Source organism: Corylus avellana, chromosome ca6 (genome assembly GCF_901000735.1).
Source record: "Corylus avellana chromosome ca6, CavTom2PMs-1.0".
Taxonomy (NCBI): Eukaryota; Viridiplantae; Streptophyta; class Magnoliopsida; order Fagales; family Betulaceae; genus Corylus; species Corylus avellana.
Window position 1 is genome coordinate 6,744,788 of NC_081546.1, and position 110,626 is coordinate 6,855,413.

At 34.7% G+C, this 110,626-nt stretch overlaps 11 protein-coding genes across 14 annotated transcripts; 2 read left to right on the plus strand and 9 right to left on the minus strand.

Moving 5' to 3' along the window:
- Nucleotides 1–970: 970 nt before the first annotated feature.
- On the minus strand, nt 971–3,238 carry LOC132185094 (probable carbohydrate esterase At4g34215). The gene is made up of 2 exons (XM_059598914.1): nt 2,639–3,238; nt 971–1,177 (listed from the first exon to the last, which is right to left on the minus strand). Exons 1-2 carry the CDS (start codon nt 3,236–3,238, stop codon nt 971–973), a joined length of 807 nt encoding a protein of 268 aa, XP_059454897.1.
- Nucleotides 3,239–6,310: 3,072 nt separating this feature from the next.
- On the minus strand, nt 6,311–7,897 carry LOC132185095 (probable carbohydrate esterase At4g34215). The gene is made up of 2 exons (XM_059598915.1): nt 7,313–7,897; nt 6,311–6,523 (listed from the first exon to the last, which is right to left on the minus strand). The coding sequence occupies exons 1-2, from the start codon at nt 7,895–7,897 to the stop codon at nt 6,311–6,313; spliced, it is 798 nt and encodes a 265-aa protein (XP_059454898.1).
- Nucleotides 7,898–11,459: 3,562 nt separating this feature from the next.
- On the minus strand, nt 11,460–17,903 carry LOC132185096 (probable carbohydrate esterase At4g34215). Its single transcript, XM_059598916.1, has 3 exons — nt 17,874–17,903; nt 13,738–14,253; nt 11,460–11,675 (listed from the first exon to the last, which is right to left on the minus strand). Exons 1-3 carry the CDS (start codon nt 17,901–17,903, stop codon nt 11,460–11,462), a joined length of 762 nt encoding a protein of 253 aa, XP_059454899.1.
- Nucleotides 17,904–21,427: 3,524 nt separating this feature from the next.
- On the plus strand, nt 21,428–23,263 carry LOC132185033 (uncharacterized). Its single transcript, XM_059598852.1, has 2 exons — nt 21,428–22,399; nt 22,490–23,263. The coding sequence occupies exons 1-2, from the start codon at nt 21,520–21,522 to the stop codon at nt 22,963–22,965; spliced, it is 1,356 nt and encodes a 451-aa protein (XP_059454835.1). The 5' UTR covers nt 21,428–21,519; the 3' UTR covers nt 22,966–23,263.
- A 1,780-nt stretch (nt 23,264–25,043) lies between these two features.
- LOC132185631 (SUMO-conjugating enzyme SCE1-like) lies at nt 25,044–29,502 on the minus strand. Of its 2 annotated transcripts, XM_059599392.1 has the most exons (6): nt 29,327–29,502; nt 28,988–29,133; nt 28,795–28,878; nt 25,692–25,844; nt 25,471–25,584; nt 25,044–25,372 (listed from the first exon to the last, which is right to left on the minus strand). In XM_059599392.1, exons 2-6 carry the CDS (start codon nt 29,054–29,056, stop codon nt 25,310–25,312), a joined length of 483 nt encoding a protein of 160 aa, XP_059455375.1. In that variant the 5' UTR covers nt 29,057–29,133; nt 29,327–29,502; the 3' UTR covers nt 25,044–25,309. The 2 variants fall into 2 exon arrangements, with proteins under 2 accessions (XP_059455375.1, XP_059455373.1); XM_059599390.1 differs by lacking the exon at nt 29,327–29,502 and having other exon boundaries at nt 28,988–29,193.
- A 7,479-nt stretch (nt 29,503–36,981) lies between these two features.
- On the plus strand, nt 36,982–49,690 carry LOC132183809 (kinesin-like protein KIN-4A). 3 transcript variants are annotated; one of them, XM_059597241.1, is made up of 26 exons: nt 36,982–37,491; nt 38,593–38,739; nt 38,821–38,970; nt 39,593–39,846; nt 40,498–40,685; nt 40,773–40,897; nt 41,684–41,720; nt 42,418–42,509; nt 42,600–42,710; nt 42,992–43,105; nt 43,319–43,412; nt 43,570–43,685; nt 44,225–44,323; nt 44,407–44,520; nt 44,644–44,760; nt 44,844–44,924; nt 45,426–45,497; nt 46,284–46,377; nt 46,605–46,642; nt 46,731–46,828; nt 46,909–47,007; nt 47,136–47,357; nt 47,576–47,738; nt 48,127–48,282; nt 48,365–48,671; nt 49,204–49,690. In XM_059597241.1, the coding sequence occupies exons 1-25, from the start codon at nt 37,375–37,377 to the stop codon at nt 48,572–48,574; spliced, it is 3,108 nt and encodes a 1,035-aa protein (XP_059453224.1). In that variant the 5' UTR covers nt 36,982–37,374; the 3' UTR covers nt 48,575–48,671; nt 49,204–49,690. The 3 variants fall into 3 exon arrangements, with proteins under 3 accessions (XP_059453224.1, XP_059453225.1, XP_059453226.1); XM_059597242.1 differs by having other exon boundaries at nt 49,126–49,214; XM_059597243.1 differs by having other exon boundaries at nt 36,983–37,491; nt 43,573–43,685.
- A 1,738-nt stretch (nt 49,691–51,428) lies between these two features.
- On the minus strand, nt 51,429–57,415 carry LOC132184659 (uncharacterized). The gene is made up of 2 exons (XM_059598375.1): nt 57,039–57,415; nt 51,429–52,129 (listed from the first exon to the last, which is right to left on the minus strand). The coding sequence occupies exons 1-2, from the start codon at nt 57,213–57,215 to the stop codon at nt 51,764–51,766; spliced, it is 543 nt and encodes a 180-aa protein (XP_059454358.1). The 5' UTR covers nt 57,216–57,415; the 3' UTR covers nt 51,429–51,763.
- Nucleotides 57,416–61,811: 4,396 nt separating this feature from the next.
- Nucleotides 61,812–66,446, minus strand: LOC132184152 (probable inactive receptor kinase At5g67200). Its single transcript, XM_059597665.1, has 2 exons — nt 64,413–66,446; nt 61,812–62,555 (listed from the first exon to the last, which is right to left on the minus strand). Exons 1-2 carry the CDS (start codon nt 65,860–65,862, stop codon nt 61,990–61,992), a joined length of 2,016 nt encoding a protein of 671 aa, XP_059453648.1. The 5' UTR covers nt 65,863–66,446; the 3' UTR covers nt 61,812–61,989.
- Nucleotides 66,447–70,617: 4,171 nt separating this feature from the next.
- Nucleotides 70,618–72,016, minus strand: LOC132185020 (uncharacterized protein At4g06744-like). The gene has a single exon (XM_059598833.1). The coding sequence runs from the start codon at nt 71,950–71,952 to the stop codon at nt 70,714–70,716; it is 1,239 nt and encodes a 412-aa protein (XP_059454816.1). The 5' UTR covers nt 71,953–72,016; the 3' UTR covers nt 70,618–70,713.
- Nucleotides 72,017–77,082: 5,066 nt separating this feature from the next.
- Nucleotides 77,083–79,738, minus strand: LOC132184153 (uncharacterized protein At4g06744-like). Its single transcript, XM_059597666.1, has 2 exons — nt 78,884–79,738; nt 77,083–77,920 (listed from the first exon to the last, which is right to left on the minus strand). The coding sequence occupies exons 1-2, from the start codon at nt 79,659–79,661 to the stop codon at nt 77,334–77,336; spliced, it is 1,365 nt and encodes a 454-aa protein (XP_059453649.1). The 5' UTR covers nt 79,662–79,738; the 3' UTR covers nt 77,083–77,333.
- An 8,622-nt stretch (nt 79,739–88,360) lies between these two features.
- LOC132184365 (probable WRKY transcription factor 7) lies at nt 88,361–90,788 on the minus strand. The gene is made up of 3 exons (XM_059597978.1): nt 89,967–90,788; nt 89,754–89,879; nt 88,361–88,832 (listed from the first exon to the last, which is right to left on the minus strand). Exons 1-3 carry the CDS (start codon nt 90,692–90,694, stop codon nt 88,667–88,669), a joined length of 1,020 nt encoding a protein of 339 aa, XP_059453961.1. The 5' UTR covers nt 90,695–90,788; the 3' UTR covers nt 88,361–88,666.
- Between the last annotated feature and the right edge of the window lie 19,838 nt (nt 90,789–110,626).

Below are 110,626 nucleotides of genomic sequence, written 5' to 3' on the forward strand. Positions count from 1 at the left end.
TTTTTTTTTTTAAAAAAAAAAAAGAAAAGATTTTTAAGAGGGGCGATTGGGTTTTTAAAAATCTTTTCTTTTTTTTCAAAAAAACTCTTCCTACCACAGACCACCACCAGAATCCAGAATTGCAGCGAATACAAGTACATGCCCTAAGAGGATGCTGTGAAAGTTGAATACCAAGCAGTGGAGATCTGGGCTTGCAATGTGAGGAGGGGCTACAAAACATGGTGGGAAAGAGCTGTAGTTAAACTATCAATCAGATTTAACATGTCCAACAATACAGCGCACTGGAAAACTCCATGGAGAGATTTTTTGGGTTGGAAAGACAGCTTGGTCTCGTGTGGGAGGGGAAGGAGAGAGAGAGAACGTGAGAGAGAGAAACTAGTGGTGGAGTTAACTATAGTTTGTGGAAATTAGGGTATTAAAAAAACATGTGAGAAGCACATATTTGAGGACACATGTCAATTTTAGAAACTAGGTTGGAGGAAATTCCTCCAACCTAGTTTGGAGAAAAACTTTGTCCTTATCACAATTGAAAGTTTGGGAAGACATTGTCAATTGAGTGGTAATTTAAAGGGGGAATGTAGACTTTAACAAAAAAAAAAATTTGGTTAGAAATTTTTAAGTGTTCAATTACACCCTCCTAATTTCTGTCTCTTCTTTTTCTTCTACTTCTCCTCCCTCAACCGACTACCACGATTATGGAGATTAGTCTCCATGACTGAAACTTTATAGGAATCGAGGCATTGATATTTCTTATTTAAAAAAAAATCTGAATATATTAACGATCAATTCAAAACACAAAATACTTAAAAAATATTTTTAATTTTACATCATATCAGAACACATAAAAAAACAATCTTTAAAAGGAATTAACAAACATAGTATTAGTTTAATTAATTTAATGCGAATATAATAGCTTCCGACTAAAAAGTACAAATACATTTTCCATTGCGAGACATCTTTGGTAGTTGGACTAGTGGGGATGAGCAAAGGACGAAAGAAAGGCGGCGGCCAGTTTCTGACCGACGCGAATCTGGGACTTGGTGTCCAAGTGCTTCTGATCTGCTATAAAGGTTGATCCCATGGCATCAACAGCCTTCACATTTGTATCATTATAATTCAGCTGAACAATTCTTATACGATTCATAAATGGGCCTTGATCTGCTGAGCATATTCCAACCTGCACACAAAAGGTACACATTTTTTTATTATTTTTTTATTTTTCCTATATATACATTTTTTTAAATTTTTTTTCCTATATATATAGTACATTATTTAGTTTTTTTTTTTTTTAATTTTTTAATTTTTTTTTTTGATTTAGCTACCTACTTTTAAAACCACTAAACATTAAATTTTCTAAATATTTATCTACTTTAACTAAATATTATTCTTTATTGATGAAACAATTACCATAAAACTAACTTTAAGCCATACTTGCTGATATGGCATTTATGACAAGACAAATGGTATGAAAAATAAGATTAAAAAAAAAAACTTTTACTCTGGCTCTTTATATTTGGAGGGGATGTTTAAGAGCATTATTAGTAGTCTCACCAATTATTTATTAGTTATTTTGGTGAAACAATTTGGTAAAAATGCTTCAAAACTCTCATTTTCAGCTTCGCCAATTTGATGGGAAAAAAAAAAAAAAATTGATGAGTGGAAGTACTCGCTATTCTCTTCATCCACAAATTGAATAAAAAATAGTTTTCCTCTCCCCTTTTTCTTTTCCATTTCTCTCCTCTTTTAATAGTTAAAGAAATAATAAATAAATCTTTGACAAATAATATTTAAATGGAATAATATTGAAATTAAATTGTTAAAATAGTAAAGATACTAGGGTGCTCTAAAAATGTAAGTAGTTAAAATAGAAAGAAAAAAAAAATGTACTTTTAGTTATTTTGTTGAGTAAAATTTGATGAAGCTGTTTTAATAATGTTCTAACAAGAGCTATATTTAACATTGACTAAAAGCATTATCAATGAATGAGCCAAATTTTTATGTAAAATGACTATTCGAAACTCACTTTATTTAGTTTAGCTAATGAATTTTTAAATGTCTCATACATCCGATTAGTTATATTTTTATCTATATCATTTAAATATTTTTTTTTTAAATTTTTTTTTATAAGGATTGTATTTTTCCTAAATATCCTATTTTTCAACTTTGGGTTAAAAAAGAGATGAGAAGAGAGAAATAGTATGAGAAAATTTTGGAAAAAGAGAGATGTGGAAGAGAAATAACAGGAGAAAATTTTGGGAAAAGAGAAAACAGGTGAGGGAATAATAAAAAAATAAAAGGGCTCCTGAGAAATGTGTTGCTATATGTAGCATTTTTTTTTGGTTAATCTACTAAAACATCTATTTCGCATTTTTTTTTTTTGGCTAATCCAATGTAGGAGGTTTTTTACAAATTTGATTAACTATTTTGGATAAAAGTACAATTCGGCTCCTCCATTGAGAATGTCTAAAGAGTTTTTTAAATGATGTTTTTTCTGAATTCTAGTTTCATTTTTGACTCTTTGTATTTCGCTTCTAATTATATCTGACATGCAACCAGAAAGTTGATAACCATCATACAGATATCTGAATTTCTCTTATTTATTATAGTTGTGACTTGTGAGTGAAGAGTACGCACGTACCATGATTATGGGGAGGTTAGGATGGTTGAGATCATGTCGGAGATCGTTGAAGAATTTCTCCAATCTGACCTTATATAACTTGGAATCATGCCGTGACGTGTCGCTCTCACCTTGGTACCAAAGTAGCGCCCGAATTTTGCCCCCACAAGTCAAGGAGGCTTTTGCCCTATCCACCAGCCGCCGGTATAATCTAGTCCCTCGAGACCATTCTATTATCCTGGTTCCTCCTATAGCACAGGGGACCAGACCAATGCTCCTCAGGCTCGGGTCTTTGGCGGCCAAGATTGCGTTCGCAAAAGGCATCCCGGGTCCAATCCCACAGGTCTTCAAATAATCAATATCATTGTGGAGAGGCTCATGGGCTTCCTCCCAGGTCTCGTTTGCATTTAGTCGGAGGATGTTTTTGTTGGAAGCGCATTCCGGAGGGATTTTGCCGTTCCATTTGACGATGTTGTTGGTGTCGTTATGGTTGCCTCCTCTCCCGGACATGTTGCTTTGTCCGGCCAACAGAAATACGTTCTTAGGTTGCTGACATCCTTCTACCTTCACCTGAGTAATGAGCGCTAAGCCGCAGAAGAAGAAGAAGAAGGAGAGAAACATCCTTTTCTCGGGAGGTCTCTAGCTTGCATGTGCTATATGTTGGGAGCAAGAGGGTTCTTCCCTTTTATATATATAACTTCCAATTTGCAATATTACAGACTGTATAATTTGTTTCCAGCTATGGTAATAGTGTTAATTGTGCGACAAAATAACAGATTTTAGAGACAAGGTTGCTTGTTTTATGACATTTGTTCTAATGAATGTATTCTTACCGTCCAAAATAAATAAATACTAACCGTTGCCTTCAATTCGAGCCTCATTTCCTAAACTGCTAAACAAATTATAATTTTTTTTAGCTTTTTTAGAGTGCATCTGACATTGCGATTTTATAGACAAAAAGTGCGATTTTAAATCAATTCGCTTGTCTGACAAACGCTTGACTGCGCTTTTAAAAATCACATTTTCAAATCGCAATCCCAAACAAACTTATATAATGTGTTGGTTTTAAGTTCATGTGAAATTATGAGTTTAGTAATTGCCTTAGGAGTGCAATTAATGTGACTTTTCATTTTTCTTTCTCATTTCCTTTAAAGTCTTAATATTTTAGAATTTAATATAAAAAGAGAAATGTTATGGGTCAATAAGTTTTCTATACTTGGTCCTAGCATTTCTCAAATATTAGTTACAAACCCGTTTGTAGCTAATTCCTACAAACCAATATAATAAATTACCATGTATCTCTTATCATGTGAGAAGCACATGTTTTTTTAATAACATGTAGTTCTCATATATTTTTTTAATAGCATTAATAAGAAAGCGTGTACTTTTCACTTGTTTTAGGAATACATGCATGTCACTTTATTAGACTTATTTGTAGCTAATTTATGTCTGAAGCCTTAGGCGATTGCCAAATTTGCCTAGGCATTCAAAATTATGTACATACTCAAAAGCACAACTTGTAATTTAAAAACACCATCATTTAACAAGCCATGAACTTTAGGTATAAGATCTTAAATCACTCTCATGAGAACCATCATTAGTCAGACCATTACATACTTAATTCTTAAAAATCAATTCTACAAAAATATATAGGTTAAATAACTCACAAGCCCCGATGAAAATTAAATAAAAATATAAAAACAAAAACAAAAAAGATAAATTTAAACTTTAAACTTATAAAATGGGAGTGGTTGTTGAACCGCACATCTGCACCTCTAGGTCTTTGAGAGTGAATTGGTTACTCTTGAAACTCATAAAGTCACTCCCAAATCAAATAGGGTGGCTTAGTCACCCTTAAAGGTTTTTTTGGGGCGGCCAATTCAAATGGGTTGACGAGCCGCCCCACCTTAAAACACATAGGCTTTTGAGAAAACCAGTAAAGTAGTTTTCCCGCAAGGATAAAAAGTTTTCACTCTTGTGTGAAAAGTTCAAAAGTTGGTCTCATATTTAGGGTTTTGGCATATAAAAGTCTTGAAATCCAAGAGTTAAGATGATGTAATGTTGCTTTTCTATAGTCTAGTGGTCAATTGCATTAAAAGTTTCATGAACTAAGGTTAAAATCATGCAAGGGTTAATTAAATAAATTATGGTTAGTGGTATGTAAATCACCTTATTTATCGAAAAATTATGTTAAGTTGAAATCAAGGAATTTTAAGTCCAGTGCCCTATATGTCATTTGCCATGAATCAAACCATTAAATCATGCATATCATTAAAAAAAAAAAAGAAAAAAAAAAAGAAGAAATTATTGTCTCTTTAAAAGGCTTAGATCTAATCTTTACTAAGCTATCTAAGCATGTTCAACCAGTTGCGATTAATGGATATTAGCTCTAACGCTAAACGCAGCCACCTAAGGCGGTTATTGGATTATAATAACCACAACTACTCCACTTAGGTGGTTAGCTAGCAGTTACTAAAACCCATAACTGGCGGTTAATAACAACTTTTTATATATGGGCTTTTGGGCCTATTGATGGTGTTTTGGGCATTCCTTGAAGGTGTTTTTTTGTTTTTGTTTTTGTTTTTTTTTGTTTTTTTTGTTTTTAAGCTTATTTTAAATAGATAAATGCCAAATCAATCTATGTAGTTGGCTTAAATTATAAATTGCTTCATACAGTATAAAAATTAATTTAGAGGTCATCGGGGTAAACCAAAATAACAATTTAGTTTCTACAATCAAATTTCGTCAAAATATTTAACGGATTCCGTTAATGTGCCACATTAGCACCAAAATGATGACAAAATGGCACGTGCCACTCCACATCATCCGAGATAGATGCCAAAAACAAATGCCATGCTTGTTCTTGACCATATCAATATCAGAGGCAGCGGAGAATACGACGTCATTGGAGGCACATGTTATGGTTTGGCATCGGGGAGGAAGTCTGGTGGTGAATTTGAATGGGTAATTGAGGAAGGAAGATTACCTAATTATTGGAGTAATGTTATTTATTACTTTTTTATTTTATAATTATTTTACGATGTTGGCATGGTAATCTTAAAGAATAATAATTTTTTCAACAATAATTTATCTAATAATTGATATTTGGAACTGTCATGTTACCATTATAAAAATTTGTGGACTCTTTTTATTATTCTTTCATAAGACATACCTCAGTTTTTAATATCATGATTTTAAAACTTGAGTTTTGGTTTGTTTTTACTCCCCGGACCTCAGTACTTTTTCTCCCAATATTTGGATAGAAATTTGTTAGTGTTCAATTACACCATCCTTAATTTCTGTCTATTCTCTCTTTCTTCAACCTCTCCTCCCTCAACTGACCACCGCGATGATGGAGATTAGTCTCCATGACTGTGACTCAAGTAGAGGGCAAGATAGAAACTAGAAAATTAACTCTATAGGGATTTAAAAAAAAAAAACCATCATAATAAAAGTTCAAATATATATATATTAACGAACAATCCCAAACACAAAACACCCATAAAACGCTTCAAATTAATTTTACTTTTATCTCGCTTTATAAAATTAACACTTTCACAAATAAAAAATACAAAAATTATTTTCCAAACACTAACAAACAAAGTACTAGTTAAAGTTATTGAATTTGAATGTATTCACATCCAATACGACTAAAAAATATAAATGCTTTGTCCATACATAGCGAGACATCGACTACTTTGGATGAAGACCATCAAAAGAGGAAAGAAAGGCGGCGGCCAGTTTCTGGCCGACGCGAATCTGGGACTTTGTATCCAAGTGCTTGTGATCTGCTAAAAAGGTTGATCCCATGGCATCAACAGTCCTGACATTTGTATCATTATAATTCAGCTGAATAGATCTTATAAGATTCATATATGGTCCTTGATCTGCTGAGCATATTCCAACCTGCACACAAAACGTCCATCCACAAGTACACAATTTTTTTTAAAAAAATGGGGAGATTTGGGACAGCCTATTGTTAGATTATATTTTATTATCCTAGGTTTAGGGGATTTGACTTAGATTAGAATAAATTCAAATCATCTTTAAGATCTATAAATAGAACATTTTTGTACACAATCAAATCATTGATTTTTTTTAGTTGATTTACTGAAATGATTAATAATTTTTTGATTTTTTTGGTTTACAAGATTGCAAGAAAAATGTTAAGACCATGACCCCTCTAGCACAGTCCCTACCTATATGGGCACTTTTATTTGGTGTGTAAGTTATATATATAAAAGATATGATAAGGGTTCAACTGGGCTCTATTTAAGATTCAACTTTTATTTACGTGGCACAAAGCCATATAAGATTTATGTCATGTTCAAAATTGAAATTCAAAAAAAAAAAAAAAAAAAAAAAAAAAGAGACAAAAATCAATACATATGTCTACAAAAATTGGATTTTAGTGTTGGGTGGTCTGGGGCCTATCTTACCCTGAGCCCTAAGTTAGAGCAGCAACAACCTGTTTCTCGAGTGGACTGTTGGGCTGATGCTTGTTGGTAAAGCTGAGCTCTAAAACTAGTGTTGGATGGTCTTGTGCTTATCTTAACCTAAAAAGCTAGCTCAAGAGGTGAGGCTTTCCCTTACACTTATAAAGTCACCACTAGCCCCTTCTACCATGGATGTAGGATAACCCCAACACTTAGATGTGACAACTTTTTAGTAACAAAAATAAATAGAAATCCTTACCATGATTACGGGAAGCTCAGAAATGTTGAGATCTTGTCGGAGATTGTTGATAAAATTCTCCAATCTGCTCTTATATAACTTGGAATCCTCCTTCGACGTATCGCTCTCACCTTGGAACCAAAGCAGCGCTCGAATTTTCCCACCGCAATTCAAGGAGGCATTTGCCCTATCGACCAGCCGGTTGTATAGTACAGTCCCCCGACCCCACATCGCTATCCTGGTTCCTCCTATAGCACAGGGCACCAGACCAATGCTCCCGAAGGTCGGAACTTTAGCCAAGATTTCATTCGCAAAAGGCATCCCGGGTCCGATCCCACAGGTCTTTAAAACATCAATATCCTGGTGGAGAGGCTCATGGGCGGGAACCCAGGTCTTGTTTGCATTTAGTCGGTGGATGTTTTTGTTGGAGGCGCATTCCGGAGGGATTTTGCCGTTCCATCTGACGATGTTGTTGGTATCATTATAGTTGCCTCCTCGTCCGGACATGTTGCTTTGTCCGCCCAACAGAAATATGTTCTTAGGTTGAGATCGTTCTGCCTTCACATTAGCAATGAGTGTTAAGCAGAAGAAGACGGAGAGAAACATCCTTTTTATCGGGAGGCCTCTTGCATGTGCTATGTTGGAAGCAAGAGGGCTCTTCACTTTTATATATATAACTTCCAATTTGCAATATTACAGACTGTATAATTTGTTTCCAGCTATGGTATAGTGTTAATTGTGTGACAAAATAACAGATTTTAGAAATAAGGTTGCTTGTTTTATGACATTAATTTGTTCTAATGAATGTTCTCTAACCATCCAAAATAAATAAATACTAACCGTAGCCTACAATTTGAGCCTCATTTCCGAAACTGATAAAACAAACAAGAATTTATCTCTTTGATAGTGAAAAAACTTTTTCTCGTTGGTTTTAAGTTCACGACTAGGCTTCTACGCTGTTATTGAAATAACAGCACATATGCGGTAAAAGTGATGAATGGTTCAGATTCAATATGACGCAATATGACGCACACGGAAAGCAAACAACGGTTTTTTTCAAGGATGCCGTTTGCAACCTTTCATTGCCATCACCAAGACCAGTCCGCCGGCTCCAATGATCCTCTCGAGTTCATTTGAACTGGATAATATCCAATTAGTTATAGTGGAGGGATATTTTTGTCTCCTCAAAAAGTGAAAAGACAAAAATACTCATCTACTACACTACAAAAATATAAGAGTTTATGATTGCCATATAGTGACCATTTTGAGCCAAAAAAGGTCACTATATGGTTAGTAACGTGCCTTTAGCTAGTGACCTTTTTGAAATGAAAAAAATTGCATAGACTAGAAAAGGGGGTAGTGTCATTTTTACTGTTCAACAGTGCAAACGTCACTATCCTTTAAAAAATTATAAAAAAAAAAAATTTTTACAAACAAATATTTATAATAATAAATATATATTTATATTAAAATATAATTTTTATTATATATATAAATTTTTTCAAATAAAATTTAAATTAAAAAAAATAGAGGGGCAGAGCAGTTTGCAACAATTTCAAAAGATCCCTGTCTGGACGGGAAGAGTATCCGTCTGGACGGACAGTGCAGTGCTTCACTAAACTCAACCCCACATGCATGGCCAAATCAGCAAACAACACCTCAACCAATTAACCTTTTGAAAACCTAGGGTTTATACCAAAAATTCAAGTCCAAGAACGTACACCCCAAACTGAAACAACAAGAGATGGAGAACCCATAATTAAACTCTGTTACATCCATGAATCAACCCAGAAACAACTCATAATCTCCCCCCATTAGTTAATCAAAAATCCTCTAGAGTACCCAAAAACACAAACCCATTCCAAGATCAAGAATCAAAATCAAATAATGATTCAAAACTTACCCATTTATTGTTCGAAAAATTGTCCCTCTCTTCTGCTGTCAATGCTCTCCGACTTTCTTTCTCAATCACGTCTTCTCTGTTCTCTCTCTCTCTCAATCTCCCTCTTGATTTTATCTCTCACGCCCATCCTCCCTCTCCGTTCTGCTTTTCTCCATTTCGTTCTCCCTCACTCCTGCTTCGTTTCTCCCTCTTGATTCCTTGTGAATACTACATATTCACAAGGATAAAGCGTTTTCACTCGTGTCAAAATTTGGTCTCATATTTAATTAGGGTTTTGGCATGTTTTTGTCTTGAAATCCTAGAGTTAAAATCATGTAATGTCGCTTTTCTATAGTCTAGTGGTCAATTGCATGAAAAGTTTCATCAACTAAGGTTAAAATCATGCAAGGGTTAATTAAATAAATTATGGTTCATGGTAAGCAAATCACCTAATTTATCAAAAAATTATTATAAGTTTAAATCAATTGCCCTATATGTCATTTGCCATGAATCAAACCATTAAATCATTCATATCATTAGAGATAAAGTTGGATTTTTTTTTTTTTTTTAAAGGCTTAGATCTAATTTTTACTAAGCTATCTAGGCCCAATATCAACAACATGTACATCTATGTCCAATACTTTGGACCTAACTCACATGCTAGGCATGTACAACTAGTTACGATTAGCGGTTATTGCTCTAACTGCTAACCGGAACTACCTATTGGGGTTATCCCATATTAGTTGTGGAAGGGGTTAGTGGTTAGTTTATAAGTATGAAGGGAAGCTTCACCTCATTAGCTAGTTTTTTGGGTTAAGATAGGCCTAAGACCATCCAATACTGGTATCTGAGTCTAGGTTTACCAACAAGTCTTGGCCTAACAATCTACGGGAGAAACGGGTTGTCGTTGCTCCGACCTAGGGCTCGATGTGTGAGGGGGAGATTGTTAGGGTTATCCCACATCGGTTATGAAAAGAGCTGTTGGTCAGTTTATAAGTGTAAGGGAAAGCCTCACCTCTTGAGCTAGCTTTTGGGGTTGAACTAGGCCTAAGACCACCAAATACTACTTAATCTAGTTATTAGATTTTAATAAATACAACCACTTCACTTAGGTGATAAGCGGTTATGAGAACCCATAAGCACTAGTTGATAACCGCTTTTTATATATAGGCATTTGGGCCTATTGATGGTGTTTTGGGCATTCCTTGAGGGCTTTTTTTTTTTTCTTTTTTTTTTTGGCTTATTTTAAAAGGATAAATGCAAAATCAATTCATGTAATTGACCTAAATTATAAATCGCTCCTTGCGGTATAAAAACTAATTCATAGCTCAACAGGGTAGGTCAAAATAACAATTTAATTTCTACAATCAAATTTCGTCTAAACATTTGACGGATTTTATTAGTATGCCATGTGAGCACTAAAATGATGACAAAATGGCACGTGTCACTCCACATCATCCGAGATTGATGCCAAAAACAAATGACATGCTTGTTCTTGACCATGTCAATATCGAAGGCCGCGGAGAATTAAACGCTGTTGGAGGCGCATATTATGGTTTGGCATTGGGATGGAAGTCTGGTGGTGGATTTGAATGGGTACGTAATTGAGGAAGGAAGATTACCTAATTATTAGAGTAGTGTTATTTATTACTTTTTTATTTTATAATTATTTTACAATGTTATAATAATTTTTTGAACAATAATTTATCTAATAATTGATTGAACCTACGTTACCATTATAAAAATTTGTGGACTCCTTTTATTATTCTTTCATATATAAGACATACCTCAGTTTTAATTTCATGATTGTAAAACTTTTGTTTTGGTTTGTTCTTACTCCCTGAACTCGTTAGTTTTTCTCTCAATTTTTGGATAGAACTTTTTTACTGTTCAATTACACCCTCCTTAATTTCTGTCTATTCTCTTTCTTCAACCTCTCCTCCCTCAACCGACCACCGCGATTATGGAGATTAGTCTCCATGTCTGTGACTCTAGTAGAGGGCGAGATAGAAACTAGAAAGTTTAACTATATATATATAATGGGAATTTAAAAAAAAAAATCTATATATATTATAAAACAATTCAAAACACAAAACATTTACAAAACACTTCAAATTACTTTCACTTTTGTGTCACGTTATAACACTTCTATATATATATATATATATATTCTTTACCAAACACTAACAAAGAAAGTACTAGTTAAATTTATTGAATTTGAATGTATTAACATTCAATACGACTAAAAAATACAAATGCTTTTTTCCATATATAGCGAGACATCGACTAGTACTGTGGATGAAGACCATCAAAAGAGGAAAGAAATGCAGCGGCTAGTTTGTGACCGACTTGAATCTGGGACTTGGTATCCAAGTGCTTCTGATCTTTTAAAAAGGTTGATCCCATGGCATCAACAGTCTTAACATATGTATCATTATAATTCAGCTGAATAGATCTTATACGATTCATATATGGTCCTTGATCTGCTGAGCATATTGCTACCTGCAAACAAAAGCTTGCTACTTCAAAATCACTAAATATGAAACTCTCTAAATATATCTCTACTTTAAATATTTTGTTTTAAGGTTAAATACTAAAAACCTCTCTAAGGTTTGAACCCTTCAATTCCCCCATCTGGCCGGAAGCCTTTGGAGCAGATTGGAGCCGTCAGCACACTTTCCCATTCAAAGAACAATCACCAGCTCCACCTCCCCCACTTCAAAACCCCCACCCTCCTCCCTCCCCAAAATCCCCTGTTTTAAGCCATTCGATCTCTTCTTTATGGAAAGCGCACTTTTTAGCATGTTTTAAGGCCAACAGGCAACACCCTTTTCCTCAACGCTTAAATAGTGTAGAAGAGATCAAACAACGAAAAGGGCTTTTTCTGAAAGAACTCTTCATTACTGAATGTGTGAATGTTTACTTATTTGTCTGTATTTGCATCCGGGGCATAAAAATCTGATGGTTTCTGTTGGATAGATTTTCGGATTGCACAAACAGTTTTCTGTTAGGTGTTCCGATTCCGAAAAGCCTTGAAAACAGCAAAGGCAATAGCAACCCTTCAAGGTTGCGGTGGGGATCCCAGATTATGAACGGCTTCTTGGCCGACAAGAAAGAGCAGCCGCAGCAGGCGACGGTCCAAGCGAAGAATATAATTTTTTTTTTTTTTTGGTTAAATACTAAATACCCCATGGGGTTTCACAACTTTATTTTTTCTTTCCTAGAATTTGATTTTTATCACAGGAGGTCTATGTGATTTTGATAATAGACCAAATTAGTCCTTCGTCAGTTAATCGTTAGTTGACTTAACGAAATTTCACGTGGATCAATCAGATGTTGACATGTGGCACTTACTTCTTTAAATTAAAAAAAAAAATGTATTTTTTTTTTTAAAAAAAAAAACAAAGAAAAAGAAAAAAAATTTTGGGTGGCTCGCCACCCCATCTAGCCACCACCCCTCAGGCTCCAAGTGGGCCTAAACCACCAACCACCATTGGGGTGGCTTCTGCCACTTAGCTCCATGAGCCACCCCCAGTATCCACCGGGGGTGGTTTCGGCCACCCCCTTGGTCACCCAGGGGGTGGCCGAGCCACCCCCATCCGGCCAGATGGGGGTGGCCGAGCCAACCCCAAATGGCCAAGAACCACCCCCAATTTTATTTTATTTTATTATTTTTTTTTTATTTAAAAAAAAAATTAAGTAAGTGTCACGTGTCAACATTTGATTGGTCCACATGAAATTCTGTTAAGTCAACTGATTGAGGACTAATTTGGTCTATTATCAAAACCACATGGACCTTCTGTGATAAAAATCAAACTCTAGGGAAAAAAAAATAAAGTTGTGAAACCCCATGGGGTATTTAGTATTTAACCTTTTTTTTAAAAAAATTAATTTTTTAATATTTTTAATTCTTTAAAAAAAATCAAAAAATTAATTATAGAACACGTGGCACAATTTGATTGGTACTGACGTGGTATTCCGTTAAGTTTTGAATGAAATTTTAATGGATGTACCATCTCCATCTTTATGAAAACCACAAATACCTCATGTGATAAAAATGAAAACTTATAGGGCAAAAAATAAAGAGTTTAAACCTCATGGGGTTTTTAGTATTTAACCCTTTGTTTTATTGGTAAAACCAACTTTAAAAAAAAAAAAAAAAAAAAAAAAATTCAAAGATTAATAGGGAAAGAGATAAAAATTTATATTATTTCATATTCATTTGGTGAGTGACCAAATGGTACTCACTATCTTTAGTGAGTACTGTTTACTCACCATTTATTTTGGATTAAAATGATGAGGCTGAAAATGGAAGATTTTAGCCACTTTCATCAAATTGTCTCATCAAAATAACAAAAAAAAATGGATTTAGTGAAGCAGCAAAAAATGCTATAAAATATGACTCTAAAGAAACTATATCTTATTTATCTCACTTGGTTTTAAAAAAATAATATGTATCTAAAGACCCAGAAGACACAAAAGAAAACACTAAGGAGTTCAGCTAACATTTTGATGTATAATATATGACAACTTTTTAATAACAAAAATAAATAAAAATCCGTACCATGATTACGGGGAGGTTAGAAATGTTGAGATCTTGTCGGAGATTGTTGATGAAATTCTCCAATCTGCCCTTATATAACTTGGAATCATTATCCGACGTATCGCTCTCACCTTGGAACCAAAGCAGCGCTCGAATTTTCCCACCGCCATTCAAGGAGGCTTTTGCCCTATCCACCAGCCGGTTGTTTAGTACAGTCCCCCGACCCCACATCGCTATCCTGGTTCCTCCTATAGCACAGGGCACCAGACCAATGGTCCCAAAGGTCGGGACTTTAGACAAGATTTCATTCGCAAAAGGCATCCCGGGTCCGATCCCACAGGTCTTCAAAACATCAATATCCTTGTGGAGAGGCTCATGGGCGGGAACCCAGGTCTTGTTTGCATTTAGTCGGAGGATGTTTTTGTTGGAGGCGCATTCCGGAGGGATTTTGCCGTCCCATCTGACGATGTTTTTGGTGTCGTTATGGTTGCCTCCTCGACCGGACATGTTGCTTTGTCCGGCCAACAGAAATATGCTGTTAGGTTGACATCTTCCAACCTTCACATTAGCAACGAATGCGAAGCAGAAGAACAAGGAGAGAAACATCCTTTTTGTCGGGATGTCTCTTCTGCTATGTTGGAAGCAAGATATATGGTTTCATTTTATATTAATTACTTTCCAGTTTGCAATATTACAGACTGTATAATTTGTTTCCAGCTCTGGTATATGATATTAACTGTGTCAAAAAAAAAAAAAACAGATTTTAAAGATACGGTTACTTGTTTTATGAAATTTGTTTTAACTAATATATTCTTACCATCCAAAAAAAGAAATACTGACAGTAGCCTTTGATTTGAGCCTCATTTCCATAACTGATAAAACAAACAAGAATTTCAGCATTGTGGAGAGAAAAAAAAGTACTGGTATATATATAATATAGATATAGATAACTAGCACCATACATTAAACAAAGACCATAATTAATATATAAACAAAGAGTTAATTTATATATAAACAAGTTATGTATGAAGTGTTTGTCAATAGTTTAATCCTGTCTTGGCTGAACAATTAATGCGTGAATTAAGAAGAATTGTCTTACTCTCTTCATGTTTGAAATCAACGTTGCTAACACAAGTTAATTTCTTGACATCCATCTGTTATTAACCGACACCGACTCGGCTGTTACAGTGGAAATCTAGAAACTGGTTTCCTACGAGAATGAGAGCGGATGAGCTGTGCTGAGCAAAGGGTCCAACGTAGTGCTCATTGGTCATGGGACAACTATCTTCAAGGTCGTAGAGGAGTAATGCTACACTTACTCACATCTTGACATTTATTTTCAAACTAGTAATTCTAAAAGTCTCTATAGTATTACTCTTGTATCTTTCAAAAAATAAAGTGACATTTAAAATTTAAAAATGATAAATCACAAGTCTAATGGTGATTTTAAAAGCCACGTTATTCTTAGAGAGACACAAAAATGACTTGTAGCATTACTCATTTTCACACACCTGGCTTTTAAGCCATCATTGGATTAAAATTCAATAAAAATTCATCTCATATTTGGTAAATTAAGACTATCTTTAGTTCAAATGAATTTGAGAGATCCGATTAGTTATATTTAATCCACAGATCTATCTCTAAAATATATATATATATATATATATATATATTCTTAAAATATAATTAACTGAATTCTCACTAATTCAAATGATCGAAGATTCATTTCCGTTAAAAGCCACCTATTCATTAAAGATTTCGTAAAGAAGAGGATAAATGTTTGCGTCATCGTAGGTTATTTAAAAGATAGACTATTGCTGTTGGGAGAGATAATTTCCTTTTTTGACGACTTTGTCGTTAGATGGGAGGAAAAGGACAATAATTTCCTTTATTGTTTTTTTTTTTTTTTTGTGACATGTTTACACTAAGAAATGAGAGAATGATTTAAATTAATGACCTCTTCTTCATGATTGAACTATCCCTTGGGAACATAATTTCCTTTATTGTCGTTAGAACAGGTGTAACACCACGTGGAATAATTATATTATTTTATAATATTTATAAATTGATATCCCTTAGAATTCTTCTTAATGAGGAAGCTGCTAAGTGACAGAAATTTAATAAGGTAACTTCCTCATTAAATTCTGAAACATAACTTATTTTAAATGCTTGGATGAGATAGACGACTGAAATTTATGAATTTAAGAATCTCAAATTTAAAAAGAATTCTAGGGATCTCAATTTTGTTAAGTAACTGTCTTAGGAGTTCAATTAATGTGACTTTCCATTTGTTTTATATTTCTTTTATTTTAAAGTCTTAATATCTTAAAACTCAATTCTTTGTATTTATATTTTATGGTAATTGGAGCCTTAATTAAAGAGCACTAACTAACCTTTTTTTTTACCATAATTGAGGCCTTAATTAAAGAGCATTGGCCGACTTTTTGTCATAATTAACCTAATGATCTCCAAATAATTTGGGACCAAAAAATACACTGTCACTCTAAGTTTTAATAAGAGTTGAACTTGTCTAAAGTATATCAATCTATATGAAACGGAGGTCATTAGCTTAAATTCCCCTCCCTTTCCCTTCGTGTGGACATGTAAAAATAATAATAATAATAATAATAATAATAATAATAATAATAGGAGTCAAATCGCACTACCTCGTCAGGCCACTCTGAGTTGTAAGTAACTGCAGTTATAAAAGTAACACATTTTAGAGGTAAAACTATGCGTCAACGACTCAATAAGTAAAAGCTCAACTATTTTTTTTTTTTTTTTGGACATGTCCGCGTAAGAGGGGAGATGGGGGTTTGAACTAGTGATTTTCGTTTCATTAGGCGTGGTCCCAACTGATTGAGCTACCTCTTGAGAACAAAAAGTCCTACTAAATTGGTGTGCGGTGTGTGCCCTCTTTATTATGATAAAGAATCTCTCTTTTATTGAACTGAAAACGTTAAAATGCTAAAAATTGTTTTTCTACGATCAGGGGACAAAATATTTCAAAATAAAATACTCTTTTTTGCTTGAGAATTCAATAAACTAATTTACTCTGGTTGAAAATAGCGGTGAAATTCTTTTATTCAAACACAACGAGAGAGAAGTTTTCTTTTGGTGAATATTAAAGCTGTAAACTAGTTATATCTCAAGCTGGTTTTCTACTATCTACTAGCAACAAATACTTGATTGTAAAAGACTTGGCCCAACTAGTATGGGCCTAAACTAGCATACTACACAAGTCAATTTGGCCCAACAAAACCAAAACATGATTAAGAATAAACACTTGAAAAAATTGGATCAAATAACCTACTAAACATGTTTTGGATAAATCTCAAAGTTGATTCAATGGTTGTTCTTGATGCAATTTAAGATAAAAATGCTTTAACACTCAAAAGAACCATTTGATATGAGATTTTTGGCCATAAAAGTTTATGATATGACCTAAGAATCCATGTTCATTACCCATTTTAAAAACACCTTTCACATCATTTAACAAGCCATGAACTTTGGGTATAAGATCTTAAATCACTCTCACAAAAACCATCATTAGTTAGACCATTACATAGTTCTTAAAAATCTTTTCTACAAAAACATATAGGTTTTCACTATTGTCTCAAAAGTTGGTCTCTTATTTAGGGTTTTGGCATGTTTTTGTCTTGAAATCCAAGAGTTAACATCATGTAATGTTGCTTTTCTATAGTCTAGTGGTCAATGAATGAAAAGTTTCATGAACTGAGGTTAAAATCATGCAAATATTTATTAAATAAATTATGGTTAACCCCAAGGAGTTAGATCAAGTGGTAAAGATCTTGGTCTTGGTAGCATTCTATCAGGTCTAAGGTTTGAATTGTCTTGGGTACAAGCAATTTTTTTGACCAGCCCGACAACAAAGTCGGAGTATTTCTTGGTCATAAAAATAAAATGAAAAATTATGGTTATTGCTATGTAAATAGCTTGTTTAGCAAAAAATTATGTTTTGCTAAAATCACGGAATTTTAAATTATGGTTGGTGTATAGAGCTAAACACTTTGGACCAACTCACATGGTAAACATGGGCTAGAGTAAGGGTGTGACACAAATATCTTCTAAGTTTTTTAAAAATTAAATGGACAGGCCTTTTCTCAAGAATTCTTATTTGAGAATTTAATCACCATTAAGTTGCGTGTTAGTGCTCCAAGTAACATGGGGCACACGTTTAAATGCAATCACTTAATTGCATCGGACTAATTTGTACTTAACAACATTAATTAACCCATTTGGATCTGGATCCCCTCTAATTGGGGAAAAATTGGAGATTTTTCAATTGTTAATCGTGGCCCTTTATTTTAAATCTAATGGTCTATAAAATCATTTAAACCTATGTAAAACAAAAGTCAACATTTAATGCATAGTTATACAAAAACAGCTGACATTTTATAAATTATTAAATTTAAAATGAAGGATCACGATTAACAATTAAAAAATCTTTAATTTTTCTTCAATCGGAAGACATCTGAATTCTTTTACAATAATAAGATTGCGGTTCCATTCCTACCCCGTTCGATCCCTTTGTTAAAAAAAGATGACGGTCGCATTGAGTCTTGACTTATTCGGTCAGAAAGTTCGTCGCCCGTGCCTTAGTGCCTATCCTTGTTTGTTCAGAAAAATCGTTAACTCAATTTGTTTGTTTGTGCCGACTAGGCAAACCAAAAATCGTAGACTTTACTTGTTTTTTGAAAAATTATGGCACATATTCTTTCCTCCTGCTTCCACACTTTTTAACTTTAGGCTTCGTTTGTTTTGGTGTATAATAATTTTTAAAAAATATTTTTTTAGGTGTTTGGTGCAATGAAAAATAATAGTTCAAGAAAAATATTTTTGGTTTGACCAAAAAAGCCTCTTTAATTTCCATAAAATGGTTTTAATTTTTGAAAACAATAAACTATTTTTTAAGTTTGAGGATTTCATTCTTAAATCAACAAATCCAACCTGAACGTTGCTGGGATCCCACCAAGACTTCACGGGGCCACCGTCAGGATCCAGTTAAGACCCTATCAAAACTTGATTGGAATTTGGCCGAGACATCATTGAGACCTGGTCAAGACACCGTCAAGATGTAGTCAGGACCCTGCTTGGATTTGATCAGGACTCGTCAAGACTCAGTCGAAACTGCGTCAAGACTTCACCGAGACCCTGCTTGAACCTGGTCAGGACTCGTGGGACCCGACAAGGTCACTGTCAAGACCTGGTCGAAACATTGTCATAATTTACTAAGGGTACCTTCTTCATTGGGAGGAACATCAACAATTTTTTTGTAGTTTGAGAGGACATTGTCATAATTGAAATTTTGGGTGTAACATTGTCAATTTTGTAATAATTTTAAAAAGGTATGTGGACTTTCCAAGAAAAAAAAAATAGTTTTCATAGTTGTTGGTGATACCATTTACTAGAGATCCCTAACTCCTAAGGGCCTATTCAAATCCAACGAAGCCTGTTATCTGAGGAGTCCAAGAAAGTTTATCCACGTCACCGACAAACATAGTCCCCCTCTGGAGTGTCACTAAATATTGTTTTCCCAAGAACCAATCAGCCTATCAAGAGATTCACTGGCCGACGATCCCTTGACCATCGGACTGCCTAACCGATGGATATATGGAAAGAGGGACCATAGAGGGAAAGGCATCCCATCATTAACGGCCTTGCACATTTGGACTTGCCATAATGATGTCATTCCTATAAGTAAAGGAGACGAACCTTGTTATGAGGTATGCCCAATTTTCCCTTCTCATTCTCTTCCTTCCCCTAGTCTCCCCCAAAAACACTCTAACTAGTAACTTAGGCATTAGAGTATCGTCTATCGGCACCTCCCAAAAGTCACCCATTTTTTTTTTTTTTCTTATAGGTATTCTTGGCTAGACTACCGATGTACGATTATATTCGAATAAGACACAGAATTTAAACATGAATCTTGTAACACCAGTTCCCTACCATTAGGACAATATGGCATCTTATTTTCTTTTGCAATTTTCAAAATTTAGAATCTTTTGCCTTTTCATTTTCACTTTAATAATTTGCTCCTTGATTTATGGCAATTATTACTAAAATTATGATAGGCACTTTTTTCGCATCTACTCTCAATACAAAAAGGATCATCATTCATCCATCCTAATTATATATTTTCATAAAGCTTATTGGGCACGGGATGCAGGTTATCACTTATCAGTTGCTCAGATGATTACTCTTTCTATTTTTTAATTGTAATTGATTATGAAAGAAATTGATTAAGTAACCAACTTTGGTGGTGTTCTCTAGTTTACTCTTCTTGAATCTAAGTTGGCATATATGAAGCATCACATATATCCAAATCCACAACATTTTCTGGTGCTTTGTTCATTTCTAGTATAAACATTTTTGTTTTATCTGTAAAAGCATTTTTGTTCTATGTGTAGAATGGGAACTGCTACAATAAAGAAAGATTGAAAGGGGTTGAGTGAAATATTTATAATCCGAAAAGACTTGGACGTTTGGAAGTCCATGACAATGATCCTTCGAATACTATTGCATTAAAATAAAAATAAAAACACAGTTTAGTCAGTGTTTTCAGCGAAGTGTCACCACAAATAAAGTTGAATAGTATTAAATAGACACAAGTGACTAATTTAAAACTAAAATGCCCTTATTGTACTAAAGTTTCTAGTGCGACAAATCTTTTATATGGAATTTGTTTTCCTTCTCTAGATATTATATATGCTCTTGGAGCTCATTTTTGGAAAATGAAATGCAAAGGATTAGTGGTAATTTCTGTTAGGGGATATATTGATCATGTGGGAAAACTAATGAGAACCTTTTGAATTATTGCAACTATTTCCCAATAGTTGCATATCTTGCAAGAGTTGTGCAACTCAATCGAGAGAAACGCAATTCTTGAAATGATAGGCGTTATCCTTTACCAACAAACACCTCGTATGAAAACCTATCACTAAATGAGAGATAATTGAAAGAGTGAAAGCGCTAGCATACATTATTATACTGTGATCGCTTCATATAAATCGTAACTCATTTCGAAAAATGTCCATGATGCAATGAGACATTAAAATGTTTATATGATCTTTACTTGTTCTAAGGACATTCAATAATAATTTTTATTGTCACGTTAGATGGTAATCACTCAGATATCGGACAGTCCTTCGTTGAATCTCCTGTACTTGATTGGTAAATGATATTAGTTACATAAGATTGGATAAATTGTCAGTCGACAAGTAACTACCATCACGTACAACAAAAAGATCCCATGTTCCTCCGTTTTTCTCTCGTTTCTTTTCACACTTTTTAACTGTCTCCGTCGTTGCCGGTTTGGCGATGTTCCAAATGCTCTCACTGTCCCCTCACAAAACCCAAAAGACAGACAACAAAAATAGGAAACAAGATGGAAAAGACGACAACATGAAAGCCCCCAGTTTTAGAGTTCAAGAATTCGGACCCTTTGGCTTTCTTCTAGAAGCACTGCTTATGCCGTCTTGTTTTCATCCTTTAGAATCAAAAACTGAATCATGGAAACGCGTATTTTCACGTTGAATTAATTAATTAATTAAAGAATTTAGACAATTATAAAAAGTCTTCCACTGTATTGAAAACGTTTCTGCCATCTTTACTGTATTTCGCACACCACGCTCGCTCCTGACTTTCTTGAACCAGTCGTCGTCCACGCCTCTCTGTCGCTTCTGCTTAATATACCTTTCTTCCATCCCACAAAAAATCTTCAAAATTCTCCACCTTCTAATACACTAAAATATTCAGAGGAGCCAAAATTGGGAGAAAGAAATGGATGGATTGACACAAGTTTTAGTGGTGGCCTTCGCCGCCGGAGTTTCTACTTTTCTTTTGATACTCGTCATCTGGCGCTGGCTCTGTTTCAGAAAACGTGAAGACTTGGTTCAGACGATCACCGCAAAAGCTCCGAGCTTTCGAGCAACTCATGGGATTTCTAGAGTCCACCAAGCTGCGAGTGTTCATCATCAACCTTACTATTCAGACGGGAAAAGAAGAGGGAATCAGCATGTTTTTCCTCGCGGGGTTTCTGGGAAACATCTATTCAGTTGGGCTGATCATCCGTCGCTAATTAACGACGCCGTGGAGAATGGATGGTCCCAATTCGCTTTCTCGCGCAACGCGTCAGCGCCGGCGAGATCAACGGTGTTGGGTTTGTCATGCGCCGTTGGCGATCATGGAAAAGAGGCAGAGGCTGAGATAATCTGGGAAGTTTTTCAGGGATCGGCGGAATTCATGCAGAAGATAAGGTTTAATTCTGGTTTGAAAAGGGTGAGTACAAGCCAGCCTTCTTCATATGCTGCGTCTGTTATCAGGACATCTTTGCCTCTCCCAGGCCCTTCCTTGGGAAACAACTCTGCTTTCCCTCAAGAAGCCTATTTCGAAATCACGATTCTAAATTCTCATAGCGATGATGATGGGTCGGTTGGCAAGGTTAGGGAAGGTGAGAAGATGAAACTCATACAAGATAATTCAAATGCAAAAATTAGCAAGGTTGAAGAGTTGAAGATGGAAGGTGAAGAAAGTAGCAAAAGAGATGAGGCAGTGAAGCTGTCATTGGGGCTCACAACAGGGGGCTCTGTTCCATCAAAACTTCCCGGCACCTACCCAGGAAGCATCGGATTCAATTCCAACGGTTCTGTCCTTCTTGACGGTAAATTCTTTTCTGTTTTTTGTTGAATTTCTCTGTTACAGTATTGGGTATTTTTACATTACTTATCTTTTGTTGGGTTTCTTCTTTCAGGGATAAAACTTGTGTTTGAATCGGAAGAAGAAGCAGAATGGGGAAGAACAGAAAAGGTGATTGGTTGTGGGTTTGATCCGAGACAAAAGAAGGTGTTTTTCACAGTAGATTCACAGCTGCTGCATGTAGTCCATTGTAAGTCAGAGGAATTTGGGACTCCAATGTACCCAATTCTAGCAGCAAACGCAGAGATTTTGGTTGTGGTTAATATGGGACAAAGTCTGTTCAGATACGGGCCAGCAAATGCACAACGGACATCAAATCCTTGCTTCATACGCCCTCCTCTAAACTCCCCTGCTGCTGCTATGGGCTATGAAGACAGCAGCGATCTCTTCTCAATGACATTTGACTCCCAGAGCCTTCATGCATCTGCAATCAGAGGCACCCAGAACAGCAATAATAGACAGGCAAAAGCTCCTGACCATGATCCTGAGGTGGAACTATTTGAAATTGTCTTGGAACATGGCAGAAGATAAACATGGGTTTGGGTGGTTCAACAATCAAACTTGAACCAACTGCTCAGAAAGAAAGGAAGGAAAAAAAAAATTAACTTAATTTTGGAGTTACATTTTTCTGTTACATCATCAAATGAAGATGTTTTGGGACCTCATTGGCTTGCTCATCTCCGACAGCTGCAGTGGGCAAACTTGTTTTGTTATTTTTTGGTATTCAACCCCTTTCTTTCTTAATGTATTTTGTCCCGAAAGGAGTATTTGTTCCTTGTGAATATCAAGACACTATTTATTGTTTGTTCAAGTTATAATTTTTGTTGTATCACCAATAATGTATTTTTGTAATCAAAGAGAAGGTGATGGCATTAACAAGTAGTTGTAAAATACGTTTATGGATCGTTCATATGAACCATTGTCTTGCATGGGCAATTTGGCATGCAAATATTCAAAGCTATTAATGCACCCATTCATAGAAAAACAGGGGAATTGAAGCAGGATACCAGAGCGATCGATTTTCTCGATGTTCTTCAATTTGCTCACCGATTTTTGACTTATTTATGGCATTAGAACTTTCTATATTTTCTCTAGTTTTCCATCTTCAAGAAATTTTCTTGCCTTCCTTGGACATTAGACTATTGTTATATATATATATGAACAACGTTGTTGTAGTGAAGAACACAAGTTTTGGCATAATACAATTTCGACTTTTATCTCTTCACAAAGCTATTTTCTTTAGCTTGTTAAGAGTTTTTGGATTGAAGACCCTGATTTTCTTCATTTTTATCGCTTCAGCTACGTCAATTGGAATCAAAGCCTTAATTAGCGTGGTCTAATTACAAACAATGGGCACGCTCTAATGACGAAAATCATGGAGTGCAAGCTTTTTGAGCATATACATTGTCACATGGTGAATATGTTGTCACGTCATTTAAAATTTAAAACATAAAATAATTTGTCCGTTTTATGTTCAATGAAAATAAAAAGCATCACATTCCTTTAACACAAGGCTAATGGAAGTTTTTTATTTTATTTTATTTTATTTTTAACATGTCTACACAAGGAGATAGTGGCCTTCATTTCATAAGCTATGGTCCCAGAGCTACACCATAGGAACAAGGCTAACGAGAGTTTAACATAAAAACCAAATGAAAAGCAATTGACAGACATTGAATTAATGGGCCGCACGTAGATGTACCAGGAAATAATTAATATGGGTAACCAAAGATTTTGGAAATCAGCAAATCTTAGGAGTTAGGATAGGTGTTTAATTAAATGATATTTAAATACCATACGACCCTTTCTCTAACTTCTCATGCTTAATTAGCAGACTTCCGCCAAGTTCGCCAACGTGATGCCCATACGAAATAAAATTGATATTATATTATTTTGTGAATAAAATCTACTCGGAGAACAAGGGGCAGTTCGGTCCTCAAGCTCCGGTTCCCTTCCCAAGGGGTGGGTCTGCCGGAAAGTATCGAAAACTTCAGCTCTGCGCAGGGGAAATGTTCAGAGGTTTCGTGATGCTCCAACAACCAATGGGTGCAAAACTGCAAATTATCCGGGTGCACCCATCCGATTGCCTCGTCTCCAATATGGACTACTTTTGGGCCTCTGAGTAGTTTTCGGCGTAGCCCAATGCGATGGGCTTAGAATATGTAGGCCCGTTTAATTGGGCCTTAGTTTAGAACATGGGATTAAAAGGCTAATAAACTTTTGGTTAAAAAATTTATTTTCTAAATGCCTAAAAATAGCATGCAGTCTAATGGTTCAAGCTAATGAGACAAATGGGTAGGGGTTCAAATTATCATAGGGTGATTTATTAAAATCCCAAGCAAATCACCCACCTAGCTGCATGCCATCTTGAGGAATTGCTAAGAGCTTCTTTTTTTTTTTCAAAACCTAGTCCAAGAAACTCCATTATAATCCCATGGCTTACTTTACATTAAATTGGCCTTTTTTAATCACAAATCAAATTATTAAGGCCTAGCCCAGAAGGAAAGAAAAAAAGAGGCCTTGCTCTCTGACAAAAGCATACCAAAGCTGAAACACAAACATCAGCTAAAATGAGCAAAACAGGCAGAAATGGATACAATAGAGTGGAATAGACCAGAATGTTTGAGTGATATAAAACAAGGAAATCAAGTGTTTCAATTTACTTGCCAGTGACAAAACTCTGACAATTGATGTTTTTAATCCATTTCAGCCAAAATGGAATGCATAACAGCAACTCCACTATAAGATATAGCCATGTTTAAAAGACAGCGAGAATCCCTCTAATGAGGTTGTCCAATCATAGAAAGAGATTTAAGCATGTAATTCTGGAACCAGTAAAATAATTTAACCATATCCAGCAAAAGCAAGCACAAAGCTAGACAAGAGGGGGAAACTGCTTGGCCTGCTGCCGCACCCTTCTTCTGTACTCAGTTAGTTCCTGCAAAACGGGACCATAGAAGCAACAATTCCAAATTAGCAAGACTAAAAATTTTGGACAAGAAGTCTAGAATTAGAGATTTGTGGGATTGGAAAAACCTGGATGAAGAGCTGGTAGCCATCGGTCTGTGCTGGATCAGCAGGGTTGGGTTGGTCCAGCAAATCCTGAATGCCCACTAGAATTTGTTTTACAGTAATGGCTGGTCTCCACCCCTGAAAACAATATTAAGAGATCAGTTAACTGCAATTTTTCTTAGTCAAATGTGTGCACTAAGAAGCACAATCTGCAAATACATGCAATGGCAATGTTGAGTACTTACACTGTCCTCATTGAGGATTGACAAACACACAGTTCCAGATGGGTAGACATTTGGGTGGAAGAAACCTTGTGGAAACTTGCACTTTGGGGGCCTGCTAGGGTAGTCTTCACTGAATTGGAGGGTAAGAGGAAAGTAGCCCCCTTCCCAATCAGTCTGCAATGTCAGGAAGATAGACGCATTTATAATAAAATGAGGCATCAAACCAATGCAATTACACAATAAAGTTATATCGGCCTTATACTTCCAACAAATTAAATCTTCTAGATTCCTAAAAGCTAAAAGAGCCTTTACTTTGCTTTCACTTAGCATTTGAAATAACCTTTAATCCATAGAAATGGAAAATCATTAAATCACATAGCCTCAGACAAAAGAAAAACCTGATAATTACCATTACCAACCTCAACATTCAAAAGTAAAAAGAATGTATCAATAGAAATGTTTGTCACATAATTACATCACCTCTAGTTCCTCATCTCAGGTGGTTCGTTATCCATCGTATTGGATAATGTCTCAATAAGCCACTCAACATCAAACAGGAGGTTACAAGAAGTGAACTTGGCCTGGTTTAGTAAATGTATCGGCAATCTGAGACTTGATCTTGCATGAAGTGATAATCAATGGAAATGTGCTTCGTTCATACATGGAATAGAGGATTTTCCGTGCACCTTGTTGTCACACCAGAGCACAGGTGACTGAGGAAGGGAAACCTCAATGACCATGTATTCAGCCTCAATGCTGAAGTGGGAAACAGTTTTTTGTTTACAAGAACTCCATGAAATGAGATTATGAAAAGGAATAAACAATAACTGCTGGTTGAGGGATGGTCGTCTAGGAAATCAGCTCGTTTTGCATCAGAAAAGGCTTGAAGATGACATGTGGAGTTTGGATGGTTGCACGAAGCAACCACGAATGATTCACAGTTTGTAAAAACGCAAAATGCATTTTAGTGCACTCCAACGAAGAGTTGTTAGGAAATGCATAAATTGGCAGACTTGTCCCACAGAGAATGCAATGTCAAGCAGTGTGATCGCAAGATATTGAAGAAATCCAACGACACGTGCGTCTCATCAAAAAAAGAATCACTCGTGAATTGAGAGAGTGACGTTGACGATGACATGAGAGAAGAAATCCCCTTGCCACCAAGCATGTTACTTTTACGTAGCAGCTTGGTGATGTACCGGTGTTGGGATAGAAAAATTGCTGATCAAATAACACCTCGACACCAAGGAAATAATGAAGAGTCCCCACATCCTTCAAGGCAAATTCCTTCTATAGATTGCAAATAAGCTAAGATTGACAAAGACTCAGGCCCAGTTATAAATATATCATCAACATAGATTAAAATGTATATAGGAGACCGGCCACTGTTACACACAAACGAAGAGGGATCTGATTTAGAGCCCGGAAATTCTAATTCCAATAGTCGAGTGCTCAGCCGTGAAAACCAAGCCCGAGGAACTTGTTTAAGGCCATAAAGTGCCTTCTGTAAATGGTAAACACGATCAGGGAAAGATGGGCAAGCGAAGCCCGGGGATGAGTCATGAAAACATTTTTCTTCAAAGACTCCATGAAGAAAAGCATTCTCGACATCAAGTTGACGAGTGAGCCAGTTTGAAGAAATGGCAAGAGACAATACCAATCAAATGGGAACCGATTTAAAACAGGACTACAGGTCTCCTCGTAATCATTCTTGTTGTCAATGAAAACCTACAGCGACAAGACAAGCTTTGTAACACTTAATTGAACCATCAGCCCTTCTTTTTATTTGAAAAACCCACTTACAACCCACCAAATTCATGTTAGGCCGTGGAGGCACAAGATTCCAAGTTCCATTCTTCATTCATGGCCTGTCGCCATTCAGCATGCTTGGAAGATGAAAAAAAAGAGGTGGGCTCGATGGAGGAGGGACCTGAAGTGGAGACAGTGAGGGCCTTGGCTTAGGGTACTGTATGAAGCCATCAAACACTGGCTTTGGTTTGAAGTTGTTATTTCGAGCTCTGGTGTGCATTGGCTGCACTGGTGCAGTTGGCACAACTGGACAATGATCAAGAGGGGACTGTGGACATGATGCAAGGACTGAATCATGATAAATAGCAGGTAAGGTGTTGAAGAAAAACCACAAAGAAACAGAGGATTAAAAAAAATGACATTTAGTAGGCGTGTTATGATACCATAAAGAGTTTTAGTTTAAGCATGACTTGAATTGATTCCTTTGAATGTTATTGATTCTTTAGTTTAAGCATCACATTGACAGCTGTTACAAATCTACAATTGTTATCTAATCATTATTTGCTTTTGTTTCTTAGTGTCCTTGTGTATACTTCAGGTGTACTTAGGGGCACCTCACACTTTTTTATAAAGTAGCTTGATTGCCTATAAAAAATAAAATAAAAACAATTTTTATCTAATCATTTGAATTTGGTTTAAGTTCATCTTGAGTTTGAACTGTTGCCTTCTTATCTGCATTTATCTTCTTGCTATTGCTGCTACGGTGGTGATTCTTATCATGATCAGGTGGTTCGTTATGCATCGTATTGAATATTGTCTCAATAAAAATGAATACCCATTATCATGAAATCAACAAACCCTTGTTTAACTATTTGGGTCAGCTACAAAAATTCTGCTTCACAAATCAAATCTATCCAAAAGCATGTATTTTCTCACATCAGAGACCATCATGCCATCCAATATCCATCACTACTCGACCCACATCCATATATCCTTTTGCAAGCTAGATTACCTAAAGATATCACTCCCATGTCCTTGTTATGTGCATTTACTAATCTCTGTCCCACAAGACCAGTTCACCAAACCAACTCTCTTGCGATCATGTCAAAACACCATAGGATGTAATTCAAAATTAAGAATTAAAAGGAACATATTGCACTTAGTGAAAGCTCAAAAAATTAAAACTAGCAAAAAGCAACGGATGAACGGTGGACATGAAATCAAATATTATATCATCACCAATAGAAGCACCCAGAAAATAAAGAAATTTCACAACCACTTCTCTACAATTTGCATTAATGGGATATTCGTCAAACTTGCAAAGTTCCCAAATTGCACTAATTGCATCAAGAAGAAAATAAATAAAGGGACTCACCCCAGGCTTGCCAGGGATGATACACTGCCAGTTCATCAAATTCACAGACCCATCTGCAGCGGTCTCCGGCTTCGCCACAAAGCCCTAACAATGAATGAATTGAACGAATGAGTAGATACCAAAAAAAAAAAAAGTAAGGAAGAACGTCAAGGGAGGATATAGAACAAAGGCAATTGAAAGTGAGCGTACGGACATGGGGGTGATTCTTACGCCAGGATTTCCGCTCCTCGGCAAGACGGCCACGCGCAATACCTCCAGACATTCTCTCTCTCCCTCTCCCTCTGTTGCTCTGCGACTGGAATGGGGTTTCGGATTCTGACGCGCAGACTTGGAAATCCTCTACCGTAGCAATTGAAGATAACGACAGAGTTCCATTTCAAATATAGTCTCCATTAATTTATTAATTATAACTTAAATTTTTTACATTTAATATGCAAGATACTTTAGCCATCTTTTACGACTTTCCTTTCTCTTTCCTCAAAAAAAATAAAAATAAATAAATAAATAGAAAGAAAAATTGTCCAAGTAATACCTCTGACTTTTCAACTGACATGATCAAATCCCTCTCATCCATGACCATTCGGAAGCTTTTGCATGCATTTCATCATTCATCTTTGCTTTGGTAGTGTAGAGAGGATTATTAGATAAAACAATTACATGATAAGAGATGCCTTTTCTTTATTCAAACCCCAAATACTAAAAACTGGTCCATGGATTTTCATTGAATCATTACAAAAAATACAACTCTTGAGTTTGCACCTTTAAAAAAATCAATCATGGGAATTGGATAGAGAGGGATGCCAAAGGTTGTGGGTCTTCCTGGAGGTGGGGGTGTGGCCGTAAATGAACAATGTTACTCATAAACATGCCTAGACTCGACTCAGTCTAATTCGACTCAATTATTAAATGGGTCGTTTAGGAGCGCAAAATTAGATTCAATTATTAAACGATACATATTCTTATAAAACTTAGTATAAGGCTCAACTCATATATATATATTAGTTAACTAGACTCAATTATTAAATGGGTCGTTCAGGAACGCAAAATTAGGCTCAATTATTAAACGATACATATTCTTATAAAACTTAGTATAAGGCTCAACTCATATATATATATGAGTTAACTAGACTCAATTATTAAATGGGTCGTTCAGGAGCGCAAAATTAGGCTCAATTATTAAACGATACATATTCTTATAAAACTTAGTATAAGGCTCAACTCATATATATGAGTTAACTAGACTCAATTATTAAATGGGTCGTTCAGGAGCGCAAAATTATGCTCAATTATTAAACGATACATATTCTTATAAAACTTAGTATAATGCTCAATTCATATATATATATATATATGAGTTAACTAGACTCAATTATTAAATGGGTCGTTCAGGAGCGCAAAATTATGCTCAATTATTCAACGATACATATTCTTATAAAACTTAGTATAAGGCTCAACTCATGTATATATATGAGTTAACTAGACTCAATTATTAAATGGGTTGTTCAGGAACGCAAAATTAGGCTCAATTATTAAACGATACATATTCTTATAAAACTTAGTATAAGGCTCAACTCATATATATATGAGTTGAGCCTTATACTAAGTTTTATAAGAATATGTATCGTTTAATAATTGAGCTATATATATATATATACCTTGGAAATATATATATTTATTTAAATGATAATGGTAATTTACAAACAAAACCCTTAGTTTATACTCACATGGAATTTTTTTTTTTTTTTTTTTTTTTTTTTGTGTAACACACATAGAAAAGATTTTCAATAATGTAATTATAATCCTCTAAATTAAAGCCTCAAAGTATTTTAACAAAATGTGTGTTTTAAAATAAAATGAGTTGTCAAACGTTCGACTTTCCTCTCGAACGGTCGAGATTCTCACCTCAAACATTCGACTTTCCTCTCAAACAAACGAACTTTCCCCCCGAATGTTCGACCTTTCTTGTCAAACAATTGATTACAGTCTGCATGAAACATGTTAAAAAAGTTTTAACTTCTTGTGCGACCTTATGTGAATTTAAGGACCTAGAATAAACCATAGTTATTATTTTTGTCACATTTTGCGCACCATATTCTTAGAGAAAGTGAGCTCTTGAGAGAGAATGTGACTCTTGAAAGACTTCATCTTCAATAGAATGTAACCCCAGGGCCTAAACCCGGTCTTGCTTTGGTATTTATATTAACCTTATTATTATCAATAAAGTTGTTTTTAAGATTTAACACGTATCATGTGGATTTAAAGCATTTGGGTTTACTATCTTAGGGGTTTTTATGTTAATTCATGCATGGGTTTTACATGAGTTTGGTTGGTCTTGTATTTAACCTGTTACTATTACTTGTTAGGCTTTTTTAAGATCATTAGGAGCCGTGGTTTAGCTAGGTAGTATGTTTGTATGTGAGATCTAAGTTGTTCGTGCATTCTGGCAATCGCCAAACGTTCCATCCTAAGGATCGAATGATCGACCTCAAAGCCAAACATTTGATAAAGACAATAATCTACATGATTAGGGTTTTAATTTTGTCTTATATTGAGGTTCTAGTTTAGGGAATACTAAAGTATGATTGCAGTGACATGAATGTTAAGATGTCTGAGACTGAGGAGGATCGCCTGAGGTAAGTAAATGCTTACAAAACTGTTCCTTTTCACTATGCAATATGTTTACGAATTGAGCATACTTCTATTTCTTATTTCAATACAAAATATGTCATGAGCCTATTATATTGATCAAATGTTTATAAATGCTTCAATTTGATAATTGCATTGTATAGCATGATAAACTATGTCATGGGATAATGGCCATGAGCTACTATTATATAGGCACGACCATATGGCCGAAGAGTTTTATCTTTATTGCTTGGCTTTGAATCCAATGGTTTTTGCTGGTGATCAATACACCATGTATGGATGGGGGTTACAACTATGGCTTTGTTAGTGGTGTGGATCACCTAAGGTTTAAATCTAATTGGGCCACTAACGACTACATCAATATTCAAGACACCAATATTGTACTACAAGTCCTCTAGGACAAGAGTAACCCTACAAAGAAGGAGTTAAGGGCTTCGATAAACCATATGAGGGAAAGTTATAAATTTATTATTATTAAATATATATGCATAATGCTTAATTTCTCTTCATTAAAACGATTGATTTGTTACTGGGATTATGTCTATCCTATTTTGAAATAACCAATTTTTATACTAGCATAATAACGAAGGCAACACAGATTGTTTTGTGAAATCTCATGACATTCTTGGATTACTAGAGTTGATGTAAAACGTTAGTAAAGGCTCATTACATAAACAAGTTTCAGAATACTTTACTAGCTAAGTTGTGGACTTATGCAATTATTTTTTTACCTTGATGTTTTGCAGATTAGTAGGTTGCCAGGCTATAGAATTAGCATTTTATTGGGATGAAGATGCCGATCGAATGGCTCACATTTTCAGGTTTGCATAGATAGATACTAGTTGTTAATCTTATAGTAATATTCATTTGGAAGCTCTGAGCATGTATTGATGATAAATGATGATGTTTAGAGATATTTTAGTTTCTCTTAGATTTTTTTTTTTTTTTTCTTCTAATGTTTTCCACTGTAGTATACTCTGATAGATTAGTGTTTTGTAGTGTTTTCAAATAATTTCTATTTAATTAATATGAAGGCACTACAAGTAACATTCAAAGTTAAGTATTTTAATTATTCAATTTTGGGGGTGTTACAATATTAGTTATCAAGTAACCATAGTCAATATATATTAAGTAACAATAATTAATTCGTTATATGTATATTAAGGACAATAATTACACCAAAAATAGTGTTTTATTTTGATATGATTCATAAAAGATAAACATAGTCTATACATAACTTAACTCAAGGAAATAAGAGCTTTTTTTTTTTTTTTTTTTGGTTCATTCAGAATCATTAACCAATGCAGTTTTGAATTGATTGAAGGAATTACTAAAATAAAATGACTTTTCTTTATAAAAAAATTATGTATGCTTTAACACATTAACTATGTGTCTCATTTTGAATTTGAAAATCTTATTTAGGTGCACTCTTTTTTCGAGCTTGACTAATTAAGCAATTAATAAATATATATAAAATTAAGGGTTGGCTTCTAAACTTTTTGATGTATCTTATTACATGTATAAATATAGCACGTTGTAGATAAACAATATAAAGATAAAAAATGCTACACTTCTCAAAACTTTCTCTAAAATTACTTCTCTAATAATGTGTCACAATCTTATATAATCTATTATTTTTAAAAAATGTGTCATCATATCATGAGATTGTGACACATCATTTGAAGAACAATTCTGGGAATAAAGGGACAACTACTTTAGTTTATATTATTTATTTTTTTTTTTTTTATGAGAGATTATAATTTAGACTATAAATAGATAATTATATAGTAAGTAAAGAACAATTGGTTTTGAACAAAGATGTCTTTTAGATTTAATCATACCACATTATATTGAAAATTAAAAAAAGAAAAAAAGAAAAAAAGAAAAAAGAAATGCTCATATAATGAGCATAATATGATGGTGGCGTTGGGCATACTTGCCCTCATCGTCTAGTGGTTCAGGACATCTCTCTTTCAAGAAGGCAACATGGATTCAAATTTTCCTAGGGGTAGGGTACTAGGAAAGGAAGTTGATCATGGATTATCAATAAGCGGGGAATTGATTCTTCCTGGGTTGATGCCTGAGCAGTTAATGGGAACAGACTGTAAATTTATTGGTGGTTTGGGTTCGGGTTCGTGTTGTATATGTTGCTCTAGATGTACGTCTTCTAGAGATTGTTGTAGTCACGGGTTATATACTAACATGTCTTTTTATGGTTTTTGGGCATGCCACTTAGCCTTAGCCCATATAAGGACCAGCCCCAAAACATAGTATTCCAAAATCCACCTATAGAAGTAGCTCTAGGGGTGAGACCACATACGAGGCAGGGTCATAATGAATATTTGCAGTAATGCACATGTTGTGTCTCCACTCTCCCAAGCTTTTAAGGTTAGAGCTAGAAATAAGGGAGTGGTGGTACAGAACTTTAGAGGGCATTGCAGGTGTTATCTAAGACAGGATATATATGTAATATGATGGAAAGACAAAACTAAAAGAAGCACAATTAATTAGATTGCCTATTCCCTTTTGAGTGGACAAGAGGACCGCAATGATAATTATGCCATCAGAATCATATATATCTCCTCTATGAAACCATAATTTTATGTTTAATGGTCTTAGAATTGAGTGCACTGACTAAGAAAACTGCGCTATTGAAACATAAGATAGTCCAAATGAGTTATAATTATAGTATAGTTATGGTGGTAAAGAGAGAAGGATTTGGTTGTGAGAATGACAGAATGAAAGGGGACAGAAAGATGAGAGCTTGGATAAAAAGGAGAGGCTTGAGAATACTGTCATGATGTGAAGGAGAGGTGGGAGCATGTGATGCAAAGCTCCACATGGGCTAAAAAGCTCTAGCAAAAAAGGTCCTTGTGAGAAGAGGTGTTGAAGAATAAACAGTAAAGAAAGCACTAGCAGCCTCTCTGAAAAAGGAATACTTCATTGCTTTCTTTTTTTCTTAAAAAAAAATGAATTTGTCCATCCAAATGATGTGCTTGTCCTCATGCTCATGCCCTAATGAGAGTTTTTCTGTTGGATTACAGTAAGTTTTTCCATGGCCGAAAGCTGGTTAATTACTTTCTTTCTTTTTTTTTTTTTTTTTCTAACCTTTAATACGACGACTAATTAGTACCATAATGGGTCTTTGAGAAACTTGTTCAAGTTCCGTGCCACGGAGGACTTTTCTCAAACATAGGATCATTTCCATAATCTTAGCATTTTAGTAATCAAAATCTCAAAGAGATGCCCCTTTGCAGTCAAAATATCAATCATTATTAATAGAAATAACAAATGAACATTAATTATTCAGATCCCTTCTCAAGACACAAACTCAAAAAAAAAAAAAAATTAACAAAACTACATATATTGCCGGAATTAAGAAACTTGTATGGGACAATTTACGTGGGACCCTATCCTAGCTTAGTTGCTTGGTCTTCATCCAATCTAACGGTCCGATCATGAAAAGATCCAATGGAGGCAGGAGTTAGGTGTGAAAGAAAAAAGGGAGCTCTTGGTCTTGGGGGCAGCAGCTCTTCCTTCTGATGAAATGAGTTGCTTAGCTTGCAGTCTACCCACAAGAGAAAAAAGGGTCTCTGAGCAAAAGATGAGTGGTTTGTTTTTTACGAAAATCAATATAAAAAAGAAAACAAATAACTTTCAATCACTTGTCCAAGTTTATTTTTGATTGTCTGTCTATGAAGAAAATTATTGGGTATTTGATTATTGGGTGCCCGGGGAAAAAATAAAAACAAAAATAATATATTTGATCAATTGGGGTCAATATGTATATCCTGGCATCTGATTGGATATATTTGTCTTCAGCTTTCCCCAATTTTTCGGGACTGATCCGTAGTCTTCGCTCGTTAATGGTATTGTGATTATATCCAGAAAAATACAAAAGAAGAAAAAAAAATAATAATAAAAATAAAGGAAAATAGAAATGACATTTAGCTGTGACCCACTTAAAAAGTATGGCACGCTTCATGATATATGGTGGAGTCGCCTATTTGCGAGTGGGGCAATGTTATGTTCCTAATTTCATATCCACACCTTTAGTTTGTATGCATCCGGAGACTTATAAATTTGATACCAAATTAGAAATTTAGGGTAGAATAATTTGACCCGTTTAATTAAATAGAGTAATAATCTTATATTTATATTTCGATACGACTTGAACTAAATACACGACATTAAAGATGACAATTTTTTACACGACTTATAAATTTTATATCAATATGATACAAAATTAGTAAGTTAGAATTGGAGGGTCCGACTTATACTTGAAACCCAAATTATTACATGTAATGTGATCCCCATTAGGGGTGAATAAGCTTGGTGTGCTCCTGTGATTTGGACCTGAGAGTTAAAGATGCAGCAGGCAATGATGGAGCAGGCTTGAAGGGGAAGGCTCCAATGATAAAACCAAGTAGGAAATGCGTAAGCTCACCTTCTCAATTAACCAGACGTAACAAAGCCAAGTGATTGATGGCCCTGGTTTATCTACTTTGATCACTTCTTTAAATCCTCTTAATGATCCAACAACTCAACAACCAGCAGCAACGGCTTCAACAAATAATACAATTATACTTTCTCTCTACTGCCTGGCTATAGCCGTCGGCTACTCCCAACGCCATCCCACCGCCACACCTAAAACTCATTAGATCGATGAGTAGGGTGTTAATGGTCACCAAAACAGTTGCATAACGGAGAAACATTATTGTAATTTGAGTCGTAAATCGACCGAAGATCATGTGATATTGATATATTTTTTTTCCCAAATGTTTATTAATATTCCCAAAAACGTAGTCAATGAAAGATGTTGTTGGGTCCTGAGCTTACCTGAGGTGTTTCCGATGAAAACATGGTGGAAAATAAAATACAAACACCGCCAGAACAAGTGTAAAAGGTGGGCCAGAGAGAGAGGTGTGGGGTCCACTGGGATGTAGACAGTAAAAGGCCATGTGATGAGAGGAGACCACCAGCTGGCTATGTCCACTGTGTGGGTCTCTCTTCCCGATCCCTCGCTTTACTTCTCTTCCCCTGCCACCACCACCACCTCTTTCTTTCTTTTCTTTTCTTTTTTTTTTTTTTTTTTTTGGTTTGCCTTTTACTTTCCAACAACGCCAGTTAGGATAGGCGCCCCCATTTTTCCTTCCCAAACTACCTCACCATCTCCACACTAATTTCTTAATCCGAAAGTCTTCTTAAACTTATTGATTAAAAAAAAGATTAGTTTAGTAGCCCATGAACAAGCACAAAATTTGTTGTCACGTGGATGACCCAGACACAGAAACAAGTTCTAGCTACGGAATCGTATTCCATGATTCTATGATTCCGCGTCACGTGCCTTGTGTGCTGTGATTGGTCCTCACTCTTGACAACAAGCAACGTGAAAGCTGGATTAGTACACGTATTTACTAGTAATTTGGAGAATTAAGAATAGTGGGAGGAGAGGGGTAAGATGGTAAAAACGGCGGGAAGGAGGGACAAGTCCTTGATGCGGGGAAGGTGAGAGCCGTTGCGAAAGGAGAAGTGGGGGCATATTGGGAAGGAGTGCCATAAAAGTTTCACAAACGCAACCGTCTGGGCTGGTGGTGTGATGTAGTGAAGCTTAAGGCAAAATGATAGTGGTTGTTGCTGTCGTTGCAGTTACCTGCTACTACTTCTATGCACACCCCAGCCGCTAATTCCCCAACTACCCCTCCCTTTCTCTCTCTCTCTCTCTCTCTACCATTGTCTGAGCTTCTCTATCTCTTTCTCTGTCTGCTCCTCTGGTTGCTCTATCGCTTTCTAGTCATAGGAATTCTTGGACAATGAGAACGTGTTTCCACGGGAATTGATCTTTCCGGGACTGCTTATCACTCTCTTTCTCTCTCTCTATTTCTGAATTTTCTCAAGGATTGTTCGCTCTCTTTCTCGAGCTAGCTGCTTCCTATGGAAGCCGGGGAAGATTGCTGTGTGAAAGTAGCGGTTCACATCCGACCGCTCATCGGCGATGAGCGGCTCCAAGGGTGTAAAGACTGCGTCACTGTCGTCCCCGGGAAGCCTCAGGTATAGACTCACACACACACACACACTCTCTCTCTCTCTCTCTCACTCACATTCAACCACTCAATGTGATAATTCTCAGTTCAACCAATTCTCACTTTGGTCGTTTAGTGACCGGTGATGATGGAGTGTTTATACTTTTTTTGTCCTTTTTCACCAGAAAATTTTAGACTAGTAAATCTTGGGAGATCTGGATCCATATATGGTTCGTTACCCATCATTGAGGGCTTAGTTGTTCTTTTCCTTGCGTTTGAGTCACTGGATTGTGCTGTCTAATCTGATTGTGGATCGGAGTCATTTATATAGTCGGTTAAATTTTCTGAAATTTTTTACTGACTTCATGTTCTTGGTCCAATTTGGGCAATCAATGGGCAACCGTTTTTATTTTGCTTATAGTGGCCTAGAGTTTCTCGGGTATTAAGGTTTTATCAGCCAACGGATTTCTGGTCAGATAAAAAATGTGTAACACGAGTAAAGGAAAGTAATTCTTTGATTGCATAGGGGGTTATACCCTGCTTGCTATGTCAGTTTTGACTTTTATGTTTTTGGATTTTTGTTTCCTAATTTGGATTAAAATTTACAATATTGTGTTCTTCTGCTAACTTCTAGCATAAGACCAGGTCAAAGCTTCTGCTGCCTTTGCAAATTATATACTGTAAATATCTCCATTAATTGTCCCTTTTTGTTAATTTTTAATTTCACCTGCCAAAACCTTCTCTATCCGACCTTGTTTCGTGCTCCTTGTTGCACTTTCTGTACCCAAGTTCAAGTTGACATACATTTTTTTCTTTGATAAATATTGGGTATCTACTGGGTTCGTCGGTTGAATGAACAAAAGAGTTGTAGTGGTTGTTAGATGAAAATTGCATTAAAGTTTGCTTGTTCGGGATAAGAATTTAATCTTGTTAAAAGGAAAAAACAAGATAATTACTAATTACTTGGATTTTTTGTACTGTGTATCTCCTACATGAGTCATGACTACCTGAGAAATACACAGCTAATTTAGGATTTCTTTCCCTCCATGTATGGTAACGTTGCATTTTAACTTATTGTCATAAAGTTATTGTTGAGTGGGATTACAAGCTGGGTGTGACTTCGGTGCAGGTGCAAATTGGCACACATTCCTTTACCTTTGATCATGTCTACGGAAGCACTGGTTCTCCCTCATCTGACATGTTTGAAGAATGTGTTGTTTCACTTGTTGACGGTCTTTTCCAAGGATATAATGCTACAGTTCTCGCTTACGGTCAGGTAATGGTTGACTGCTCATGCAATGCTTACATGCTTTTCCGTTTACTTTTCCTTAGGGTGGAGATTTTCAATCTGTTGCAGACAGGTTCTGGTAAAACATATACCATGGGCACTGGCTTCAGAGATGGTTGCCAAACAGGAATAATCCCTCAAGTTATGAATGTTCTGTTCAGCAAGATGGAAACTCTGAAGGGTCAAACCGAATTCCAATTGCATGTTTCCTTTATTGAGGTCTGTTGATGGAACTTGTTCCTTGCTTGTTTTAAATGATTTGAAATGCCATCAGTTATGGATATTTAAATTAAAAGATTGTGTTCACTACAAATAGGAGTCACGTGTTATATTTCTGTCTTCTAGAAAGTAATTATTTTCTCAAGGGTTAGGATGCATCAATCACATCACAAATAGCAAGAAATTAGATGAATTTTTCATCTTGGCTGTAGAAGTATTTGTCAACCATTTATATTTATACTATAGACTTATATAATATGTGACTAGCAGTGTAAATTATTTCATATTATTAAGCATAGTTTATGTAATGCCTCCTTTTTAATTAGTTAGGTTGGACTAGGTCTCTTCCATTATTTTTTATTGACTTACATCTTGTAGTGCAACATTCCTGTACCAAGCAACAAAATCTCCGTATTGGTTTAACTAATTGCTATGAAATGGTTTGTCCTATTTCTGAATGTAACTTCAAATCTTTATTGATTTGGATTTCCCTGTGGATTTATGTAATATTGCGGTCCTTGTCTGTGAAGTTTCACCATACTTGCTAGTGCCTATGCCATGCATTTGAAGCAATTCTGCCTTTCTAGAGCATCTATCTAACCAAAAGATTTCAATGTGAAAGATTCTGAAAGAAGAAGTACGAGATTTGCTGGATACCGCTTCTTTGAACAAAACAGAGACTGCAAATGGGCATGCAGGGAAAGTTCCTAGTCCTGGGAAACCACCCATACAAATTCGTGAAACATCGAATGGTGTAATTACATTGGCAGGTTCCACCGAAGTCAGTGTAAGTACGCTTAAGGAAATGGCTGCTTGCCTGGAACAAGGATCATTGAGTAGGGCAACTGGGAGTACAAATATGAACAACCAGTCAAGGTTACTTGTGCATTTCACCTTTCTTTCTAAATTATACTGTGTATGAATATTTATGTGCTTTCATTTCTTCTAACTGAAGAATATCTTTGACTTGTATATATTCCTGGCATATAGGGAATGAGCTCTCTTTTTCAGATTTTATTGATCAAACCTGGAAGATTACGTTATGCATATTGTGATCTTATGATGGGTGCAGTAGGGGGCACAGTTGGAATAAATTTCAAAGATAAAATTAAATGTTTGGCAAGGCTTATTTCATGGGTTACAATTGTTTTGAAAAGAAAAAAAAAAACCGAGGATGACCTTGCGTGTTTATCCATAAAACCCCATTACATGTCAAATTTTTGGGACACTCTAATATAATAAAATATTTTTCACATTGCAAAATATAGTTCAAGATATAAAATGCTTAGTTCACTCAATGATGCCTTACTCAAAATACTTAAGAATTCAGGTTTATTATACAAACATTGGAACAATATCTAGATTTTTTTCCCCTCTTATATTTTACCTTTCTGACCAGTTCTAATATCTTAATTCTGTCTACCAACCTTTCTTTTGTAAGCGTTGGAGTAAAATGAGTTCTTATTGTCCCGTCTTGCAGTCTATTGGCTTTAGTGACATTCTTCCGTTTTTTGTTTGACTTTATAGTCGTTCTCATGCCATATTCACCATCACATTAGAGCAAATGCGCAAGCTCAGTCCAGTTGTTCCTAGTGATAGCAGTCTTAATGAGTCAATGAATGAAGAATATCTATGCGCCAAGTTGCATTTAGTAGATCTTGCTGGATCAGAGCGAGCTAAAAGAACAGGCTCTGATGGTCTGCGTTTTAAGGAAGGTAGGTGACAATATACATGACATGTTGCATCTATATGTCGTTTCTGTTCGTAACAAAATCACATGAACACTTTTAACTTTTAAACAGGCGTTCACATTAACAAGGGCCTTCTTGCACTTGGTAATGTCATCAGTGCACTTGGAGATGAGAAAAAGCGCAAAGAAGGTGTTCACGTTCCTTACAGAGACAGTAAACTTACTCGCCTTTTGCAGGTTTGATATATTTGAATATGCAACTCTCATGCTGTAAAGGCTAAATTGTCCTTCTTTGTTATAATTAAGGAGGTTAAAGATGTGAAGAATTGGATTCTGATGGGAAATTCTTTTGCCAAACGGACGTCTTAGCTATTCCTTACTCTGCTTTCCAGTCTGTAGTTTTGATGATAGCCATAGAAATGACATCCATTTATCATCAATGTGGACCCATTATTCATCCAAAAAAAAAAAATGTGGACCCATTAATTTATTTCATTTGATTGTGGATTACCTTATGGACAAAAATGTACGAAATATAGCTCATTGGATTCTTAGAAGTTTTTCTTTTTCTCAAAGCCAAATCAAGTCTTACTATTGAACAATCCTCAGCTAAGTGTTGTCCAGTATCTAGACATCTGGAACTTACTCGACAGCAGTATTTGACATTTTTACTTAGATTATCCATGGTCATTACCTTATGGACAAAAATGTACGAAATATAGCTCATTGGATTCTTAGAAGTTTTTCTTTTTCTCAAAGCCAAATCAAGTCTTACTATTGCACAATCCTCAGCTAAGTGTTGTCCAGTATCTAGTCATCTGGAACTTACTCGACAGCAGTATTTGACATTTTTACTTAGATTATCCATGGTCATTACCAAAAATGAACATGATGTAATCTAATAAGTGTATTCAAGGCCAGAAAACCTTCCTTTTTCTTGTTCTTTTTATATTTTAATTTTATATACATTCTTTGTTATTTCTTTATATTTTTTGTTTAAACTAAACTAATGCATTTTGGCAGGATTCACTTGGTGGTAACAGCAGAACTGTTATGATAGGTAAGTTACTTATCTTTATCAATTTGATTTGCAGATGGGCATCCTATGTTGCTTTTGGCAATGGGTTGACCAGACTTTTGTATTTTCTTTCATAGGAGACACCTGAATTGGATTTTATTTTATTTGTACATGGAACTCATATGAAAAATATGTGTATGCGAGGCCTATTATATTGTAAGCATGATAAGAAACCTCATTTTTCTCTTTGTTTCTTATGAAAGTTTCCCCTCAATAAAATCTGTCTATTGGTGCAATAATTGGTCTACATTGCAATTCAGTACATTATCTCAACTTTGTCCCATCTTGTTCCCAAAAGGTGTGACCTCCAAAGTCTCACAAACATGGTCATATTGCTAAGAAGCTAGAAATGAAGATGCATGCTTCACATTGTCTATCATTGCTCATGCCAAACGGTCAATAATACATAAGCTCAATAATCTAGATTGTGCATTCTGGCATCACCATTGTTTCCATTAAATTCTTTTCAACATATTTTAAACAGTTTGCAGGTTTTCAGAAACTTGAATAAGATACTACAATAATAACTACTATCTGTATGCCGTATTTATGTGTTTCCTCGTTTCTTCTATCTCCTATATTTTCCTTCTATTTTCTTCCTAGCATTGTCTGTGGGATGCTTACTCTTACCTGCGGTTGCAACTTTGTCACATTTTCCTCATATCTCATCCTTTTCCAGCCTGCATTAGTCCTGCGGATATCAATGCTGAAGAAACCCTTAACACTCTAAAGTATGCAAATCGTGCTCGCAACATCCAAAATAAGCCTGTTGTAAGTCTCTCAGATTGTCCCTTATTATAAATATTTGTTGCCATTGTGAAAGTTCCATGTATATAGCTTCTTTGTTATATCCTTGAACAGGTCAATAGAGATCCCATGTCCAATGAGATGCTAAAAATGCGTCAACAACTAGAGTATTTGCAGGCTGAGCTCTGTGCTCGCACAGGAGGATCTTCATCTGATGAAGTACAGGTATTGGGCAACTTATACTCTCATTAAATGTTGATTAGTACAATAAATTGACCATGTTTTTCAAATACCTTCTTGGAGATACTTGAGTCATCAATGACAGTTAATTAATAAAACTAATATGCAGATTGTTAGGAAAAATGTCACTTTGGCTTATTTCAACTTATATCTCTAAATGTTTCTTGATTGCTAGAATCAACTTAACTATTCTTTCTTCAATCTTTTGTTGAAGATAATGTTTTTTATTATTTAAATAATTTATCTAATTGGACTAATTTGTATAGGTTCTCAAGGAAAGGATTGCTTGGCTTGAAGCTGCTAATGAGGATCTTTGTCGGGAACTTCATGAATACCGCAGCAGATGCACTGGTGCTGAACAATATGAAACAGATGGTCAAGTATGTGCAAGATACTCCAATTGATATTCTTTTGTGACTTCTAGTCATCTACTATCATTTATGTCCATAATATGTGACTGATTATATTATCTTGTGTTTTTTTAGAAATTTTACACTGTGCCTTATATTTTGGTAATGTAAAATTGTTACCAAAAGACTAGGCTCAATATTATCAGCTGGATACATGTGTGAACCTAAAACTTTATCTTCCAGGATGGTAATATTTGCCCTGTAAAAAGTGATGGCCTTAAAAGGGGCTTGCATAGCATGGAGTCATCTGATTATCAAATGGCTGAAACAATAACAGGTATGACTCTTTTCTTGTTTGGGACTAGCTCAATATATCTTTTTTTCAACAATGATATCAACTCAAATTAAGTTTAAGCTTCATCTTTAGTTTGTTGTATTTGTCTTAAGTTTTCCCAGTTGGGACCATTTCATCAAGGCTACAATGCCAAATTTAGCAGGTGATTCAAGGGAAATTGATGAAGAAGTAGCAAAGGAGTGGGAGCACACCCTTCTGCAAAATACTATGGACAAAGAGCTAAATGAATTAAATAAGCGTTTAGAAGAGAAAGAGGTATGCATGTTTGTTTCATCAAAACACTTTGTTACGGCATTCTACTGCTATCTGACTCTTCTATATGTAATTTATCTTTACTGGATAAGTGTGAAAGCCAGGAAAAATTATGATTGTAGCATTGATTACTTATTTTTACTGGAATATTATTCTAAAAAGGAATATTATAAGAAATATGGCATTTTCTGGTTATAAAATAGACATAGAAAAATCCGAATCTGGAAATATTTTATTGGTACATTTGAGCATTTATGAAATTTACTTCCTGTATGTATTGATTGGCATTAGTTTTTTATTATTATTAGAGCGTGTGTGTGTTATCAACCCACACAAAATATTATTATTATTATTATTATTATTATTATTATTATTACTATTATTAGTCTTATTGTTATTGTTGTTGATGTTTTTGTTATTATTATGATTATCTGTTTAAGAATCTCTGTCCATATTGCTTAATTTAAACATACACATGGAACATAATTACATGACATGTTCATATAATAATGTATCTATGTTTGGTTCGTACGTCTGTGCAGTCAGAGATGAAACGCTTTGGAGATTTTGACACTGTGGCACTCAAGCAACACTTTGGAAAGAAAATCGTGGAACTGGAGGATGAGAAAAAAGCAGTGCAGGTTAATAGAACTTTTGAAATTTGCGTGGTTTTATTGAGGAAACCAATATTTACTTTACTTGTTCACCTGTATTATTATTGCAGCAAGAAAGGGATCGTTTGTTTGCTGAAGTTGAAAACCTTGCTGCTAGTTCTGATGGGCAAACACAGAAGTTGCAAGATATCCATGCCCAGAAATTGAAAACACTTGAGGCTCAGGTGAAGATCTTCTCACTTTTTCCTTTTTCTTTTTAATTTGTTCAAATGCCAGTTCTTTTAGAATGTACCCCTCAACTCGTCATAACTAAAATTATAAACATGTTTTGCAAATATAAACAACAGATTTTGGATCTTAAGAAGAAACAGGAGAGCCAGGTTCAACTTTTAAAGCAAAAGCAAAAAAGTGATGAAGCAGCAAAGCGATTGCAAGAAGAAATTCAATTTATAAAGGCACAAAAGGTTGAATCTCATATAGGTTTTGATTATCTTTACATTCTTTGTCCTTTTATGTTTACTCTATGTGCTACTTTTTGGCCTTTTAGGTTCAATTGCAACATAAGATAAAACAAGAGGCGGAACAATTCCGGCAGTGGAAGGCCTCTCGAGAGAAGGAGCTACTGCAGGTAACATTCTCCCTTCTTTGTTTTTTTTTTTTTTTTTTTTTTTGCATTTAACATTTTTAATAATGCTGGTCCACCCACTCTTACATTCTTACCTGAAATTCTTTTGGGGCTGGAGGTGTGGTCTATGTTGCTTTTAAGGAAGTAAATTTTCAAGTTCTGTTAGTTGAGCTCCTTTGTGACAGAACTTGCAATTTCCTTTGGGCCAAATGCCACCTCCACCCCCAAAAGAATGGGGTCGTGGGCAAGGTCATAGGTTCACATCCCATGGAATATGAGTTGCTTGCAAATTTCAAAAAAAAGAAAAAAAAAGGCCCTTATGATAGAATAGCACCTTATGTGAATTTCGCAATTATGCGAGCTTCTTTACGATATTTTTTCCCCGTACAAAGTTACAAGCTTCTACCGAGTATGCTTTCAGATTTAAATTAACTGTAAATCTTACTTGGATTAACTATGTTATATTATCATATACATATTCTTATTATACATTTGCAAAATCAGTTACGGAAGGAGGGAAGAAGAAATGAATATGAAAGGCATAAACTTCAAGCTTTGAATCAGCGCCAGAAAATGGTAAGTGATTCTCTGTTGCTGGTTTGTTTAGTTATTTTATCATGCCTCTCTAAGACAAAATCGTATTTAATATTTTATATGCTGCTTCCATAAATTGTGTTTTTATGGATGTCGAGTAGTTCCACTAGAGTCACCAGGATCTGGAATAAATGCCTCTCCTTCATTATTGAGAACACACCTCAGATGTTGCCATCAAAGAAGGAACACTTACCTTTGAAGAGTTGAGGGAGAGAAGAAAGTGTTAGAAACTGTTGGCATAGAAGGTTTTGAACTCTATTAGAGGATATGCTTTTAGATACATGACCTTCCGACTTCAGAGTTAATTTTTTCAGATTTATGAGAAATGATTAAACAAGGAGAAACAACAAAGTCGCAATGACTTCAAATTCCAAAGTCTTCTAATATCAGAAACTGTAGGAGTTAAATGTTTTGATCTGTATTGGTTATCGGTTAGAGAATATGCTTTAGATATGTTACCTTCTGACTTTAGAGTTATTGTTTTTAGATTTATAAGAAATGTATGCGCTAAAACAACAAGGAGGAACAACAGAACCTGTTATGATTCTGAATTCTGAGGTCTTCTAGTGATGAGCTTAATACTTAAGGAAAAAGGAAAATGTAAAACGAAACTGACGAGCAGTTTTGCTATTCCATGCCTGTAACATACTTGTATGTAACCAAATTAATTGCTTCTATTTATTGATACTTTTTCTATTTTTGGTAAGGGTTGGTACAAACCCTTTTTTCTTTGTTTGTTTGTTTTCTGATGTCTGTGTTCTTGTTTAGGTTCTTCAAAGAAAGACAGAAGAGGCTGCAATGGCCACCAAGAGGCTAAAAGAATTACTAGAAGCTCGAAAGTCTTCTGCCCGTGACAGCTCAGGTATTTTTTGTTTGAGTTGATGAAAAATTATCTCTATATGGAAGCCCCTTGTTTTCTACTAATGTGCGACTCCTCTATGAAACATTAAAATGTCAACTTTACCCTTCATCAGATAGTATGCATTCAATAGAGTAATGCCTTGAACAGAAGGGCCATCCATTATAGAAAAATGTGGGGCATTTCCTCCCTTTTATTCTCCAATTTTCTAATTGTGTGTCTTCTTCCAGTTATTGCCAATGGAAATGGAAATGGAACAAATGGGCAGGTAATGATGTTTATTTCTTCTTCTTGGGATATGTATTTGATTGTATCCTATGATTTCAAATTCATCCTAACATAAGTTGCATCTTTAGAGCAATGAGAAAGCCTTGCAACGTTGGCTTGATCATGAGCTAGAAGTCATGGTGAATGTGCATGAAGTTCGTTATGAGTATGAGAAGCAAAGTCAAGTGTATGTATAATATATATTTTCGTTTGATAATATCAGCTGTGTGGTAATACTCTATTTACTAGTTTTACTGCAATCTCCAGGCGAGCTGCACTGGCAGAAGAGTTGGCCATGCTTAGGCAAGTGGATGAGTTTGCTTCAAAAGGCCTTAGTCCTCCAAGAGGAAAGAATGGATTTGCTAGGTAAATTTTGTGCAATGAATTTGTATAGTTACTCTCGACTTTTATTCTCAATAGCCTAGGATTTGATAGACAAGATAGCATGCAGCAGGTAGAACTGAAGATTTTACTACTTACTCTTACTTGTTCAGAGCATCCTCCATGTCACCAAATGCAAGAATGGCCAGAATATCTTCACTTGAGAACATGCTTAGTATGTCCTCAAATTCACTTGTAGCTATGGCCTCACAACTTTCAGAGGCAGAAGAGCGGGAGCGTGCCTTCACTAACCGTGGACGTTGGAACCAGCTGCGCTCAATGGGAGATGCAAAGAACCTCCTTCAATACATGTTCATTTCTCTTGCAGATGATAGGTGCTTTCTTTGACCTAGCAATATTTTTAATAACTTAAAGTAACACGATGTAAAGTTGGCCAACTTGTTTGATTCTGTCAACTTATCATTAATATGCTCATTCTAATTTCACAATGATTCTAAGCAATATCAGTATTTCCTATTTCAATAATGGTAGTTAAGCATAATGTTGCTTTCCTTATCGAAATTTTAAATTTTAGGTTCCATGTTTTCTACAGGTGCCAATTGTGGGAGAAGGATATGGAAATCAAGGAAATGAAAGAGCAACTTACAGAACTAGTAGGACTATTGCGGCAGAGTGAGACTAGAAGAAAGGAAGTTGAGAAGGAGCTAAAATTGAGAGAGCAAGCTGTTGCAATTGCGTTGGCTACGTCGGCTTCGGTGAGATTATGACATTGTGTCTGTGTTTTCTTTTATGCACTGATATAAAGACGACTTTTAAAGCCTAATTGTAGCTAAAAACTAAAATTTATGTACCTGATTTTAGACTACCTTAACTATAAGATTGAATTTTAATATTGATAACATCATAAATTGGTCAAGTGACTTTTAAGCAGCCATTGGAGTTGCAAATTTACCTTTAATTGTATTGCATTAAATTTGTAGAGGTATGTAGGCCTATGGGATTCTTTCTACAACTTTATGAAGCTATTGTTGGTGTTGTTATGGTTTCCTTAACCTATGTTTCAAGAGTGTGAAATACACTTTTATTATGAACTTTGTTGTTGTAATCATTTTTATTGAAGCTCTTTGGGCTGGCCTTGAACAGGTTAACTCACAGAATTCATTGAAACACTTCTCTGATGACATGAGTGGTCCCTTATCTCCAATGTCTGTGCCAGCACAGAAACAGCTCAAATATACACCAGGCATTGCTAATGGCTCCGTCAGAGAATCAGTGGCATTTAGAGATCAGACACGAAAGGTTAATTTTCTGATCCTTCAATTGTTCATTTGCAATCTGCTTTCCTCTTTGGCTAAGAAAGTTGGATTTGTTGTTGGCGCAGATGGTACCATTAGGGCAGTTATCAATGAAAAAGTTGGCAGTTGTGGGACATGCTGGGAAGCTCTGGAAGTGGAAGAGAAGTCATCACCAGTGGCTATTACAATTTAAATGGAAGTGGCAGAAGCCATGGAGACTTTCTGAATGGATTAGACACAGTGACGAAACAATCATGAGAAGGCCTCGTCCCCAAGCGCTGCCAGATATGATTTAATGCTCTAAGCTCACTAGGTTTTGGTTGCCAATATTCATCTTTGACCTGAAACTACAATCCAACACATATCACGGGTAGAGGAAAAAAATAAGTGCAGGTAATCTTTAGTAAGTGTGACCAGCACATCTTTGTTAATTATTTACAAGTCTACATTTAAACTTGTTTTCTTTTTCTTTTTCTTGTTCTTTTTTCCCTTGGACAGGGGGGCTTGAATTGTATGTATAGACACCACTGAAAAAAAAAAAGAAAAAAGAAGAAGAATGTGATTACCAGGAATTTCATAGTTATATGTACATGAAACACTAATATCTAAGATCTATAGCACTCAGTGATAAGACTTCTAGGTCTCAAGGACATACTTGTGTCATTCATGGTGGCTATGGTAATGAGTAATGTGTGCAATTCTTGTATTCATGTAAAATAGAACTCGCTGTACTTATTTAAAATTACTAATAAAAACTAGTCTTAGCAATCAAGTACTTGAAATGGAGACCGGCTTCTTCAACGAAATAGCCAAATGAACTGATGGTCATCAATACTTTTGTATGTAGGTCAAATATCAAAAGGGTTGGTTGATAGAACTAAGTACACATGGGTGAAGCTTACCTTGTTATTCTCAATGTATGCAGTGTGCTTTAAGTGGTTGTCGAGGATATGTGCTTGTAGCAGTCTTCGATGAGTTGATTTTGAAAAAGTTTAGTCTGTGATCTTGAATTCTTTTGCGGTGGTTGCTGCATTCGGAGCATCTTGTAAAGTTTTGTTGATGCTGCCAGTAATACAAGATAATTAGAAGAAGACGCTGAAAGATGGTGGTGATGCGTTGGTGAAGGGGTATCTTGCTCGAGGTATCTGCCAATTTTTGGCATATTTTCTCTCCATAATCATAGTTCAAAAGACGAAATTCTTTGATCAAGTCGTATAAATGTGTATAAAGGGTTTTATTTCTGTTCTCTCTTCTTTTTTTTTTTTTTTAAATTGTAATTTTGACTGGCCAATATGTTTTAGTGCTTAACTGTTTATTGTGTGTAAGCAATAGTGATATTGTTGAAAGAAATGAACTCCTTAGGGTTTCTGCCGTATGACAAAGAAATTCTTTATAGAGATTATATTTTCCCAGTTCTTGTTTTGTGTAAAGCTATGGTCAATTTCCATATATTTTTATCTTCCTCTGGACAAAGTTTTACTCAAAGCGGATATGGAAAGGCCAATGGCTTCAGTTTTCTTAAGGTGTAGGTTAATAGGCTTTATAGCTGCTGCTTTGATAAGCAACCCTCGTTGTTTCTTCTCAAAAATCCCTTTTACACTTGCAGTGCCCAAACTGCTTCGCCAAACCGGTGACAAATAATTTGCAGGTAACGCTTGCTTTTTAAAAGCTTAAGCTTTAGAGAAGGCCCACCAAATGGCGCATGCTTGTCCAATTATTTTTGTATTTAGGTAAGATGATAGGGATTACTGATTAGGGACCCTTCATTGCTATCCACAATTTATCCCTTTTTTACTCTGCGTACACTTCATCTTTTGCGGTTCACCTTGAAAAAAATAATAATAAAGTAATTGTCATTTCCTACGCAGAAAAAGACTTGGTTATTTGGACTGATATGAGGGTAAATTAGAACGGTGAAATTAATATTGTGAAAAGAAAAATGTTAAAAATTACATTTTTATCTCACAGCTATCTCATAATACTGATATGTCAATTTTAACCAATCTTTGAATCAATCATTAAAAAAAATAATAATAATAAAGGTTGATTGAGACTGACACGTCAATATTGTGAGATAATAATGCTAGAAACTATATTTTTACCTCACAATGCTACGTAGCAGTCCCAACCAACTTTTGATTTTTTTTTTTTAAATATGGAATACAGCACTAGTCTTATAAACCAACTTTTGATTTTTTTTTTTAAAATATGGAATACAGCACTAGTCTTATAATAATTTCACTTCTCCAATACATTGAATTGCATTCAATTATACAATCAATCTCATCCTTACGTCTCACTTCGTTGAGACGGAGATCAAAAGTTATTTCCCTTCTATTGCCAAGCCAAAAAGCATAAAGAAAATCAAGTCGATTTACACTAATGAGATATGAGGATTTTCATTGCGAGAGTCAAACTTATGTCTTAGTATTTATTAAGATTAACTTGAAACCACTGAACCATCACCGCTGATAGTGTCATCAAGCTAAGTTGGCGTGCAATATTGTTGGCATTATGGTAAATCTTTCTGATATTCCAAGAAGGCGAATATCTTATAGGATTGGAGCAATTTGTAATTTTTCTCGTCAAGGTCGTGCCCTAAAACCCAATTTTGAACTTGATGATATTATTTAAATAAAATTATTTTATTTAGAGAATCATGATAATTGAGCAGTTATAATTCATAAAAGATAAATTAATGTCCTCACGTTATATTGTATGTGATTTGTGTGCATCGAGTGTAACTCATGCATAAAATATCTAAATCACCAAATTCCTTTCAATTTGTAAAATTGAGATCACGATCAGTGATAAAATTTGACATTTTATATAATAGAACTGTAACTTAATAACTATTTTAAGGAAAAATATACTTGAGCCTTCATGAACTGCCAAACGTGGCACTATGATACGTCAAACTACCAAAGTCGAAATGATAGATATCACTCGACCGCATACACATTACAAATAATCAGCTGCATGAAATTATCTCTTCATAACTGAACCAGATGCACTGGATGCACGAGGCATAAGAGGAGAAAATGGATTATTTTGCAATATTTAGTTTGAAGCAGCTATCATGTGTACTTGATAATTGGAATATGAATGGCATCACCAGGACAAAAACAGGCGCAAGTAGAACACTTGAAATGCTAAAGGGCACCATTGCCCAAAACCTCAAATGTTAAAATACATATTACATACATCAGCTTGAAATATCACCTTTGAAAATTTTGTTTATAATGACACAATTCAATGACTAAGAGGATTACAAGATGATTCTAGACCACTCTTACAAGGCAACAAATTTTATAGTATGACCTCCTCTACATACCATACTGTGTCGATTGCATGCATATGTGACCATTAGAAGAGCAAAATACAATGTCTAGTATAAAATCAGTAGGACATTGGTATGGTCACCATGCATATAGAGCAGCATCACATCAAGTGAGAGCAAACTACCCGTTGCACGTACCTCGGCATCAGATTTGGCAACACCAGTATGCGTAGTGCTCGTCTTTCCGATGGTTACTAACAAGGCCCCCACACTGTAAGCAAATGAAGCTGCTCCCATCTGAGAATGCATCCAGCACTACTTGCATCCTGCCACTTTCTGCCAGTATAGAAGTCCCTTGAGCATCCGGTGAAATTGACGAGCTACCCTCGTTACTTGGTGATGGTTTAGTTTTTAAAGGATGGGCTTCAGCAATTGCGCACTCAGCAAACAAACTAGCCAGCTGATCAGCAGCAGCATTTTCTTGAAGCTTGCTTCTGTAAAGCTCACGAGCCCGATTCAGGGACTGAAGTACAGCCTCATCCCCACCTTCTCTTCTCATTGCCACTACAACCTGTTTCAAACTTTAGATAAGTACCTAGATACTGAATATTCTCTTAGGCCATTTATTGCTAATGTTATCATTATTATGGTCGCCATAAATGTACTTCCATCTACTACCTTTTATTCCATAACTTTCCATGATCAAAATTTCTGATACATAAAACTAAATAAATAAACAAGGAACAGCAAGCGTAAAACTTAGACATGAATAAATGACAGCAATAAAATACTAACAAGAGCAAGCCCAAAAGGCAAGGAAAAAGAAAAGAAAGAAAAGAAAAGGAAAGAGCACGCAAGAGAACATATGACAGCAAAAGAATCTAAGTACTTGTTCAAGTTTCAATCAACATGTGAAAACAACAACAACAAAAAAGAAAACCAAAATTAAAGAAATGCACCATCATTTCATCGTAAAACTTAGAATCTACTCTTTCCTCTCTATCATCATCCACCACCCCGTTATCACTTATCATTATTTTTAGTAGGCAAAAAAATCAACTTGTGAGGAAAATTGCAGAAATTTATTAAAAAAAATGTAAAATTAAAATTACTACCACCCCCCACAGTGAGTGATTACAACCCAAACAAAACCCATAAAATTCCCATGAACCAAATAGAATTGATTAGATAAGACAGGAAAAAAAAAAGAAAAAAAAAAAAAAAAAGAAGCCTAAATTAATCCATCATCAAAAGAATAAGCCTAAGAAAGTTGCTCATAAATCTAGCGCATAACCACTTTGATATGGTGCCAAAAGTCCTCAACTCCTGGTGACTTCAACTATTAAAATCTTGCAGCGTGACTTTCTAGGTTCAATTCTGTCGCCTTAAGTGATCCATGATTTTCCTCAAGCAGTTGGAGAGAGCTCTGTCACTCCCCCACCTCCCTGCCTACTTTTGGGGGGCAGGGGGGAGATAGACCGCGTCTCCCTGTCTTTGCACAACGGAATTTTACATAGCAAGGGCAATGGAAGCATTAGAGCACTAATTTTACACCATAAAACAAGGAAAGAAAAAGCCACCAAAGTCTGCATAAAGTAAACCATAAAAGGTCCTCACAACATGAACTGAACTAAATAACATAACTTATGTCAATTCGCACTAAATGAAACACCTTCAAGATGACCCTTAGACATTGGTACCACCTTCTAGGCCCACTGATCGGCATCCTTCTCAGAATCCTCTATAAAATAAAATTTACAAGTAGAAGGATAAGTCCACGACTCAATAAGTAAGGTCTAAAACAATGTGTGAAGTGAGACCCTTTCCCTTTGAAATTGTATAACATGAACAAAAACTCAAACCCATTTCTTAACAAAAGAATTTTTTTAAAAAAAAAATTCGAAATTCTAACTTTATTTTATAGGCTTTGTAAAGCATATATATCCTTTCTCTCAAAAAATTCATTTAATTGGAAAATCATATATTTTCTTTTTCTAGCTTCCAAAAATCATAAACTATCATATTGTTTTGCAACTCTCCCCCTTGGTTATACTCATGTTATTAACCTCTGTATAATCTGCGGCTGAAGCGTCCTTGAGGACCTCTTTAAGCTTAACTTGTAGCCACAAGGAAGCTGTCTGTGAAGTGGGAACTTCCCTGATCGACCATGGCTTCTCAAAAGTCCTTAACCATGGCTGCATACTCAAAAGAAGACCACTTGGTGATAGCACACACCTTCTCAAACATCTTTTAGTGTGGTTGCCCCAGCTATACCTCATTCCTTTTACGTCCGGTACTGATAACATTTATGCCACTCCATGGTTTCTGTGGAGTTGAGCTCATAGAAGAAATATTACCCATGCACCTTTCATATAACATAACTCATTTCATTTCTTTGTAGAACATGGCTCATCGGCATAAAAATTTACGGATGTTTTTTTTTTTCATGCATATTTCTCAATCACAATCTTTTATCAAACTTGACTTTTCAAGTTATTCTTTCATTTTTATTTTTACTTTTGATGACGAGGAGCCTCTCCAAGGTAGGACCACTTTGTGTACCCACAACCTAGAACCCGTGCAAAAGTTATTCCTTCATTAAAAACATGGTAAAACCAGTTCATGGTAAATGCCATGTGAAACTCAGTCGTTTCGTTTCATAGCAACTAGCCATCTAAAATTGGCCATTTTCCCTCGTGGCAGTTATCATAACATAACAAGTTATTAACACATGAAAACTATAGTAATTTATTTCTCTTGGGCTTGGATTCACACCATTTATGAAAAGACCCAGGAAAAAGCATTAGTCATATCTACGTTGTGGTTGGTTTTGTTTTTTAACCACATCACCTAATCATGCACTTCTCCTTAGGAAGTCAACATATGCTACACAACATGCTAAACCTTCTTCAATCTACCATGCATGTTCATAGTATACCAAAACATTATGCATTTTGCTTGAAACACAAAACATAATCACCTTTCATGTTTGTTTCAACCAATCAGCCACCCTTTTCTCATCATCCAAACACGATTTGAACTTAAAGGCTGAAAAAGGAAGGTGTTTAGACCTATTTTCTCCAGCTGGACAAATCATTCCTTGGTTTCTTTCTATCCTTCTCTAGCTCTCTTCCTTTTTCTTCTTCCTCCTTAGCCGAACAGCACGTTTCCTTTACTTTACTCCCTTTTCTTCCTTCTTTCTTCCTTTCTCTCTCTTGCTGGCCAAAAGTGTGGCTTGTACAAAATGAAGACATTGTCTTCATTTTGAACTTGAATACATCCAGTTAACTTGACTAAGGTTATAGCCTTGGTCAAGTTTTTGTTTTTTTTTACCACCATGCATGAAAGCTCAATGATCAAAAAATTTATGCCATCTCCCTTAGCTAAGGGGATGGCATGGCATGGCCTGGTGTCATGCATTTTTTTTTTTTTTTGTAAACCTTAAATGGGCCAGACCTCGGGTGGGCTTTTCCAAGGCCCACTCCAAGCCATTTCATCCAACCTCAAGTCCATTTAGTCCAATTTAAAAATCTGGTTTTAATAGGATGAAATTATTTAGAACAATAAAATCCAATTTAACACCAATTTTCAAGCCCATTTTCGAACAATTTTAAAACTCCTCCTGAATGAGCCGAAAAATACAATCAGTAAACCCATAACATTTTTCTTTTCTAATTATGGACCGAGGTCCAAGATCGGCTCCATAATTGATCTCCAAACTTGGTGAATTTAATTAATTCGATTTAGGCCCTCTTACCCTAACCAGGCCAGTGTAATTTCCTTTGCTGGTTCATAAAAAATCCGCTACCCGCCCATCTTAGCCTTAATTTTCCTTTCTTTTTTTGAAGTGTAAGTCAGGGTACAACAAGATCAACAAACAGATCCCAGTGATCTTGCCGTACATGACCATCAACAACCTTCTAGTGTCATCATACACCTACAACAGAGAGACTGTTCGATCTGGAAACTGTGGACACACACAAGCGCTTTTTTGAGCCCACACCCAAAATAAGGGAATGATCTCTCAAGCAGATGTAACTCTGTAAAGTTTCCTCTCCAGTTTCCTAGCAGACTTCAAGAAGAAAAAAGGGATGTTCATAGTCATTTCACATCGCTTTTTGGGTTCTAACCAGCAATTGCGCATCACATGTTTATGTTCCATTTGTTTGAGTCCCAAAGTGTAACCAACTTGATCACAAGAGGTGAAAGTGTGGAGGCTTTAGTGTCAGACTACTTGGACCTCTCCAGTTCCCCAATCCATTGGAATCCAATCTTCATTAGGGCAGCCCATGATTGGGAACTAGAATCTCTTAACTCCTTTCTCAATCTATCATACTCCTTGAAAACTCATCCAGGAGAAGTGGATAGTATGTTGTGGATTCCATCTAGCAGCTACGGACGGCTTTACAGTGAAGAGCTATTATAATATGTTACAGTCAGGTGAGTATAGTTCATTCCCTTGGAAAAGTATTTGGAAGGTTATGACCCCTCCATGCATGCTTTCTTCTTATAGACAGCAGCAATGGGTAGAATCCTTATAGTGGATAACCTTAGAAGGCAGGGTTTCCATCTAGCTAACTGGTGTTGCCTTTATTAAAAAAATGAGGAAACTATTAATCATCTTCCCATCCAGTGCGAGTATGTTGTTGATCTCTGGCACTTGGTTTTTAGCATTTTCGGGGTTTCTTGGGTCATGTCTAGTAACATCCTAGAGCTTCTTCATTGCTAGAAATTTCAAGGGCGGGGACACCCCAAAAAGGCATCTGGAAAGTTACTTATGCTCTCTTAATGTAGAGCATTTGAAGAGAAAGGAATCCACGTCTCTTTGAAGAAAGCGAGTCCAATGTACTTTTTCAAAAATCCTCCTTTCTAAGATCTCTTTTGGATTGAGTTATTGTATATGATCCTAATTTTAACTCAGATAATTTGGTAGATTGAATTTTTTTTTTTTTTTTTTTTAAGATTTTAGTAGCCTTTAAGGTAGTTGCTCTCTTGTATACTTCTTTTTCAATAAAATTATTATTATTGATTATTAAAAAAAAAATCCCAAGATATCTTTCAAGGGACAAAAATAGTTGAACCCACAACTTAATGAAAAAGGAAGCATAAGGAGTAAAAGATAGGAGCACTATCTTAGTGTAGAGGCTTTTTGAAAGTGCTGGCAATGAAACTTTACCTTGGCAACCATCTAAGATTGCCGCAACATCATAGAACCTAAATTACTGATAAAGTTGAAAATTTTCAAGCATCTGGGATAGTTACACAAAGAATTGCATTCAAATACTCCACTGACACATGGTCACCCAACGACTGATACTGTAGCCCTACCACTGAGTATTATAGGAGTGAATTCTAATAATGTAGATACAAGAGATAAAGATTCTGTGATGCATCTATTTTACACCTCAAAACGTCTTCGAAATATCAATCACAGACACAAAAATCAAAAGAAAGGGAAACAGAATGTTTGGAATGGTTACCGCTTGGAGAGCCTGGGAAGGCTTTCCTTGCTCGATGAATTGGCGAGCCAACGTGAGCAAGTCTCTGACGACGTCGTTTTGGCCGGTGTTCGAGTCCAGCTCCTGCTGCGGGTCGCTGGTCTCGGTCTCCATCATCTCCGTGTCCGCGCGGTCCATGGCGCAGGGCATTTCACACATTACTAGGTTTCTGAAGATTTTTACACGGATATATCTCCGAGGATCACACAGGGATTTGGGTTTCTGTCTTTTGTGGAAGTTGTTTAATTTAGCTCGCTAGATGATTCTAGCAATTTCTGCAGTGCAAGCTTCTCTTTTCCATTTTTCTTCTGGCCTTTACTCCGCGACAGAATTGGGTTTCCAAAGGTGATAGACCAGGCTTTTGGACTATTGGCCCAAAGAGAGTCTAGGCCATCGACAAATGGGGCGGTTATAATTAGCCACTAACCACTTTGGTAAACAGTAATAAAAAAAAATTACTAACCACCTCGTCCGAGGTGGCTAGCTGTTTTAAGAATAAACAATCAGAAAAACCGCTAAAAATATAAAAAGGACTATAGTCTTCTAAATGTGAGTAAAGATATAAGGAGGATTATAGTCCTTTCAAATGTGATGTGTCATTTAAAATAACTATTAAATTAAAATTCAAAAATATGCATCTCAAATTCAATTGTGATTTTAACAGTCATGTCACATTTGTGAGGACTCTAGTCCTCCTTTTATATATATATATATATATATGAGTAAAGATATAAGGACTCTAGTCTTTCTAGAGTTATCATAAATGTAATGGGGCATTTAAAATTACAATTGAATTTGAAGGAATAAGATCATCTACAGTTCAAATAAACTAAATAATATCCAATTAGTTATAGTGAAGGGGTATTTTTGTCTTTTCACTTTTTGAGGAGACAAAAATATTCATACACTATAACTAATTGCATATTCTTCACTTCAAATGAAATGAAGACCATCCTAACTCGAATTTCAAATGATCATATATTTCCTCCATTTTTGAATGTGTCGAACTGACTTTATATTTTTCGATGTTTTGAATTTGAAATTTTGGTGTTTTTTTGGCTTTGGGGTTTTTATTTGGATTTCGGTGGGTTTTTTTTTTTATTATTATTATTTTGGCTTTTGGCTTTATTTAATTTTTCTGATTGTATGTTCTTTTCATTTTAATTTGTATATGGATTAGTGGATTTGGGTGAGTAACTGAGTATGTGTAAATGAGTCGTTGGCTTGTTCACAGTATTGTGAACATAGCCTAGCTCAAAACACATCATGTTCTTTTGAGGAATACTTTGACCCAAAATTATTTAAATTAAGCCCAAAAAATGTCCAAAAGCTTTATTAAAGTTTGTATGAGCAGTCTAGACACAAAAAGTGAAGACCATTATATTATTCGGCTTATTAAATTTAATACAAACAACTAAATATATAGGCTAAACCCTACTGACACAAAGACCAAACTATCCTTAAAATCCTAATGATCCAAACCTTAATATCTCTTCTAACACTCCCTCTCAAGCTGGAGCATATACATCATATGAATCCAGTTTGGAAGATACAAGTAAATAAAAAAAAAAAACAACTAGAAAAACATAAAACAACAACTAGAAAAACATACACCAACACCAACACTCCCCCTAAAGCTGAAACAGCTTGAAGTTCACAATACAAACAATAAGATAATTAAATAAAACTTCAACGCCAGCCGAAAAACTCGTCGGAAACTTGAACAACTATTTGATCGGTTCTCGCCGAAGAATCCAAGGCCGGTCGAATACATCGATCTTGGGATTGGTTCTCGCCGTAAAACACCAAGGCCGATCAGATGCAACGATCACTTGATCGGTTCTCGCAGGAGAATCCAAGGCCAGTCGAATACATCAATCACCAACAAATAACAAATAACAAATTTTTCACATGATTAACCAACAAGATTCGTTGGAAAATAGCTATTGGAAAAAACTTTGCTGGAGCTTGCCGGAACTGGCTGGAGAAGATAGAACAAGCCAGCCACACCAAAAAAGGCAACAACAGAATCAAACAAGGGCCACACAGTAACGTTTCAACAACAAAAAACATCAAATTGCCGAATTTTTTATTTTTTATTTTATCGATGGCCGCTGCAACTTTCTCAGCCACCATACACCAACCACTATAGACAACATCGGCAACCACAGAACAGGCTGGCCAACATCACAGAACATCAAAACACAACCAAAATCTTTTTTTTTTTTCTCATCGAAAGAGTGTTCCGGTCACCATGAAAAAAAAAAAAAAAAAAAACTGCTCTAGAGTGCTCTTCGAAGGTACTACCATGCCCACATGGGCGGTGCAGCCACCAAAAAAAAAAACAACAACAACAATAATACCACCACCACAAATATAGCGGAAAAACACTACTCCAAAGGATTCAAACCCTAAGGCTCTGATACCATGTTAAAGTTTGTATGAGTGGTTTAGACACAAAAGGTAGAGGCTATTCTATTATTCGGCTTATTAAACTTAATACGAACAACCAAATATATAGGCTAAACCCTACTGACACAAAGACCAAACTACCCTTGAAACCCTAATGACTCAAACCCTAATATCTTTTCTAATAGGCTCGAAAGCCCATATATAAATAGTAGTTATAAACCAAATGATTATTAGTTTAAATAATCGCTAACCGCCGATTATACAAATAATGGCTAACTGCCTAAGCAGAGCAATTGCGGTTTTTAAAATTCGAGATGATCATTATTAAATTTTCATATATTAGTGATTTTAAAAGTTATATCACATTTGCAAGAGTAATGCTAAAAGTCACTCTTGTGTCCATCTTGTATCACTCAAATAATGATATATCTTTTAAAATAACCATTAGCCTTGTAATCGATTATTATTGAATTTTGATCAAATTGTGATTTTAAAAGCCACCTTATTCTTAGAGTGACACAAAAGGAACACATGAGTGACTTACAGAATTACTCCATTTGGAAGGACAAGAGTCTTCTTTTTAGCATTACTCTGGCCCAAAACATTCAAATTGCATTTAAAGCTATTCTTGTTTTGACGTGAAATGTTTCTATTGAAAAATATTTGGAGAAATTTAACTTAATCGTTCTAAACTTTTATTACTTTTGCAATCAACCCCTAAAAGTTCAAAAACTCTCAATTTAGTATATCCAACTTTAAAAAGTTTGCAATGTCGTCATTTCATTAGGATTTCAAGAGTTTTTATACTTTAAGGAGGTGATTGCAAAAGAAATGAGAGTTCATGGGGCTTAAGTGAAGTTTCCTAAATATTTTCAACTTCAGCATTTAGCTCGTACAGAAAGTCACCAACAATAGACAATGGTTGGCGACCTCCGACGACGGCCAAAAACAGCGGTAACTTTTGGTGAATACTAGCGAAGGATTTCTACAAACTCTAATGGCGACGACTAGTGGTCAACGGAGAATTATGGTGGCTGGAGGAGGTTTTGTGGCAAACCCATACAACAACTGATAATGAATTGCAAGAGAGTACATACAAGATAGAAAAGCTAAAATTCAAAAAAATAAATGATGTTTTAAAAAAAAGTAACCATTTTACATAAACTAAAAAAAAAATCTGGTTAACCGAAAAATGTTTTCGATTTGATCATAATTTTCGATCGTACCAAACATCAAAAAATAGGAAAAATATTTTTTTTAAAAAAACATTTTACGTCAAAACAAATGAAGCCTAAAGCAGTTCGCTTTCTTTAATCTTAAAGAAACAATGCATCTTCATTAGCAAACTGTTATAAGGCGCAACATACTGAATCACTACCACTCCACGTCGCTCTACCTTTCGAACCATACGGGATAACTTCCTCGAGATTCCTAGCGAAGGATACTCTACCGTTGCAACTAGAAATGAGCGGGAGTCCCAAGTATGGAACATGATCATCTCCAGTTCATTTCAGTTAGTTATACTTTAGAGGTATTTTTGTGTTTTCACTTTTTGATAGGACAAAAATACTGCTGCACTATAACTAACTGGATATTCTCCAATTCAGTTGAACTGGAGAGGATCATAATTTTTCAGGTACTCCCCTAGAGCTCATACTTCAGTGAGAAGAGGCGGGAAACAACGGTCTATGTGTAGAACATGAATCTCTTTCTACAACAAAATTACAAAATGATGCAATGCCATCGATACCACAAAGCATAAAACACATAGCCACCCATTTCAACTACGAAGAGTCACTTCCATGCAGGGGCAAAACCACTCATTGGCTTGGGTGCCCCAGCCCCCCAAGACATAGGGTGGTCCCTAAAAAAGTAATTTTAAAAAAAAAATTAAAAAAAAAAAATGGATCTTTAAAAATTAAATTTTGGCAAACCAAGAATTTTTTAAAAAAATTTTGCCTTCCAAACTAAAAATTTTAGTTTCACCCCTGCGTCCGAGCATAGAGCAAAGACTAATGGGAGATCGCAAAAGTAGCAGCGAAAATCGTAGAGAAAACCCGACCAACAACCGGAACATCCAACATAGGAAAGTTGGGTGGATGCTCGCCATAAAGGATCTACATGCCAAACCACCTTGTTTATTTGTGTAAACTAAAATTTTTTGACCAAATGATGTATACTAAAACATATTTATATAAAATCATTCAAAACTTGGGGAGGCCATGACTTATGCCGGTCCCCTGTAAGTGTCGGGTGAAAGAGAAAATATTTAGCACGCCAAGTCTATGTGCTGACATGTCGCTTTGTGGGCGGTTAATTTAAATAAACAGCTGCAATAAAATGTATTGCATTACCAGAACTTGCATGCATTCTGAATCCTGCACCCACCATAATAAACAGGGGAGACGGGAAAAGGAAGCAAGTGTCGGAGGAAAAGCAGAGGGAAAGTAGCATTGCAATATTTGCTGTCATCTATATATTTTCTATGCATTACTTAATGGTGTCGTACAAATAATATTAACTAGGACATCCCACTCTGCGGGTCCAATTCACTATCCACCATTAATACAGTCTCTTTAATCTCCTGTAACATCTTCAATACCTGCCACATAGTGGGCCTCTGCTCAGGCGAGGTCAAGCTACAAGCTATGGCAACCTCAAGAAGCATCTCCATCCTATTGTCTTCCCCATCTTCTTCCCTTATGGACCTAACCCAAGTTACCATATCATTGGGCGCCAAAAACGGGTGCTCTGATGGGTGCTTGCCAGTGAGAAGCTCTAGCAACAAAATTCCAAACGAGTAGACGTCGGATTTGGAGGTAGCTTGGTGATTTGGATTCCGCCTTTCCGGGGCTTTATATGTGGCCGAGTCGTTGTCATCGTCGGAAGATGCGTTGGTTAAGATGGAGAGGCAGTAGTCAGCGACGCAAGCCTCAAACTCAGGCCCGAGGAGGACGTTGGAGGACTTGAGATTGCCGTGGACGAGCCGCCATGCTTGGTGGATGTAAGAGAGGCCTTGTGCTACGTCCTCCGCTATTTTTAAGCATGATGTCCAATGGAGTGGCCTTGCCCTTGTTGATTTTGAACCTGCACATGCATTTTTTATACGTACCACATGAAGGGGGAGTTTATCAGTACCAAATTACATATATAGGATATAACAAATTGCGTAGTGTCTAAAAATGTCAATATATATATATATAGGATGTGTCAAGTAAGAATGCGTGTAACATTTTTAGGCTTTTGTACCTAGCTTTTAAAATTAATATTGGATTAAAATTCAATAATAATTAATCTTAAATTCAATAGTAATTTTAAAAGTTTTGTTAAGAAGTGTGAAAGTAAGAATGTGCGTATCATTACTCTTTTAAATTTGTGCTTTAACATTCATAGACGATACACATATGATATCATAGTTTAATTCTAGAAGTTTTTATCTTTTGTTTTGAATTGAGGTGACATGGCTTTTAAAATCATTATTGAACTATTTTAATTACGATTTTAAATAGTTCAATAATAATTTTAAAAACCACGTCAAAAGTCATACTTTTAACATTACTCAATACTATATAAAGCATGTGAACATATGTTGAGTTGCTGTGGTGCAGTGGTTATCACGTTAGTCTTACACACTAAGAGCATCTCCAGCAAAAGTTTTACTTTACTACTCAAAATACAATTTTTTTTCATTTTAGTTACTAGTTTTTCATTATACACTCCAACAAAAACATCTATTTTAACTATCTACTCTAATTAAATATTATTTTTCAATATTATTTTATTAGTTTTTTATCATTTCTTTATCTTCTCCATAAAAAGAGAAAAAATTAAAAAAATTAAAAAAATAGAAAAAAAAATAATAAAATATTACTTACAAATTGCTACAATAACGTGTAATTATAAAAGTTCACAATAACTTGAATGGAAAGAATTTTTTTTGCTATTATTTGGCTAGCCCAATATTAGTCTTTTAACCTATTTTTTTCTTCTTTTTTTTTCTTTTTTTTTTTTTGGTTGAGTATTATCAATACAGCAACTATCGAAATAATATTTTTCACTCATGTCTTTCTAACTATCTATTTCAAAAATTAACATTAAATTTTGAACAGATGGATCCAACGAGAGCCTATCATAATTGACTGACAGAATTGACCATTCAATTCCAACAGCTACGAACGGAATGAAGGTCCACCGGAACAGTAGCCGTCCAGTTACTGGACCTTATTAAGGCCCCCCACATATGACTTGACCGGACGTAGGTTCCCACAACTACCAGCCAAATCCTAGCTAGCTAAACAAACGATCTCCTCTCCTATTGAGCGAATGTGCATCCACGCGCGTGGGACAAGTAAACTTACAGACAGACAGTTCTGACTGTTGGTGGGGTCGTGTCAAAATTCCAATTCCTCGCAAACTCGCTATATGAGCGGGCGTGATCGAACAATCAAGCGAAGAACACAGGACCACCTGGTCCTCACTCGCACCGTTTCTAATATATTTAGGTTCACAAGCCATCAGGGTCAAATCAAATGACTCAATTCCAAGAAAGGTGCTTTTATCGTCAAATCAAAGTCCCAATGTACCCAGCAGCAATATTCTCGGTGTTAATTGAAACCCAGATACCATCATAATCTAGTACTAGCATGACCTCAAGAGCCAAAAACCCTTTTTAACATAATTTTGTATTTTTTAAAAATAAAAATAAAAAAACAAGAATTGTCACATGAAAATGTGACCATTAACACCATGTCCTAAAAATATAGGATCCCATCATGTGCCAATAATGGTCCTCCTTTTACTGGCTACCAATAAAGCTTTAAAAAAGTATCAATTTAATAGACCTAAAGATAAGGGGTAACTATCCTAGTACTGAGTCTACACTGAGTGGACTCAGTGAGCGATAATGAGGAAGATAATGAAGCGGAGAAAGGAGGAGGAGCTTACCGTGAATGAGAGAGAAGAGACTGCCGTTGGGCTGGTAATCATATACGAGAAGCCGTTCTTCCTTGGCGTGAAAATAAGCCCGAAGCGGCACCAGATTAGGATGCCTAAGCCCACCCACTGATTCCATGTGTCGCTCGAACATTTCCTGATTCGTGCCCGCTAATTTTGCAGCATCAAGCCTCTTCACGCTGACGATCAGACGGTTATCAAGCACGGCTTTATAGGTGGTCCCTATGGTCCCTCTCCCAAGCAACTCAGCGGAGGCTCTCATCAGCTGGTCCAGCGTATACAGCTGCGCCTCGCCCGCACAGAATACCAAGTTCCCACTCTTTGCCACTTGCATTCCTTGCACTCGCTTCACCTTCTCTTCCAACTCCTCTTGCTCTATTTGCATCACCGCCGCCGCATGAGCCGTCGCCGCAGCGTCCTCCGTAGCCATTACAGGCGCCGACGGGTCTTTCCGGCTCCTCTCTTTCTTCACGGCCATCACAAAGCAGATAAGCGAACCGATGAGGACCAAAACACCGACGGAGAACCCCATAATCACGGTGGCTCTCTTGTGCTTCTTTTGAAATGGTTCATGAGCCAGGTCAACACCGTGTACATGCGCGCTTTGACCGAGCGGCACCGTCGGTGGCGGAGCCGCCAGCGGAGCCGATTGGCCGAAAAACGGTTGGACAGGCTGGCACTCTTTGTGTATGATCTCGCCGCAGAGATTGGGGTTCCATGAGAAGGAGGATGGACCGAAGCGTATCAGAGTGGGAGTAACCGGAATGGGACCGGCTAGGTTGTTTCCTGATACGTTGAAGGACTGGAGGGAGGACTGGTTGAGCGGAGGAACGGTTCCGTTGAACCGGTTCCACTCGAGCCGGAGGTAGTAGAGGCGGTCTACAGTGGCCAACCAGGCGGGTAAATGTCCGGTGAAGTTGTTGTAGGAGATATCAATGGTACGGAGCCTGTGGAGATACAGAATCGACGGTGGGAAAGAGCCGATGAAGGAGTTGTGGTCGAGAAAGAGGGTTTTGAGGTTGACGAGTCCGGCGAGGTCGGGAATGGGTCCGGTGAGCGAGTTGTTCTGCAAACTCAGGACTCGGAGCTGGTCAAGGCGGGTCAATGTGTCGGGAGCGAAAACGCCGCCAGCTAGATCTAGACCTTCGAGGACGAGGCGCACAACTTTTTGCTGGGCGCATTTGATTCCCTGCCAATGACAGAAACCGACGCTGGTATTTGGAGAGAAGAAAAGTTTATTGCTCAAATCAGCTTTGGATTTGAATGCGAGAAGAGCGAGTGCATCATCACCATGGGGTAGTGATAAGTTAGCGGAAGATGGAGAGTGGGGAAGCAAAGGCTTAGAAGAAGCAACTAAGGTGGTGCAAAGTGAGAACAAGAAGGAGGCATTTGATAGAAACAACAAGAACAGTGTAAGGGGCTGCTGCCTTCTCCTCAGCATTATTGGAAGGGGGAAGCAACCTCTGAGCAGTGAGCCCTCTTCTCCCCCTCTCTCTCTCTCTTTCCTTCTCACTTTTTCTCTTCAAAAACAAGTAGAAGTATATGATTTGTCCATATTTTCATCCCCTGGTGGCTCCTAGCCTGCTAGAGCTAGGGGATTAGGAATTAGGATTTAGACAATGAAGAGTAGAAAGAAAGAAAGGATGGGAAGAGGAGGCAAGCGGTACGTGACAAAAGCATGTAAGAGCTTAGGAGCAGTTGTCGGACTGCAAGCTCAGAGAATCACGTGAAGGTAAAACATGTATCTGACGTGTAACTGTTGGGTCGTACGCTTCCCGATAATTACTGTTCACTTATTTACTATAAATGCTCTAATAACAGCTGGGTTCCGCCTTCATGGCATGGGCTGTCCCGCTCCGGAGTCCCACTCCCAACCCGCCGCCCGCCCTACATCAACAGCCTCAGTCTCCAGTGCTTTGCTATTTCTTCTCTCTTTTGAAGAGAGACTGTCACCTTTGTCGCTTTGTATTCGTTACACCTTTTTTGGGGCTTTGGTCGGCGCCATGTGACTTCACAGTTAGCGTAATTTTAGATGCTTTGTCCTCTAATTTCAAATTATGTTTCACGAGATCGTTAAGATTAACGCCTTTATACGTAAATATAGTTAATGATCTTTCAGCTACCATTTGTTAAAGTGGACTTTCATATTTGAAGCTATCTTAATTTGAAAATAAGTTTCACCAAATCTTATGATTAACCCTTTGCTATTTTAGGCTTTTTAGCTATTTAGAATGGAAAAGGCTATAATTACTAAATTTGTTTTTCAAAAATTAATTATATGATGGTTACATATTACTTGAAAATAAAAAAAATAGTAATAAAAAAAAAATTATTAAGTGTAACATTTGACCCCCTTGGCTTTTCACTTTTTTCGTTTTAAATTTTATTTAAATTTTTTTAAAATTTTAAATTTGTGTTACAATTTTAAGATTTTTCTTTTTTAAAAAAATTATGAAGGGTATTTATGTCATTTGAGGGTATATTGATATTGTTTTGATAGTGTATGGAGCCATGGAGGACATTAATAATAAATTATTAGTTTGAGAGAAGTATGTGTAGTTTCTTATTTTTTAAACCTATTACCTTTAATTTTTAGTATTTTTTTTAACTCCACTTCAATCCCCCCCGCACTAGTACACCAACAATCATCCCTCTCACGTTTGGATTGAGATCCCCTCATATTTTTTAAAATTTGAATCATCCATTACATCTAACGATCTAAATAAATACAGAAGTTTGTGTGTTACCGATGTAATTAATTTTAGTTTTTAATATGTCAAATCTACTTGCTTTGGTAACACAAACTTCTGCATTTGTTTAAACCGTTAAATAAAATTGATGGCTCAAATTTTGAAATATAAAATATAATCCCTCCCATTCGGCCATCCCATGCAACGAATTTTAGCAAAGAACCAAAGACACCCAAAGCAAGGACAAGACATGTCAACAATCGGCTACCACCCAAGAGGCTGTGTTTGGCAATGAAATGGAAAAAAGGGAGTCGAACGGTATTGTAGCAGATTTGACTAATATGAGGAAAAAAAAAATAAAAATAAAAATATTTTGTATAAAAAAGTGAAAAAAAATTTATTTTGTAGTAATTTTTTTATTTGAATAGTAATAAAAAATGATTAATGTGATGTTAAAAATAAGAGTGTTGAAGTTGATTTTGAAAAGAATTTTTTTTATTTTTAGGTCCGGTCCGGTTTAGCCTTTGCCGAGCACAGCCAGAGACAACACAAAATATGCCACTACCTTCAATATGTGGAAAACCACAGCCAAAGAAATCACCCCTAATCGGACAACGACAGCCAGTGATTTTCTTTGCTTCAAATCAACCACTCAAGCCTCACAACAAACCACAATGACTCTTGAAAGATTTTCAAATTAATATATATAGATATTTATTTGAGTCTTGTGAATGTTTAAAAATGGCCACATGGATACTTGTTGTGTGATGCATTGACTCTTCAAAATTAATTTTCAGAAACGGATTCCAGGAATGATTTTAGGTTATGGATAGAAACTCCAAAGGCTTATAAATTGATTTAAAGGCTTTTAAATCTAGAGTTTTAAGCATACAAACCAAACTACATCGTTCTAGGCATTATATTAAATCTAGAGATGATTGCCTTTGTAAGCATCCTAATTCCCAACCACTCTGCTCAAACAATTTATTCAATCACTTTATACCCAATAATGTTGGTCCATTGAAGACCAATAAGGCTTTAAGCAAATCGGCAAGCTTCGAGATAATTCATGCCTAGGCTTAAAATAAAAGATAAAATAAATTAAAGCAAGTAGAAAAGTATGGATTGATTTGATTACCATCAAATCTTATTTCGATTAGATCTTTAAAACTAATTATACAAGATAATCAAATATACTCTGACATTTCACCTCAAACTCGAGATAAAAGATAGCTTGAATTTGAAAATAATGATCTTTTTTTTTAGGCCAAATATAATGGCCGAAAACTCATTGGAGTTGGGCTTTTAACACCAATAGGCCGAGAATCTTCAAAACATGGCTAATTATGGGCCAAAATGAAAGTCAACAAAATACTAAAATGAGGCCAATAATGAGCCTTAAACGGACCTGAATTTTTAGACAATACTACAAAGATTAGGAATAAGCCATCAAGGGCCGAAAGATGGGGCCAACTATAGACTATAAATAAGCATGAGTATTCAAACAATATCACAAGGTCAAATGCCTAGGCCAACAAACGGCCAAAAGATTGGCAACTCGGTCTCTTTTTTAGGGGGGCTGAAAACTAAAGAAGATGAGCACACCATTAGATCATAGTCACAATGGAAAAGAAAATAGACTCTAATATATTGTTTTGATATGTGATGCCATGTGAAAAATAGGGACAAAACAATAAGAAGAGAATAGAAATGAAAAAAAAAAAAAAAAAAAAAAAATTGAAATTCCCCAAGATTGCTATGATAGAAAAGATAAAAGTTAAAGGAAATTAAAGGGGAATAATAAAATAAAGACGGGTTTTAAGTGGTTTGATATATGACATACGTCTACAAAAGTAAAGCTTCAAGAGCTACATTTTTCTCTTATTCAATTGATAATGTTACAATACAAAATACTCATACTTCAAAAGGAGAATTAGAGGTAGATAGTTGATTACCATCAATGCAATCAAATTCCATAATATATGATAATCAAATATACTCCCATCACCAATGGAATTCGTACTGTTCCACAAACACCTCATGAATAGACATCCAATTTCTTCGCAGACGTGATTAACGGGATTAGCCTGCTTGCTGTTGATAGTTATCCAAACTTTTTGCTGACGGGATACACGATCTTGTTGCAATTTGAGCTAAATATCTGCATCAGGATCAGGCCCACTCCCAGTTTATCAATATCTTAATTAACAGACAACTTGGACTATCTGCTGTTTCCATTAACATTAGAAAAAACACAAATTAAACGAAGAACAGTGATCCGTGACGAGGCTGTCGACTGATATTATTATTACAATATAATTTTGGTGGCTATTTAACTGAATTTTATTTTTGATAGGCTCTGTTTGAGGTGGACCACATGGTTCATGGTTGTAGTTGGAGATTGTAATGCGTTGGGTTGGTTGAGCAACTTTCTGATCCATAAATCATAATCACTTGCGCTGCCTGCCCTGAAAAAAAGCGAGAGTTGCAGAGCGGTAAAAGGTTTTAAGGCAGCAGAAAGAAGAAGGCACCGAATTCTCATCACTCATCCCCTGAAATGGACAAATTTTGGACCATTTTCTGTATAAAAGAAACTTTTCTTCATTGTCATGCATATGTGCATGATACCCCCCATTAAGTTGTGCCTTCTCATTGAGGGATATTTTCTTATTAATTGGACCACGTACGACCACTCCTGTCATAGGCTCATAGCAATTAAATATACAATGCTTAAACACTATTTGATGGCTACATATTCATTAGCAATTGATAAAGTTCAATAATTTCAAACTATAATCAGGCTCAAAGTTTAATAATTACATACAACAAACAATGCTAATAGTGAAGGAGAAGAGAATCTACTCCTACTAGTGTGATTATGGAGCATTTTTAGCCGTTTTACTCTTTTAGGTTTTTTTTTTTTTAGGATGATGACGTGTTGTGGCTTCAAGGGAGAGTTTGCACTTAACAAGTCTTAAACTTGGGATCTAAGGGGTGATACTCCCTAAGATTATAAACCTCAACCAATAGGCCAATCCCTTGGGGTAAGGGTTTTGTTTTTAAATTGTTAAAGAATAATAATAATTATTTATATTTTATACCGGCTATCTAGGTCATCCACATGGGTTAGGTGAATTTGATCTAAATTCAATTATACAAAATTTCAACCCACTAATTTTGTCTTGGATTTGCAGATAATCTCAAAATTTAACAGCCCTAAATATGTCACAGTTAACATCCACATGAGTTAGTGAGAAGCGGCATTATTGGTGTGATTGTGGAGTACTTTTAGCCTGATGCTCATTTAGGGTTCTGTTTTGAATTAACCTGCAATGGGCCCATCGACCCAAATAAACTCAAACCTAATTATACAAAACCCTAATTGGTCAATTTCTTGTAAAAAATTGCAGCCCTAAGTGTGCCCATGGTTAACATGTACAATATTCATTACACCGAAGGAAATTAATGATAATCTGTCATATATGCACACAAATGAGAGTTCCATGCATTACAAGACAAAAATCAAAATCGAAAAACCAATGCCTTCTATAAACAGAGTAAGAGAAGGTAAAGGGTCCCATTAAGTTAGAGGAGCCAATATTTCAGGAAATGAGGTCACAGGAGGGCCAGTAAGGAAGCTCACAAGTTACACAAGTATAAGTTTCCATTCTTGGACAAATCCTTGGGAATCTGAAGAAATCTCCACATTCAGCTGCTGATCTTTGAAATGGAAGATCAAGGATGCAGTTATTACTAACATCAAGCACTCCTCTCTCAATCAAGCTCCTACAACGAAGCCCCACATTCATAAAATAATTATTGGACAAGGAAAAATTGACCAAATTCTCTAGCCCACAGACCACCTCCGGCACCGTGCCGTACAACATATTACCGGCGAAATTCAACTGCTCCACCTGGTCTAGGCAACCCAACGAGAATGGCAAAGGCCCAGTTAACTGGTTGTTGCTAGCATCAAACACTATGGCCTCCTTCAGAAATCCTATCTCGTATGGCAGACAACCTGTTAGTTGGTTGTTCAGAAAGAGCACCTCTGTTAGAAACGACAGAGCTTTGACAATGCTTCCTGGGATTGGACCGGTGAAATTGTTGTTTGCGAGGGTGAGATAGAGAACGTGAGAGCTGCCCAGATTGTCAGGAAGCTTCTGCATAAAATTGTTGTCGTTTATGAAGAGGACGTCGAGGTTCTGCGTGAATATTTGAGGTGGGACTGAGCCGGCGAACAAATTGAACCGAATATCCAAGAATGTCAGGCTGTTCATGAACAGAAAAGCCGTAGGAAATGGACCGGAGAATTTGTTGTTGCTTATGTCGAGCTCGTAGAGATATGGAAGGTTGGAGATGTTTGGGGATATTGTGCCGGCAAAGTTGTTGGAATTCGCGTGGAACAGAGCGATGTCGGGAAGCCGATCAAGAAAGCCGTCAAGCGTTGGGGCGCCAAGCTGGAAGCCATTGAAGTCGATGGAAGCGAGAGCCGTTGCTGACTGGTTGTCAGGGGGGGTTTCACAGTAGAAGCCTCTGTATTTGCATATATCCGACCCAACCCACGATTTGGTAATGCCCAGTGGGTCAGAGGTGATGATGGACTTGAATTTTTGGATGACAGGGTAAACCACCGCAAGCCTTTGCTCTGCAAATACCAAAGTTTCAGCTTTCTGAGGTGAAGGCGACGGAGCTTGAGAATTTGTTGGTGATTTCTTACACCTGTGGAATCCACTGTTGCAGCCTCTGCTATGTGCTGCAACACCAGAGTTGACAATCAGAGAGGTAAGGAGAATGCTGAAGGCCATAACTGCAGCTTTGGTGCTGGATTTGCAGCTCATCTTCTCTCCTTGACCTATTCTGCTATGGATTGAATTGAAAGGTTTTCAGAGGAAATTCAATGGAGAGAAAGGAGTAGTTGTAGTTATAAGAAGAGGTGGCAAGATGGGCCAATACAGAATCATGTTGAATTGTTTTCAACATCTATGTTCATTTTTGTACTTGTTTCAACCCCGTATAATAGTTAAGGATCAGATACGCATGCAAATGTGAGCGTGTATTATTTCGTATGATGTTTTTTGTTTTTGTCCTATATTTTCCGTATAACAAAGTCAAGAAGTGGCGTGGGTTGTGACTTGTGCATTGGTGATAAATCTCTCAAGTGGTCGACCGTCCTCACTTACTCCACTCGACATGTATTCTGTCAATATCAAATGATTGCTGCTTAGAAAGAAAAAACTAACTCTATCGACATCGGATGATAACCCTCATTCTTCGGTAAGAGCATTCACATTGAGTATTCACATTGAGTATTTTAAGTTATATATATATATATATACTCACATTGAGTATTTAAGTTTTATATATATATATATATATATATATATATATATATATAACTCTTGAGCAGATCTAGCAAGGCCTTCAAACACGTGTTTTAAGTTAAATTTAACTATTATGTGTTATTTTTATCCTCCAACAAACCTTTTAAAATGAAAATTTTTCAACAATTTGTTGCATTGAATTTTCAAATATGAAAATCTATTCTATCAACATATAGGATTTTTTTAATTATTTTATCTCCTCTTTCTGTTTCCTCTTTCTCTATCTCTTTGTTAAAAAAATATTATCTAAAAAGAATAACTTGTCAACTGCCGGTGTTTATATTGAAAAATGAGCAAGTAGAATAAAATAGATGAGGTTTTAAGTAGCTAAAATAACTCTATATTGTTGCAGATGCTCGTACTATTTTTAAATGTAAAGAGCCCAAAAAGTAAAAATTGTCTTTTTTTTTTTGGTAATTTTATTTGCCATATCATTTATCATCTTTTCTTTCACACTCAGAAACAAAGATTGACGAGCTATCCAAAAGGGAGGAAGGATGGTTTCCTTCCCCTTTTTCCTTTTTTTGTTTTAGATTTTATTTAGCCTCTAGCAGCAGCGGCCAGCCTCTTCCCCCGCTTTGGCCATTATACTCCACCTCACCGTTCGTTTTCCTCCCCAATCTTTTGGCTTTGTCGGTCCAAGTCCTATACGTGTTATTACACCTTCTTCCCTGGCACCAACGAGTCCTGTAAGCAACAGACATTTTCCCTTCGGTCGACACGCGACGGTTGTGGTTCGAATACTCCGGAGCGTAGATCGCGTGAATCTCACGCGCTTTTGTGTGAGCCTGTTGTTGCTATTTGTGATTTTTTGTTTTTCGTTTGTTTATGTTGTTCTAACTTTCAAGTTGAGGACAGATAATTTTTGATGTGAGGGCTTATCTCTAATAGCGGATTAAATAAAAAATTTTGTTATAGAGATATAATTTATCCATATCTTATATCTAGTATGCCATAAACAAGAAACAAATCTATGCCATAAGTAAAGTTTGTACATAGGTCTTTACGTACTATTCCTCCCCCATCTATGCCATAAATAAAGATTCACGAAAATCACTCACGCAGATGCTGATGGAACCGAACATGCATATATAGGCCAAAACAAAAGGCAAAAGTTGAAATTGATAAAGATGCATACCAACTACCGAATTTTTTTTTATTCTTGTTTTGGTCTTTTGCTTTTAAAAAGACTGAAAAAAGTTGAAAATTGATTTTGATGACTTATTATAAGAGAATTAAATAAAAAATTTTGTGCAATTTGACATTTTATGTTGTGAGTGAAAACAGTTTAAATTGAAGTTGGAGTTGGGCAAATTAATTAATTATGTATATGCCTTTTTTTTTTTTACATGTTCACGCAGGAGAAGAGAGAATGAGATTCAAATTAGTGACTTTCATTCCATGAAGTATGGTCTCTAACGGATTGAACTGTCCATCGGAGACATGTACATGCATGCCATATCAGCTAAATATTAAAGTTAGTTTCACTAATAAATAATAATATTTAGTTAAAGTATAAAATTATTTGGAGAGTTTGATGTTTAATGGTTTTGAAAAATTGCTAGCTAAATCAAGAAAAATATTACTTAAATTGAAAATGTTTTGAGTTGACAAAGAAAAATAACATTCACGAGTCTTTAAATAGCTTACGCTTTTCATATACGTAAAGTATTTTCTCCGTAAGCGTAAACTATTTTCTCCGCTCTTCCACACTCTTGGACAAACAATTGTGAGATGACTCTTTATAGGGCCTATCTGCCCACCCCACAAAGATCCTCTCGCAATTACTTACTCAAATTGCAAGCTTTACAGGCAAGCAATTATCCCTGAATGCCTTATATTCTCACACATTCTTTTCCTTTGCAGCTCTTCAACGTTGTCTCTATCTTTTTCGCAACTTCTCAGATTATATGAAAATATAATAAATATTTTTTAATTTTCTATAAGAGCTAAATGTCGAAAAATATTTTTCTAACTAACTATTTTCAAGATTACAAAACAAAAAACGAAAAATAACCACTTTTTATTATAAAAATAAAATAAAATAAAATAAAATAAAACTAAACTTTCTTTTTTTTTTCGATATAACACACTTTACATGGAAACAAAATGAACTTTAATTTAATTCAAGAGATCTGTTACACATTTATTTTTGAGAATAGATGGAAATTAATTTTATTTTTAACCATTTCTATAGTGAATGAATGAATTCACCATTGAATTTGTGTGGAGTCTACAAATCTAACTGTTAATATATTGAATTTGTAGAATGAGATGAGAAAAATATGGAAACAAATATTGACCTAAATCATTTCTTTTTATTTTTTGTCCATCTCTTTTGTAAATTCACAATTGAATATATATGATCCACATGATTAAATATGTAGAACTCACATGTGGGTCATATAGATTTAATGATAGATTTACATATTTTGGAGTTAGACAAAAAATAAATAAATAAATAAAACATTTCTCTTAATTTAAAATCTCTTAAAACTAATTTTGGGTTATCAGTCTAGCTTTAGCCAATTTTTTTAAAAGGTAATGTTTGGTGAGTAACAGTTGTCCACTTCACTACCTGCCCAGTCCAATATCCATTAAAGGAGAGCTGCAGGTTTTTTTTTTAAGCAAAGGAGAGCTGCAGGTTATTCTCAATTCTTTCTTACTTATAGCTCCCTTTTCCCAAATGGATTCCCACATCAATTTCCTTGTGGCGGCTATTGCATATAATTGGGTCCAGCTGGTAATCATGTTGGCTTTGAACCATCTAACAATTTTAAAGATAGTTTAATCGGCTAAAAATCATGTGTCATGAGATAACGATCACAAGATTAAATATTGTTTTTCCTCGGGCATGTTAAAAAAACAAAAAAAGCAAAGGTACATACATTTATGCAATCTAGTTTGTTTGACCGACAACTTTTTTTGTTTAGAACAAGTTGTGAATATATTACTCACAATCAAATTATAAGTACGATTTTTCCTGTTATTAATATGTAGAACAAAATGTTATAAGCATTATAAGACCATGTACGACTATAAGCACGTTATTAAAAAATATATATATGTGCTTCTCATATGTTAAAAAATATTTAATAATTTTTTAAACTGATTTATAAGAATTAACTACGAATCAGTTTGTACGGATACATCTCATAGTTTCTATAAACACACAACGGATCGGACAACAAGTGTTGTCCAAAAAATATTTGGAGAGTTTGATTAGTAAACTTATGTTGTCGTCCAAATAATCAAGAATGTTGGGATCCAACAGTTGGCAGCGCAACACTTGCAGGAGCTTTTAAGGTGTATCCGTTACTGGGTTGGGCTTGAAATTTTTGAATGAGTGTCCGAAACCTGTCTCAACATAACATAAGCACAGACCTATAATAGGCCGCCAGCTCACTAACTAACACACCAGGCTAGGCAGATCAAAGCCTACATTCGGCCCAATCCAATCCACAGCTTTCGTCAAACGCTCTAGTGTTGAGCTCTCCGGGTTCGAATTCCGTCTTTAAAAGTGGTATATGCTGTTTAACACTCATTCAACAATTTCAAGCCCAACCCAGTAACGGATACACCGTTACTTGGTAAAAGAAAACCACTAACGCCGTTACTTGGAAAAAGAAAAGAAAAGGCAGTCTCTCGGTCTCTCTCACAGACTTTCTCTCTCTGTTCTCTTTCTTTAACCTGAACCAAATCTCCGGCAAGACGCTTGTGGTTTTTGTGCCAGCTGTTGGAGTCACAACCCCAGCAGCCATCAATGGGATTGCCGGTTCCGCATAAGAAGATGCCCAGCTTCCTCCTCTCAGTGCTGTTGCGGATGCTCCTGCCACAACAAACACATAGCTGCCATTAATGTCATAGTTTTAAGCATAGGATGCAAAATTGTGTCTTACGTACTCATCACTATTTTAGTCACTGTGTCCCCAGTTGAAGATAACAGTTGAAATTAAATTATTTTTTCATATCTATGATTGCAGTGTGAAAGATTATTGATTCCTTTGAGTTTCATGGAGGCAGCATACACCGACAAAAAACAAACCGTTCTGTATATTAGTGACGATAATTAATTGGGTTCTTTTCAGTATAACGTATGGAATTTTTTACTGGTTTTTTGAATAGAAGCAAAACAGTCTATCTTGGTTTTGTTTACCTAAGAGAGAAACGAAGCAAGAGAGAATATGACCAAAACAACGTTGAAACGTGTGAAATAAGGGTCTACACGTTGAAATCAGATTGGAGAAAGAAAGAGAGAGAGACAGTAATTCAGGTTCGCGTTATAGAGAGAGAGTAGAGAGAGTGTGACAGAGCACAGAGACAGAAAAAGACGGTGCCTTTTCTTTTCTTTTTCCAAGTAAAGGTGTTAGACACGTAAGAACACACTTTAAGTTAGATTAAATCTGTCATATATTCTGTAGTTTTAAACAACAGCACTGAAACCGAATCTGTAAAATAGTGCATCACACTCCCAATAAACCACAAAAGTCGCATATAGGATATAGCGTAAAAAAAGGCTGTCGATATATTTTTGTTTCTTTTGAATACTAAAAGACAAGAGAGAGAAGAGGAAAAGGAACGAAGACAAACACAAACACCAAGATTTTATTAATTTCAGATGAAAGATCTAACATCCCAAATAAAAAGTAGTTACATTACATACCAAGCAAACGCGAAACGCTTGAACCTAATTACAATTAGCCACAATGTTCCGATTCTGACGAAAAAAGAAAGAAAGAAGACAATTAATTAAGCCTCTTACAACACACGCAGATAGCAGGGATAACAAACAGAGCACTAGATGGACCAATTGGATAATAATGTCATCCGATCGATCATCAATGGTGAGGCTTCTCGAGCGCAGCGTAGGTCCTCGGTGTAGGAGCTGGCATCTCATCAATTGTAGCAAGACGCCGCCCTTCTTCCTCATCCTCTGCATCAGCCAAATTAGCCGTACTAGTAGCTAGCTTACAGGGAACGAAGTTGAAAGTATTCGCTCGGGCGCAGCTTTTAGCCCTCGCGGAGAAACGCGTACACTCGGCGGCCGACCTCTGCTGCGGGAGCCCCACAATGCAGTTCCTCCTCACGTCAAGCCTCCTCGCCCTTATCAACCTCAGGCACGCCGGCCCGACTTGGCTGAAGTAGTTGTATGACAGCGAGAAATTGTACGCGTTCGGTAGTCGGCACAAGTTCTCCGGTATCGTCCCGTAGAACTCGTTGTGCGCCAGGTTTAGTAGCTGCAGCTTTTGCAAGCACCCGAATGACTGCGGTATCGTCCCCGTCAAGAGGTTGCCGCCGACGTCGAACACGGTGGCCTTTATCAAGTACCCGATTTCAAATGGGAGACAACCCGTCAACCTGTTGTTCAAGAATAGCACCTCCAGTAGGGTCCTCCAAGCTCGGCCGATACTCCGAGGAATGCCGCCTGTTAGATTATAAATCAAATTATTAATTTGGTAGTAGAGAAGAATTTTTTAATCGAATTCAAATAATCTCTTCATCCTTAAATCTTGTCGGGAAAATAAATGCAAAGGAAATCAAACAAAAGTAAATGGGTAATTTCACTTTATACTTTTAAATTATTAAGTAATTTGAGAAGTCTCAAATTTTAAAATCTCTCAATTTAACCTTGAACTTTCAATTACAATTAATTTAAACTATTTTGTCAGATTTTAAACCTTAAAAATAAGATAATGACGGTTATAACCCTAAATTTTTTATAAAATTTCAAATTAAAAAATAAAAATAATAATAATAATAAAGTTTTTTTTAAAAAAAAAATTAAGGTAAATTAGGAAAGTTAACGGCTAAATCTGACAGAAGGGTTTAAATTGACTGCAATTCATGAAAGTTCAAAGGTCCAAATTGAGAAGTTTTAAAGTTTGAAGACTTCTCAAATCAATTAGTAATTTAAGGGTTTAAAGTGAAGTTACCACAAAGTAAATTAATTTAAATATTAAGACACGAACATAATTTTCCTCCAAATTGAAAAAATAACATGCATGTGAGAAATGCATGCTTTTTTTATGTATTTTTTACATGAAAAATTACACATGTTACTATGTCAAATCAATTAGTAATTTAAGGGTTTAAAGTGAAGTTACCACAAAGTAAATTAATTTAAATATTAAGACACGAACATAATTTTCCTCCAAACTGAAAAAATAACATTCATGTGAGAAATGCATGCTTTTTTTTATGTATTTTTTACATGAAAAATTACACATGATACTATGTCAAAGGAAATTCGGGTTAGAGAGGAAAACTTTGTCTTAAGACAATGGGCTTAATCATTTAAGTATATTACTCTCTTTCTTTTTACTTTATTTGATGCGAGAAAAACAAATCTCACAGTTGCATCCGCGGAAACTTTACTTTTTAAACGTACCGGTGAACTTGTTGTTGGCTAGGGTGAGGAAGAGTGCCGGCGTGTTTCCGAATGTGCCAGCTGGAATTGACCGGTTGAACCCGTTGTTGTTGATGAACAACACGTCGGTGTCAACGTTGAACAACGAAGCCGGGACCTGCCCGGCGTAAGTGTTGAACCTAAGGTCCACGAAGGTTAGATTGGTGGCGCCGATGACACTCGAGGGGAACCCTCCGAGGAACTTGTTGTTACTCAGGTCGAGCTCGTAGAAATAGCGCAACTGGTTGAGATTTCGGTTAATCACGCCGCTGAAGTTGTTGGAGTTGGCATGGAAGATGGCAATGTCGGGCAAGTTGCGGATAAAGCGGTAAAAGTTTAAGAAGCGGCCGCCAAACCTCGCGCCGTTGAAGAGAATGCCGGCGAGTCCGGTGATGTTCAAGTCAGGCACAGTGTCACAATAGAAGCCCTTGAAGAGGCAGTAGTTGTTGCCGACCCAGGTGCCGGTAAAGTTTTGGGGGTCGTAGGTGATGTTCCTTTTGAGCTCCTGGGTGATGAAGAGAATCCTAGCTCTGTTAGCCAAGGGTCCAGGATTGTTGGGTGGGCGGCGGGGCATGAGATTAAGTGATGGTGGGTATAGCGGGGCTCGCGGGCGGCGATTGATCAAAGGGTTGGGACGAGGTGGTGGTGATATTAAAGGACATCTCGGACATCCGGCAGGTTGGGCAAGTGAATATTGCAAGAAAAAGGAGAAAAAGACGAACAGGGGTAAAAGAAGCCGAGGGAGCATCGTCCTGTGCATCAACAGTTCGACAGAAAGATGAAAGGAGCAAGTTTGTGCAGGCAGAAGAAGCGAATCGCTACTTTTATAGTACAGAGATGTCCCTGGGAAGGAGATGGCCCCGACGACTATAAATCTTTGTTTACTCTAGGAGAGACTTTAATTTAACTCATTAAACTTTCAGGCGATTTTGATAATTTTTAGACGTTTAAATCTCTCATTTTAGGCATCTGAACTTTCAATTGCTTTTAATGTGAATCATTTCATCAGATTTTAAACGTTATATAACATTTATACCCCTGATTTTAATTTGTATAAAATTAATTTCAACTTCACCCTTAATTCCAAAACATTTTTTATTAAAAAAAAAAAAGAAAAGGAAAAATCATGGATATTTTGGTTTTTTTTTTTTTATATTTTTAACGGCTAAAATTGTAGGAGGGGTCCACATTGAGAGCAATTAAAAGTTCAAAGGTCCAAATTGAAAGATTTGAAAGTTTAAGGGATTTGTCAAATCGTGTAGAAGTTAAGGGGTTAAAGTGAAGTTTATCATTTATTTTAATTAGGCCACTAAAAAAAAAAAATTCAACCAATTTTAATAAGTGACAAGTGTCCTTAAACTAAAAGCTTCTAAGTTAGTAGAATGGTAATAGATGACTATTAAAAATTTTAAATAAAATATGAGAGAGATAACACTTGACACTTATTGAAATAGGTTTAAAGGAAATTTCTTACAAACTGTTTTGGAGGAAATTTATGTCCTAAAAAAAATTATTTGATATGAAGGGTTATATTATTTTTCATTATTGTAAGGTTAAATGTTTACTTCATATTCGAGAGTACAAAACACTCAATTTATATCACGACCTAATTAAAGTATTATCTACATTTTATGGTCATCTCTTTTTACTGTCACTCTCTTCAAATGATTGTTGTTTATCAATTGTTTTTCATCCAATTAGGAATGCATATATACTTCTTCTCTTTTTACATGTCCGCATAAAAGGAAGAAGGAAGATTTGAAATAGTGATATCTACTTTATTATACACAATCCTAACCGATTGAGCTACCTCTTAAAAATAAATACATATACACTTAAATAGTCATTGCAATGCCGAGCAGACGGTACTTATGCTTTTAAGTTTATCAATTGTTTTTATGCTTGTAGTTATGCAATAGGGTTAAATGGGTGAAGTAAAATAACACACCGACAATTTTTTTTTTTAATTTTTTGCATTAAAATATTTTTTTAAAAAAATTTCCTACACGGCGTGCCACTACTCGGGTTAAATAGAAAAGTGCAGGGTACATGTGCTTTTAATGTGTATCAAATCAATCCTTGAGTTTTCGAAAGTGATATATATTACTCTTTGTACTTTCTGAGCTTAAAATAATTTATTCATCTATTTTTATCAGTCATGTGTTGAGAAAAAGAAAAAGCCAGTTGGTCAAATTGCGGTCCACCATATGTAATGTCTTCACATAATTATTGTTGAAAAATCATCAAATACTATTAAATCAATTCTCTATTTGATTCTTTCGGGAATCTCACCATATCATTAAAGATAAAATCATGCTTAGCCTGTAATCAAATCGTGGGTTTTCTTCTACATCTAACCCATCGTTATTTGCTTTGAAATGTCATTCTTCACTTATAACTAGAAATTGTACAAGAAAAAAAAAAAACTCTTAACGGAAGTAGACAAAAAGATTTATTTTACATTGTCAAAAAAGCACAAAAATTAATTTGATCACTTTTGGAAATTCAAAGACTAATTTGATACCCACAAAAAGCATATGAACCAATTTATATTTAACCCTTTACATTGAGTACATGGGAACATCTCTCTTTTCTTTTTCTTTTCTTTTCTCCCTATAGTTTATGGACACATAACATCTACTCTATGATAATCTAATACACGAAAACTACCTTTTTTCATAATGTAATTATATGAGCAATTCATTATTATTTAACCAAGAACCATCAAATAGTGTATATATATGTTTGGTGAGTTTATTGACGTAGATCGTATAGCGAATAATTTCATGAAAAGGTTCGAGAATGAGAATTCCATCAATTGAAAGGTAACGGTTGGTCAATCGAATGGAAGGGATGATGTTCAGTACTAGTTTTTGAGTGACTCCATCGCTGATCCGATTAATCCAAGTGATATGTACGGTGCAAATTCTTGAGAGGTTCGATCAATCGAGAATGAAATGTTGATAGATCAAAATTAATGTTTGATCGATCGAACTTCCAATAAGGGTATTTTTGTATTTTTCTTTTCTTAGCTATAATCCTATTTCTATTTAAGCTCAATAAAGACAGAATGGCCACCTAGTTGATGTAATTTTCAGTTTTCTTAGTAAGAATCACTTGAGGAGTGTTTTTTCTTTAGTTTTTATGCACTTTCTTGATTTTTTTTTTTCTTGAAAAATCAATTTGATCTCATTTATAGAAAAGTACTCAAGAGCATAAAAGCTCTTACAATCAAGATCCGAGCCGAAGTTAAAAGATCAAAGCCGAAGCTAAAAGATTATACATCATAGAGGGTAATAACAAACAGATCTTATATTGAAGTCCAAACTATGACGCCAAACATCCACTAACCCATAACTAATCTTCAGTTGTAACAACAGATCTACTCTAGGCAAACAATCCAATACATAGGTAGTTCTTATTCCTCGACCCTATGATTAGAAAAAAACCCATGCCGACACTCATCCTCCTCGATTTTTCTTGAATCTATGGAATAGTTGCTTCCCACTAGCTAGGTTAGGATACATCACTTTTTCTTTTTCTTTTTCTTTTTTTCTAATTGAATAAAAAAAATGGTTACGGGGAATGATCCTTACCACTCTTAATTTGAATTAAGATCCATCACTTATCTTAAAACCAAAGTGGATCCATAAAAATTTTTCTTCCTAATTTGTATATTTTAGTTTGAAGTGACACAATCATTAATATAAAAATAAAAGTATATGGAGTCATTTTATATATATATATATATATTGTTGTTGTAATTCTCCTACACATTCTTCGTCCATCCTTTTTTTTTTTGTTAATTTAACATTGAATTTATAAAATTGGGTTCCACAAATTCAATGGTGAAGTTGTTCATCTCTCATATGGAGATGGAAAAGAGAAGGGCAAATAATAAAAACCAAACATTTCTCATTCTTTTTAAAATGTACTTTTTATATTTTTGTTATGGTTTGATTTAAAGATGAACATAATTTGGAGTGCTTGTTTTATATATTGAGTTATTTGTTACTATATATATATATATTTGGTAAAGAGTAGTCCTAAAAAAATATTAACAAACAAGCCCATGCAAGAGTTTTAAATAGGAACAAAAGAATATTCGATATACTCAATGGAGCAGGTGATTGCAATGACATTAGCAATTCATTGAATAGAATGATATGCATGTGTGACACAAATCAAATATATGGTACAAAAATAAAAGCACTCATCAATCATTTCATTTGATTCAATCATATAAGAAACCTCCCACGTGATTCTGCTTGCTCTTTTTTTTCTTTTCTTTTTTTTTTTCTTCATAAGCCTATAAAAAGAGGTGCAAGTAAAAAGAAGAAGGAAAAAAAAAAAAAGACAGTGGGCCAATCCAAGCATAGAGCCGAGTGGGATTCCTTTGCTTTCTTTAGAAATTTCAATATCTGCCGAGTGGGATTCCTTTGCTTTCTTCAGAAATTTCAATATCTGCCGAGTGGTTCTGTGTACGGAGAAATATATATATGTTTCTTTTATGGACACAACAGAGATAAAGCAACTAGGTACTGTTTTCTCGAAGAAGAAATCAGAAACAAAAAAAAAAAAACAAAAAAGGAAGTAAGGATAGGAAGGAATAGATTAAAAGATCTCTTGGCAGAGAAAAAAGCTAACGAGAATAAAGGCATTATCAAAGATCAAAAAGTCGATCTTCGTGGTCCATTGTAGTAAGCCCGTTAAAAGCAGGAAATAATTTCCATACGAACGACCACCGACACTATGAGAAAGCAACATATAACGTTGGCAAAAACTTGTAATCAAGGGCGTCGTCACTGGTTAATTAAGAGCTTGAACACTGGGCTTTGATAAGGGCCATAGATAAAAAGATTTATTGGCAGAGAAAAGATTATTTATTTTACTTGTTATTTTCTTTAATTATTATTTTTCAATGTAATAAGAGAGAGAGAATGGTTAAAGAAATCAATAAAAAATAAACTATTGTTCTCGATATTATGTGCTACAATGAACTTTCGTATGTGTAACAAATGTTTTACTTTTGAGCATTTGCTGGAGAGCTAAAAGGGTTCATATGAGCAAAATATGAACCCTTCTAACATCGGCTGAAAATGCTCTAAAGTGATGCGTATTGTTAGAAGGAGAAGAAGCAAGTAAAATTAAGAGTTTTGTTTCAAAATAACGATAGAAACCACTTTTTATTTGATGATAATTATTGCATAATGATGATGTTGTACGTAGTCCCAATTAACTTTTAAATCCATCTTTGTTAAACTTAAAAATCCACCCAAGTATTGATAGAATGATAAGTAGATTATTCATTGTGTTATCCCAAATATAACTATGTCACATTTAAAATAACACCAAAAATAATCTTGTCATTCTTCTAACTGTTGGGTAGTCTTGAGTATTTCTCAACTCTAAAAGTTAATTCAAAATGTGAGTCTTTATTCACATTTATAAACTAATGACCAATCATTTTCGTAACTAATGTAAAATAACCCAAACACTAACATTATTTATATTCACACCGACTGTTCAAGTAAAGATTCACTTGGGTGTGACACTGACACAGATTCGGGTTACACGCTGTTATTAAAATAATAACATGTATGTTGTAGTTTAATCAACAGTCAAGATTGAATTTCTCTAAATCTCTCTTCATTTTCTCTCTCATATTAAAAGCTTTTAAAAGTAAGTCAACTTTAAGAGTCATTATGGACCGTTGATTAAACTATAACATACATGTTATTATTAAAATAATAGCATGTAAGCCAAATCCCACCGACACCCACATCATTTTCAGTTTCTTGCTTTCTTTCCTTTCAATATGAAAGGAGGAGTTGTTAGGAAACACAAAAGATGCTTAACAAAGGAAAAGCAAAAGAGTTAAAAAAAAAAAAAAAAAAAAAAAAAAAATTTAAACAAAGAAAAAGCAAAAGAGACGAAAAGAATTTCCACTTGGTTGTTGTACTAAGCACCCGATTATCTACTTTCATCGTTTAAATTAAGTGAAATTAGGTGTTTTAATCTTCTTGACTTGGTGTTTGTTTTCGCAGTCAATGGAGAAGGCATTTGGGTCTCCGGGAATACTGCGTGCATTGCGTGCATGGCCCAGTTGCTTCCTTTTTCGAAAGGAGAAGGAACAAAATTCCAAAGTGCAACGTAACTTTGCTGACTCAGCCACTCACTTCACTTCCATTTGGACGGTCAAGATGGCTTTGTAATCTATCCTGTCGGAGAAAATTAATGATAACGGATCAATAATGACGACCATAAATCTATTTTATAATTGTAATGAGTGACACCTGTAAAGATAATATGTTTTTTTATTCATCTATTTTCCACATTGTTTTGTTCAAAATTGTCAGAGATGCCAACTTTATATGTCATCGAATGAGGATATACATACTTGTTTTTTTTAATAAATATCTTTTAAACTTTAAAATTTCTTAATTTAATCTATTAAACTTTTAATTACAATTAATTTAAACATTTTCATCAATTTTTGCAGTTAAAAATGTCAAAAAAGACCAATATATTCCTGAATTTTTTTTTTTTTTTAAATACAAAACGTTTTAGAATTAAAGGTAAAGTTGAAATTTTATACAAAAATTATGGGTATAAACATCATGTAACATTTAAAATCTGACAGATGGGTTCACATTGAGAGCAATTGAAAGTTCAGAGAACCAAATTAAGAGATTTTAAAATTTGAAATGATTTATCAAATCGAGTAGAAGTCCAACTTTCTGATGTATCTAATCCCTAGTGTAGAGCATATTGAAGAATTAAAAAAGAAATAAGAAATTTATAAGTATTTTAGTCAGAGGTTTTGAACAATCCAATAGAGAGAAACATCACAGCAAAATTATGAAGCGAAAATAAGATAGATGTTACTTTATTTGATAAAACTAAGGTAGTTAATTAGGTAGAAGAAAAAATATCTGCAAATCAAGTATATTCATATAATTGGCATAATCTAAACTGGGATTATGACACTTTTTAGACAATGGTCAGATATGTACTCCTATTTAATTTAGTAGTGGTCTTAATTAAACAAAAAGTTTAGTGACCCTCTTGAATCAATAATCAGAAGAGTTGATCAATATAAGTCAAATTATTTTATCTCAATTAATGATTCTAGTTTAGAAAACATGGTTAAAATAAGAATAAACAAGTCCATGGTCTATCAATTCATTGATAGTCTATAAATTACTACCATTTTCCGTGCTTGCACGCTTGTATTTCAAGCAAATATAATTATGTCAATCCTTTTTGTTCTATTTAGTCTGTTATCTTGCTGAATATTATGTTGTATTACTTCTAACCGCAATAAAACTCATATACCTGTATTTGCTTCAAAGTTCATATCTTTCGATTTCGCTATGCGGCCTTAGGGAACTTCTTTTAAGCACCAAAAAATACATAGGTGACATAAGATACTAATCACAGCCTAAGATAATAATAATAATAATATAGAATGTGTTAGTTTAACAACCCGTGTTATTATTATTCAAAGACCTTAAAAAAGTTAAAAACCACACCTAACCATTTGTGTTATTATTATTCAATGACCGTAAAAAAGTTTAAAACCACACCTAACCATCCGTGTTATTATTATTCAAAGACCGTAAATAAGTTTAAAACGACACCGACGAAGAAAAGAGTGATTGTGGTGCATGGTAATTACACTTACACGCACAATTATGTCGCTGCAGAAAGTGACATAAATTATTTTTTTATTTTAATCTTTTGAGGTTGTCTTTTACTTAACTTTTTTTTTAATTTTTTTTGTCTTTACCTGACTTACTGAACAGTGAACAGTGAACGGTGAACGAGCATAGTTTGTTGATCCACATTCTAATGGGCCTTTCAACCGACCCAGTCTTACCCGGTTCTACCCAATAGCATGGGCCAGCTGTGAGAAACAGAAACAGTAGAGAAGTAGCATGCCAATATTCGATGCTTAGCCCACCCAATTACCTCTTAGTCATTGAGAATCAGCATTGGTTAAGATTTCAGATTTTTCTTTTTTCTTTTTTGCAAAATTTCACTTACCCTTCGAAGTATGATGACTTTTATAATCATAATTTTGAATTATTAAAAGTTCAATGTCGAAATCTCAAATTTTAGGCCCTTTTAATTCTAACTTTTATCCACATGACGATTAGGATCGATGATTCCATGAAGAAACTTATAATGAAAACTAGAAGCTACTGGCTATGTGATTAGCAGGATCCTCAGGTAGCTTAACATTAGACACATAGGTCTACTACTAGCTTAAGCTTTAAGGAAAACTAGTGATTTAACATGGTATTGGTATTAGAGCTAAAGGTTCTGGGATCGAATCTTGACTCCGTCAAATCACCTATATTTAGATTAAATATTTTACTTGTTGGTCCTTATCTATTAAAAGAGAGTTTGACCTCATATGTGATAGAGAGTGTTAAGGTAATGATTAAATGATTAAATTTATCTCTTCTTATCAGTTTAAGCTTTTAGAAAAAGTAGTGATTTAACAAATGTAGTTTGGTATTCATTGGCCATCCCAAAAGCATGCGTTTGTTCTTTGGTCGGCTATGAGGGATAGTTTAAATACGGGTGGAAGATTTATGCAATGGGGATTTAATGTAGTAGTAATGTGCTTGGATTTGTAGGAGTTGCATTGAGGGGAGGGATCACTTGTTTTTTGCTTGTGGTTTTGGTAAAATGATTTGGAGGGAGGTTATGAATTAAGTGTTTAATTGATGATTATCCTACTGCTAGGGAAGATATTCTGAAATGGGGATACAATAATGGAAAGACAGAAAGATGAAAGTTGTTGCAGTGTATCACTTGGGAGATGAGAGTTGGGATTATGGCTCCAGGAAGGTTCAACAGGGGGCACAAGAAAATATAGAGCTTTGTAAAAGTTGGGGAATCTCAGAAATATAAACTTTGCTGCAGTCTGCAGAATGAATGTAGCTGCTGTAATTTTGAAAACTGTATTGTATTGGTTTGGTTGTGTTTCTTTTGGTTGATGGATGTTTTTTGTTGTTTGTCTGATGTGGTAAGCTTCTGTTCCAGGAATTCTGGAGTGTTTGAAAGTGTGTTGTTTCTATACAACTTACAATCTCACACTCTCTTGGGGGTCTAAGTGACCCCTGCATGAGCCAGAAGAGCCAAGAGGAATAGGAGAAGCATCTTTACTCATCTTTGAGGTTCAATCTTGCTATGAACCATATCAAAACAAACAAAGCTCAAGTGGGGATGGTGAATTCCCTCAAAATAGGGATCTTCTGGAAAAGCTTTTATCCCCTCAATTTACATGCTCAACCTTAAAGGCTCTGTTTCTGATAATGTTTTTTGGTGAAAAATGCTCTGATACGAGTCATTATAAGGAATTTCAAAATTCTAGCCTGCCCATTGATTGCAACTTTTTCTTTTTCATAAAAAAATGTGTGTAGTGGAAATTGGAACAATTAATCATAAAAGCAAAACTCTAATGAGTATAATAACTTTAAAAAGTTAAAAGAAAAACGAAACAGTACTAGTTGCATGATTAACCCCACAAAAATCCACCATCTTTACGCTCGCCTATTCTTTCTTTTATCTAAACAAAGTTTTGAAGGGGTGAAAGGAAAGAAGAAAACAAAGGAATCCTATTTTGTATAAAGGAGCTAACTATTCTTCTTCTTCTTCTACTACACAAGTACACAAACCCAAGCGTCGATGCTGACAATTCCGAACATACCCACTAATCTTTTGGGCCTTTGGATGAGTGGATCGGATCGACTAGGATGATTCCAGGACAAGAGCTGCCGTTGCTTCCGTGATGGAGTGATCAGAGTGATTGTGATCGCCCTCGTAGGTCACAATCAGCATCGTCGGATCATCCAGAGCACGCTCCACGTGTTTCCGTGCAGGGCAACCCCTCAAGCTACTACACTTGTAATATCCCCTGCAATTCTCACAAGTCACAAAACTCGTCAGCGACTCATTTAACACACCAACCAAAACTATTGAGTCTCAAGATACTCTTATCCTTCTCATACTTCTAAAATTTATCATTATCATTTAATTAAAATTTAATAATAATTTATCACAAATTTAATGATAATTTTAAAAATTACAATATTACATTAATTTTAAATATACACAAACATGACATTTATTATTACTCATACACAAAAAGTTGATTTTTATTCTACTTAATAAAGTTTGACATTTTTTATGAACCCAATATAAAATTAATAAATAAAAATTAAATTATCAAACTCAATTAAATAAAAGAGTTAATTGTTTCAACACAAAACTGACACTAAATGGCAAATTGCCATTGCACCCCTACAGGCAAGTGATAGGGGAATGGGGAATTGAGATCTCCTCTGATTAAGGAAAATTTTAAGATTTTTTAATTAATTGTAGCATTTTATTTTAAATTTAATGATTTATAAAATGTTAGCTGCTTTTGTATATGCTCACTTTTATTTTATCGATGTTAAAATAATTTTATAGACCATTAAATTTAAAATGAAAGATAACGATTAACAATTAGAAAATCTTTAATTTCTCCCCACGATCTAAAATGAAAAATTACAATTAACAATTAAAAAATCTTTAATTTCTCTCCAACCGGAAGGGATCCGGATCGGGGGAATGGGTTAAATTGAAAGGTCAACTAATTGAAGGTTAATTGCCCATGAAAAAAAAAAAAAAAATTGAAGTTTAATCTGAGATGAATATTGAAACAGAGTGTCAAGCACCAATTTTTCAATGATTTTTATTTGAGAATATTTTATATTTTTGTGAATTTCAAAAACAGGAAACAAAAACAGAGGAGTCATAAGAAAGAGGGAGTGGGCACCAGACATAAACACACCTTGGATGCGGAGAACCTTTGATAGGTTTCTGGCCGTATTTTCTCCAGGAATACTCATCGGGCGGAATATCCGCCATCTTCGGGCTGATTGCAGGGACTCTGGTCACTCTCTTCACTTTGGATTTCCTGCTCAAACAAATAAAATCAAGATGGTGTTCAGTTTCAAAAATCAAACCAAACATCTTTCCCAAGTGGTTACAACGATGAACCAACCTTTTCTTGGAACAGTGGCATCGGGCAGAAGACGAGCCGCACTTGAGGGCTGCCGTGCCGTCCATCGAGTTACATCTCCTCTTCAGAGACGAGGAAGACAGAGGTGGCTTTCCGACTGACGACACCTGGGACACGTGCGTGATTTGAAACCCGGACGACAGAGACGGCTGCAAACTTTCCGTGTCCCCTGTCAAACTCGACACGAAGGAATTCGCTGCAGAAATCGGCGGCGAAGGCGAGAAATTGATGCTCGTCGCCGCGGCTGCATCCTTCCTCTCCGAGGTCTGAGGCTGAGGATGGATTGGGAGCGGAGAGATGCGAACAATCGGTGTGGGATTCGGACAATAAACCTTAAAAGCGGAAACCGGTTCAGTTTTCTGAGGCTGAGGAGGAGGAGGAGGAGGAGGAGGCGCCACAGGAGCCCTGCGAAACCGGGCGTGGCCGGTTCTTCTTCTATCTAGCAGAGAGATTACCCTCTTGAACCTGTCGACAGCCACATCCGCAACAGCGCCAACCTCCATAGAAGCTTTGTTAATGGCAGAATCAGCGACGGCCTCCTGGTATTGTTCTTGAGACATCAATCTCATGAGCTTCTCAACGCTCTGAATCCCAGCAGACGCGGCTTCCTTTACGGCAAAAGCGTCCTCTTCAATCTTCCCTGCCGGAGTGCTGTTGCCCCCTCCATACCCCAACATCAGCTCCACAGCCATTAATTTCCCCAACACCATTAACAAACCTTGACCCTTCTGGACTGGCTGTCGAACAATAAAAATAAAAATAAAAAATTTATAGTACAACAAAGTCGGATTAGATCGTTGTTGAAGAATATGGGAAAATGATGACTAGGAAAGCAAAAAGCGGAAAAGAGGATTCGAGTCAAACTGATGCCCTCCCAACGCAAGGCAAAGGGCCACTGACCTGTCGCTTCTCTTTATCTGCCGTCAAACAAAACCCGCCAGTTCTGTCCTTCCACGTGGCAAAGATATTGACCGCTCCTCTGCGGTGGGGGTCCTCTAGACGAGATAAACCGGTTGGAGACCGTGTAAAATGATGAAGGTAGAGTGAGGATAAGGTCAAAAGGTCGTGATTAGCCGTTGGATTCTTGACTCGGTAAAATCGGAGAAAGAACGAAAAAAAAAAAAGTTTAGTTGGGGACAGTGAAGCAGAGTTGACCTTTTACAGCCTTTTAATGCAAAAGTCGTTTGGGTTGAGGAGGTGCGGGGAGTGGGACCAGTGTGGTTCCTTTTTTACCGGACACCGGAAGCGGCGTCAAACTCTCAGCCCTCAAGTCACATGGGATTCTTTCTTTCTCACCTCGCCAACAAGTTTCTTCTTCGGGAATATGACCCATAACCCATGACCCATGACCCACATCTAGATATATTTGTACCGTTTGATGTCACTGTTGGGCGTGTCCAAAATGGGATTTGATTCGGTTGGTCCAACGTTGCATGGACCTTTTACCGTTTTAGATTTTTAAAATAAGTACTAATCACTAATCAAATTGACCCAATCACGAAACAAATCACACTTTCCCCAATAACCCGTTTCGTCAAACTTGGTACATTTCTCTGAATTCAACACCGAAATTCGTATCGTGTTAGATCACATGGCTGTTAAAATATTTTTTTGAAGAAAAGCGTTTTTTTTTTTTTATCTTTATTAAAGTGTTTTTGCACAACACATAAAAAATAAAATTAAAAAAAATAAAAAAAATAAAAAAGTCGACCAAAACAATAAGTTATATAACATTCAAAATGCCTAAATCATTTTTTGCCGCTTTCCTATCTTTTATTGGCAATTGAGAATGGGTCTTTTTGGGGCCTACTTGCTACGAGCTTATTGTGAGATTTAATATATTTTTCAAAACAATTGAGACGTGTAAATTACGAAGAACGTAAAAATCAAGCAATCACAAAACACATATATCTACAGAGTTTCAATAATGTTTCACTATTTTTTAGAGAGACAATACAAGAGTAGTCAAAAAAACATCTATACAAAACCTTAGTTAGGAGCAATTATAAATATGACTCATAACTAGGTCAAAACATCAAGCATTCGCTCCATGAACTAAGCCATACAAAAAATCACATTTAAACCGTAAGGATTCCAATGTCGAATCAAGTCGGATACAAAATCAGGCTCCACATAATCTAACATAGCTCTCTCACAATGGTATGTCCAAATTACAAGTAATATGGATAACAATCACACTATGAATGCCTTTATTTTTATGCTCTCTCTTCTTTTGCAGCTTTTCTTTATTGTTTCTCTCTTCTTGTCGCAATTCCTCTAATTATATGAAAAATAAATAAATAAATAAAGAATTTGATAAGTTGTCATATGAACCCGAAAAAAAAAAAATAAATAAATAAATAACAATTTTCCAACCATTTTCAAGGCAAAAAAAAATTAGCTAAAAAATTTTCCACCGAAACAAATGTGCTTAATATAGAAAAACTTCAACCCAGCAGAAAATCTTTTTATATTTATTGCTTCTAAGAACAATAAATTTTTTTTTTTTTTTTCGAGCATCTAAGAAAGAAAATGAGTTGATATAGATGTGGACCTACATGGTGGGGAACAAAGAAAGGCAAAAGGAATAACTAATGTCTAACTTGACATTAAACGTAATAAAGCATTAAAGCCACAAAACAACAAATGGATGGGCTCGAGGCAATCATTTGACTAGGTTTTAACTATAATTTTTTAACTTAGGATTAAAGTTTTTATCTTTTCCACTGCTTAATCATCACCAGTGTCGGTATTTTTTAGGGGTGCAAAGGCGGGCGGTTTTTAACCGCCCGCTAACCGCTAACCGCTATAACCGCCAACCGCCTAACCGCCTAACCGTTTAACCGCATTAACCGCTAACCGCCTAACCGCCATAACCGCCTAGCGGTTAGCGGTTAGCGGTTATTGGGTCTACTAACCGTAACCGCTAACCGCTAACCGCCTTTTTATATAATATATTTTTATAATTATACATATAACATAATCACTTGATCATTAAATCACAATTTTTTTAAAAAATAATTAAATCACAATTTGAGTATTAATATATTATCACTATAATTTATATGATTATATCATATAATCACTTGATCATTAAATCACAATTTTTTTTTTAAAATAATTAAATCACAATTTGAGTATTAATATATTATCACTATAATTTATATGATTATATCACATGAGATTGATTATTAAATCATTTGATTATATAATAACAAATTATACATATATAATATGACATAACTCATAAGTATACTAATTCATACTAATACAACAATTAAATATCTAGAGACTTATTTCCAATGTATGTTATAAACCTATAAGTCTATATAAGTCTACATATGTATATGAATAATATAAATGTATAATATCAATAGTTAATCATATGATTCAATGACAATTCAAATACTTTATTCAAGACTTCAAGTGAATCATATTATTAATGTACAATGATGATATGATTCGTATAATATCAAATTAAGTAATTGACATTGGATTAAACAATGACCAATGTGTTACTTATAAACATAATTTAAGTATTAATGTATTATCATTATAATTTTAGTAATTTATATATTATCACTATAATTGATATGATTATATCACATGATGACTTGATCATTAAATCATATGATTATATAATAATAAATAATACATATATAATATGACATAACTCATAAGTCATAAGTCTACAAGTTAATCATATGATTCATGTACAATGATAATCACAATTGATTCAATTGAATTAAACAATATGTTACTTATAACTACAAGTCTACAATTTAATTAAAGCATTATTAGATACTTTAGGAATTTAGGATTTAGGAGTTTGAACATTACCATTTACCATTAGATATTAAGTTCAATTCAAAGAAAAAAGATTATAAGTAAATATGATAAGAATTTAAATAATTAATCATATGAATCATATGATATAATTTAATGAGACTATATGATTATATAATATCAAATTAAGTAATTGACATTAGATTCAACAATGTGTTACTTATAATCACAATTGAAGTATTAATGTATTTTTTGAACATTTTTTAGAAAAAGAAATTTAACCATTTTTTGAAAGAAAAAAAAAAAAGAAAATTAACAATTTTGAACAATTTTGAATTTTATATATATATATATATATATATAATTGCTTATAGTTATATTATATGCATATTGAATAATATAAATGTATAAGATAAATATTTAACTATATGATCCAATTACAATTCCAATACTTAATCAATTATTCATGTACAATGACAATGACAATGTGATTCATATAATATCAAATTAAGTAATTGACATTGGATTAAACAATGTGTTACTTATAACTACAATTGAAGTATTTTTGTTTGTTTGTAAGTTTATAAGATCAACACTTAATCATATGATCCAATGACAATTCAAATATTTATAGCAATTGGGCCCAAGAAGATATTAAAAATACAAGAAAAAAAAATGAGGGTAAAAAAAAGCCAAAAAAAAAAAGCCCAATTTTAAAAAAGCGGTTAGCGGGCGGTTATCTATTTCACTAACCGCTAACCGGCCACTAACCGCTAACCGTTAACCGCTAGGCGGTTAGCGGTTGCGGTTAGTGAAATTTACTAACCGCTAGGGCGGTTACGGTTAGCGGTTATTGTCACTAACCGCTAACCGTAACCGCCTTTGCACCCCTAGTATTTTTCAAATCCTCCAAGGGCAACTATAGCATTTCTGATGCTGTTAACTTGGAATATATATATATACTATTCATATGTAAAATGGCTCTAATATCACTTAAAACGGTATTGTTGATGTTTATAAAGTTTTAAATTTCTGACATAAAAAACTCTCATAAAGAAGTCTGTTAATGGCTTTAAACTTACAAGAATTGAACGCTTCAAATCTTTCTAAATCTTGAAAATTGATTATATGATTAATTGCAATAACAACAAATAGGATTGAAATCCAATTTTTCTATTAATATCTTGATTTTGTATATACTTCACAAAGTACTTTTAGGATAAGCAGCCTCTAGTTTTTTTTCTATATGGGGCTTAACTACTGATAATTAAGTTTTTTTTCTCCTACCAGAAGGCTCAGAAAGTCCGACGGCCCACAGTCCAAACAACGAACCAGGATCCAAGCAACTTCTCCAAAATATAACGTCCAACAATTGATTCTTCACTTTGCCAGCTTAGTTAACCATTTGTCCATGTCATGCGTCCTTTTCCAACAGATTTAGGACGAAAAGAAAAACCTCTACGTAAATAACAAATTATTAGCGAAAGTCCTTATAACCCTAAAGAGAAATGGCAGGGGATGACATCATACATAAACTGGAAAATGACATTCCCTCAAGTACGCCTAATTTTGCTTTATTAAGATTTTGCTAAATTTTTCTCTCCATCCTCACCAACTAACTTGAGCGTCAGGTTCAGGCTCGGTAAACCACCTCTTACCTAAACGGCATGCGGTTATTGTGCCAACATTTTATAAATCGTTAAAAATTATATAATCGTTTTCCAAATTCTTTTAACTCTATCAATACTACATTTTCCCTAAATACAAAATTAATATAGTAAGTGATTCACGGGTTGCACAAAATATTAGGCTATATACGAATTAGGTGGCCCACAAAAGGAAGATGAAAAATGGATGGAGAGAAGAAATTAAGTAATCATTTTTGTAAAATAGATATAATAAATAAGTGTGAAAATAGTATTATTATTTCCAATTAGTGATTTCAATGTGTTGACTTTCCTTGTCCAAAATCCCTTGAATGGTGTAATCAGCCTAACTCGAAACTCAAATACAACTGTGAAGATAATGACTTGCAAGAGAAAAAAAAAGAAGGGAGAAAATCTGGCAAGTTGTAATGATGTAAGCTTAATTCTTTCTTTATTCTCCTTTTGGTTTTTTATTCAACATCTCATCATTTGTTGAAAATCTAATGGAGACGGAAAAAGAGTTTGATCCAGAATGGTTGTGGTCAAAAGAAAAAAAAAAAAAAAAAAAAGGAAATGAAAATGGTCAGCACCCTCCAAATTGGTGGAAGCCAGCTTTCCATTCTACCACTTGCCGCCAAAATACTGGTGTTTGGGTTTTCTCCATGTGTCAAGTTTAGGAAATAGTTACTTCAAAACAAAAAAAAAAAGGAAATAGTTTTCTTAATTATTTGAAATTGTTAGTAATTTATACTGTTATTAGATGGCCAAAGTTCATGTTATTATTTATTTGGTTCTTATTTTTTTTTTTAATTTATAATAATGCTTATTCTCTAATCTCTATTCGTTTCATAAAAACATAAGATGTTGCTCTAACAAAACAATATTATAGATAGTAGTAAAAAAAAATTTTATAGATATAATGAAAAATTTCTCACATCCTAATTTGATCTATGCTTTGTTTAACTCTTTGAATGGTACCGTTCCAATCAGTTTCCAGATTTTGCAGCATATTTTGACGAATAATTTCTATGAATGCTACCCGGTCCATCTCAACTTTCTCCATTAGACAGTGATTTTTTGATTTTTCTCTCTTTGTTACAAGTGCATTCTTAAATGCAATTCCTTTTGTTGTCTCTACCATCAGTGACAATTCTTCCATATGCTTGATATTTCATCCTCCATTGTTTAATGATTTGCTCCCAAAAAAGAACCAAAGAGAAAACAAAAGACAAATCGGAGATCTAAAATCGTTACTGTTAAGATTTCGTATAAACAAATTCTTAGAAAACAACTAAAGGAAATCGAAGCCAAAAAAACAACTATTACAATGTTTACAACAATCTTCCTACCTATTAAAATTTAGTTGAGAAGGTGAGCCAATATGTGCTCTCTCATACTGTCGTTTGGACAGCAAATTGTTGAAGATCTCAATCTGCAAATAACTTTGTCCACACCTTTCCTAGTTTTTCTTTCTTGTTCATTTTGGGAGTGATTAGGATCAATTTTCTTCTTCTTCTTTTTTATTTTTTATTTTTTATTTTTTTTTTAATTTACTTTTCTCTTAATTTCTTTCATCTTGTTGAAAGATCATTGCATAGATTTGAAAACAAAAGCTTTCATTCAACACCCTGTAGGAGACCTTTGAACAGGTTCCAGCATAGAATGGTCAGAATCCAAAGGTCCAAACAAGAGACTGAATAGGTAGGAAGATTGTATTCCAAATTAATATGACCGACTTCCTCAAACTTCAGAATTTGCATTTCCATCTTCAGATAATGCAATAGCTAAGGTTAATTTAATCACAATTTTTTCACCTAATTGCCAACGGGCGTATGAGAAGAACTTTTTCACCTCTCGATGCCAAACAAGTGCTTGGATTTTTCCTCCATTTTGCAATGAGGCTGTTGCCCTATGGCCCCCAAGCCCACTCTGATATCTTCGGGCCTAACCGACCCAGTATGAGCATCGCTTTATTCTTTGACGCGCAAAATTATATCAGGATGTCTCTTTTTTTTCTTTTTTCTTTTTTAAAGTAAATATTTGGATAAATTGGATCTCGTTCATCAATAAACTAGAACTTAGCACTATAACAAAACGACATCACAGATGCAACTAAGAATTTCTTTCAGCTGAATCTAATCTTTAACTTGTTTAGCTGCAATCTTTAGGGGTGTGTATCAATTCGGTTCGGTAGAACCATTTTCGGTCGTTTAACTTAATTTGTCGATTAAATTGGTTAACTTATTGATTATATTTCGATAATGATTTATTTTGAAAGTTTCAGTTAAACCGATATCTTGGTTAAAATTGGTTTGGTTAATCGGTTAACCATGGGATTTTTTTAATTGGGCAACAAATTAATTATTTTGGGGGCCCAATTTGTTTTTTGGGCTAAAATAGCTTATTGAACAAAATAAATTTTAAATAGACCCATTAATGAACACAATTAGAGTCTACCATACGTATATTTTCTACTAATAAATTGGTCATGGAATATTTATTATCGGTTAATTCGGTTAACCAATAATAAAAAAAAAGTATATCGATTAATCGAACCGACGTCGGTATAAAAATCTTTAACTGATTATCGACCGACTTTTGGCGATAGGCAGTTAATATTGGTTCGGTCGCAATCGGTAAGTGATAAACGGTTAATCTGCTCACCCTTTAGCAATCTTTGCTAGGCATAGCATTCTCTTTTCTCTCAAATATAAAACTCTTTGGTGCCGGGCATGAGGCGGGAGGGCTGCAAAATTTGCGCTGAGCAAGATAATCACTTTTTTTTTTTTACATGTCCACACAAGAGGAAGGAAATGAGCCCATCAGTTATACTTGTTTGATTACGTTTTAATACGCATTTTTGTTATGACCAATCCATGAACCAATGAAACGAGGAGTTCCACTGGGCTCCAGATCTGTCGTGCAAAATTGTTAGTATGTTATATGTGGACCAGTCTTGAAGAATATTTGTACAACATTTAAATTTGTTTCTTTCACACACAAGAAAGAGACGAAGATGTCTCTTCTTGTTTGGAAATTAATATGTTTTTGCTTTTGCTTTTAATACAAATTTTTATGCAAATTTAGGCTAAATAATTTATTGAGTGGACAATTATAACTTTTTAAAGTTTCTGAGTAGATTACAAATTTAGTAATAATTGGAGGGAGTAAGTGAAAAGTTTGGTTGGGTGTTAGTGACCATTCAAATTCAATTACTAGGAACAACTGAAATTCAAAAGAGTTAGAGGCCCTGCAAATGCAATAATCAAGGTATCGCAGGGAATCTGAATGCGGGCTTCTACATGGGCTTTATTCCCCATGCTAGATTTAACTGTGCACCACCATATGGATTTTAGACACTTATTTATTATTATTTTTATTAATAACTATGCTTCTTCTTTTTTTTTTATTTCTTAAAAATATTATTTTTAAATATATGTTGACTTATTATTAGATTTTGGATCGACTAGTGATTTTCATTGCTACGTCAATTAACCAAATGAGGTTCCCAAGAGGTAGCTCAATCGGTTAGGACCACGTCTGATGAAGCGGAGGTTACCAGTTTAAATCCTCCTCACCCTCTTGTGTGGACATGTCAAAAAAAAAAAAAAAAGACCTAACAAAATGAAACTTCTAATCTAATAAATATTCGGGTAAAGTCCACTTAACCTCTTCAAACTACCACCCCAAATTATTAATTACGACAATTTACCTCCCAAACTACCAAAACAATGGCAATGTACCTCAAATACTAAAAAAATGATGAAATTACCCCTATATAATTTTCAATAAGACAAAAATATCCTTAAATTTTTTTTAAAAAAAAACAAATAGTATTTTTGTTTTTATTTTCGTAAGGATAATTTCATTATTTTTTAAAAATTTGAAGTATATTGTCATTGTTTTGATAGTTTAGGAGGTAAATTGTCGCAATTAATAGTTTGAGAGTAGATTTTTATTGAAATAATAGTTTGAGGGGATTAGGTGGACTTTACCCTAAATATTCTATGCCATGTGAAACATGATCATCCATCTTCCTCATGGACTAAGAGTCTCTTCATGGATATATATGGTCACATAGTCGATATATTAACATATCATTTAAAATTTTTAAATAACAAAATATCACTTATTTAGCTTCAATAAGCATGTCAGTCCAAAATACAAAGGACCAGGCCAATAAATATTGCTTATTCTGGTGAACTTACTCCTTAGATCTGTGAAATCATGTGTGAAACCTACACGAGCCTTATAAATCTAATATTAATTTTAGTATGAGAAGATGGGAGAAGAACCGGAAAAAGGGAAAAGTTCACTTAACCCCCTTAAATTACCACTCAATTGACAATGTCCCCCCAAACTTTCAATTGTGACATTGTGCCCCTCAAACTACCAAAAATTGTCAATGTTCCCCCCAATGACGAAATTACCCTTAGTAAAATAAAAAAAAAATTTAAAAAATAATAATAAAAAAAAACCTAAAAAAACTAACAAAAAAAAAAATCCAAACGTTGGCCAATTTTTTTTTTTTTTTAAAATCAATTTTATAAGAAAAAAATTAAAAAAAATTCGATTTTTTTTTGTATTTTTTTTGTTTATAATTTTATTTAAATAAAAATTTACGTTTTAAAAAATAAAATTTTCGTTTAATAAAATGATTTTTTTTTTTGTTTTTTAAAACTTAATAAAAAAATAGCTTTCTTTTTTAATAAAAATTTCCGTTTTAAAAAAAAAATTAAAATTTTTTGTTGAAAAAAAATTGTTTTTTTAAAAAATATTATTTTTAAATTAAAATTTTTCGTTTTTAAAAAAAATCAATTTTTTTTTTTGAATTTGTAGGGGTATTTTTGTCTTATTGAGAAATCTATAGGGGCATTTTTGTCTTATTGCTAGTCTTGGGGGGGACATTGACAATGTTTTGGTAGTTTGGAGGGGACATTGTCACAATTAAAAGTTTGGAGGGGACATTGTCAATTGGGTGGTAGTTTGAGGGGGGAATGTGGACTTTACCCAAAATAATAATAATAAAAGTATTTTCTTTTATATATATATATCTAATAATAATAATAATAAAAGGTGCAAGTGGATCTTGCTGTGGAGAAGATAAGGGTGGGTCCCTCTTTCCCAACTGGAAGAAAAGAAATCAGAATCTTGAAAAGTACATAAAGTGGGAGAGTGGAAAAGAGAAGTTTTTTGTGTTGGTTGAGTTTGGTGATGCATGTGGTGTGGGTGGTGCCGGCGAGGCGGCCTTAAAGAGTTTGGAAGGTTGTGTATTATTGCGGGCAACCCCCCGGGCTGCACACGTCCGACTGGTTTGGATGTTTTAAGATTATTGATTGTTTTGATTTATGGGATGTGGGTCCGATAGTCCATCATGTTTATCAATTATCATCATCTTCACATGGGGATGCGGGGCCGCTTTCCCGAGATTCATTTCTGGTTTGCCAACTTGTTATCCTTTTTGGACCTCTGGATACAGATTCATCCTCCGTCTGCATCTGCCTCGAATCTTTTACCAGACGAATCAAAATTATAAGATCAATATTTTCTTTTTCTTTTTCCAATTTTGTATTTATCATTTCTTTTAAAATAAAATATTGCTACTCAAACGGCCAAACTTATCTCGTGGATATATATAAAAGAAATATTGCTACCCAAACGGCCAAACTTATATATATATATATATATATATATATATATTTCCACGAGATAAGTTTGGCCATTTGGGTAGCAATATTTTATTTTAAAAGAAATGATAAATACAAAATTGGAAAAAGAAAATATTGATCTTATAATTTTGATTCATCTGGTAAAAGATTATATATATATATATATATATATATATACTTCTGGGTTATCTCGATGCTCGATGAAGATTTGGATAGGGACGAATAAAAGGAAAGAAAAAAAAAAAAAGTGTAACTCTGTTTATTCATGTTTTTTTTTGTTTTTTTTTTTTCTTAATTGTTTTGAGGTAACATAAGAAAAATGTTTTGGTATCGAGTAATGTTAGAAATATTATTTTTGTCTTATAATTATTTTACAAATTGACAAGGTAGTCCCAATTTATCATTAGTCAGTTTCAACTAATCTTTGAATTTTTTTTTTTTTTTTTTAAATGATTGATAAAATGGTTGGTTGAAATTGACAAATTAATATTGTACTATAGTTGTCATTTTGGTAGATCTCATTTTGAAATTGGGAAGCTTTGTACACTTAATTTTTGTTTCCTATTTTATATTTTATCAAGTATGTTACGAGTATTTTCTCATTTGAATTAACAAATTTGAAATTTTATATTAAAGAAATAAATGATAGAATTATTTATGAAAACCGATTAATAACCTGTCTTCAATAACTGCATAACCGCCGGTTGTAATTAACAACAACCAATATCAACCTAATGATTATGGTTATTTAAAATTGAATAACCGACTAAACCAGTTGCTATTATATAAGAAAGTAATCACAATCATAACCAATTGTACACATCTATGTAGCATGTGACATCCTATTTCATGTCTCTCCACCAATATAGCACCTCAGGTCTTGGTACATTTTTGTACTTTCTGGATCAATGCACAAAGTGATTGGTGATCTTCCTCCATGAATTCCATTTTTAGCTCCTCATTGCTTGGAACACAAAGCTGGTCTTTTTGCCCCAGGATCCCATCTCTTATAACAAAAAAGTAGCACACTTCCCCTTTCTACAGATCCCTCCCTTGCCCTTCCTTAACCCTTTCTATCAAGCTTGGCTGAATTACCATGGCAGCCACCAATGTTGGCTCTCCCTCCGACACTACCTCCAAACTTATCCTCTACATGTCCATAATTCTATTTTTCAAAAACACCTCCAAACATCAATTTTCGGCATTCCAAACTACTTTTTGTTGCTGTTGACACCCTCCTTTAGATTGTAGCATTAAATGGATGGAAAGTTCAACATGAGATGGGCATGTGCGAAGTTGTAACTTGAAATGCTCCAATTTTCCTTTTGATAAAAATAAAAAGAGAAGGGAAACTTCACAAAACCCCACATAAATTTCTACGCGTTTTGAAATTATTCTCACCAAGTTTAAAAACACACAATTTAGGGTATTAAACTTTCAATTTTTTAAAATGTCCCTCATTTGTTAGGATTTTCTGTTATATCTTTTCAAAATTTCCAAAATACCCCTATTGTTAAATAGAAAATTGCAAAGATTCAAAGGTAAGTAATTTTGGGAATTCCGTTAAATCCTAACTAATGGCTGAATCTTTACAAATTTTTATTTTAATTTTTTATAATAAAAAAAGCATGGGTATTTTGAGAATTTTGACAAGTTTTAACAAAAATTCTAAAGGAGTGAAGACATTGGAAAAAATTGAAAGTTCAATACCCTAAATTGAGAGTTTTTGAACTTCGGTGGAAGGGGGTAATTTCAAAACACGTGAAAGTTCATGGGAATTAAGTGAAGTTTTCAAAAAAAAAAAAAAATGTTTAAGGTGATAGAAGAATAATTTAAGTCAACAAAAATTGCCCATGCGAATCACATGTACAACTTTTCATCAACTAAAAAAAAAAAAAAAAAATCTAAAAGTGTGAAAATTGCAATAAAATGGCATTTTTGAAGGAGCTAAGTAACATACATGATAATTTGGTCTTTTTGCAAAAGAAGTTGTAGTTTAAGTAGATTAGATAAATTTTTCTCAAGAGAAAAAAAAAAAAAAAAAGACAATGAACCTTTTATTGCAATCTTGAAAATGTATAAAAATGCTAAATTGTTCTTTTAAAATGTATGAGAAATTTTTTTTGCATATGTTGTGGAACAATATCTTGTGTGTATTCATATTCATGAAGAGGGAGCAAGGAAAAAAAATTTGTGAACCTTTTTCCAAATTCGGAGCTCAATATTTAATGGTTATTCATTGTCTCTTCATAGCAGTCTACTATACATGGCGCATGACGGATGCCAAAACGTTGCAATGTGAAGTAACAATTATCATAACACTTGATTAAAAGCTTGGGAAAAAGTTAACTATATTTTTTTTTTTTTAAAAAAAAAAAACATTAGCATAAAAAAACATGTAACATATATCATCATCCAAGCTCAGGAATTTTATTTATTTATTTTAAAAAAGGGGTATCATCCAATATTCGCAACATATTAGATAAAATCATTCATTAATAGTCTTTTGAAAAAAAATGATAAGTATGTAATATCGGAGTGCCAAGTGTAAATCATCATACTATTCATTTATGCTAAGAGATTATAAATGGTTAAAGTTACATGTGAAGAGGTTTCATCATGCAAGCTTAGGGAAATTAAAAAATAGGGATAAATGTAAAATTAGTCCTTGTGACTGCCTAAATTACAAATCACTCAATGTGGTATACAAAACAATTTATTAGTTCTTGTAGTTGGCATAAATTACAAATCACTTTATATGGTATAAAAAATAATTTATAAGTCTTCGGGGTAGGCCAAAATAACAGTTTATTGCATTAAATCTATTTTCATGCTCTAAAGACAAATGCCAGTTTAATAAAATGACTAAAAGAGTAACCTAATTTTCTCCAACTTAATTTGATTGAAAACTGTCACAATTTATTAACTTGATTTTTTTTTTTTTTTTCAATGGTTAGAAGATGTGACTGTCAAATTCTCGTGGCGATGAAGATGAAAATGAGAGAGGATTACACACAGAGTAAAATTTTGGGGATAAAAGAGATTAGGTTAATTTACTGAAGTAATATGACTTGTAGTGAGGGTTGATGTGTAATCTTAGCTAGTGTCTTAAAATGATGTTGAAAATCTTAGTTGTCATATTTTAAAGTCAGAATTAAATAACGGATTTTGTTAACCCCTAATAACATTTTTTTTTTTTTTTCTAAGCCCCTAATAAGAGGGGTTGAAATTTTTTTTGCCATTATTTACCTGTGCTACATAAATTTTTTAAGGAGAAAGTCGACATATTCCCCTCAAATTACCACCCAATTGACAATGTCCCCCCCAAACATTCAATTATGACAATGTCTCCCCCCAAACTATTAAAGCATTGTCAATGTTCTCTTCAATGACGAAACTACCCTTAGTAAAATAAAAACAAAAAAAATACTAAAATTTCTAGAAAAAACCTAAAACTATATATGTTATTCAAGGGGTGGCCTTTGTTTTTTTTTTTTTTTTTTTTTTAATTGCTAGCTTTATAGGGGCACATTGATAATGTTTTGGTAGTCTGGGGGAGACATTATCATAATTAAAAGTATATAATGGACATTGTCAATTGGGTAGTAGTTTGATAGGATTAAGTGGACTTTACTTTCTTTTTTTTTCGGGTTTATTTGGGTTATCTCGATGAAGATTTGGATAGGGAGGAATAAAAGGGAAAGAAAAAAAAGTGTAACTCTGTTTATTCATGTATTTTTTGTTAGTTTCAACCGATCTTCGAATTTTATTTTTTATTTTTATTTTTAGTTTTACAAAGACCGATAAAATTGTTAGTTGGAACCCATAATATTGTAGTATAGTTGTCATTTTAGTAGATCTCATTTTAAAATATGGAAGCTTTGTACACCTAATTTTTCTTTCCTATTTTATATTTCTCAAGTATCTTGCAAGTATTTTCTCATTTGAATTAACAAATTTGAAGTTTTATATTAAAGAAATAAATGATAAAATTATTTATGAAAATCGATTAATAATTGCTCTTCAATAACTGTATAATAGCCGGTTGTGATTAACCGCAATCAATCCGGCTTAGCGGTTATGGTTATTTAAAATTGAATCACCGCCTAAACCGGTTGATATTATATAAGAAAATAATCACAACCGTAACCGGTTGTACACCACTAGTTCTACGTAGCTTGTGACATCCTATTTCACGTCTCTCCACTAATATAGCACCCAGGGGCGGAGGGAGGGAGGTTTGAGAGGGTCAAATACCCCCCCTCACCTCCAAAAATTTCTCCAAGCTGACATAATTTTTTTTTTTTTTTTTGGTTGTTGTCTTGAACTGTGAATTTTAGTATATATATAGGTTAAGAGATTACGTTTGTTGAAATATATATGAAATATAAAACATACAAAAATATTCAAGAGAAAGAAAATAGAGACTGGAAGTTAAGAGACACGTGTGAGCTACATCTTGTTATTCACTGTATCAAACAATATTACATAATTTTCTATTTACAGAGAGACAATGAGTAGTGATCAAGAAACTCTAAAATAGACCTAAACTAATTAAGGAAGAAAATAAACCTTACAATAAAATATAATAACGGAGAATAAAAATATTCTAGCATAAACATAAATAACTTGTTCAGGAAAATATTAATAAACCTATTTTAGAAAATATAAAATATTCTCACATCCCTCCTCAAACTCAAGGTGTAAGCTTGAGTTTGGAAAAGAGAAGAAATTAAGGCATCCAAAGTCGATGGATGGATCAAGGCAATGCCGGCGAGAAAGGTTGAAAGTGATCGGAGAAATGCCGGAGAACGGAGACAAGCCGCTAAAAGAATCCTGTCAATGGCCAAGCCGAAACTGACAATGAGACAAGAAAATAGAAACTAGCCATTAAAAATCCTGTGAAGGGCCAAACCGCATTGTGCTAAGATTCGCCGACAAGAAAGATGAGACTGAAATTCGTCGAAGGAGAACGCTAGAAAACTTTGATGATGTTTATTGAAGGCCACAAAAAAGTGGCTATGATACCATGTTGAAATATATATGAAATATAAAAAATACTGAAATATTAAAGAGAAAGAAAATAGAGAGCGGAAGCTGAGAGACACGTGCGGGCTACATCTTGTATACTAAAATATTGATGACCATTCTAGTGATAGAGACCGTATTTTTAATTAATTTTTGTTCACTTTTTCCATTAATTAAAAAAAAAAAAAAATTGACCCTTCTAAATAAATTTTTTGGCTCCGCCATTGATAGCACCTTTGGTCTTGGTACATTTTTGTACTTTCTGGATCAATGCACAAAGTGATTGGTGATCTTCCTCCATGAACTCAATTTTTAGCTCCTCATTGCTTTGAGCACAAAGCTACTCTTTTTGCCTCAGGATCCCATCTCTTATAACAAAAAAGTCGAACAATTCCCCTTTCTGCAGATCCCTCCCTTCCTTAACCCTTTCTATCAAGCTTGGCTGATCGAATTACCATGGCAGCCACCAATGTTGGCTCTCCCTCCGGCACTACCTCCAAACTTATCCTGTACAATGTACATGTCCATAATTCTATTTTTCGAAAAACACCTCCAAACATCAATTTTTGGCATTTCGCCAATTCAAAACTACTTTTTGTTGCTATTTACACCCTCCTTTAGATTGTAGCGTCAAAATGGATGGAAAGTTCAACATGAGATGGGCACGTGCAGAATTGTAACTTGAAATGCTCAAATTTTCCTTTTGATAAAAATAAAAAGAGAAGGGAAACTTCACAAAACCCTACATAAATTTCTACGCGTTTTGAAATTATTCTCACCAAGTTTAAAAACTCACAATTTAGGGTATTAAACTTTCAATTTTTTAAAATGTCTCCCATTTGTTAGGATTTTCCGTTATATCTTTTCAACATTTCCAAAATACCCCTATTTTTAAATAAAAAATTGCAAAGATTCAAATGTAAGTTATTTTGGGAATTCTGTTAAGTCCTAAGTAATGGCTGAATCTTTACAAATTTTTAGGGTTGGGCAGTAAGGTTGGCAGTTCATGGGGGCAAATTGACAATGCGTTATAGTTGATGGGGGAAAAGGTAATTATCCCTATAAATTATTTTTTATACTACAATGAGTGATTTGTAATTTAAGCTAACCACGTTAACTAATTTTGCATTTATTCCTAAAAAATAAAATAAAAGGTATCATCTAACATTCACAACATGCTAGCTAGATGACAACAACCATTTAATAGTATTGTAAAATAAGTTATTAGTTTAAAAGAAGTGGTAAGTATGTAATATAAATGGGGTAACTTCACTTTAAACCTCATAAATTACCACGCAATTTGAGAAACCTTTAACTTCAAAACCTCTCAATTTGGACCCTAAACTTTCAACTACAATCAATTTGAACCTCTCCATTAGATTTAAAACCTTAAAAGTGAGACAATATTGTTCCCCTAACTTTTTTATAAAATTCTAAATTTACCCTTAATTCCAAGTTAAATAATAATAATAATAAAGTTTTAAAAAAAAAATCAATGATATTTTGGTCTTTTTAGTGGTAAATCAAGGAAGTTAACGGGTAAATATGACGGAGGTGTTCAAATTGATTGGAATTAAAAGTTCAAGGGTCCAAATTGAAACGTTTTAAAGTTTGAGAGCTTCTTAAATCGCGTGATAATTTAGAGTTTAAAGTGAAATTACCCATAATATTAAAGTGCCAAGTGTAAATCGTTGTACCAGTCATTTATGCATAGAAATTATAAATTGTGAAAGATACAAATGAAAGTGACTTCTGCATCTATAATAAAAGAGAAATAATAAAGAATACTCAGTGAATCGTTACAACTATGAAGAAACATTTGAAAAAATAAACCCATATGGGGACACTAGAAAATATGTAAAGGCAAAAGTTACTTACGCAAAATAAAATTGATCATTTTAACATAAGTTTTCAAAGTACTTTAATAACCTGTTGTCATTTGAATTTCCAATTATCACAATATATAATTCATGATCTATAGAATAAAAATGACAACCTTCTTTTAAATTGTTTTTCTTTTACATCTACTAATGGTCGCTTCGCTATTTAAAAAAATAAAAGATCGTTATAGAAAAGATTAACAAGACAATATTTGTCTCAATCATCAACTTGCTCCACATTAATATATAAGATATATTAATTTTTTTTTTATTTCTTGTGACATGTGAATGGGTGGATCCAGAGTGCTAAAATGGTACTGCTCTTCAACGGGTAGAGCTTCTCTAAATAAATCTTATAAAGATTAAGGTTAATTTATTAAAGAATAATATTTTTCGGCAAAAGACACTTCAAGAAGAAGCTTCTATAGCAACAAAAATTTTAGTTACATAGAAAAAAGTTGTTGGAAAAAGTATGTGTTGGTGAATATAAAACCGACTTCTCGATTGTATTTGAAAGGATTTTAATGAATGGTGTCGAAAACAACGTCACTAAGACCATGGCTAAGATTTGAAGAGTCAAGTAATTGGCCGCACTGTCTTAGTTATTATTAGTCAAGTAATCCGTGAGATTTGTTATATTGTTGAAGAACTTCTTGAAAAAATAAGAAATTGTTTTTTGTGTTCTTGAACAAAAAAGAACATATTATTGTAGAAGCAAAAAATTTTTTGCTTAAAGTCAGGAGTGGTCGTTGATATCAAAATAAGTGTTATTCGTTATTAAAATTTAATTTTAAATAACAACTGTTCTTCACATGTTCATCATAAAAGATTTTTAGTACGAGAATTCGATTTCATTTTGCTGCACAAATTTTGATTTGCAATCTTATTCCCAAAATGGCTAGCCTACATGACATGACTAGAAAATCAAAGTGGCCATGCCTAAATGTCGCCTTCTGTGCATCTTCACTCCTAGGGCTTGTGGAACATATTATCCTGCTCCACCTAGGGCTATATAGCATACGAATCTGCTGAACCTAGGGCTTGTCAAGCGTACAATTGTGCTTATCCTAGGGTTGTCAAGCATACTATCTTGCTCAACCTAGGGCTACCTTGGATTAACATGTGTTCAATGATTTTTTTTTTTTAAAAAATTGAATCATAAAAAATGACAAAAGAAAATAAACGAACATATAACATGTTTGATATGAAATCATGTGTTCTAGAGCAAGAACTTGAAGACACTCTTCAAGCACTTCAACACATGAAATAACATCATGTATTGAATCTATAATGATCGTTAATGTTAAATATAATATAGAAAATGTTACATAACCAAAGAAACAAGCAGTCATTGATAAACAAAAATCTAAAAGGCTAGTGCGTGTTGGTAGAATTTAAATTATAGGCATGTTAAACACATTAAAAACAATTGGAAAATGTGTTTAGAACACTTTTAAGCACTGATATAATGATTCTAACATGTTAAAAATGTTTTAAAAATGTTAAATCAATCAACCAAATAATTTTTGAATCAATTTAAAGCATGCAAAACACTCCAAACATATTTGCCAAACAAGGCCTTAGAGACACATGTTAGAAAAATGTTCGAAGATAAAAAAAAGTATTTTCTTTTACATAAAAAATTAAAAATATCTCGTGTTTCTTTGGAACTAGGAAAATCAGAGAAAGCCTTTGTAGAATATCTAAAGAAAATACGTCACGGATGACTTCGTATGAAGTGTTTAATAACATTATGTTGCACTTAAAAAAAAAAGAAAAAAGAAAAAAGATTATGTAGTCTTATCAGATGTCATCGTCATTTTGTCCCTTCTTAGTAAAATATCAATTAAAGGTCCCAAATGAACTGTTCAAAGTGGGCCCTCCGGGCTGTTTTCTCAAAGTTGATGTGCCGTCTCTCCAAACGCCACGGTTTGCTTGCTCATAGAGAAGAGATAAAGAGGAAATGAGACTAGGGGAAAGGTTTTCATCCAAATAAATTGGGTTAAAATTCACTTTTAATTCCCTCAAATTACTAAGCTCATTTACTCTCAAATTATTAATTACGACAATTTAACCATAAATTATCAAAAAAAATGATAATGTACATTCAATTTAAAAAAAATATGAAATTACCCTTATTAAAATAAAAATAAAAATACTAAAAATTATTTTATTTTTCAAAATTTTAAGGGTATTTTTATCTTATTGAAAATTTTATAAGAGTAATTTCGCCATTTTGCTAGCATTGGAGATACATTATCATTGTTTTGATAATTTGGGAGATAAATTGTCGTAATTGATAGTTTGAAGGGTAGATTGTCATTGAGATGGTAGTTTAAGGAGGTTAAGTGGACATTACCCAATAAATTTTTATACCATTTATAAATTTTACACAAAATTAAATGATTAATATGAAGGGTTAAATACTAAATTAGTCCCTAGGGTTTCATAACTTTATTTTTTTCCCCCTGGGGTTTCATTTTTATCACAGGAGGTCCCTGTGGTTTTGATAAGTGACCAAATTAGTCCATCCGTTAGTTGACCGTTAGTTGACTGTACGGACTGACACGTGGACCAATCAGACGTCGACACGTGGCACATATATTAATTTTTTTTTAATTAAAAAAAATATA

Coding starts and splice junctions, on each gene's coding strand:
- LOC132185095 (XM_059598915.1), bottom strand. CDS start 7,897: ATGTTTCTCTCCGTCTTCTTCTGCTTAACACTCATTGCTAATGTGAAG. Junction 6,524..7,312: donor CTGAGCTTCCCGTAATCATG/GTAAGGATTTCT, acceptor TTTTGTGTGCAG/GTTGGAATATGCTCAGCAGA.
- LOC132185033 (XM_059598852.1), top strand. CDS start 21,520: ATGGATGGATTGACACAAGTTTTAGTGGTGGCCTTCGCCGCCGGAGTT. Junction 22,400..22,489: donor CGGTTCTGTCCTTCTTGACG/GTAAATTCTTTT, acceptor TTCTTCTTTCAG/GGATAAAACTTGTGTTTGAA.
- LOC132185020 (XM_059598833.1), bottom strand. CDS start 71,952: ATGAGCTGCAAATCCAGCACCAAAGCTGCAGTTATGGCCTTCAGCATT.
- LOC132184659 (XM_059598375.1), bottom strand. CDS start 57,215: ATGTGTGAAATGCCCTGCGCCATGGACCGCGCGGACACGGAGATGATG. Junction 52,130..57,038: donor CTTCCCAGGCTCTCCAAGCG/GTAACCATTCCA, acceptor AGTTTGAAACAG/GTTGTAGTGGCAATGAGAAG.
- LOC132185094 (XM_059598914.1), bottom strand. CDS start 3,238: ATGTTTCTCTCCTTCTTCTTCTTCTTCTGCGGCTTAGCGCTCATTACT. Junction 1,178..2,638: donor CTAACCTCCCCATAATCATG/GTACGTGCGTAC, acceptor TTTTGTGTGCAG/GTTGGAATATGCTCAGCAGA.
- LOC132183809 (XM_059597241.1), top strand. CDS start 37,375: ATGGAAGCCGGGGAAGATTGCTGTGTGAAAGTAGCGGTTCACATCCGA. Junction 42,510..42,599: donor ACATCCAAAATAAGCCTGTT/GTAAGTCTCTCA, acceptor ATCCTTGAACAG/GTCAATAGAGATCCCATGTC. Junction 46,643..46,730: donor GAAATGGAACAAATGGGCAG/GTAATGATGTTT, acceptor TTGCATCTTTAG/AGCAATGAGAAAGCCTTGCA.
- LOC132184153 (XM_059597666.1), bottom strand. CDS start 79,661: ATGCACAGGACGATGCTCCCTCGGCTTCTTTTACCCCTGTTCGTCTTT. Junction 77,921..78,883: donor AGCCAACAACAAGTTCACCG/GTACGTTTAAAA, acceptor ATAATCTAACAG/GCGGCATTCCTCGGAGTATC.
- LOC132184365 (XM_059597978.1), bottom strand. CDS start 90,694: ATGGTGTTGGGGAAATTAATGGCTGTGGAGCTGATGTTGGGGTATGGA. Junction 89,880..89,966: donor TGCCACTGTTCCAAGAAAAG/GTTGGTTCATCG, acceptor TTGTTTGAGCAG/GAAATCCAAAGTGAAGAGAG. Junction 88,833..89,753: donor AAAGGTTCTCCGCATCCAAG/GTGTGTTTATGT, acceptor TGAGAATTGCAG/GGGATATTACAAGTGTAGTA.
- LOC132185096 (XM_059598916.1), bottom strand. CDS start 17,903: ATGTTACTTGGAGCACTAACACGCAACTTA. Junction 14,254..17,873: donor GAGCACTAACACGCAACTTA/ATGGTGATTAAA, acceptor TGTCAACCTAAC/AGCATATTTCTGTTGGCCGG. Junction 11,676..13,737: donor CTAACCTCCCCGTAATCATG/GTACGGATTTTT, acceptor TTTTGTTTGCAG/GTAGCAATATGCTCAGCAGA.
- LOC132185631 (XM_059599392.1), bottom strand. CDS start 29,056: ATGTCTGGAGGTATTGCGCGTGGCCGTCTTGCCGAGGAGCGGAAATCC. Junction 28,879..28,987: donor GGCGTAAGAATCACCCCCAT/GTCCGTACGCTC, acceptor ATTCATTGTTAG/GGCTTTGTGGCGAAGCCGGA. Junction 25,373..25,470: donor GCTACCAGCTCTTCATCCAG/GTTTTTCCAATC, acceptor CCCGTTTTGCAG/GAACTAACTGAGTACAGAAG.
- LOC132184152 (XM_059597665.1), bottom strand. CDS start 65,862: ATGCTGAGGAGAAGGCAGCAGCCCCTTACACTGTTCTTGTTGTTTCTA. Junction 62,556..64,412: donor TCTCTTCTCTCTCATTCACG/GTAAGCTCCTCC, acceptor ATGCATGTGCAG/GTTCAAAATCAACAAGGGCA.